The 103,943-nt window shown below is 47.3% G+C and overlaps 2 protein-coding genes across 7 annotated transcripts; one reads left to right on the top strand and one right to left on the bottom strand.

Moving 5' to 3' along the window:
• Window positions 1-10,997: 10,997 nt before the first annotated feature.
• EXD2 (exonuclease 3'-5' domain containing 2) lies at window positions 10,998-31,969 on the bottom strand. 5 transcript variants are annotated; one of them, XM_061998882.1, is made up of 10 exons: window positions 31,228-31,969; window positions 30,376-30,466; window positions 21,266-21,677; window positions 20,163-20,419; window positions 19,039-19,165; window positions 17,923-18,248; window positions 15,783-15,889; window positions 15,415-15,550; window positions 14,478-14,834; window positions 10,998-13,358 (listed from the first exon to the last, which is right to left on the bottom strand). In XM_061998882.1, the coding sequence occupies exons 3-10, from the start codon at window positions 21,605-21,607 to the stop codon at window positions 13,142-13,144; spliced, it is 1,869 nt and encodes a 622-aa protein (XP_061854866.1). In that variant the 5' UTR covers window positions 21,608-21,677; window positions 30,376-30,466; window positions 31,228-31,969; the 3' UTR covers window positions 10,998-13,141. The 5 variants fall into 5 exon arrangements, with proteins under 5 accessions (XP_061854866.1, XP_061854865.1, XP_061854867.1 ...); XM_061998881.1 differs by lacking the exons at window positions 30,376-30,466; window positions 31,228-31,969 and adding an exon at window positions 22,856-23,485; XM_061998883.1 differs by lacking the exons at window positions 30,376-30,466; window positions 31,228-31,969 and adding an exon at window positions 22,923-23,485.
• Window positions 31,700-85,139, top strand: DCAF5 (DDB1 and CUL4 associated factor 5). Of its 2 annotated transcripts, XM_061998879.1 has the most exons (9): window positions 31,701-31,955; window positions 38,941-39,084; window positions 42,984-43,020; window positions 45,078-45,217; window positions 46,035-46,164; window positions 58,947-59,160; window positions 69,701-69,767; window positions 76,960-77,087; window positions 83,292-85,139. In XM_061998879.1, exons 1-9 carry the CDS (start codon window positions 31,742-31,744, stop codon window positions 85,059-85,061), a joined length of 2,844 nt encoding a protein of 947 aa, XP_061854863.1. In that variant the 5' UTR covers window positions 31,701-31,741; the 3' UTR covers window positions 85,062-85,139. The 2 variants fall into 2 exon arrangements, with proteins under 2 accessions (XP_061854864.1, XP_061854863.1); XM_061998880.1 differs by lacking the exons at window positions 45,078-45,217; window positions 46,035-46,164 and having other exon boundaries at window positions 31,700-31,955.
• The last annotated feature ends 18,804 nt before the right edge of the window (window positions 85,140-103,943 follow it).

Here is a 103,943-nt window from a genome sequence, read left to right as displayed (position 1 = left end):
ACATCTGCTCTGTTTCAGTTTCCCCTGTAGCCGTTCCATGGTAGAGATGCTACAGGTTGTTTTGTGGCAAACTTTTGTACAGTGGAAAGGACCCTCTGACAAGCCAGGTGGCTGATTCTTTTACAGGAGTGTAGAGTAAGTCTCTGGTGAGTAACCTACCTAAAGAACGAGAAGGGAAGAATACAACCAGCTACGTCGAGGAAATGTATGTGTGGTTTGAGAACCCTACTTCATTTATAACCACCAAGGCCCTCATCAGCATCACCTTTAGTGGAAAGCCATCTCCTGGGAGCATGAATATGAAACAGTGCTCTCCAGAAGCTGTCTTTGGCTGGCAGCTTTGATAACAACATCTAAGAGAACAGATCCAGTGTCCCACATTGACCAGATAAAACTGGGAAGATTGCAGGGTGAAGCACAAGCACTGTCCAGGTTCGTCTTCAGAAACAAAATGCGGTATGGCTGCTTTATAGCTATGGTGAGACACAGGGCACGTTTCCATGGCTGTCTGACATAAAATGTAGCTGAGCTTTCAACTTCAAAACATCTGGAGAACGCCAGAAGGTTTTCCTTAGCAATAGTCTGATCTGAGAAACCAGGTCCTCGGTATCTGTGGCCTCCGGGCACTGAAGTGCCATCTGAAACACGAGCATAAGGTCTGTCTAGAGTCTGGAAACAGTCTGAATAAAGTCATCCAGAGTTTAGTTAAGAACATTCAAAGAAAATTAGCATTAGGGTTCAAGGACTGGAGCAGGTCGTGCTCCAGAGAGAAACAAGTGGCATGTTTTCCTGCTGGGGTGAGAGGACTTGGTTGGGGAGAGGCAGCTCTGCTTGCCTGCAGCCGGCCAGGAGCTGAGCTTCACCTTGCACACAAGCCCCGTGCACCCAGCTGGGCTCCCGCCTGCTCCCTGCAGCTGCTGCAGAGTGAAGAGCCACAAAGTCGTGTGTTTCGAAGCCAGAAGGGACAAGGACATGAACATGGCTTAGCTCCCTACAGCCCTGCAGATGCAGCGTCTCCTTCTTTCCACTCTCACTCCGTACCCACAGCTGGGACTGCCCTGATACTTGTAGCTAAGCCTGTGTCATGGCTCCCAGCTGAGCTGTGCAAGGGAAGAGCAGCCTCATCTCAGCGATTTCCACAAGAGACCACTCCTCAGAATGCTCCTTCTGCATGGGCAGAGCAGGGTGCCTGGGAGGAGGTCAGACATCTCAGGATGTCTCTGAATCTCTGAACTTGCTTCCTTCCTCCTTCGCTGCCTCACTCCTGTGCTGGACACTCGCCTTCCCTGGTGAAGCTCCTGGTCTCCCAAGCAGGGTCAATGGTGTGCTTCCAGGTGAGGAACAGGGGGGTGTGAGTAGGTGAGAGCTGTACATGTACTGGAGAGGACTCAGAGCTCACCCCGATTTCAGTTCAGGAAAACTCCAGGAAAAGGAGGGAGAAGGGCAGAAAGAACTGAAGTCCTTTTCCCATAATGGATGCAAGGCTCCTCTGATGGTCTGACCAAAGCATCCCACAGTACTCTTCATCCACATCCATTTCACACCCCTGTGGACTTCCCAGACGTGTTTACCCATGCTGCAATGCCAAAGCGTGTGCCATCATCCTCCACCTTGTGGTTCTTGGAAAGAAAAAGTTGTCTACATTACTCATCTACGTTTGCCCAGATCCTGAACTGCCTGAAACACTCTCCTTGTCTGAAGAAGCTTTCTCCTGTCGGTCAGAGGGCATGGGTACGTGTGTGGGTTTCTGAAAACCCCTGTTGCTGTGCCTCAGGTCACACATCACCCTCCACATCCTTGGCCTCAGTCACCACTGTGGAGCTACAAAGTGCACCAAAAGTCCAACAGCTTGTCTTGATCATGCCCTGCCTAGAGCTAGATACTGTTCAGGCAGCCTCCAGCCCTTCATCACCCACACCCTGGCCACAGGCAGTGCCAAGAGGCCAGACAGACAAATGACTTCCTCTGGAATGGCTCCATCCTTGATTGAACCTGATGCCCAGTCGGGATAGGTACAGTGGGTGGATGCCAATTAGTTCTGTATTTAACAGAAGATAAGCTGCCTCAGATATTCTGACCAGGACAGAAATGCCTCCTGGGTCTTTGTTTCTGGCCAGAGTTCGGTGGTGGAGGGGAGTGGCTCAGGCCAAGTTCAGGCAGCATATAGTTAACTGGGAACCAGGATTTCAGTTGCTTTAACTTGTACTAACACTGTCTTAAGTGCTATTTAAGCTAACCTTAATGTTATTTTCATGAGCAGGTTTCTTAATGAAAACGAGAGCACAGAGAAGAATTCCCAACAAGCTGTAACGCCAGTTCCACGTGGCGCTCGTGCTCTTTGAATGCAGAGAGGAAAACACCTGCTGAAAGGCTCACAGTGGCAATGCGAATCTCCTCTGACTCCAGCATGGAGGAGACAGGAGGATCCTCAGAGGCAGTTAGCTGGGATTATGGACACCTCATTTTCTTCCCTGGGGGATGGTGGCGTTAGCTGTCTCTCAGCCAGGCAACCCCCCCTCTGCAAGGTCAGAGGCAGCCCTCGAGAGGAGTTACAGCAGCACTGAAAAATGCTTCAAACTCATGCACCCATCCTGCAGGCTTGTAAGAGTGTGAAAACAGAATATATCTATAAGTAGCAATAATTACATGTTAATACAACTTATTAACTGTAAGATCCACTTATAATTAACCCGATTCACTGTATGAGCCTGGTGTAAATATTCATTCTCCCTCCTACCACTTTTCATATCTCCTTTTCTCACCCCAAAGAACTTGCTTCTCCTCCTTGCTCCATCTTTTCTGGGACGTGGATTTACTTCCCACCTGTATGGTAAAACACACAGCACTTTCTCTCATGCTCAGGATTAATTAATTAACAATAGAATCTCTTCATGACAATCCTACGACAATCTGCTCTCCTTTATGGGCAGCCCATCACAGCGCCGGCTGTGACCTCAGCTGCAGCTTAATCCTCATAGAAATTCAAAGCTTTTGCAGCTCAGTGTTGCTACCAGGTTAGTGCTTATAACAATCCTCTTGGCTGCAAAGCAGAGGCAGCTTGAAATGGTCATCTGGCAAAATGATAACACTCCCGTCTTCCACTGCAGAGGAATTCCATGCGAAAGCACAACAGTCTGGGAAGTCACTTGTGAAAAGTACTCTAGCCAGGTTCTCACACATCCCGTAAATGAGCTTGCACCCTGCACAGCAGACTGGGCCTGAGCTGGGTGCAATGAAAAATGCTCAGCTTCCCAGGATTCACAGCACTGTATTTATTTTTGGGGCTCTGTCACTCGAAATAGCCCAGACAATGAATGGAAAACTTTGCAAACCATTCCAGCCTGGCACCGAGCGTGAGAATCTGCAGGCTGAGGGGAGCCCAGAAACAGGAGCCATGGACCAGGCAGCTCCAGAGGCACCACAGTGCTCCCACAGCCGGCCTGCCCCTGTAACCTCTGACTGCTGAGACTGAGATCCATCTCCAGATGGCAGCTGGAGGTTAGAGAGAAAAGCCAGGGAAGGAGTTGGAGTGCAGAGGACATCAGGCACACCTTTAATGTCAGGAGCAAGGTTCAGGCCGATCAGCACTGTATTAATGACGTATCGGCTTCGAGCTTTTTCTTCGGTGTTACGCTGGAATAGCTTTACTTCAGAGAGGTGAGTTACCTTACAAAGGTTTTGTTTGCACAGTGCAGCTGTTGATGGGCAGCCATAGTTCCAGCAGAGGCAACAAAGACCAGAAAAGCAACCTGAATGCCTTGTCTCCTCCGTGCCAAAGCTGCAGACAGCGAGGCCAGCATGCATGTGTAGAGTGAGTTTCGGCTCCTCTGCCACACACTGGAATGGGGAAGTCAGGTTACATGCCTCTGACACTGCTCCCCAACGTGTTTTTATGTCACTATCACCACAACCCACTGAAAAATGTAGGAAGGAGGGTGGAGAAGCCCTTTTTGCCTTACGAAATCATCAGACCTAAAGCATTGCAGTCTTTGGAATTAAAACATGTGAACAGCTTGTGCATCTTACCACCAAGTCTGCCTGGACACCAGCATTTCATTCCACAGCCACTCTCACTGCGTTTACTGATACTACCTGCATCTCTCAGCCTTAAAGGAAACAAAGAGCCAGCCAGAGAACAGAGTACTTCGAAGATCAATCCGTGTGAAGACTCAAAGCTCTTCCTTGTAAAATGCTCTGTTAACTAACCAACAGCCCCTCTGCAGCAAACCGATGCAGTGTTGTAGCAACCAGAGGTCTTTTCCCTGCTCTTCAAACCTTAGATGCAGTTTGGGAGTTGGTGTTGGTAGAAACACGTGCAGACATTGTGGCCGGCATTTGTCAGCCAGCTGACCCGTTGAGGGTCCATTTGCTGCCGGGTATTTAGGCAGGGGAAGGTGAGATCCTGCTGAGCACACAGCTCATCCCCACCAAGTCAGGCACTGGCCATAAGGACTCTTCCTAGACAAATTCTGCCTGTCTCTCCTCAAACTATCACAAGAAATATCAGTTTTCACCCTGAAAATACAAAGTGTGAAAACCAAGCTACCTTGGGAGAACACCAAGCTCTGACTACAGATGACTCAGGTCAGAGAAATTGTCTGGAGCTAACGAGGCCTTGGCTTCAGTCCAGCACAGCAGCTCCTGCCTCTCCCTCCGTGCCCCCACAGATCGTTTAGGGCATTTTTGGTGGTGTGCCCAACATGCAGTACCCCAAAGGGGCTTTTGGAATCCCCTTTGCTTGTGTTTTCCAGGCTTCCTCCTCTGTCTTTGTTCAGGGTGTAAGTATAGTGCTGTATAGTCCTGCTGGTTTTACTGACACCTATTTCCCATCTTGATTCCAGCACAATTTGTTTCTTTGTACAGCAACTCAATTTTAACTTCCTAGGAAAAAATAAAACAGTGACAACAACAACAAAAACCCCCAAACACACACAAAAATGTCCCCCAACAAACTCAGAGGGATCTCGATCAAAGTCAGGCTGGTGAGGTTACCGACCCCACCGTCTCCTCTGGGTGCAGTTCTGTTAGGAAACCCAGTGCTTACTGAACGAGAGTTTGTTTAGCTTTGGAGGTGTGTTTTTGTGTTTCTCCTCAAGGGAGCAGGGATTTTTGGAAAGCTACTAAGTTGCATTTTAAAAACAAATAAATCCTGAGGTGTCCTTTTCTGAGGGCCTGGACTGGAAGAGCAAAGCGTGCTGCTGACAGAGCGAGGAGCCCACGCGCGCCAAGGTCACCTCCTCAGCGCTAGTAACGGCGAGCTTCACAGCAGCGACAGAAAACCTCCCCGTGATGCAACACACCACTCACTGCTGCTTCGTAAGAGCTATAAAGATCCAGAGCAGGCACACGTGAATGAAGCCGTTTGGAGAGCAGCGCCGCGTGTCATCGTGGCCGCGGGTGGCTGGAGGGCACGTAGCGCCTCTGGGAGAACGCCCATGGACACAGCTACCTCAGACATCTCCCTTTCTACCACCTCCAGGATTGTCAGTGGGCAGCACAGACGGTTTGCAGCTGGGGAGCCAGGCAGTGTGCTCGTAAGGAAGCAGTGTGACCTGTGTCACGAAGCAATGCGTACCCTAAGGAAGCTGTTCTCGTGACTAGCCCCCGTCTCCTCTGCTGACATTTAAGTCCATAGCCTCCTGTCCTAGCTAGACTACAAAAAGCAGACCATGGAAATCCTCCTCACTCCAATACTTTTCTTCTTTATATCCTTGTCCCTCAGTTCTTTACTACCCCTGAGCTAGACAAACTCAGCTCATCTGGGCTTTGCTCGTAAGTCACATTTCCACGCTGGTGTGCTCTGCGGAGCACAGATTCACCTTACCAGCACAGCAGGTCCTGAGCAAAAGAGGCAGTGAAGAGGACAAGAACCCATCCAGGCTTCCATCAGCTCCTTTCCCTCCGAGGCTGAGAGTTATCACCCCAGTGCAGACCTCTCATCTATGGCACTTTCTCTTCCTTGTGCCCCGCTGCAGCCCATCATGAGAAATAAGCTTTTGCTGTGAACCCACCTCCTAGACAGAGCTGGCAGGGAAACATATCTGACTAAAAGATGATGGCTAGCCAAGGATCTTTCTGGTTTTAACTGGTGATTATTCCAATGGAGGGAAATAAAGATAACCCACCTTTTTTTTAAGCACTTGGCTGTATATACCTGGATTTACCCCACCTCCTGGCCACTTTGCCTACAGTTGTAGCAGGCCTTCCACAGTGCAGGTAGCAAGAGCACCCTCCAACACTTCACTGCACGCTGGAAACCTTGACAGCAGGGGAGCACAACTGCAGGCATGGAGCTAAAGGGGCCAGTGCTCAGCAGCACTAATGCTCATTTACAAGGCAGAGCAAAAGGGGCAAGTGTCAGGAGGCTGGAGCCAGGCTGTTCTCAGTGATGTCCAGTGACAGGACAAGGGGCAACAGGGACAAGCCAGAACAGAAAAGATTCCAAAGAAACACAAGGCAAAATTCTTCCCTGTGGAGGTGAGGGGGCACTGGCAGGGGCTGCCCAGATGGGCTGTGGAGGCTCCTTCTCTGGAGACATTCCAACCCAGCTGGATGAGTCCCTGTGTGCCCTGCTCTAGGTGCTGCTGCTCTGGCAGGGGGGTTGCACTGGATGAGCTTTCAGGGGCCCTTCCAACCCTTAAGATTCTGTGATTCTATATTCTTGAGAGTCTAATGCTCAGCACTATGGCTGTTGTACACAGAACACACACTCAAAGGCAGTTGTCTCCCCCATAATCAATTTGTCAAGAGACAGACAGTGTAGTCTGAATTTTCCAGGGTTCTGCAAGGATTTCCTCACTCCAGTTGTACTGCTTGGACAGACTCTTCTTCTAGGGTGGGGAAAGTATCTGTAAAGCAGAGCTTTAAGACATCAGCACAGTGCTTTGAGACGTGCAGCTGAACAGCATCTATTATCAGTACTCATATATCATGGGAGAACCAGAGGGGGAGAGCAGAGGGTGTAACGCTTTTCAAACATATGGAACACATTATCCCAATAGCAAAAACCTGACAGAAAACGATACACACATGCTTATGGCTCAGATCTGGGCTTTCCACAGTCCCTGCTAGGCAAGTAGGGATAAGGATTTTTTATTCTCAGTGCCCTGAGAAGGGGTCCTGCTCTCCTTTCCACATGCCACCAGCAGCCGGTCTCTGCCGTCATCCACGGCTAAACGTCCCGGACAGAGTCAGGGCACAGAGGAGAAAGGGAAGAGCAACTGGCAGATCTCAACTGAAGCAAAGCACTGTTTGGCATTTTATGAAGGACAATCCACTGGAAAGGACTAGCCATTAATTAGTATGAAACAGACACGTGTCAGGTCCCCACAGAGCACACTGCACTGTGAAATGGCTTCTGAGAGCAGCAGTTGCGTGTGGAGCGAGTTTGGACAGGCAGTGTTTCTCTTAAGCCCGCATTTCTGACAGCTGCCTAGAACCTTTTTCCCAGACTTGTCACATTTGTGCTGAAATACATAAATGTCTTCTCTTTTTTGCTCCTTAACCACTGCACAACCTTTCATTTTTCCAAGCAAAGCCAGACAGAAGCCACACTCTGTCACCTGTAGCTGAAGCTGGAGGCTTCCCGTGCAAGGAAATGGTTTCCTGTTATCTGAAGATGACGTCTCTATTTTACAGTAAAAGCCTCCATCCTCTTTCCCCCCCCCCCTTTATTCCCCCCACCTCAGAAACTAAAGTTATCCAACAGCTTGCAAAGAAAAATAACAACAGAAAGAGGGTTGTGCTGTTTCCTGGCGACCAACACCACCGAGACCCCAGGCTGGCTAATTGAAGACAAAAACAAACACCGTGACAGTTAAGTGGGAAGAGAGGATGCAGCACTACCTGTGGCTCACAAAACCCTTGCCACAGCTGCCTGCTTCTCATGGTAGAGCTCCCAGTGACAGAGGAATCTGTTTTGAATACAGAAAATTATTTATGTCCCCTGCAGCTTTATTTGACTTTTTGGGATTTTCCCCCCTTACTAAGCTGAACCCCACTGTCTCTCTGGCATTACCCTACCTGTGAGAGCATCTCACAAAACTCCCTTTATGTGAGGCTAATACAACTGTGGCTCCCTTAACATCTCACAGAGAAAGCTGGGTACATTTTCTCTGCACTTATCTCAAACTACCTCTTCCTCTCTCCAGAACAACATACCCTTGAGGGTGGGGAAAAGCAGCCCTCGTGCCAATAACACATACAATACACCACACAGAAACGAGAGGAAGGGCTTTCAAATGGCCCTTATTCCCAAAGACATCAGGGGGATGAGTGTCATGCTGGGAGTGAAGGCAGTAGAGGTCTGGACTACTGCAGAGGCCTGAAGGAAGGAAGGAGAGCAAGGTAACCTCCTGCTTCAGACTGGATGTGCCTCTGCACCAGCACAGAGCACTGCCCACTGCCCACTGCCAAGGGCTCCTGGTGACTTCTTCTTAAGGCTCCCTCTGCACATCAGGAAGACTCAGTTCCTCAAAGGCAGTTAGGCACAGGGCCAGGGCAGTGAGGTACTTCTCAAGGCTAACCATGTTGCCTTTGCTGAGAAAAAAACCCCACCAAAACCACATTACAGATAGTGCACAGAGCTCAGATACTCCCTAGGGAGCCAGAGCAATAGAAATGCAACAGGAAGATAGCTTCCCAGCCCTGCTGGTAGTGAATACTGGAGAAAAATGCAAGAAGCCCAAGGGGATATGCTGTCCTCAGTCCTGTCAGTCATGCATGTGACAGCTGGGACCTTTAAAGACTGTCAAAGGAGGGAAACCAAGGCACTCCAAATGCCAAGTCTGTCAGCAGCATGATTAAAATGTCATGCACAGTGTGCTCAGAAATGCAGCACTTGCTGCATCTCCAGCTGCCAGGCTATCAAAATGCTGCTTGTCTGCTAATTCCTGCACCTTGCAAGAATGTCCAAGTTACTGCAAAGCCAAGGAAAAGGCAAATGGTAGTGTTTGGGAAGAGAGAAATCAGTTTGTAACCCATGGGGGAAGGCAAGCTGACCTACCACAGGGGCTGTTGGTACTCCTGCTCCAGAGAAGCACCTCTGGAAATACATACCCAGTTGTATTTAGAAAAGCACATCCATTCCACATGGGCAAAACACCTGAAACAAAACCGAGGGAGGCGAGTTCTGCAGGGAATTCACAAACCAAGACGAGTCTGGGGACCACAGCAGCTGGAGCATGCTCCCCACTAACCTGCAAGAATCAGTTTGAGGCAGGCAAGTGGCATCAAGTGCCAAGTAAAAGGGAAAACTTCCCTCCCTCATCTCTGGCAGCATACTACCAGCAAACATACAAACATGAAGTGGTGACAGAAAGAAAATCCCACGTTTGAGACAGTGTGCCCAGAGAGAGAGAGGCATGGCAATCCTCTCCCTCCACAGACAAAACAGATGTGCATGGTTTAGTGCAGGAGGGTCCCAGTATAGGTGAGATGCTTGGGGCGACCTAGATGAGTGCTCAGGTTGAGCAAAATTGAAGTTGTTTCCTTAAAAAGGTAGACTTGTAGCCCACGTGACTGACCAACACAACCAGGCCAAGGCCAGCATCTGTATCCACTGAGAGCCTCAGTGCAATTCAAGCACACCTGAGCAAACTCTCTCCGTGTTGCTGTCAGTACTGCTGACTGCACAGGCTCTTCCACGGCCGACCTCGGACAGGTCAGGGCAGGCACTGGGAAGGGAAACTCGGAGGGTGAGGTCCAGGTGTTATGGTAAAGAATGATGGACTCAAAAGGACAGGGTGAGACACAGGGAAGGAAGGAAGAGAAAAAGCAGGCAGGTGAAAAAGGCAAACAGAACTTCCATAGTGGTAAGTCAGGTAAAAGAGGAAACTTTTACTGAGTGTAACAGTTAGTGAAGATATACAAGAAAGTTTCATCAACAGGCTGGCAGAACGTTTAAAATCATATCCATATAAAAATAGTCTACTGTGCCATAACAAATACATCACTTCTCCTCCTCTTTCAGGCTGCTTTACAATGATGCAAGTTAAGGTTATCTCACAAACAACAAAGGTCCTTCATGAACCGAGTTTTCCTCGCAAATTTCTGTTTCTGAACAAGTGATTTGGAACAAAAAACCAGCCCACAACACTCTTCAGTGATGCCATTGACTCCTTAAACTTAAGAGGACTTGGAGTCCAACTCTTGTCTCAGCAAACAGACAGGACAGCAGCCCTGCAGTCAAGCCCATTGGTTCCATTAATCAAGGACAGCTTTGTCAGGAGCTCCTGCATCGCAACAAAGGGAGAAAAAACCAAAGCACAATGAAAGTGAGATGGGCACTTTGTACTCCTGATTGTTGAAATGGAGTTGCTGAGCCATGCACAGAGCTCTCTCCATCCTGATCAGATGGCACTAAAGACTGGAGATGGCACTGCCTGAACACAGGCTCAAAATGCTTTGGAGAGAAATAGTTGTATTGAAGCTGCTGCTGCTGCTGCTGCTGCAGTCCACGGGTTCTTGTTGAGATCATCAGCCGTGTGGATGAGCAGAGATAGAACCCATTTGGCTAAATGGGGATTTTTTTAAGGCCCCTCAGTGGTAAAGGAATAAAATTGCCCTTATAATGAAAATGGCCTCATTTGCAGCTCTGTGATAGGTAGCATTTATCATGAATGTTTGATTCCTTGTGCTTGGGCTGCTACTGCAACTCCTCTGGGATGGCATTCCTGTTTCTCCATGGCTCCTATTTATCTCCAGCAGTCTCAGCTACAAACAAGATTTTCACCCCTGGCCTGTGAAATTCCTTGAATTATCTGATAAGGGAGAGTTTCAGCCACAACACCGCAGCAGGGCCAGGATTCTGACCAAATGTTACAGTAAAACATGGGCCAACTGCACTACACACAGCAGAGTGAAGGACTGTAAGGCTTTCACTGAAAATCCCTTACGCAGAGACCTGTAAAAGTGCAGCATGGTTTCACCAGCCAGGAGAAGCACTCTCACCTCATGCAACCACGGGCATCAAGAGTGAGTTCAGGGAAAGGGCCGTGTAGTTTTTAAAAGTTATATTTAACTAAGGTCTAGCACCAGGCAAAAAACATGAGCATTTAAGAAAGTCAGAGAGCAGCACATTCGATAAACACCAGTAGCGCTCAGCACGTGCTAGCTTCAGATTTTCAAAGCATTTACAAAAACATTAATTAACCAAGCCTCACAACACCCTTGTGAGATAGCTAAGTATTATCAGTCCCATTTTAGGGACATGCAGAGAGTATGACCTGCTTACCACCACACATGTCAACTCCAGGGAAAGAACACCAGATTTTCCAGTGTCTGATCTCTTACAAGATGCTGGTCTTCAGATGAACTTTGCATCCTCTCATCTCTTGTGAGACACCTGACCTCATTTCAGGCAGATAGCAAAAGGTACTTACCACAAGCTATTCAAGAAAAAGTAATGGAATTAGGAAAGAAGGAGTTTTTAATACACTATGTGTTGCTGGAGGCTGTTTTAAGAGAAAACTCAAGAGGGTGCATCCCTACTGCCAGAGTGGCACTCCTCAGCAGGCACCTGCCACCAGGCAGCTCCCTGAGCCCTGCCTGTGATGCTGATACAGCTGACTCCACACAAATATAAAGTAAGCTTTCTTTACCACTTCCAAAAACAAGGAATCTCTCTCTGACAGGGAGACTTCTCTGAGAAGATGTGGTATGAGTACAACTGCACAGAAACCAAAGAAAGGCTTTTATCAGGAGAGTCAAGCTGCAGCCAAGGGCGCAGATACATCTGCCAGAAAACCTACAGATGTTCATATATTGTGCTCTGTGTTAGAGAAATGGTCTGGATGCATCACACATCCTGGGTGGCAGAAAACAACTCTCCATAGTCACTTTAAGAAGACGAGTTCCCTTAGTGTACCACACTGAACTAGTCAGTGATAAACTAGGAAAGGAGACAACAGAAAAAGTGCCCCCTCCATCGTCCTAACAGACACTTTTTAAATACTTGTATTAATGCGGTGTCTCCCCAGTCTCCTCCAGACTGAACAGCCCCAGGTCCCACAGCCTTTCCTCATCAGGAAGATGCTCCAGTCCCCTGATCATCTTGGTGTCCCTGCACTCGCCTCTCTCCAGCAGTTCCCTGTCCCTCTGGAGCTGGGGAGCCCAGCACTGGCCACAGGACTCCAGATGAGGCCTCACCAGGATAGAGTAGAGGGGGAGGTGAACCTCCCTTGACCTGCTGCCCACACTCTTCTGGATGCCCTCAGGATGCCATTGGCTTCTTGCCCACAAGGCCACACTGCTGTACCATGCTTAGTCTGCGGCCCACCAGCACTCCCAGGCCCCTCTCCTGGAGCTGCTCTCCAGCAGGTCACCCCCAGCCTGTCCTGGTGCAGGGGGTTGTTCCTCCCCAGCTGCAGGACTCTGCACTTATCCTTGTTGAACCTCAGAAGGTTCCTCTCTGCCTAACTCTCCAGCTGGTTGAGATCCTGCTGAGTGGCAGCACAGCCTCTGGGGAATCAGCCAGTGCTCCCAGTTTGGTGCCCGCAGGGAACTTGCTGAGGGTCCCTTTGTCCCCTCATCCAGGTTGTTGATGAAGATGTTGAATCAGACTGGCCCTACACAGACCCCACTGGCCACAGGACTCAGCTCCATTGATCCCCACCCTCTGGGCTCTGTCATTCAGCAGCTCTCCATCCACCTCACTGTCCACTCATCCAAGCCACACTGCCTGAGCTTTCTGATGAGGATGTTATGGGAGATAGTGTGAAAAGCCTTGCTGAAGTCAAGGCAGATGACATCCACTGCTCAACCTTCATCTAGCCAGCCAGTTACACCATCACAGAGGGCTATCAGGTTGGTCAGGCAGGATTTCCCCTTGGTCAATCTGTGTTGAAACCTCCCGATAACCATCTTTTCCTTCATGTGTTTACAAATGACACTGAGGATGAGCTGTTCCACCACCTTTCTAGGGGCAGAGGTGAGGCTAACTGGCCTGTAGTTTCCTGGGTCCTCCCTGTTGCCTTTTTGGTCAATGGATTTAACTCTACAAAACGCCAAATCTGGCAGATCTGCTGCTGGCTGTTAGGGAACACAGGCCCGGGTGTTAGTGGAGACATTGTATTAAAAGCAGTCCTTCCACCTTCAGTTTCACACGCCCCTTAGACGCTGTCCAGAGCACAGGCAGTGAGCTTCAGGACAGCTGGATCTGAAGATCCTCCCCATACTTTTGGATCAGCTTCACGTGGTTATGGTCCACTGCCCACTGCTCTGGGAGGTGCTTGGGCTGCATGCTGTCCAGGAAATGCTGCCGCCAGCGTCTCTCCAGCTGCATAAGGGAGCGCAGGCCTCCTTTAGCAAAACACTGCACCACCTTCAGTCCGTGAGGTGTGTAGCTCTCATTGTAGATCCTGCCAGGACACAAGCAGAGTTTATTTTCACACGAGCCCACTGTCAGTCTCGAGACCTGTCTCCAGTGAACAGCAAGACAGTGAAGACACTTTCAGCTGTGGAGTTTTAATTACAGACACGTGTTAAGCTAACCAGGAGAGTTTTAAGCTTTGCTTCAATGCCAGACTGCCTTCTGGAACACAGTTACACAGGGAAGCTGGCTTCTTTGAACTGAGAAAGATGTTGTTCTTTTAAAGCACTCGAGCTCCATTACAAGCTCCTCCAGAGACAGATTGCAAATTTCTCAAGGCAAGAACCATGTGACACTCCAGAGTCCTGATCCTGCCACTGACTTCCCTACCTGGAGAAGTTCCAAGTTATAACATGGGCACACTACAAACAACAGTGAGCACAACAAGGAGAAAATATCGACTTCATGCAGACAGAGACCACATACTAGTTAAGAAAAGGTATTTGGGGAGGCTTTGAGGAGGAGAGGAGACTTCTGAGATGATTGTCTTTCAGTCTCCCTCCCTGACCTGTCCTTCAAAAGAAGTATAAAATAGTGGAGGGGAAAAAGGAGAGCAAGAATGGAATGAGATTTCTGGAAGAGGGAAAGAAACAAGAGCTGCAGTTCACAGATCACCACTGGGTTGAGGAGAAAAGGGGGTAAACAAAATCACAGTAAGTAATGCAGAGTGTGCTTCTTTGCTTAGAGCCTTAAGATACAGCACAAACAACTATCTTCTTGCCATCTTTGCTTTCTAGTTAAATGTATCAAAGTGCTATAAATCCAGATCCTGCAGGCTTACACAAGTGACAGTTATGCTTTTAGAGGCTCATTTTACCTGTGCAGATCAACTCCCAGTAGCCTGAAATTCAGACGCTCCTTGACACCATTATTTCAGGGAAGATATGTCAATACTCCAGGGAGATCAGCAATGGGTTTTGTCTTATTTCTCATTAAAAAGCTTGGGAGAGCAGGGAGCCAGTATGTGTGACCCCCAGCTCTGCGAATCCTGCTGGCTTTTCTTTTGCTGCAGTACTATTCACCCAAGGCTCTGTGTGTGTAGACAACTTCTAGCTGAACTCATGTGCCAACACAAATGACTGAAATGTTACCTCCACTGATGCTATACCTGGTTTCCAGACCAGCTGCTTCCTGGAGCATCTCTGGGGTGATTGCCTCTGTGTTAAAGAAGTCCTTGATGCTTTGCAGAAGTTCTGCCCTCCGGAGCTCAGGCAGGCTGTCTGCATTGAGCAGGGCTCGGGCCCCCGAGCGCACCTGCCTGCGCAGAGGGTCCTCCAGCAGACGGACGCCCTCCTCGGAGCCGATGGGAGCCCCGAACTCCTCAGCCAACTGCTGCTTCAGGTGGTTGTCGTAGTGATTGGAGACAGCGTGGCAGGACGTGCAGAGCAGCAGCACGTCGTGGGAGTTGTGGTCCTTCATCTGGATGGGGAAGTGCTTTCGGTATTCGTGAGGAACAATGTTCTTCCTGGGGAAGACAAACCAGGCAGCTCATTGCATTTGTCTGGCACTGCTACTCCCCAGTTCCTCCTCTTCCTGGTCCACAAAGAGTCAACTAAGACTAAAAGTCCAGGAAAACAAAGATCACCGGGCTCAGAACCCTCTATGCATGAACAGGTTCTGCAGTTTTTTATTTGAACTTCTCTCCCCAGGTTTGCTGCATTTCTCTTTTTCCCTTCCTTCCAAAAATCCGTCACTTTCAATTGAAGTGATTCAAACCCTAAGAGATATAAACCCCAAAAGCAGTGCACAGTGCACTATGAGCAGCACACCTCTCAGCTAACAAGTAGCAGCTGAAAAGGCAAAAATCTCATTCTTTGTGACCTCAGGGGCTTCAGGTTCACCCAAACCTGTCAAAAATGTAAGGACTAAGTAGTGGAAGGACTGTTTTCAGAAGGGATGCCATCAGAAGAGCGGTGTTGGGGTGCTGCCGGCCCCTGGCAGTCAATCTGCAGCACATACAGGTTCCATACACTTTGTACTCTCCAAGGACTGATACCCCCTGCCCCTGTAATAAGAGGAAAGGCTTTTTCTCCTATCCCACTCACCGGATATAGGATTCTCTCTTGCCACACACAACACACAGGTTCTCTTTGACCATCAGATAATAATCAACTTGAGAGTCGGGACGTCCTGAAGGCTCAAACCGCAGCTTCACAACAAATGGGTCTGTGCTAACTAGCTCTGAAAAGGGAAAGGAAAATACAGAATATTCAAGGCCAATTAGAATTGAAAGCTAAAATAACAATGCTAAAACATAGGAGTCAGCCTGGTGAAACCCCAACCGTATTTCCAATGAGACAAACAGCAAAAGAATTCATGCACAACTACCTAAGAAACAAGGCAAACCCAAACAAACCCAACACACAAAGCAAGGGCTATATTTCAAATGCCTCAGGAGAGTTGGTATGCTCACCTCCAATGCCTTTGTCCAGATACCACTGAGCCTTCTTGCGATCACAGGTGCACAGGGGCTGTCCATCTGGTGCGTGCAGGAAGCAGTTGTCATACAGCGGAGATTTCCTGTAAAACAAGAGCGCCATTATAGCAACTAGAAGAGCATGCCATAACAACAGAGCTCTCTGCAGCCCTGTATTTGACACTGCAATGCATGCAGCCTCCTCTCACTCACAGGAGTGCCCCATGAGATACACTTCAGGCTGCTGAGCACTGCACAGGCTGCTGCTAAGGGAAGCAGAACATCTGAAGACTTTCCCAGGGCTCACCAACTGACTGTAAGATATCTTTGCTCTCCTGTTGCCAATAGAATTGTAACTCAGTTTGCAAGAGATGCTCTCAGTGATGACAATATATAAAAAAACCAGAAAACAGAGCTGAAGTCAAGAAGGACAATGCACTAGGAGTAAGCTAAAGAGACTGTCAACTCACAGGCAAGGCAGCTTCAGGGATCAGCTGCCCGAGCCCATATTTGAATGTTTTATGGAGATGACTTCTAAACCTTAGTATGAACAGCAATTATTTCATTTATCCAGGAGAAATGCTCTTTAAAGGCTCTTGCAGCACTGGGAACCCAAACACACGCGTCCATGGGAACAACAAAGCTGAGCTGAGGCCCTCTGAAACGCACACGCCTAACGTGAGTCCTGCCTGCGTGGTCTCTGTAAGTTTGTGGCAGTGTGTGGGAGGCCTCAGCTCTGCAACAAACGTTTCTTTACTCTGTCAACCTCCTTCAAAAACTAAAGTGAGGAGGGGAGCACTCTGGGCTCAAGGAGCGCCTGGGGAGAACTGGCCAGGACATAGACATGTCCACAACACACTCTGAAAAAGTTTCCTTCCTTCTCTCCAGGGATATCATATAAGTACTTTGCTGAGCGTTACTGGCTAATAAGGTTGAGTCACAGGCCAAATAGTCGGAAAAAAGGATTTCTTCAGAGCTCCAGGCATGGAGGGAGGGGGGCAAGACCCCAACAGAACAATAGTAATACAGGAGGTCTCTTTCTTCTGAGCATCATCAGTTTGCCTCTATCACCATGACAATTTGAGTACTTTCCAAACCTAAATACATAAACATTAAAACTAAACAGGCTTACAGAGAGCAAGAATGGAAAAACACTTCTGAAATCACATCCAGTCTCAGTACAGAGCAGAGCCACACCGCTGGGATACTGTAAAAAACAGCGAGTCTGTGCATCTCTCATGGAGTGAAGTGTGGTTAAAACCAATAAATAAACAAACGAGAGGAGATGTCAATTTAGTTTGGAATGCAATGCTGTTTAAATTGACATCCTCCCATGAGGTGCAATCCTTCTGGTTTCTATCACACAGGCTCCAACTGAAATAAAAGTATTAAAAATCTGGAGGGACTTGCTGTGTACAACACAACACTGTTAATGACTGCTAACGACATCAATATCATTGACTGCATCAGGACATCTCCATTGCCAAGCCAACAAACTTCAAAAGGACAAAATAAGTACTAAAGTGCCTGGTTTTCTTTCCAATGGTAATTACAGACAATTTTAGTTTCTGCACCCAGCAATACATTTTATTTGACTGCATCCAGACAAAACCCAATACACCAGCTTTCCACATCTTCCGTTGAGCTTAAAGATACTTCTCCAACTTGTTTTAACTTAAACTGCACTTTCTTTAACAAAAGGCCGTGAGAATGTAGGACTTGCTCCACAAAATCACCTAACGGTGCCAATAGCAGCCCAGGAGGCAGATCCTGGTGAAGGGACAAGCTCTATGCAGTTGCCACTCTCTTCCTGGAGGAGCCAGGCACAGTAAATGCCAACCAGACAGCCAGCTCTCTCCTTGTTGGGGCTCTGCTCTCCAGCTAATGCCTCCACAGAAGACGGAAGGGAAAATGCTGAAGACAACCCCTCAACCTGCACATGACCTTGTACAGATCCAAGTGCTGCCCCTGCTTTCAATACCACCTAGAGGGAAATGAGGATCTGCCTCCCATGACTGTTCAGTCCTGTGTTTCCTTTCCTAGCTCCTGCGACCACTTTGTTTAACGAACAGAGCATGAGGCACCGCTCCAAGTTTTTCACCTGCAGATGAAGAGCAAAACGAGCCCACGGCCTTACCGTGCAGAGTATCCCACACCCAGAGGCTTCCGCCTCTGCCTCCGCGGGTCTCTCACTTGGTGACTGTCAGAGGGGGGGCCGCTGGCCGAAGGCTTCCGATGCTTCGCTTTCTGAGGGGAGCGTCCCTCTCCGCTCTTGTCCTCTCCTGCACTGCCGCCCCTTCTTCCTCTAAACGGGATATCCACCAGGCCCCGGCATTTACCCAGTGCTTTTTCCCAAACAGCAGTGGAGTTTTCGCCTTCAGATGTAGGAGGGAGGCTGGAAAATCCCAGCAAATGGAGGAACAGTGCCACTGAGACCTGGGCATCCTTAGCAGCATAGAGAACCTGCGGAAAGCAGAGACATGGAGATAGTGGCAAACGGGAAATGCTCCCACATATTATCAGTCTTTAACACTTGGTACAGCAGAGCTAGAAGCTGGTCTTAGTTCCTTTAGAAGTTCACACAAAGTTCTGCCAGTTGAGTGACACTTTTATAACATCACCACATCCCACATTTTTAGGGTCAGTCAGTCTTAAAATACTCATGGCATCTCCCAGGAACTGCAAGGACTGGAAAAAATCAGGTCAGCCAGGCCTTAAACTCTCCTGTACCAAGCCCTCCCTAATTAAAAAGCAGCTCCCTTTTGTCACACTGTCTACCAATACTCAGTGTACCAATATTTATCCTGTCACTCCCTCTGCTGGTCACTGATTTTGCAGACATCTGCAGTACAACTAAAGAGAGCGAGCAACCAGGGAAACCATAACGGTCTAAAGATGGTCAACAAGGCTTCCAGGGTCTCTCTCTAATACTGCACTGACTATTATGGACTGGAGGAAAGAAAACAATAAAATGGGGAGGTTTTGGGTGCCTTCCTCAAGAGATCTCATCTCATAATCTTTCAGGTCTAAAGCCAAACAAGGGTCACAAATACAGGGAGAACAGTAGAATGTTACTATCACAGAAAGGAGGGAAATGCAGGCACAATGCCTGAAACTAACTTCAGATCACAGACACATGTAAAGGTGTGAGGCAAAACTTGAAGAACGCTCAGATCTCTCTGTTGTAATGCCTCTTCTCTACTAAGAAGGTTGCTCTTCCTCCCAAAACACTACATTGAAGTGGAAGACACACCTGATCTTGTGTCAGTTCTTCAGCCTCCCAGTTGCTGCAACGCACGTGAGGAGATTTGTCCAGTGGGCAGTTCAGGACTGTTTCAGATAAAGACTTAAGGCTAAGGCAGTTGTGAAGCAGGTCCTTCCTTCAGTTTAACAACGAAAATGAAACAAACATATTAAAAACGAGACTACACACCCATTCCAATTCAGATGGCCTCATACACCCTGAATCTGCTAAGAACACAGTGCACACGAGGCACGACTCCCACTCAAACAGCACAGAGCTGCGTGTCAGCTTTGCAGGCCCTCTCCCTCCCCCCCACTAAAATGTCCTTTCTAGATTGAGTAATTATCCATTGCCTGCAATATGCAAAACAGGCAAGGCAGGAAGTCGGTAACATTTCAGACTGAAGTGTTTGGCTCTGAACTACTCACTTTGAACTAGAGGTCTATCACAGAGTGGTGGGACTGCCTGCCCCAGGTATTCACGAGGAGCATGAGAGTCAGGAATGACTCAGAGGAATCCTGGCCACTAGAGACAAGTCCATCCTCAGTGCTAAAAAGGCACAACCAGGTCAGCAAACCCTTGCCCCAGAATACACCCAGGCACACATACATTGTGCACTAGCATTCCCAAGAGACTTTATTTTATGAATAATGGAGCGTGAGAAAACAACACCCTAATTGTCATCTTTCAGTAGAAGCATTGTTACTTCAGATCTGGTTTATTTAGTCATTTTTCAAGAACTCCTGTAATTCAACAGTTCCATTTCTGTACCCCTGGCACATTTACCCCGTATTTCTACACATTGTATTCGCACATCTGGTGACGTGGTGATCAGTCCCACTGTGCTACATCACTGTGCCTGGACTTCTCCAAAGCTGTAGCTCAGGATACTCAGAAAAGTCCACATGGGTATTGCACGAGAGGACCAACAGATACAATTAGATGATGAAATGTTCACAAGGGAGATTTTGTACCCCTTAAGACCATAGCATAGAAGCATGACATGTTGCAGTTGTCAATGCCTATCCTCTAAAGCCACCCTGGACCTACCTACCTGGTATCACGCAGCATATGCAAATTACTTTACAAATCCCTGCAACTCAAACAGAGCTGCCTCTGTCTTCCACACTCACCGCTGCCTCGAGGCTAAATATCGCAGATCCAGGCTCCCTTTGACTTGAAGACCATAATCATGAAGTAACTTGCAAGCATCTTCCCAGCAGCCTACGCCAACCTTCAGCACAGCTCTATCTGCCATGATGTCCAGCAGGGTCTTTGGGATAGTCTGTCCGCTGGCAACAAGCCTGGGCAACCGAACAAGAACACAGAGGCCGCTGGAAGAAGCCATCTGCAACAGGGATACAGGATTTGCTTTTCCCTCCACAGATACCTGAAACAAAGACAAACATCAGTCTGGATTACAGATGATTAACAATATTGGACTTGAAACAACTGGCAAAAGAGGCCACTGGAGCCAGGAAATACCTGTCAGTGTACACAGCCAAGTACTGGCTACGTCCCTAAAGTTTTGTGGCAAATTACGTGATCCCTTTCACAATATGACTGTCCCCAAGCTACTTCTTGCCACAGTCCTACAAGAGACATTTTCCCTCTTTCACCTTTCCCTCTCATAGCTGAGCTGGTGCAGGAAATCAGACACATTTAAATCTTTATGGTACATGGTTTAACTCTGGCTTGCACTAACGACAGTGTGATGAATAAGTTTCCAGCCAAAATAATGGCCAAGCCAGGCTTTGGAACTGACTCAAAGCCTGTTCTGAGAATTCACACAGGTAAAGAGGAAATTTGCTTTCTGATAGTCCAAGAGAGTTGTATCTACATGTCACTATTTCCTCCTTTTTGGATTTCTTAAGAAACTGTTAAAGCCGTACAAACTCAAGCTATTTCTAGTAAATCACCTTCAAAGAGATATTATGCAAAGCACATAATGCTACATTTAGCCATACAGTTATCATTGTGTTTGGTATTGTCTGTTTATCACAGGAGTTCAGTAAATGGATACAACTTGTGGATTAAAAGCTTACAGTCAGCACACTTCAAATGTTGAGAACAATCAAAACTAGCAGCTTCTTCAGTGGAGTCAGGGCAGGTAATCACAGAGGCAGTTTCAACAGTTGGTCTTGTTGTACCCATTTAAGCCAAGGAATTACTCCACTCTCAATGAGTTCCCATTGCAATTTGTAATCTAAAGGAGAGGTGCTTCTTCATCACTCACCCACTCACAATCAATTCCAAGTACTGGCCACTTCTCCAGCTCCTTCTTCAGCAAAGGTTCAACGTGATCCCACTCCTCCTGCTCTGAAACTATCACTATGTCTGCACCAAGGGTTCTGTCTACCCAGGAAGAGGTGGGAGATCTGAAGACGGAAAGCACCTCCTCCTTATCCTCTGCTGTACTCAGTTTCTTGTCTCCAGAGTTGTTAACTGCTTCCTCTCGCTGGCTACTGCAGTGTGCTTTTCCTTTACGACGCTGGGTTGCCTTCCATAAAAGCAGCCCCCCCACTGCAACACCCAGCAGAGTTGCCAAAGTAATCGTCACTGCCGTTTGCCTGGGCATTTTTTTTCATCTCCCTTTTCCCTCCTTCGCTTCACCCGCTCAAACCAGCATTGTAGGGTTTTACCATGGCCTACAGAAGAAAAACATAAAGAGAGGTGGAAATTAAAGGCAATTCAGTGAAATGTGATTAGAGGTATTAAATACACTCACTGGTATCGTAAGAAGGGTCCGGGGGACAGACTGCTGCAGCAGCAGGTTGGGCAGTAACGGAAGACTGAACGCTGCTGTCAATCACACCACCACAGACCTCCCAGGGAACTCACTGATTTATACTGGTACAACTGGAGGCTTCCTGAAACTATTTTATTTTTATTCCAAAAATAAACTAGTTGGAGCTATTATCAACATCTTTTAGCTCAGTTTTGGAACCAGACCAACCCAAACAAGGACAAGGCGAAATTACTGCAGAATAAGCATGTCCATTCATGCGTTAGTAAATAACAGGCATTGCCCATTATAGTCACATCCAAACTAAGGACAAACGTGTCTTTGGGCTCTAAAGAAGCAGCAGCTATTTGTAACACAGCTCCTCTCTATCATACAGAAGCTTGGCTCCTCTGAACCCTGCTCCTGAACCCCGTCTCGCTGTGTTACTGTGAGGGGTCTGCCCTCCGGCGCTCTGACCCCAGCAGAAGCCGTGCGGCCAGTGCTGGGACAGACCGCACAACCGCTAAGAGCACCCAGAGCACGAGCACCCGTGAAGGAACAAGTCATTCGCTCCTTAAACTGAGGGAGAAGACTGAAAACAATGAGGGGCAACCGCACCTACGGCCTCTCCCCCGCCCCGGTCCAACCGCCGCTGCGTCTCTGGGAGCTGGAGGTGCAGGCACACCCGCTGAGGCAGATCCCTCCCGTCCCGCCCGGGCAGGAGGTGCCCCGGTGAGACAAACGGTCCCCGGCTCAGCCGCGGGGCGGCCTGTGGGGCCGCGGAGGCCCGTCCCGCCCGGCAGCCCCGAGGCGGCCCGCGGCCGCGGCTTCCCGGGGGCAGCGGTGCGCTGAGGGCCGGGGGGCAGGCCGGGGAGCCGGGGCCCGCGCCCGGGCCGGGGGTAGGTCAGGGAGGGCTGCAGCTGCCCGCAGCACTTTGGTTTTAGGCTCAGTCCGGGCTTTACCGGGAAGAGGCCCGGGCGGTCCGCGCGGCCCCGGGGCTGGGCCGGGGAGCCCGCGGCACACCTGCCGGCGCGGCCTGTCCCCGCCACGCACACGGGAACCCCTCCCCGCCCGGCCCGCGCCGCGCCGCCCGCCCGCTACCTGCGCCTCCGCGGAACGCTTGTACCGGGCGGCAAGAGCCCCGCCGCGGGGTAACGGCCGCGCGCACCGGGAAGCTTTAGGGTGGCGGACGCTTCCTCTTTCCCGCCGGGGCGAGCGGCCGCCTGGCGCCGCCATGTTGTACGGCGGCTGGCTGAGGCGGCGGCCCCGCGGCCGGCTCCTGCTGCTGCCCCGTCACTCAGCGGCTCCCGCCTGTACCCGCGGAGCGCCTGTGGGGCTGAGCCGCCGCTCCCCCGAAGAGCAGCACCCGGCTGTGGTGAGCGCCTGAGGAAGCGGCAGCGCGCCTTCAGCCGGGCCGACACATCAGGAGTAACGCTGGGCGGCACAGATCAGGAAAAGCACGGAAAAGCGCGCTCCTCCGAGGAGAGTTGTGAAAAGAAACGAAACCCCCGCTGCCCTGCTGCTGGGGCAGGAGTGGGGCCCTGCGGGCTGCACTGCCCTCGACACTGGGGCAGCGGAGCGGGAGCTGAGGAAGAGACTGGAGAGAACGCGGGCAGAGCAGAAAACAAGCAAGCAGCAGTGATGCCGTGAAAGCGATTCAAAACTCCATAGCCAGTGGGACTGTCAGGCAGACATTCCTTATCGCGGTGCTAGCATCGCTCCACCTCGTGTGCGCACCGGTTAAAGCAGAACGTTCTACATTTATACAGACCAGATATGCATATTCATTACCTCCCTTAGAAAAGGCAGGGTTATACAAATCAGTTCTAGTAAGGCATTTACAACAGCTCCTGGCAGACAAAGCATGTGCGATAGCTTCAAGGGTCTTCTGAGATGAAGGCCCCACATCTTCCTCGCGCTGAACTTTTCACCTTCCCTCTCCTTAGGCTGTTTTTCACAGTTTCACAAATATCATCCAGCTTGAGCCAGTCCTCTTCCCATTAACTTCCTTAACCAGGATGTAGTACTGTCTCCTGCAGGCTTCTCTGCCGTGCAGACATCTGGTCTCCATGGTATTCAACGACCCTTAAAGCTTCAGATAAGCTTGCACAGATAGTTTCACTCACAAGCAGACACAGTTTGCAAGCTAGCAGACATGGTTTGGTTAATACTTTGTTTCAGTAGCAACCTCCAAAGTGGCAAATTGGAAGGAACAGGAAAGAAAATAATGTGGAAAGGATTAAGAGTTTAACAGAGGAATAATTATGGCAGAGCTCACGTGTGGGGAAAAAAGTATGTCCATTAGAACCCTGACAGCACAACGCAGGGACAGTGGTACTCAGCCAGCTGCCACCTTCAGGGCTATGGGCACCAAGTCTGGAGGTCAACATTGGTGAAAAGCAAACAAGTTTCCAGCCAGGATTCCATTGCAATTGAAAGGAATCTGTGCACTCCTTTTCTTCCAATTCCTTTGCAATTCTCTTTATTTCCCAGTTGTGCTGTTAGAACCCCAGCTAGCTGCATGTGTTTGAAGGATACCCTGAAGCCACAGGACATACTGCTTTGAATTGCTCTGACAATTTGACAGCAGCGAATTTGGTTGTGTTTTAACTTTGCCACGTGGAACACAACCATGAGGGCAGGAGGATCTCCCTAGCATTTAGCAGATTGTCCAAGGGGTGCAATGAAGCAGCTAAAGGTTGTCATCAGGGAAAAACCACTACAGAAGCAGTATATTTTTGTCTGTAGGTGAATGCTAACCCCTCTCCCACTTCTTTTTTAAACTCATGAATGAGGTGGAGACCAATAGATAGCAAACAAGGAACACAGCTGGTTTCTGGAAGAACACATCTATGAGCAAACGAGGTCTTCATCCTACTAGAAGATGCCAGGCCATTAAAGCTCGAGAGCAGCTGCTTGCTCAAAGGGCCAGGCCTAAGCCAGGTTGGTGCCATCCTGTCAGGTGTCACTGGTGGCGAGGTCACATCAGAAAAGTGTGTCTTCCCTTGACCCCTGTCTGTGTTTTGAACATACAAATGCTTTATACCCAAGAGTTACGTTTTCAGTGCGACGAGTCTTTCTGCAAAGACCCTCAGTGTTGCTCTGCAGTGAAGAATTTGTTATCCATTTTTACATGTATTCACCAGGTTTACACAGCATGCAACCTTACACACTGAAGAAACTCAGACACAGCAGCTCTGGTTCACTCTCTACAGGGAAGGTCTGCCTCTCCCTTACAGTCACAACCCAGCCACAGCTTCTCCGTCCATCCCCAGTGATCCCAGGCACCAGACACAGCTGACCAGTTGAAATAGAAGTCGCCATGCAGGAGACCTGGATAAGCCTTGGAAGGTTAGTCCCACGTTGCCTGTTTCCCCTGAGTGACTGCTCGCTTCAGGCTCGCACACCAGCATTTTGGTAATGACAGGGGCAGAGATTCAGGGAAATGATCCAGCTCTAAACTAGTTCAAGGCAAAAAAAAAGTTAACATCTGGGGACACGACAGACTTATCTGAAGGATCCAGCTGCCCTGTTACAGGGCAGGCAAGGCATTCTTAAAAGAACTCGACCAGAGCTCCAGGTGAGCTCAGAATAGCGACCAAATGTGAACTCATCTGCAAAGTTTGTTTGTAGCTGGACACATTTGTAATAAACTGGCATCCAGACATCTGAAATAGCCAGTCTTCCCTTTTACAAATTGTTTGTTTATAAGGCAAAAGGAGCTCAAGTGTGAAATTGCAAAAGGTAAACAACAAACTACCCCAGCATTTATTACACAGTGAAAATCCCACAAAGACACTACACAATGGAACCCCTAGTCTAGTTCTTCCTACAACAACAGGACTGTACCCATGGCTGCACTTAAAGCCTTTATTTTTTGTGGCATCACTGACAGAGTCCTCCTGCAAGCCACAGGGTTTTACTAGCTTGTCTTACTACCTACATAGCTATTTATTAAAATATAAAGGTTACGTTTAAAAGAAATGAAAGCAGCTGATGCATGACAGCACTCTGGCAACAACAACAAAAACCTGATGGGGACACTGGTGAAGATGCAAAGGTAACCAAAACAGTAAACACCAGCTGCTGCCTCAGTCCTACTGATGAGAAATGTGTTGCAGAAGTTAACTGGAAGCCTTTACATGACAAACAGCAAGATTTGCTTTTCTTTCTATCTCTGTAGCCTGTTCTGAGCTCTCTGCAGAGGTCTCTGTCAAAAGACTCATTTTTAGCCTGGTTTCCTAAGGAAAGAAGGCTTATGCAATTACACTGCCTGCTGGTCTTTCTGCTTGTGAGTCCCCTTTCTTTCCCCCTTTCCTTGGCAAAAAAGCATGTTTGAGCCATTGCCCAATTCCATCTAAATTTGTACAAAGGTAATTTCTGTGAAATGCAAAGCCAAATCGATGAAGCAGAGCCTAATAAAGCTGTCACTGATAAAATGGCAAACACATGCAGACACTGCTTCATGTACATATGAGGATCTACACAGCAGTAGCACATGAGGACAAGCCCATAGGAAACGAGGCTTCACTTGCTCTGCTGATCACAGGGTAAAAAAAGAGAGACTTTTATAATCACATTAGCTCATCCTTTAACAAGGAGACGAGGAGGGTAAATGACTCGGTGTTCAAAGGAAAATCAATGATGGTGGAATATCAAAGGAAAGAGGCTCCAGCCAAGACTTATATTGCTGTTAGCAGACAATGAGGCGAGAGCTGCGTGTAGTCCCCACTAGCTCATTAATAACACTCTATTGGAGGCCCCATCCCAAGATACAGAAAAAAGCCAAAGTCGCGTTGCAACTCCTAATGTGATTTATCTTCCTCATGTCGATGCTGGTAACCCCATGACTACACATTCCAACAAGTCACTTTGAGCAGGGTTTGTTTTAACAGGGCTGATAGCAAGGAGGCTGTAGGACCGCTTCTTTCATCAAAAAGTCAGAATGAGATCCGTTTCAATCAACTGTGAAAGCACATCCTAAAGGTGGAATTTCACACTGCACCAAGGTGGAGAGAAGGGTTAGCTCCTGTTGAAGAGGCAATTCTGCATCCCCTTTCTACCCCTACACATTCTTCTACTCCCTCATTCTGCCAACATCAGTGCCAGTTTGATTTAAGGAACTGAGTGAGCAGAAAGCTAGCACAGCAAAAAAACAGAGCTTTCTTCTGGTTTAACTCCTTGAACTAGCTCACCATAGAGCCAGATGTCAGTGTAAAGGCATCTTAGGCCAAAGGACGAATCAGCAGTAAGTCACTGCAGGGATCTATTACCAGAGTTTGCAAGTTTTGCAAAGCATCTGGAAAAAATGCCCTCAAGAGGCAGGAACTGCCAGATCGATCCCATGAGCATGGGTTGTACTAACAATGATCATCAACTTAGGCCCATTTCCCTCTCTAGCAACTGTTCTCTTCCTCTCCTCTCAGCTGACTGCACAGACATCTGACTATCAGCATCCAAACTTCTCCATTTCCACTCTGAATTAGCCAAAGCCATTAAAAGGTTCAATACAGCTCAAAATTAAACCTCGTCCTCTCTGACCTGACACAATCAACCTTGCTTCACTTAAAATCTTTCCTTTTACCTATTTAAACCTTCCTTCCAAGTGTTCTTTGACAGATTCTCAGAGCTGCATCCTTGGTCTTCTCCTTTCATCCTCCCACATTATCCCCAAGTTACCTCATCTGAAACACAAACACAACATCTCTCTGCAGATGATTTCTAGATCTCTTCCTTTCCCCGGAGCTATCTCCTTCTATCCAAACTCAAATCACAGCTTTTTTGTCTCTATATAGATGATTTGCAGGAAGTTAAAGCTCAGAACCACGTTCTAGCTCTGCTTTCTCCTCCCTGAAAGCCCTCCTATTATCTTTTCTGTGCCTATCTGTGGGTAACATCACCAGTCTAGATACCCCTCATGCTTGTATGTCAACTGTCAGCTCTAACTGAAACCTCTTGGGAGATCATAGCAACCAGGATACATGTAAATATTAGACCTCTTCCGTATGTCATCTCTAAATCAAAAGCCCTTTGATTCACACATGCAGCCTGTTTGGGTCTCTTGCTTCCATTCCTAGACTGCTCCAATACCTCTCCCTCTGGCATTAACCAATGTAGCTCGCAACAAACAGCCCTCAACTGCTGTAAATGCTGTGATCTGAACCAGGGTACAGCTGTCTATGGGCCTTCTATTAATGATCAGACACACCCCAGCCATCAGATAGAAACCACTAATGCAATTTAATTCATTCTACCAATTCAAATTTGTTCAGAAAAAAAGAAAAGTGGAAGGGATAATTTTGTACCAGCAGATGTTAAAAACAGATCAAGTATTGCCAGTCCTTCCAGTGGCAGCACAAAATTTCTGCAGCACAGGCAGCAGCTAATGCGAGAGCAGTGTGACACCATGGCCATATCTGATCCAGATCAATTTAGTACTGCTGGGAGACGGGGTTCCAAACAGCACTGGAATTAGCAACTCTGAAACCACAACCCAAGACTGTTTACATAGAACATCACTCTGACCACATTGCTCTTGTTTGAAGCACTCGTGCTAGTTCTCTCTTCAGTTTTGCAAACATTATTCACACATCTTCATTTCCAAGAGCATCTACAGAAAGTCATCACCCTGTTCATTATCTCCCCATGTCCTTTCTCCTCTGCTATTGCCCATTTGTTGAGATTCCAACCAAAACTTTTTTTGGTGCTCTATTCCATGCTGCTTTGGAGGCATGGAAATTATAAACGTTATACAGAATTAACCTGCTCAAGCAGTGCACACAAACAGACCCTGACTTTGCTCATTGAGCCTGGCCAGGCTCCATCCCCAGCTTGGGCTGTGACATTACAAGAGTCTCAGTACAACACCCCACATGCTAACGTGTCCAATTGAACCCAATCTGAGCCCAATCTGTTTGTCTAAGTACTGTCCATACCTCAGTCTTATTCCAAGCTGCAGAGGGTTCCTATTAAAGGAGAAAAAGATGCTTCACTGATGCTGCTTCAGCATGACTCAGGCTAATAGGGTGCATGCTTTTAAGAGATTACACACTCCGGCATTATTAACACCACAACATGTTATTGTCAAAAGAAAATGTTACCGGTGTAGGTCATGACCATTTCCTTTGGTGATACATTTACAATTAATTCAAACAAAGGAATCTGAGAGTGAAAAAAAAGTGCTTAACAACACTTTTTTAAAGCCTATATGGTCACATGAGAGAATTTTGCATTTAGCAGACGGATTGGCAGTCTTCTATTATTTGTCTCTCCAATTCTGACAACATGGTATCTTCTTTCTGACTGCTTACAAATGTGACTTTAAAAAACCCCTGTCAAATCTTCCCTGAAAATCCTAGCACTGGGGGTTAAGGAAATGATTTGATTTCTGTTTGTCCACTAAGTACATAGATTTCCTAGAGACTGGATCCAGAATGTGGGAAAAAAGCACCAGAGATTTTATTGTGTCGAGTTTCCAACAAAAAGCTCCTACACCTATTTATTTCACTACACAAATGAAAGATAAACAACTTGGTCAAGACTTCAAGAAAGAGGATAAAATGAACCACATGTGATAAAAGTGACAATAGCAGTGTTTGAGGCCAGTTTGGATGGTGCTTGGAGCAACCTGGTCTACTGGAAGGTGTCCCTGCCTATAGCGCAGGGTTGGAACTAGATGATCAGATGATCTTCCTTCCCAAACCATTCTACGGTTCTGTGATTTCATACTGTGTTTCTGGAGAGCTCACAGATCATACGGTGATGTGAACTGTATGCAAGTTAGATAGAGGAGAGAACGGACTACAAGCTGAAGTCAGTTTAGAGTCTGCAGACAGAAACATGTAATGCTACTTACTGATGCTGAGCAACAGTTTCTGATCTAATCATAATGGTGTAGCATTTCATGGCATGCAAGCAAAAGAGTTATAAAGTATGATTTATATCAGTGCAATTTATTTACACCCGCTCAAATGCAGATGAGGTTAACTGTTCTTCATTCTTACTTCAATATTAGCATCATCAATTATCATTCTAGCAGAAAACAGTTAATAGAGTGTGTCTGGATATTCCTCTGACATTATTATTACACCTGTAATTCAGTCCTGATATTTATATCTATTAATATCATCTTTAGAAAAAGGTTATGTTTAAAGTTTAAATGTAAGAAATGTTCTATTTTTTTAAGGCATTTTCTTTTTCACCCCAATTAGAAAGAAAAGCTTCTTGGTTTCCCTTATGTTAAAAGTAAGGTTATAGCGTTGTCAAGCTAAAAAGCACGTTTTATGGGATTTCATGTTCTTTCTATAATCTTAACCAAGAATAATCCCAATGCATTTAACTGATTTTCTATAGTGAAATAACTTCAGTTTCTACTGAAAGGCTGTAACTGGAACATGGCAGCTGTTTAACAGTACTCAGTAACGTTGTCATGCCACACTTTATGTCAGGTAGGGGTTTGGGTTTTTTAAAGTTTAGAAACTCCCAATTCCCACACAAAGAAGGCCAGGACTATCAGGTTAATTCCTTACCTTCTGAAAACCGTATCTTCCCTAGGTGCTGGTGTCACTGGGGAACTAGATACCTGTAAGTTTGAAGCTGCAGGCGTGAGACTCCTCACTCACCTTGTGCGCAGTATGTGGTCAGATGCTGCAAGGTGGGACTGGGGACTCCACGCTGGGCCTTACAGACGTTACTCTTTGAATGACGCTCGTCCTACATGGCAACAGATGTTACATGTGAAAGGCAAGATACTTTTAATAGAATCACAGAATGGTAGGGTTGGAAGGGACCTTTAGAGATCATCCAGTCCGAGCCCCCTGCTAAAGCAGGTCAACCTACATCAGATCGCACAGGAACATGTCCAGGCGCGTCTTGAAGACCTCTAAGGTAGGAGACTCCACACCCTCCCTGGGCAGCCTGTTCCACTGCTCCGTCACCCTCACAGTAAAATAGTTTTTCTTATATTTAAATGGAACTTTTTGTGTTCCAGGTTCATGCCATCACCCCTTGCCCTGTTGCTGACACAACAGAAAAAATGGACGCCCCAAACCCCTGACACCCACCATTTTCCCCCACAGACAAATAGGTTAGGGTGTTGTAAAACACTGAGGGACAATACAGATCACTTCCCCCTCTCCAGCCAGATGATTTGGGGGGTATTGTTGAAGGTTAAGAGAAAAGGAAAAAAAGAAAACCCCTCACTTGTATTTCCACCAGTGTCTGGGCCTGCCGAGGGATCTCCTCACCTGAGGAGGGGCAGCCCTCAGTTTTCAGCGCCACACGGGTACGAGCAGGCAAGAGCCAGCAATAAAACCTCAGAGAGATCTGTAAAGGCTATTTTTAAAAGAAACCCCAACAAACAAAACCAAAATACAACCAAAACCACACCAAAAACCCCCCAAGACCTAATTTTTGGAGGTGGCCCTGAAACCCCTCACCGTTTACAGACTAGCCCCGCTGCCAGCCGTACATACCTGGACTACTTTTTTTCCCCTCATCCTCCCTCTGGCGAGTTGTCGGCGGGACCCGGCGGGGCGGCTGTGGCTCCGGAGAGGTCCCTTTTCCCGTTCCCCTCCATCGGGGACGCAGCCCGCTCGCGGCAGCACCTGCCTGCCCGTCCGCCCGACGCGGGGCCGGGGCCGGGAGCGAGCTCCTGAGGCGCGGCGGCCGGAACCGTCCTCTGCGGCCCCTCGGAGCGCCGAGCTCATCCGTCCCTTCCCGCGCCGCTCCGGCAGCGAGTTCAAAAGCGGCGGCGCAGCGTTAGAGCCGGTCCGGGCGGCGCGGGCTGCAGCTGAGGATCAGCTGCTGAGGGGAGCGGGGAGGAGCCAGCGGGATCAGGAAGCGGCGGAGTGTCTAACACCTCTCTGCCATGGCTGGCTAAAGAAAAATCATCATAACCATAACAAGGGGGGAAGCGGGGGAGGGGAGGCGGCAGCGGGGGAAGGGGCGGCGGGGGAAGGAGCGGCGGGGAGCGGCGCAGGCGGCAGCATGAAGAGGAGAGGCGGCCGGGGGAGCAGCATGCGGTCCGTGGTGGGGTTCCTGTCCCAGCGGGGCTTAGAAGGGGACCCCCTGCTCACCCACGACTTCCAGCGGAGACGCCTGCGAGGCTGCAGGAACCTCTACAAGAAGGACCTCCTGGGCCACTTCGGCTGTGTCAATGCCATCGAATTCTCCAACAATGGAGGCCAGTGGCTGGTCTCAGGTAAAGCCGACGCTCCCCGTCCCTCACCCCCTCCCCAGAAAGCATCTTCCTCCTCCTCTCCGGCCGCCTCCCCCGCAGCTCGGGGGGAGGGGAGACGCGGCGGCGCTCAGAGTCATTTCTCAAACCCGCCGGTGCCCGGGAATACTGTTTCCCAAGTAGAGATCTAAAATGGTTGACAGGTTTTAAATTCTACTATTATTGGGGGGGGGGAGCCGTGGACAAAGTTTTTACGAGAGTGTTTCCAGGGCGCCTGGGGTTGGAAGCTGGGGTGCCTTTTTATTGGGTGCCTCCTGTGTTTTGCCCTTTACAAGGGAATTTTTAGTATTTCGGGGACGACGGCGACGGAGGGGGAATGATCCGGCGGCGTGCATTGTGGGCGCCGGGTGACATTTGTCAGCGCCGTGCCTCGGGCCGGCTCTCGGGGGGCCGGGCGGGGGTCAGCGGCCGCTGCCGGGGGCCGGGCGGGCAGCGGGCCGGAGTTTGCCCGCGGCCGGCTGCAGTCGGTGTCGGGCGGGGAAGCGGATCGGTTTAATGGAGGGACCGGTCACTTAGGGACCACCCCCCACATCATCTTTTTGGGGGAAGGGAGTGGGGTTTTGTTTTGTTCCTCCTCCTTCCTCCCCTTACAGGGCGCGTTTCGGAAGGGGGTGACACGATTAATGTCGTGGTGATGTTTTTTGGATCAAGTCCCTCCTGTTGCCCGCCCGGGGCTGAGGGAGCCTGGGGGTGGCGGGGGGATGCTGTCAGGTAGGAGGGACGTGAGGGCTTGACATCAGCTGCGCCGCCGAGAAGGGGGGAAGGCTCTGCACCCCCTTCCCCTCAGCTGGGGAGGGGCTGCCGGGACCGGCGGCCGGCTACCCGCCTCCCTCCGCCCCAGCACGCTCGGCGCAGGTGTCTCTTCCTCCTTCCCCGCCTCCGGGCTCGGAGGAGCGGCGGGGGGAAGGAGGCAACTTCAGGCCGGGGCCTGGCCGGGCGCTGCAGGCCGCGCTCTCCTCGGGCGGCTCTTAGCGACAGGCCGGGGAATCGAGGGCCTATCCCGCCCGCGGCGGGGCACGGCGCGGCGCCCCGGGGGCTGGGGCCCTGAGGGGCCGCGGCGCTCCTGTCCCGCCGAGCCGGGGGACCCCAGCCCCGCTGCAGCGGGCAGAGCCCTTGGTGGCGGCGGGGAGGGGGCGGTCGGGCCGGCGCGGGCCGCCCCTGCCGCGCTGCCCCGGGGAGGGCCAGGCCGCTGAGCGCCGTGCCCGGTGCAGGCCCGTCGTGTCCCCGCCGCCCCACGCCCAACGGGGAGGCGAGCTCGAGGGAACGGTCCCACTCGTCCGGCCTTCCTGCGGGATGGGGCTGTCGGCAGCTCCCTCCCCCGGGGCCGGGCTGCAGCAGGGAGGGCGCGTTCCCCGCCGTATGGGGCAACGGCCCTCGGGGGTCTTGCCGAGCTCCGTCGCGTAAGGCCGTAGCAGCTTTGTTGCGAGTGGTCCCTCCGTTTGCAGGAGGGTAATGGCCTGGTTGCCGGCCGGGGGTGGAGGAGGGGCGAGAGGGTCTCGATTCTGCCTGGCCACCTTCTGGTGGGCTCTAAGTACGGCGACACGGCTACTGAGGAAGGTGGTGGGGGCATGGCTGAGCCGGCTGCATATTGCCTTGCCCTGGCGTCTGGGCAGAGGCGGGCTGTGTCACACAAAGGTGTCAATGATAACTCCAGAAATGACTGGGGCGTTCAATAAAAAGTTAGTATGGCTGTTTGAGTACCTTTAAACAAGAGCAGAATAAAAGCATGTTATAAACATAGAGCGGATGCTGATACACTGAGACATTCCTAAATGTAACTTTCTTACCCGAAGAAACTTAAGAGTCTAGTTATTTCTGGAACCTGTCTATGAAGGATCTTAGGTGTTACTGTCAGGTATTCTTTTATCTGCAACTTTTGAGCTACACATCCATTTATCTCACATATATATGTATGTCTATTTAACACACATCTCTGTATTTATATATGTGTATGTGCATGTGTGTATATTGGAAGGCAATGCTGATTCCTGTGTTCTGAAGTTCCCAAACATACCAGTGTTGGCATGCTGGTTTGTACTGGTCCTTCTCCAGTAGGAAGAAGAATTATATATTTCTACTTACCAAGTACTACAAGAGCTCAGGTGCATTTGTTGCTGTGTTTTTATTTTCCACAAAAAGCGATGGAAACATCATCAGTGTTTTTTGTTCTTCTTGCTCAAGAAAGCCTCAGGACACACTTTTCCTATCACTGATGCACATCTTGGCATCCATTCTTTCAGTTGAAGCATAAAAGTTGAGGACTGAAAGGGTCTTTTAACAATTTTATTCAAACTCTCTGGGTCAAGGAAGGTGCAGCGAGAGAATGGAGGCAGAAGATTTCCGATCAGGTAGGCATCTGATGAAGTGTACGTAAAAGGCAGGCTTTCAAACTACGCCCAATTTTCAATTTCCTAGCTTCTCATAAAGCTACAGAATATTTCAAGGGGTTAAGCTTTTCCTCTGTATGTAGGAGATAAATGGTACAAGAATTCCACCCTCCTAAGTGTCATGAAATGACTGGGAAGCGAGTAAAACAAAAAAACCCCAGAGGTGAGAAGAGGGTGCTTAAGTTATGTGTGTTAGCGGTGCACAAGTTTGGGATAATTAAGAGCAGATTACCTGAAGTCTGACCTTGTGCTGATGCCCTGAGAAAACGAAGAGCTCTGATTGTGGTCATCGCTTTTAACAAAGTTTTATGTTTATCTGTGACCACAAGATCTGGAATACTGTATGTGACACAGCTTTGTTCTTTAGTCAGGAATAAGAAGGCAACAGATTTATGGATACTCTGTCAAATTTCATGCCACTATAAGCCCAGGCTTCATTCAAATCACACTCAAAACGCTCCTTTTTTTTTTTTTTAAAGGTCATGCTTGTTCTTGAAACTCTTAAGAAATAGCAAAAGCAGAAAAATAAAGGGTCAGAAGGAGAGTTTGGATGAAAGGTAATGAATGGTGTGAGCTGCCTCTGGTCTGAAGTTTTATAGAAGAGTTGCTTCAAAAGAGTTCCAAATGCAGATAAAGCCGTAGAATAGATGGCATGTGGGTCTCTCCTCTGTCAAGATAGAGCACTGGGGTAAGGATGACACATTAGATGCTTCCTTCTGCACTTAGAGCAGCTAAGAGTTAACAGGGATATTGGAGCGTGTGAGATGGAAGAGTGCAAACAGTCTTTTCACTTGTTCAGTCTTAAGTAATATGTATATTCTTAAGAATATTCTTAAACTAGAGAAGTCTGCTTCAGCTAATTGACTTGTTAACAGCTTAGACCTTGTTAGAGCTGTTTCAAGTACAGCTGAAACAGTGCATTCGTAGTGGCTGTGCTGATGCCATTTCAGCGCTAGCCTGCATCCCAATTAGTGCTGCTCTCATCAGTATTGGCTGGAATGCTTTTCTTGGGGATGTGTCCCACTTTATTTTTGATCCATCTCCCAGAAGCAAGTCTGTAAGCCTAACGATTACTGTTCCAGTAAACACTTCAAACTGCTTAAACAGGGTTTATATTACAGTTCCTGATAGTTTTCCTGTTAGGATTTTTGGAGAGACCTGCAGTGTAGACAAGTCTCAGCAGGCCTTTTGAAAGCAGGTTTGAAACTTTTTGCTATCCTAACTTCTTTAAATCATATATTGGAGATTGCACCTTTAAAAGGAATTAATTTTGTTCCTAGCCACATTTTCAAGTAAAAACAGTTGAGATCAACAGGTTGGGTTGTGGGCCAGTCTTACAGGCTTTTGCTGTACCTGTGTGCGACTCAACAGCATCACTTTAGAGAGGGGGAGAAAGAGATGCTAATGTTTTGGGGCAGGAGTGCTAGAAGAAGGGACAGACTTAAGGACAAGAATTAAAGGAAATTGAGAGAAATGAGGAGGTGAGTACTCAGGAGAAGATGCAATGTGACAAGCAGAAAAGACTTATCTGTAGAGTGACACAAGGGAAGAGGAAAGATTAACATACAAGAAGTGTGTAAGTGGTCTGAAAGTAGTTGAAACTACCTGCTGGATCGAGCTGAAAGATTCTGTTGGACAAAATGTGTCTTTGCAACACTTTATGTACTGACATATACACCACTACTTTATATACAAGGTGGTGGTATTTCTCTGTTAACAGTTTGAGAAACACATGATCATCAGTGCATGCAAATGAAATTCAACATGCAATGTATATGCAGCTGACTTCTTCCCTCAGATATGCCAAGCATCTCTTCTGCAATTTAACTTCTTACATATCCTCCTTCCTTAGCCTGTGTAATAGGCTTTCTGTCTCCCATCCTCAAGTTTAGTGGCTATGTTTTCTGGTTTGTTTATCTGACTGCCATTTTTCGTGCCTGCTATCTCTTGCAAACACGAGTATCTTTATCAGAGCCTCCCACTTTTTTCCCCTGCTTTAAACTGTACTTTCAAGATAACTTCTGGGAAGTACTGTAATCTGAGGCTTACTTAATCCACTTGTATGTTCTTTTGCTCTCAGCTTCTTTTTACGTCGAGAGTGCACAAATTAATAGCTTTTCTGCGATTGTAGTTTTGTAGTGATGCAAGAAAGTACTGGAAATACACCTGCCATTTGATTGCCTTGTAAATCCAAAGGACCACGAGCCTAAACCAGGGAAATGGGGTGAATTTAGCAAAGGTAGTGGAATATTACTTTTGAGGTAAAGATGTGTAAAGTGTGATTTAAAAAGTGACCATTTTAGGACTAGTAAGAACAGTCCTGGACTGTGGTAGACCACTGTTGCTGTGAGATAGACTCTTCCTCCAAATTTAACTGTATATCAGTTTAGTGATTACCTATTTAGAAGGTAACCAGACCAGGACACTTTTTAGGGGGGAAGAGCTGTTGCAGAAGCAGGGCAAAACTAGAATGATTTGGTTTAGGGACTGTGGAGGCAGTGAGCTGCTCGTGCTGGAATATATGCCATGCTGAGTCATCTGGGACCTGTTCAGTTGTGTAGAATATGCCTAATCTACCCATAGTGTTTGTCTGTGCTACTTTTAAGACAACAAAACCAAACCAAACAGAACAAAGCCAAAGCAAAAGAAAGAACTTGCTGTTTGAGTATGACACTGAGATGGCTGTGCTCACAGGCAGGAGGATGTGTAGACTTACTGCAGTGGTTCTGCAAAATGGTTTGCTGTGGTAAAAATTAACAGTATGAAATGGCTTTTGCAGAAGCCTTGAAAGACAATAAATATGGTCTGATAGAAGCAATGTTGATTTTCACAAACCTTAAATGTTGCTCGAACTGCCTGCCAAGTAGTGATAACTTTTAGACCGGTTTGTTGGCAGCTTTGGAAAGTAACCACTTAAAGTGTGACAATCATGTCTTGATTTTAGTGTGAATAACATGGTCATGTATTTGTAGATCTCTCTATTACTAGCTCATCTGCAATCACTAGAATGCAAATACAACTTTCTCTACTATTTCTAGACAGAGGAGTCTAAGGTCCCATCAGTTTAGTTGGCTGTAATCTACTGTGAGTTTTTCTGGACCCATCACACTTGACTCTTACTCCCAGCAGTTACCAAATGCATCACAAATCTTTTTATTGTGTATTCTTGTTTGCTCTGTAAAGTTCAAAATAAGGAGGAGGAATACACCACTAATTTGATGGAGTATGGTTAAGCACAACATGCAGCTGTACTGTCTATCAAAGTGATTGTCATAAAATCTATTAGGAGATGTGAAGGCCGAGAGACCGTTAACTTAAAGGATGTTTTACATAACTCATTTCCATGGGAAAACTTCTTAATAGCATCATATGATGTGAAAAGTTTTAAGAAACCTGATTAACAGCAGTCACGACCAATTAGTTCAAGTTTGCTTTTGTCTTTTGTTTCATGCTTCTTCCCTTCAGGATGTAGCAACTCAGAAGGTACTGAGTTTGTGTTTTCAGTTGTGCAAAGAAGCAGTAAAACTCTTAAACTCAAATCAGCATGTTTCTTGTGGCACTTTGATTTGTGAATCCACTCTCTTTCATTTGCTATTAAAGATAGATAACTAAAAATATTCTGAGTCTGACTTGAAGAAGCTCTACTCAGATTTTTGCAGGCATCCAAAATTGATGTTGAGGATGCTGTACAATACAACAGCATCTTGAATTTCTTTCTCTTCCTAGTTAACAATAGTTTAACGCAACTGAAGCATGAACAGAGTCTTAGTCCATCTTGTATCTGACTGTTTACCAGAGAGAGAATGAGGCACTTAAATATATTTCTTCATAGAGCTCTGGACTGAGAACTGCACCTAGGCAAGCAGTTAGAAGAAGGTGCAGCAAGCTGTAAAGCAAGAGCAAGTTGAACTTCTTTTACCTGTTATTCTCTTTGTCAGGAGTTCACCTGAGAAATGTCTGCCTTAACCTTTACAGATCTAGAAGCGTGGCATAACTGTGCATTCTACAGACTTCTGAGTGCTTCAGTAAAATCTTTTTATGGCCACATCAGGCCTGTAGCCAACCTGTGCTATGAAGGCTTTGCAAAGACTGCTGGAGGAGATGTAGCTGTTGGTGAAAGGGGAAAAAAAGTTCCTCTTTTGTGAATAACAGAAGGGATGCTGACGACAAGGAGTTGGTGTAGAAGCATTTTGCCAACATGCATATGTTAGTTTGGCATGTAATTCATCTGCAGCTTGCCACAGAATTTTACATACCAGTAAAACTCCGAGTCTCCAGGTTGCTATAGGTTGTCACTCTGTGTTGGCAGAATGGCAGCTGTTTAATCCAGCTTTTCCTGCTGATTCCTCTGTTTTGATCAGTATTAATTGAGTACCTGACTGCTTGGCTCTCAATGTAAATGCCTGTTGAGATAGCCAAGCCTTTGGGAAGTACACTTTTAAAAAGTTCTCATTAGGGTTTCAGCAAAGCCTTTTATGAATAGCTGCAGAGTTAAATAACTTCTCTGACATCAGTTTATGCATGGCTCAGTCAGTAACGCACATTTGCTTTTTTTCTGCTAGGAGGGGATGACCGCCGGGTCCTTCTGTGGCACATGGAAGAAGCCATCCACTCGAGAGTCAAACCAGTTCAGCTGAAAGGAGAGCATCACTCTAACATCTTCTGCCTAGCTTTCAACAGTGGCAATACAAAAGTGTTCTCTGGAGGTAAGAGCACCCTGATTTCACAGGAGTTTTTGCATTGTGAATGCCTTAGAGTAGAAGCTGTGAGCAAGATCCTGCCCCGTATGAAAAGTCTTTTTGACTGTGGATCTGGAAGGTGTCCTTCAGCAGTAGCTGGAGATTCTTCAGTAACAGGGAATTCTGTAGTTAGAACACTTTCAATTTTGTGATGCTTCTCCTTTTCCCAAGCCCTGGTGTAAACACAACGTGTCTTGAGCTATCATGAGGGTTCTAGGTCCAGGATGCTCCTACTTGTGGTACAGACTGTGGAACATGCTTTTTGTTATTCCCTCTTAGCTGTACTGAGAGCAGGCTCTGCATCCTCTCTGGCACTCAGGTCTGGTGCTTGCAAATCTCTGCTGCTGCTAGCTGATATTAAGGCACCCTTAGATGGCTAATGAAGGGCTATTGCCATCTGTTGGTGGATCACTTTCTCTCAGATCTCACTAGGTTAAGTTTAAAACTAATATAAGTGAGCATGTACTTGTTCTGGGTAATAAACCCTAGAATTTAGGTTTATTTAACCACTTGATTTTTGAAGCATTGATGTAGGGGGAGAAGATTGAATTGGGAAGACACAAGACTGTCAAAATGCAGACCGTAATTTTTTTGCTGTACTTCATTTCCTCCACCTGATGTGATAATAGAATGGACAGGATTTGTGTACCTTCCATCAGATGTCCATTAACATACAGCTAGACTGACTTTAGGCTATTATGAGACTACTTGGTCAGAGTCTTTCCTTACCTTTTTTGAATCAAGATTTGTAAACTGCAAATCAATGCTATAAATTGATTCTAAGTACACATGGATGGTGGGGGCTTCCCATCATTCAAATGCATTGAAACTACAATATATCTTAGGATGGGGAAAAAAAAAGGCATGGAACAGTTGAAGTTGTTGTGTAATTTTAAGGATGAAATGATGCAGAGACACCTTTCAGGTGGAGAAACCCCTAAAAATGCCAAATGGTGATACCAGTCTTCTGATTCTGGGGACTGTCGATTGTTTTATGAGAGACAGCAGGCCACACCATCTCCAAATAAATGTATCTGCATGAGTGATTCCAGTGAAATTTTGAGCTGCAGTCTGTTTTACTTCAGTTTGAATTCAGACAAATGGAACCTCACATGAATATTCAAGGAATGAACTGTGCCAAATCTTGCTGGACCAGCTGTAATGGTATTTTCTCATTTCCAACTCAACCCTCTGTCCGTTGGGCTCTGCTGACAGAGGCTACTGTTTTCACAGGCAGGGCAGCAGAGTGGTTTGACTGTACCTTGTCACTGCAGTTAACACCTGCAGTGAAAGGTTTCCATCATTGATTATGGTGGATTTTTTACTAAGATGCCGGGTTAGATGAGCTGTGACAGCTGATGCACAGACAAACTGGCCCTTCTCATCTCTTTTTCCTCCTCCAGTTTGCATAAACACACTGTGCCTCTGCCAGAAATTTATTTCCATTGGAGGAGTCAGGAACTCTTTCAGCTGCTCCACCAAGATTCACAGAACTCATCTGCAATGGCTGTGAGTCTGACTCTTGGATCCCTTGTAAGGAGTCATTTTGCTGCATGGCCTAGATGTACCATCTGTTTTATCTGTCAGTAAAATGGGGCTAACTATATTTATTCACTCAACAACGTTCTGGGAGATTCTAAAAAGATCTGGAGGAATGGTGGGCCCTAAGATCTATTGATCATCGCACACCTCCCCTCCCCAAGTACTGAAGTTGGAGTTTTATTCGAGTCATGGAAGTTTTACTTCCACAAAGCCCTAAAAAATAGAGTCTGGAAACTAGCACAAGGTGCACACAACTCAGTTCATTCTGCAAATAAAGCTACTAATGACTTAGGATCTGACAACCTTTCCCTAAAGCAGTTCTTGATAGGAGAGGAGAAAGGATTTTCCACTTCAGTACAAATTGAATCGCATCCAAGGAATTGCAAAGCTGTTTGCTTTGAAGGAGCTCATGTGTAGCATGCACCACATGGGGCCATTTCAAAAATGGAAGACAGAAACCGAGTGGACAGTGCTTTTCATGTAAACTCTGGAGAAAAAAAACTGTCTCAAGATACTAACAAAGTTCTCATCCCTGAAGAATACTGTTGTCCTTTCATGTCCATGCACACTGGGAATAGAGCAGTGTTTGAAATGAGAGCCCCTCGTAGGAAACCACGTGGGCTTCTTGCATGTCATGTTAGGTGTATGAAAAGCTGAAATAAACCTACAGGGAACTTAATTGGTTTCAGTAGAGGCCTGATGTGACAGATATGGGGTTTAGGCCACCTTAACTGTGCTGTTCTGTATATGCCTTTGAGTGTTTCATCCTCACAGTTGTAATTGAAGGGAAGGGTAGGTACTTCTTGTCTTCATGATCTTGGTAACTGAAGTATGGAAAGGAGAGATTATAAATAGGACAGTTGTGTATACCATTGCGACTTAAGTTATTCTCAACAAAGAATGAACTCTCCTGTGTTAAATGCTGTAAGTAAGAACCCTACTGGGTTGAAGAGCAGTGATGCTTTCTGCAGGGAACAGTCCTTACCAGAAGAAATCAAGCACCTTGTGGTTAGATTTTTGTCACCACCTTCTACTTCCACACACAAGACAGAGGCATTGGCTGTTCCACACACCCCCTCCTTTCGTTCTTTCCCATTTAGGAGCTTGTGATGGAAGGGAACGTTGATCCCATGACAACTGGAGGCCTGAAGCCAGGCATCTACAATGATTCTCGTGTTCATACTGTGTGGAGAGAGAGGAGCAGAAATGTCTACTTGAGGAAATATTGTTGCTGGGGAAATTAGGCCACACTTAGGACTGGTGAATTACACAGGCAGCACAGTAGTTTCACTAGTTTTACCAGATGTAAAGCTTTCGTGTAACTCTAATGGGCAGTTTCCACTACAATTAATGATCAAAGGACACTTAGGTGTAAGTGACTGGCTTATTGTACCATGGAAAAGATGAGCTGCTGCAGTAATTTAAAGCTGGCATGGTTCAACCAGGAAGCCTGTGCAAAGAGCCTCTAGTTTTGATGTGCATTAGGAAAGCATCACAAGTTGATACCACAAAAGCTCAGCATGAAAACCATGACTTTGTGGGCTTTCTGGTTGGTTTTCTTCTTCTTCTGGATTAAATATAAAAGTGTGTCTGCTTCAGTATTTCTAAAGAGAAGGTACCAGATTAGAGAAATGAGCATTCAATGCAGAGACTGAAGTACTCTGTTGCTGTAGCTTGAAAAACCCTGCATGAGCCAGTGGAGTTACTTTTCGCTTTGGCCCTCTTAGTCTGCATGCACGTGGTTAGTTTCCATTGTCTGTAGTAGATGTGTGTCATGACAAGAAAAGTGATTGTCTGGTTACTTGGTTTGTTTTTTAATACAAAAGGAATGACACTGGCTGTCAGGTGTGTGGCTTCTCAATGGCTGTAAAGCCCTGAACACTGGCTGTGAACCAGTGGCCTCTGAGCTGGTGCATTTTGCTTATGGTGTCACTTTTTGTCTTCCATCATCTTTCATGCAGCATCCTCCAAGCAAGAAAAGTGTATTTGCCTGACAGCTAAAGGTGTTCTCTTGCTCCACATATTATTCTTCTGTTTACTGCAAATGTCACAAAACTTGGGCTCAAACTGAACAAAGACTCATCAGTAACACAGTTATGCAGAATTATTTGCTAAGCAGTAGCAGATGGAATGGATTGGTGCGTTTCATTCCGACTGGAGGTGTCACGTGGAGCCTTTCACGTAACTGAGCTGAGAGCTGACCTCTTGGCAACTGCTTTGGTTTTGTTTTCAGAATAACTCAACGGGGCTTTTTGATTTGTTTTCACTATAATGCTTTTTAACCACTGGAACACGATGTTAAGTGTTTATATTTCTCTTTATAGGCAATGATGAGCAAGTGATACTCCACGACGTTGAAAGGTAAATACGCAGTTTCTGTTTCCACCGCTTCAAGAGCTCCCTTAATGTCAACTCACGGGAGGCACTTTTCACTTTAAATCACTGGTCTGGGAGAAAGGCACAATGTTTTAATCCTGAAACATGCTTTTTATTTATCTACATTCATATCTGGAATGAAGTATTCCCTGTCACCTCATTTCTTTTCAGCACTTGGGTTCTGCATCATTTTGACCTTGAGAAAGTGAATGGTTATTAAATACATCTGCTCTCCTGCAGGCAGCATAGTAGGTTCTGAGGAGGTTCAGAGCAAGATTATTCTGGAATATACACAAGTGTTGTAGCACATATGGACTCGGTGTTGTCTGTCAGAACACTCACCTGACCTGTACTTAAAGTAGCTAGTGCTTGGCCTACCTAGCTGCCTTTTAAAACTTCGGGTGCCACTGCCCAGCTGCCCACAGTAATGTGAAGCATATTTTATTTTGGTACTTACATCATACCAAAATTCCCAAGCAGTTGGCTGTTAGGCTCTGTTGTGCTCTATCAAGACCAGACTGTTAGTCAAAATGCAATTGAGTAGTGGCAGTGTATTAGATTGGAGTTCTTAGATGCTGTGTCTTAACTGAGCTTACTGCTTTTCAAGTGGAAGGACTGCAAAGTTAAAATGTTGGTCTGCACTAACAACTTCTATAGATTTAAGCAGTGACCATTTAAATAACATGAACTTGAGAAAATCAAGTATAAAGAAGCAGTAGGGGGATAACAGAGAAGTGTAAAACTTCAAATCTTCTTGAGTTGCCTGAATCCTGTTTAATGTAATTTGGACATTTCTTGCTAGATTTGTCTGAAGCTTGTTGCATTGAACTCATCAGTGTGCATCTGCCTTCCATCATACTTGATCTTCATTTTTCTGTGTGTCTTACTTGAGAGCTGGGCAAAAGTTACTTTGTTTGCTCTTCTAATCCTTTTTCTGAAATGTTATGTTTGGTGTTAGGGGAGTTGTTTTGATTTTGGGTTATTTGGGGTGAGTGTGTGTTTTTTGTTTGGTGTTTTTTTTGGTTTAGAGGGTGCTTGTTTTCTGGGGAGGATTTTTGATTTGGTGTTCTGTTTTTGTTGGTGGTTTTTTAATTACATGTGGAAGTGGCAAAATTTTAGACTTTAAATCTTCTACAAGGTCTTGTCCGTGACCATTTTCTCCAACACATTTTTTCCTGCTGTGTCTTGCTTAGGTGTTTTAACAAGTCTTTTTGGTATATATGTATTTTTAATGTGCTTTTGTTACCAGGCTTTTTTAGGTATGCTAAATCCACTTTTAATGCATACAGAATTAATTCCTCTAAGGCTATTTCTGTGATCTTCTGAAAGAAACCTTACTAGTCTGACACACTGAATTCTGAATGATTTCTATAGAGAGTTACTTCATCTTCTTGAATGATAATACTTGGTCTATAAACTGCTTTTTCATACTTTTAAATGGCTTTTCCTGTTACTGCTTTTTTGGGCTTTCTGTTATTGCTCCATGATTTGTCACTAAGAGCAGCAATTGCCTTGTCAGCAAAACACTGAAATTACATGGGAACTCTTTGGTCGAGATTCCATGAGGTACAGAGATTGCATACAAAATGTATTCTCTAAATAAATAATGGGAGCTTGCCAAAGAAGTTAAAAAACCCCAAAATCTTACCTCTTGGGGATTTAGCTTTTGGCCTCTCCATGCCATTATTTACTCCTTTTTAAATGATCTAAGAATTTGGGAAAAGGCTGAAGAATGGGCTTTGTCTTTCTCACAGCTGCAGAGATCTCTGTACTTTTGAAGGGCTTAGTCTTTTAATGATTTATTTTTTTACAGTATCTGAAGTTTTTAATAAGTGGGCTCTGGTCTGAGGGTTTTTCCCCTCAGTGTGACATCTTGGTCACTCTACGTGGGCTTCTTGTTTTTTACTCTAATGAAACACAAGGGTCTCCTTACAAAATTGAATGCTTGTCTCTAAGTATTACTAGGGAGTTAAAGCTGTAAATGCTTTGCTTTTTAAAATGACAGTAAAATGAGGAATGATAGCATTGTGTGTCTCTTGTAGCACTGAGACCTTGGATGTGTTTGCCCATGAAGACGCAGTGTATGGCCTTTCAGTGAGCCCAGTAAATGACAACATCTTCGCCAGTTCGTCAGATGATGGCCGGGTTCTCATCTGGGACATCCGAGAGTCCTCCCATGGAGGTGAGGTCTCTAGATGGAAAATGTCATTGATCTGGCAAGAATTTGGGCACGGCAGGGAAGGAAAAAGTTATTTATCTACCATAGCTGAGACAAAGAATGTTGGAAACGGGTGAAAGTGAGGCATAATTCTTGTGACTGGTGATAGGCAAGCCTTGGTCTTTGAGTTCAATGTTACTGTCTTACATGACTCATAAATTAGCAGCATTTAGTGCAGGCTAGTGTAGAACTTGGTATGGTTAGGCTTTGACTTGAGTGAAGAAGCAATGGAGGACATGTTTCTTCAATAAATGTGTCTTGCTAAACTTGAAATCAATTAGGAATGTTTTGGTTTATGAGTTTAATAATTTTCCTAGGCTATTTATATGCTTCTCTGTGATGCTGGGAGTTGTTCCTGTGTGTTATATTTCCTGATTGTATGGAACCTTAGAGCTCTTATTATATAAGAGTAAAGCTGAATTATTACTTCATTCTTGGTTTCTAAACCAGAACTGAATTCTGTTGATTTTTGTAACAGACCTGCAGCTTCTCAAAACACTGCAACATGTGTTTTTTAGGAGAACTGCCTGTTGCTGAAGTGGTGTCTTGAAACCTAGAACATGTCCTTTTCCATATTTAGACAAAGTTAATGTACACATGGGTGGATTTTAAAACCTGAGGTTTTTAATTGCTTTGGATATGTAAGCTTGAGAAATGGTTTGAACATGTCTCCATTATCTTCAGATCTTGTTAAGCTGCTTCCATATTAAGCTGCTAAACCTACTGCATCAGTTGTGTGCAGTGCTTGTTCTTATGTCTGAAATCTCGTCTTTTTCAACAGAACCCTTCTGCTTGGCACACTACCCATCAGCCTTTCACAGTGTGATGTTTAATCCAGTAGAACCCAGATTACTCGCTACTGCCAACTCTAAGGAAGGTGTGGGACTGTGGGACATCCGTAAGCCTCAGAGGTATGAATGAGCTGGCTGTCCTGGTCCTACGCTGTGCTGTTTCTTTCCCTTGAGAGGTGGTGATATGCTACTCTTGCTTAAGTCAGACCATACAATGGTAAGAGAAGATGCAGAACAAAGTTGACAGCAATGTTAATAAAGCTGAATTCAATTGTTTTGTGTAATTAACATTCTTCTTCACACATACAGTCTCATTTGACTTCAAATATGGCTAGATCTTCAGTGTTAAGTGATTTTTTTAGAGGCCTGCCTGGCCTCACCACTGCAGATTAACTCAGATAGTTGTGTGGAGGTCTCAGTATTATTTTTAGCCCTGGCTTGCTAATACTGGAAGAAGCTGCATCGTAGAACAGTTTATTTCTTCTACCCAGCTCAGTTTTCAGTGGCTGTGTGGTCAAGGCAGTATTTTACACAGCACTGAAGAGTTTGGTAAGACGTCCTGGATGGTGCAGACACCTGGGCAATCAGTTTGGCTGCACAGCGTGCTTACGGACGCGCACAGGGTTTTAAACAAGAAAACAAGAGAGTAAGTTTGCAGCATGAAGTGTGGTTAGACTGGGTTCTAAAGTGGATGTCTGATACCAGAGTTTGGCACGCACCAGTGATTAAGCTTCTGTTGAAGTCTTTTTAAGTCTTTCAGGTTTTGAAAGTAATTTCCCCTTTTTCCTGATAATTATGATTAAAGAAACCGAGCACCTCAAATGTCTCCCCTGCAACTTCTCTATTAAATGTTTCCAGTTAAAAGTGTGAGCATAGAAAGGATCATCTAAAAAACAAGTGAAGAGGGGAAGACAAGTAATACTTGGTTTACAGTGGTCTCAGCTATTTAGTTTCCTGTAGAATGCACTTGAGACTCCCCTTAATGGTGAATTTCTTGGCACATTTAGAAGTGCCTATCACTAAAAATCCTTGTTGGGTCTGTACTGTACAGACAGAAAAAGCAATCTCATATGAAGTTAATTATAACTGGCTTAAAAAAAGATGTCAATGTTTAGACATCTATTCCAACAGCAACCAAATGATAGTTTCAGGAGGGTTTCTTGTTCTTAAATGGTAACTATTAATGGTTTGAATCGATTCTGATTTTTAAGCTTGGATCAGGGTTTGCTGCTGCTGCTGCTGGCTCTGCAGCTCACCAACGTCTGAAAAGTTTGCCAGAGCCTTTGTTGGCAGCTCTTGTACAATCTGCTGTTAAACTGAGGTGTGGTAAAATTTAACTAGGAATTAGGAAGTTGTCTATCTTCCCTAGAAGACTGGAAACAGGAAGGTAGATGGTAAGAGACAGCTGCTCCTCTGCCATTGGCTCATGTTTAGAGCCTCATACTCAGGCTGAGCAAGCTGTAAATTAAAGGAATGCAGGTGATAAGTCTGCTTTCAACTGCCATTTTTCTGGGACAGCCATCAGCTTTCTTCCTTTGCTTGATGAAAGATGTGCCCAAAACTCAGTGAGAAGGAGTATGCTTGGCTGAGGGAAAGAAAATGGCCTAATGCACTCTCTTGTCATGGCAGTTTGTTCCCAGGAAACACTGAGGGAAGAGGACTCTTCAGTGAGCAGTGTCCTGCCAGCAGGCTGCCAGTCCCTCACATTTAAATAAATCAGACTGCATTTTTAGTCTCTATTAAAGTAACAGAGTGTTGCCAAAGCTCCCACTGGTCTCTGTAGCTCTAGTTTGCTAATCTAGAAGTACGGAGCTTGATATTTAGTGCATTTGGGGACAAGTCACTTTGTTTTTGAGGAAACAGCTTATTGATTTGCAGATCAGTTAAGGTACAATCCTCTCCCCGGTGAAGAAGTGGCAGCCAGAATTTAGGTTTTCTTCTGTGGGTTTTAGCTTGCTACAGTCTCTTCTGGGGAAAATACACTGCTGACTTAATTATCAGGAGAAAAAAAAACCAGGATGAAGTGGCCCCCATAATGCTGTAAGTACTTGGGATAGACTTTATCTAGAGCTGGAGTTGGGATGTGAGGGAGTTTGTGTGCATTTTTTGTATGAGGAATAGAGGACACGAGATGTAATTGCAGGTAAGAAGTGTGCCAAAAGTGTCTTGGCTGATGAATTTTACAGGCAGAATGGGTTAAACAGCCCTGAAGTTTTACATAATCCAAGGATAAACAGGAAGCTGCCTGTGTAACTTGCTTGCCAGGACACTAGCACACCAAAGAAGGGCTACTGCATCAGCTGCTTTCCTCTTTGTCAAAAGAGTCTGCTAACGGTACAAGTCCTTACTTCTCTGTAGGTTTGCAGCTCTGTTTTACACTGTCATCAGTATCCAAGAAAATGTAAGAGTGCCTGAGTTGTGAGAGGAATGAGGGAACAGAGGCTTTGAGGGAACACGACGTGGAAGTGTGAACTTGCTGGGGTTGTTGAATAGCACTAGTATACAATTGCTAGCTCTGTCTGTTCTTCCCTAGCCTACCTTTTTATTTCCATTACTGAACATGAAGGTCACTTGTGTGGGACTTTCCCTGGACAGCTTACAACATCAAATAATTCCTTCCTTTCCTTCAGTATTAATGTGCTTATAATATTGTGGCATTGTGGGAGTTTTTCAGTCCTCTCATTCTTTCTGTGGTGCTGGCAGAAGTGACTTTAGCTCTTCTGCCATAACTTGTGGTGGTGGGGTTTCGATTAGGGGTTAAATGTGTGGAAAGAAGGGGAAGAAGTGTAGATACTTTTACACATTTGCTGTGTATTGCCAGAATGGTGACTTCCAGTGGGTTAAGCAGGGCTGCAGTGCTCCTCCAATATGAGAAAGCTGAAAGGTTTATATGGAGTTAATAGTTTTCTGCTAGTATAACACTCTAAAACACAGTTCCGCCAGCTACTGTTACGTTTTCTGTCAGTTCTCAGATGGAGGTAAACTGACACAGCCACTACTTGTTTTGCTTCATAACCCCTCCTGGGGAGTCCTGCTCCTGCAAAATCCAGAAAGCAAATGAGAAGTTGGTCATCCCAAGGACCATCTGTTTGTGGGCAATAGCAGTACCTTCACATAACACCAACTGCACTGCTGAGCTAATACTCTGAGAGATACAGGTGAGGTTTGATAGGGCCGTAGGATTCAGCTGGCCTCCACTCATTTGAAGAGGATCAGGCTTAATGCTCAATTTCTGTCTTTAATCAGCAGAGGCTGCTAGGTGAGGTATAGTTTTTCTTTAACTTTGTTCAGCTTGGCAGAAAGGGGGTGATTTGCTGTTAACTTCTGAACTTGTGTGGCAGACAGTGGAATGTAGCCAGTTGGGCAGTTTTAAATTAGTACCTCTATATTTTCAAAGCCTTGAATCGTGACACCCTATTTTGTTAGAGAATTCACATACAGATTCCCCTGCTGGCCAGAAATAAATGAGCTCAATCTACTTACTTATCTGGAAAATCTGAGGATTTTTATATCACTGTATTTGTCTCCAAAATACATGGCTATTCTCCAGTTGGGTTGTAGGAGAATTCATCTTCTAGCTTGCTGTTACATGCCTCCAGCCAGGAAGGTCGGGTTGATCTGCTGCTTTAGTCAGGCAGCACTAAACACCTCCACAAATTAAAAGTAAATATTTTTAGGGTTTGAAAAAAAAAAAGTCCTCATCATGTGTAGATTTGATTCATATACAGTAAAACTGGGTAAGTGTCTGGTGGAAAGCTGGGGTTGCTTTCTGCTTGGCTACAACGGGGAGGGAGGTAGTTGAAAAGCCAGCATTTCTTGGTGTGCATGGGGAAATTCAGAGACACTTGCATGGCTTTGAGCTGTGGAAAGTTTAGCTCTCTTCAAAGAGTCAGAATTTGATTAGTCTTGCTGACTGATCAGGATACAGAGGCGGATTCATTTTGCTTTTTCTCAAAGTTCCTTCACAGCTTGATATCTCTGTCTCTTTAGTGCAGCAATTGAGATTCCCCACCTCTCCCCCAGTATACTAATGAGAACTGAACGTGGTGGGCTGGCTCCTCAAAAGTAACACGTTAAGCACTGTTCAAATAGAACTGCTGAAGTCCAGCATGATTACAAGTTGACTTGTGAGTCTGGAAATCTTAATTTGCTATTTTTAGAATGTATGAGTGCTGCCATCCTTTCAGGTGGACGTTGAACCAAAACTAGCTCTATTGTTTCTTGCTTTAAAACCAGCACAGTGACGGGTTGAATGTGGTCTGGATTAATGAGGCTGTTGTAAGGCACTGACACCGCTAGATGGAGTCTGGAAGTTGTGCCTTTTTAAAATCAAAACGAGCCGAGTCTGTGCATCTTAAACTATTTACAGTAAAATATGTATTGTTACAGAATTGCTGGAGGCAACTGAGCCAGTCAGTTTACAGATGCACTTCAATCAGCGACTGTGTGACTCCAGCTATTTTTAGGTACTCATGATGTCCCTTCTTTGACTTTTCCTTGCAGCCCCATGCCCTTCTCCTCCCTTTAACTGAAATCAAAAGGCTGGGTTTTTTTTTCCCCTAAGAAAATACAGTTATTATCCCCTTAAATGTTTCTTTACTCATGTTCGCACAACCCCAGATTGTATCAACTAATCTGGAAGTTTTTGAGACCAAAATGATGATTGGCCTGTGCTGTTAATGACCATCTTTTAGTCTTATTTTATACTACAAAAAGGCTGTTCACAGAGGTGTTTTCTGCTTGTGAGGGAAGTGTTGAGCCTGTGCTTTTTGTAGAGTGGGATCCACTTGGTTGCTTGGTTACTTAAAACATTAAAACTTAAAACATTAAGTCTTGGGTCAATATCACAAATACATATCTCAGGGCATTTTTATGAGCCTAGGAGTGCTCACAGGCCCTCATTCCTGCTATGTCCATTCACTGACCCTGTGATTAAACTCTTTCTTTGAGCCAGCTGCACTTGCTCAAAAGTTAGAAAGCTAACCTGGAAAAGCAAGTTGAACTAGGTTCAGGGAGGGCCCAGTGAAAAGCAGAGATGATGGAGAGAGAGGGAGGCCTGTAATGCCAAGAACAGGAGTTAAGAAGGAAGCAAGATCTTCCTCATTCAAGGAGCAGTGAGTTAATACATACGTTCAGCTGTTTATGGCATTACTCTTACTTCAGTTTCCTTTGCTATGCTGACATTCCCCTTTTTTGCCTCACCAGCTTGTTCCTTACAAGTAGAAGAGGTGAAACATTGCCAAAGTTTGATTGTGGTTTACCTTCTGAGGCTGCCTGTTTCATGAGAATAATCTATGAGCAGAGACTTGTTCTGCAGTGCAACATAGTGTTCCAGGACACTAATCTAGAGTGGTGAGTTCTAGGAACACTTTTGTCCTCAGAGCTCAAGTACCGGGTTCAGGCTCTGAGCGAGGCATGTGATAGGCTGAGATTCTTCTGCAAGTTCAAGAGGTCTGTGCTGTGTGTGTAGTTACAAGTCAATGTACTCAAAAAGCCCAACGATGAGATGAAAAAAATCCTTGACCACCAGGACAAACCCAGTATCCCTTGGTAACTATAAACTTTATGACAAGTTGAAAAGCTAACTTGCTCGTACAAGTCATCATAAGCTGAAGTTAAAGGAGTGTCAGCTTCAAGGCCTCACAGACAAAGCCAAACAGGAACATTAAGTCAGCTTTGATTGCTTTCTTTGTCATAGCTGAGGAGTAACTGCAGTTCACAGCCTTTTTAAGCAGACGTGTTTTGCCTTTTTTTGTTGATCAGACCCAGAGCAGAGTTCTGGAGTACTGAGGTTCAAACTGTATAATAAAGCTGTGTATTGGTAGAAGTCTGGCTTTTAATTCCTTATTATTCTCCAACAGGGCTGTGCTGACTCTTGTTCTGTTTTACTTCTCTTTCTTAAACCTTCATTACTTAAAATCACACTATCCATTGCAGACACTTAGCTCTCTGTTACATGTATGGGGATTTTCTCTTGTGAAAATGAAGCTTTTTCACACCTGTCAGCATCCCCACACTACCTTCAAAGCTGTTCTGATATAAATGGGTCTTGTAGCCTGCTTTCTGAAGGAAATAGATCAGGGATCAAACAAGCCTTGCCCTTATCACCTTCTGCCCCATTTCAGTGAGGTGAGAATTAAAATGAGGAACTGAAAGAGAAAATTTATTTAAAAAAGAAGAATAAAGTATTGGTGGCTGAATAGACAGGAGTGATCCTCTTGGTGCTTTTAGTGGGGGAACATCTGAAATGTTAGTTCAACCCTATTGGAAGCCAAGGGAATTAGTCTTTGAAACATCCATCCATGGGAAACTGTAGTGGAACCAGCTTGATGAGACCAAGGTTGTGTGTCCAATTGCATGTACTTAGCTCTACGTGGTAATTGCTGTTCCTCTCATACCTGTTAGAGGCAAAAGCTTTATTGATTCAAGACTGGATTGTGCTGCTGCAAGGAGCATTTTGATCTTGTCACTTTTCCCATCAAAAGAAAGGCTTATTGTCTCATTCCTGCTCTTTAATTTCAGCTTTTGTAGGTTTGGTAAGTTGCAATTCATGCAGCTTTGCTAGAGAACAGGGGAATGAGTATGAATATGTTACTGGATGAGAGGACAAACCTGTGGCTGATGTTACTCAGCTTTCCTAATGCAGTACAAGAATCACAGCACAGAAATGTGTGGGGGAAGGTGCTTCCTGGGACTGCAGTATTGCTGCACGACTGTGTTTGCATAGACACTGAGGTGTGAAAATGCACTTTCTCTTCAGGAGGAGTTACCAGCTTTTACTCTTGGATTATTTTTTCTAAGGTAACTTTCTCTGATATCTGTTCTTTGTGTTATTCAGACTTTTGGCATGTGCTTCATTTTGGAAGCAGGTCCTGTTCCTTCGTTTGGGCTAAAGGTCATCTTCCCATGCCATGTCTGGCTGTATTTGCATCTCCTCTGTCTGGTTATCTGATGGATCCGACTCCTTTGTGTTCTGCTGGGTTCAGCTGAGCAGTGTTCTCTCTCATAGTCCGTATTCCATCCTACAAAGTGCCATTTATGAATTGTCTGAGTAACAGACTCCAGCTGTAGAGTTTAGAGGTTATGAGGAAAGCGATTGGGCGATGTGGCTTGTTGTTGGACCGTTGCTCTTTGCTTTGTAGTCTCTACTTTTTTCTTTTTTAATCTGGCTAAATGTTCTTTATTTCTTTTCCTACAAAACTGTTTGTTTATCTACTGGATCTTAATTATTGCTCACATCACAGTAACACCTAGGTGATTCAAGCAGAGAATGAGAGTAGGACACTCTCGTGCCCGCTGACTGTCAGCTCTGTAGTGAGGGCAAGCCTTAGGACAGTGAGAATGTTTGGGAACAAAGAAAATAGAACCAAATCAAACCTTGGTTAGAGCCAGAGGAGGATGTGAAACATTCAAACAAATAAAAGGGGGTTTGTTTGTTGAGGTTCTCTACTGTTTAACTGTTGTAATGGCAGAGGTAAACCTTCAGCCCTAGGATAAAAGTAACACAGATGAGAGGGAGAGTTTATTATACTTTGCCTCTGCTAGTCATCTTCCTCAGAATACTGAAATTCTGTAGCTTCTTCCAGTGAATAATAATAGCAGAACAATAGGGAGAAAAGGACTTTCTGGAGAACTGCCCGAGATCACTGGTAGAGCAACATTAGCATTCAATGATTCAATTCTGTCATAAGGGCAAAGCACACAAGCCTCGGCTGTTTCAAGGTCTGGCTGCTCTGGGTATGTAAATCTGGCGATGTTTGATGCTCTTAAGGCTCCAGATCGTGAAGTGATCTTGTACTACATTTCTATTACTGGTTAATTTGACTCGTGTTTTCATCAGCCTAAATGAGAGCTGTGTGTGATTTTACAGACACAGAACAACTTTGTTCCAAATAAAACCCCAAACCTTCCTGCAGTTTTCCAGGCCAAGATTCTGTTTGCCAAGTTTTGTTCCAGTTCTTTTTGCACTGTTAGAAGTTCCTCAATTTTTGTGGTTACAGAAATGCTGACAGCGTGGTTGCATGCAGTGGTGTGTATTAGTTACGAGCATTCAGTTCATTTTTTCCTTTTAAGGTCATTCTTTCATTAAGTTAGTTTCACACACTGCTGTTTATGATATCAATACTTTCCCCTGTCCTTCCTTCTGCACCTTAAATGACACTCATTTCCCAAGGACGTTGTGTCTGTACTGCAGGTCATTGCCAGATTTGTAGCTTATCAAAAGGAACTATTCAATGTCTTTGTCTAATGGTTCTGTTTAATGCTGTCATATATGCTGCTTTTATTTCTAGCAAGACACTGATATTCTCTCAGCTTTAATGGCCACTGTCTGTTGCCAAGCTAACTTTTTGAATAGCCTCAGTTAAGCTTGTGTTACCACTCAGGCAGTCAGCTGTCAAAAAAGGATGAAACAACGTCTTTGTTTAGAAAAGGCAGAGGGTGGGAGAGGGAAAGGCTTGTTTCAGGTATAGAATGTTCCTGCAAACCCTGAGTGCAGTGAGACTGCTGCTTCCCTCACTCCACTATCTGCCAGTAGAAATGTATTTATTTACATTAGTGGTGCTACACCTGGATTGAAAGATTTCCATTGTTTGGCTGAGCTGGTATTTCTTTAACACTTGAGTGCTGCCTGTGTGCACCATGTCCAGCTACAGAAACCACCGTGCCCTCCTCAGCCTCCCTCCAGCTCCAGCATGTGTGTTTGGATTGTAATGTTCTATCTGTGAACTAAAGATTTCTCTTAATCATACAGGATGACTTTAAAAAAAAAACCCACCTCAGAAGTGGATGTCTGTGTCTCTTGCTTCCAGAGCTGGTAGGCACCATCAGCATTCCATGGTAGGCAACATCAGCATTCCATGGCTGGCTGGGTGAGCCAAATTTGGAAGCAGGCTAAATCCCAGAGTAGTCTGAGTTTGGATTCATAAAGATAATGCCTCTGGCAGAAAGGGCACCCATCTTGTTCAGAGGTGCCCTTTTAGGATTGTCTTTGGATTTCTCACAGGTTGTCGTGTCTTTGAGAGGAGAGCATTGCTTTTAGTCTCGTGCCTCAGTAAGTTTTAGCAACTGCAAGAAGGTGTTGCCTCTGAAATTCCTTTACTGGAGCGTGTGGAAAGGAGCAGGCAGAAGTGGCAGTTCTAACATGAGCAACAAATCCAAGCATGTCTACACTGCCCCATGTAATCCTGTTTGAAAACATCACAGAGTAGCACAGGCTAAAGGTACAGGGCAGCACCATGATGCAACTGGAAAAGCGGAGGTACTCCTTTGAACACTGAACATGCTTGAACACAGCTCTTCCTTCCCCACCCAAAACCAGCAAAAAGGTAAAAGCTCTGCTTGTGATTAGTTTGAAGATCTTTAGAGTTTCTGGATTCAGACATCCTCTTTAGTACTAGTGAGTATTAATTAGTATTGGTCTCTTACTGCAAAACGTAACTTCCCCCGGTTTCTTTCTTGGAGATGGCTGACAGCTTTATTCCTGTAGTCTGGATGGGAGACATCTTGAGCAATTATTATCTTTTTCCTAAAGCCAGCATAGTTGCTCTATAATCAACTAAATTCTGTGATGGAAGATGCTGAAGTCTTGAGGTTCCTCTAAATACTGCTGCCATGTGCAACGCCTGCAGTAGGAAAAAGATTTCTCAACTCCTTTGTGTCCTCTATTTTGTGAGCTACAGGCTCCTAGCTCTTCTACCAGGATGGAAGCACAAGCTGTACTACCTCCATACACCCCCTCATATTTCTGGCCATCTCTCAGATGTTTTCTCATAGGAGTAGAGAATGCAAATATTTCTCCATTGTTTGGCTCAGGAAATGGATGTTTGTGGGTGGTTTATGTTAGTTTCTCTCCTCGTCCCCACCTGACTACCTGCTGCCTCTTTTCTCATAGCTTGTTAAAGGAAAACACTATGCAGTTAGTTTAACAAACCCTTTCAAACTGGCAGAGAAGGAGCAAGCAGGACACAGCAGGGTGGGGAAAGCAGACCAGTGTCTTGTGATTGTCACAGCAAAATGCTGCACTTGGAGCTCTAGAGTCTGAGTTTTGGGAACAGGAATGAGACAGGGGGAGAAAGTCATCAGCACGTGGCTCGAATGATCTTTCGAGGTCCCTTCCAGCCCTTAAGATTCTGTGATCTGATTTCAGGACTTTGTTACACTACAGTTACTGAAACACGGTACAGAATTCATCTCCAAGACATGTTTTCTTTGATAGCTTTGACTGTTACAGGAGCTCAATGAAAACATCTGTAAGCAGAATGGGAGCTAGTTTAATATTACACTGCCATTACCGTAAAATATAATCTCAAAATATTTCAGGCAGGGCATAATAATAGTAACCATGGAAACTTTGCTTGAAGGCTTGCAAGGATGGGGCATCTGTTAGGCTCACTCACATGGAACAGGAGAGAATTCCAGGTCGTGGTTTAGGCTGAGGAGAAGTGGTAATGCAGAGGGGCTTAGTCTAGTTGCAGTGGTGGCTGCAGCTTGATGTTGTCTGGTTGGTGCATCTGTGTTATGGGGTTCATATCCATCGTGGAGAAGTCATGTATATTTTCATAGAAAAATTGACCTTTCTTAGCCCAAAGAAATCCAGGTTGTTTCTCCTGCGTGACTTTTGGGTTGAGGTTTTGGTTTGGTTGGCTTTGGGGGTTTTTGATTGGTTTTTGTGTGGTTTTGATTGTGGTTTACTTTGGTTGATTTTTTTTTTTTAAGGAAGTGGAAATGTCTACAGAAAAAAAAAAGTGGCTTACACAAACCTATCAGGAGAAGGGGAGAGGGGCAAAAAAGGTCACGTATGTTGGCAGGGATTTGTGGGTTTTGATGTCTGACTGTGTACTTTGAGCTGACTGAGTACTTCATTGATCTTGACGGATGGACACTAGGGCTGGTGAGGAGCATCTGAAGTCCTTGTCTCTAAGGTTACAGTTTCTAGTATTAATTTTCTCATGCTCTTATTAAAAATACCACTCTTAAGAGAAACCCAGTGGCTTTGCCTAGGAGGAGGAGAATGCACACACACGTGAGAGCAGCACCCTTCATGCCAATACGGGCGTTCAAAAGTGTTCTGGTCCCCAGCTTGGAGCTCTTACTAGTGGGCTTAGAAAATACAACCCCTGGTTCCTTTGTGACACCCAGGCTTTGACAAAGGGCCTGTGTGTGACTGCAGTGTATTTCTGGTACATGCAGTAGCTGAAACCTTCTGTTTTATTTTTGATGTGTTTCAGTCAGGCTTAGAAACAATAGATTGTAACTTTAGAGAATCTCACATGGTGCTGCGTGCCTCAGCTTGCGTGGAATGTGGCTTCCCATCCATGGGAGGTGACTCATTTATCACAGGTGCTGGGGCAGAGGGCTGCATCAGGAAGTGTAATGCATTAAAATCTATGAATAAACCTCCCTCTAGAATCTGCAAATTCTAGCGTGCCTTGTCTGGTCCAGAAGAGGCATAAAAGTCACAGCCCTTAAGAAGATTTGATGAGGATTGCTCAAAGCCTGTTAACAAAAGGTCAATCTCTGCTACTGCTTGTGGAGGTTTCGGTGATGGCTGAAAAAAAGGGATGACATGTCTTCCTTCTTTGTCTCCCTTTCCATACATAACAGTCATTCCAAGTGTGGGAATTGAATTAAGTCTTTGAAAAAAACCAACCAGAAAGTCTGTATCATGCAGGTTGAGTTTCAGGTATGCTTTGGTTATCTTCAGGTTCCTGGATGGAACAAATCCCACATTCTGCTACTGTTTTAAAGGACAAGCCTGGAAACTTGTGACTCCTTATTTTTGTCTTGCATGTGTCAATAATAACTGATACAAATACTCCTGCTCTGATCATACAGCCTTATATGGGACAAGGAAGCTAACTAATTCAACCACGAGAGAGTTTTAGGTAATGGTGTGATGGGGTAACATAATTATCTTGCCTGCTTGGCAATATTTTAAGATGAAGCAAGTTTGAGATTAGCTAAGTGACTTATTTTAGCATTTCTTGCAACAACTTGTTAGTAAGATGGCCTTTTAAGACAGCTTGAAACTGATTGTAGAGTTCAAACATCTTCTGATGCTCTGCAGAAAGGTAAACAGAAGTGAGATGTGATGGTCAGGGTATCTGCAGTCAAAGTGTCATCCGGTGCCAGAGCAAAGTTTGGTCTGTCTGAATTCAGGCACCAGCTGAACAAAGTGTTGAGTGCTGGTATGTCTCAAGTGCAGACATCCCAAAAGTACAGGAGGAGCCTCTTAAAGGCCAAGGCTGCTTTGTGAGACCCTGCAGCCGAGCACCACACAGCCACTCACTCGCTCCTCTCTCTACCAGTGGGATGGTGTGGGGAGAGCTGGGAAAAAAGTAAAGCTTGTGCATTGAGATAAGAACAGTTTAACAACAAAATGAGATAAAATAGGGCTGCAAAGATGATTAGGGGACTTGGAAAGGTTGAGAGACTTGGAGCTGTTCAGCTTGGAGAGAGGACCTCGTCAATGCTTGTGTCTTGTGCACCTGCTTGCTGTCAGAATCCTGGAAGCTGAAGTATCCCGAGCTTTGGATAAGCACTACTTGGGACCAACTCAAACATCAGTATGTTGTCATTACCCTCACACTAAATCCAAAACACAGCCCTGACCAGCTACTAGGAAGAAAATGAGCTCCATCCCAGACGAAACCAGGACGGTTCCTATGCAGAAGTGTATTTGTTATTACAAGACTTCATAGCCTTAACACTGTCATTGTTTGTCGCTCAGGTTGGAACCAAGTTTGTTCAGGAATCGATGCTGTGACACAGACACCAAGTCAGATTGTAGCTTACTCGGATGATTGTTTGAAACACATAGTAAGGTTAGAGAAGGAGTTCTGCCTGGGTCGTGCAGCTCATGTGCACGGCACATCTCACTGGTTTCCTCTGCCTTTCCCCAGTTCGCTGCTCCGCTACGGTGGGAACCTCTCCCTGCAGAGCGCCATGAGCGTCCGCTTCAACAGCAACGGAACGCAGCTGCTGGCGCTGCGCCGCCGCCTTCCCCCCGTCCTCTATGACATCCACTGCCGCCTGCCTGTCTTCCAGTTCGACAACCAAGGCTACTTCAACTCTTGCACTATGAAGAGCTGCTGCTTTGCAGGTGATCGTGACCAGGTAATAAGCAATGCTGTCCCGAGTCTCTGGAGGTCCCGTGAGTGTTTGAACACAGCTCTTACAGTGGCTTGGGGTTTGGTATTTTCTGACTGAGGAGATAAAACAGGAGGCAGAAGGTGTGTAGAGTTGTCTCAGAACTGTTTGTCAGGGTAGGCTCAGAAAGAAGAAATGCATATACCAAAATGTGATACAATTGACTACTTCTTTGATGTACTCCTTACTTGGAGGGTGATATTCACAAACATTTGCAGAGGCTTTTTAGGTCCAATTAATATGCTTTCAGAGCCATAAGTAGATGATATTATCCACTATCTTATCTTCCCCTCGTTTGGATATCGCTGCTGAGTGCAGTACAGGCAGTCCCCTGAAACACAGATATTGTGGATTTACAGAGTTACTTATTCTTATTTCAGATTACATTTCTCCTTTACTGTACTCCTGGATCAGATGACAGGTCTTTGTGGTTCAGTATGCTGAGAGTAGTGATGATTGGTGTTTAAGAAGGAGTAGTGTGTAATGTCACAGGGGCAGGACTCGATCCCTGCTATTGATCATCAGAAACACACGTGAAGTGACTAACAGCAGTTTGTATTATTCTAGAGCTGGATGTTGTCTCTGGACTGCTGTGTTGAACTACTAACAGTATTTAAAGGCAAAGAAAAGTGTATTTTGAAGGGATGGTAGTATGGAAGTGAGATCTGAGAACATCAGTTATATTCTTGCAGTCAGGATTTGGTTGTTAATTCTATCGCTGCTGCTGCAGGAGGCAGAGTTGAGCTTCTTTCAGGTTGCAAGTAGGAAATACATTTATATCGCTGTACTTGAGTGTTTCTGAGTCTTACATAGTTTTGGCAGAAGTGTGAAAAAGTAGTAATGAAACCATCCTAAAAGCAGAGTGGTTTGCTGTAAAGAATAAACACGTGTATTGTTTAAGAAGAAACCTATGGATGACTCATGGTTGGTTTTTAGCCAGCCTGAAGCTGACCCTGTTCTCTGGAAGTCAGAGTAGACCTGTGTGCCCTGTGACACAGTTTAGCTTCTCATCTGCTATTGAAGATCCAGAAGAATGCCTTAGTGCCTGTTGTTGTGGTTTCTAGGCCGTTTTCTTCTGTGTCTGGTGTTAATGGGAAGAATGTGACAGTTGTGTATCAGGTTGATGTGGTACTTCAGAAGCCTGTGTTTTAATAAAACTTGAGTACTAAGTTCAGTGAAGATTGTCAACACTGTGGATAGTCCCTTAGGGACTGCCTTTTGCAGAAAACCCAGCTGCAGGTGTATGCAGGGAGGAAGGTTGGAGGTGGGACCTACTGTGAGATACACAGGATGAATAAAACAGTTTGCAATGTTTATTAGTTTTGCTCTTCCATACAGCTAGTCTGCTTTTGCTTTTTGTGAGTTTGGTGAGGATGAAATAATGTATACAAGACTCCTCACAAATCAGAGTTCGCCAGAAGACCTAAATTTGATTTCAATGTAATCTATTTCCAGTGCCCTCTCCCATTTCATAGTGCTGTCCTTTGCCTCAATAAAGAATGCCTTTCTTTCACGATCCGTATGAAGCGAGTTCCATAGAGTTCCTTGCTTATATTTCCTTGTAGGATCAAAACTGTTCGTGGGCTAAGGTTTATTTGAAGGGATCTAAGGATAAGGAAGTGTTGTTCAGATTATGAGTGGCACTTGTGGTAGGAAGGCTTCTTCAGAAATGTTCTCTCATTGCACCTCTGATTTTCTCTGGCTGACTTGTCTTCTCATTCTCATTAAATTGATAACTCAATCCTTTTTTGTCTCCTTTTAGCTGTCTTAAATAGTTAGGTTTTAATACTTCATACAGAGCCTAGTGACTTTAGAAATGTGACTCTCCTGTGTAAAAAAACCCAAACAAACCCAACAAACTCAAACTATTATGTGTTGTCTGCACAGTTATTTCATCAGATAAAGTTGCTTCTTGGGTTCCATATTTGAACCCTAACAAGAAAGGGAAATCCTTAACTGCATTCTAAGCACTGATGAGTTTCGTTGGAAATAAAATGAACTGCTGAAAGCAGGAGGCCTTTCTTGTCCAACAGAGGTGATGCAAGACTTTTCCCTGATTGAACTTCCTAACTTGGCAGAAGCATTTTCATTCTTTTTCTGGGGTAATGACTTACATTGCCACTCACAGAGCTCTGGCAAGTGTTGTAGTGCAGTGTAAGGAAGGGATCAGAAGGTGACTGAGAGATGGAGGGATGGCCTTTCAGTGCTGTCAGACTCATCTCCTTACAGAACTCTGCAGCCTTTGCTTATCTTTCTGTGAAGTTTGTGCAGGGAAAAGTTTTTACTCCCAGGAAGCTTTCCTGTAAGTCTCCACTGCCAGGGTTTAAAAACCCACAACAGTTTCACCCAACTTAGATCTTGCCTTTGGACGTTTGGTGCAACACAGTGGTGAAAATCTCCAGAGAAGGGTCCATGTTGCATATGGAGCTGTTAGACTGTAGTATGGCAGAAGTGAGCAGATTCTGAGCTGCCTTAGGAGTTCTCTTAGAGATCACTCTTATTTTAAGCAGTTCAATACTGAAGTTTCCATAATGATCAGGTGGTTTATTCTTACTTTGACAAAGTGACAGGGACCTTGGAGGACAAACAGCTTTGTCTTTTTGTGTCTTTGGAAGCTGTTGTTTCCCTCCAAAAGCTTGATTGCCCTAGTCCTTGTGAGCCTGACCTGAAGATTGGCAAACAGTGTGTGTGAGTGTTTTTTCCTGGAAGCGCCCCACTCAGGCTTTTTTGTGTTTCTTGCAGCTGCCAAAGCTTGAGAGGCAATATTTAGCTGATGTTTTATTTGCTCCCGTTTGTAATTGCCTTCATTTGCTTCTCCTAGAACTGTCCTTTGTCCATGTCATGAGTATGATGACCTCACTGACACGACTGATTTTTCTTGTCTCTGAGGGAGAGCTCTGATGTTGGTAGATAAACATACTCAAAATTGTGTGCCGTTTGCTTTACCTGGGAGCTCACTTGAGTCATGCAGCTGGGGAAGGTAGCAAAGGTGGGATAGGATAGATGGATCAAGCATGATTCTCAGCTGCTTTCTTCCTTTGTTGGCTGCAGAGATTTATATGAGAGCACAATTTATGTACCATCCTCTAGTACAGGCACCCCAGCCCAGAATTTGCACGGCAGTTTGCTGATGCACCGAGCTCCTGCTGACTTCACCCTGGTGTGCACAGCTGCTTGTTTGCATACACATCATAGAATGTGTGAGAATCTCAAGTGGTGTCAGGCTATTGAGGGAGTTTCCATTCTTCTTGTCAGCATCAGAATTTGGGAAAGGTTTAAATACTAAGGATCAGTAGTTGCTAGATTGGTGTGGGAAGCATCTTCTTGCTTCTGAGCATATAGGAAGTATTGAAAGGCTGCAAGTACTTAACATACATCTTTAAGTGTGGGAGCCTCAGAGGCCATGGTGATGGGCAGCAGCAAAGAAAGCCCCCCAAAAAACCCTACAGAACACAACCCCTCCTCCAAACTAAAACAGACCAGAAGCTTTTATTGCTTAAAAATTGTTGCCTGTGTCACAGTGACAACTGCTATCAGCTCATCCTTTTTTTCATTGTGCAGACCAAGTGAGGCTCTATAGTGCTTGTAGCTGTAAAATCAGCTGCCTGTTGCCCTCTACGGAAAAGGTGGGGGTGGGGAGAAATAACTTGTACCCTGTGAATCAAACAAAAAGTGTCTTGACTCTGGCATGCCCTCAGACATTACATCACCACTCAGCCTTTTCTGTTGACATTACACTGGTATAGGAGAGTTTCAGGAATGCACCACTCACGGTACTGCAGGCTGTTCCAACTCCCTATAAAGTTACAGCCCTCATTATGTTGAAGTCTCTGTGCTAAACAGCCCTGGTTAGGGACAACATGGTTTTCAGCAGGACAGAATTGTTACACATGTGTAACCCAAGTAGCTGTGTAGGTGCCAGGGGTCTTACATGGTTATGCTTTGCCTTTGTAAAGAAGCGACACTTTTCTTCTGTGGTGTTCTTTCTGTCACCTAACTGAAAGGGCATTTTTCTCAGGAAGTAGCATTCAGCAACACCTAGCCTTAAAAACTAAAAAGAAGACAGGGCATTAGTCTTCTAAAGAATATGTTGTGAGTTTCCTGTGCTCATAAGACTGTCAATGAACAGTAGCCTGTTGCAGTCAGCGTTTCTTCATACATGCAGAAAGGCCTCGGTGTGCAAGTGTGCTGCTGTGCTTGGGTAAAATGAAAATCAGTGTCTTGTTCTGTCTTAAACTGGCTTCTTCCAAAAATTACTGACGAGGTTGTGTTTTACTGTATCTAATGGCAGTTTAAGTCCCAGCTATACACGCAATATTACACACATATATATATTCAGAGTCCTTACAGAAGAGACTGGGCCTTTTCCTAAACCCTTCTTACTCTGATCCCCCAGCCCCCAGAGCACCCTGCCAGCACTATTTCCTGTCTCACTTCTCTCCTGCATTCCTGTAAGCCCTTGGGGGGAGGTTTTTAGACCTCTGGACAATAGTGCACAAGCCCAAAGGGTTGAGTGTTGCATTGGCAGTGTTTCTTGTTGAGCTGCTACAACTAGGCTTTGTCTAGAGACTGAAGAAGCAATGATGAATTCTGGAGGATTTTGACTAACAGTGTACTTGAGTGTGTTTGAAAAAGTAAAGTAACAGTTGGCTGGAGACCAATGAGAGCAAATGGTGTCCATGAGTTTCATCCAGGTATGGAAGAGTCCCCTTCGTATGCTCAGATAAACTCATCGCTTTCTTTGCAATGTAACAGGAATATTTTCCCTGTGATGGAAATCCGCAGTAAGGGTTTCTAAGTTGCTTTTGTTCATGAATGAAGTTACTGTTATGGCCTTTCTGCGTGGCAAAAAGGCAGCTGTAAAAATGTTGATGGATTATTCCTGATGATGCTTCTGTAAACGTTTAAAACTGCCCCACACAGAGCTGGCTGCTGGCAAGATTAGAGATCAGAGTGGGAATACAAGCTTTTGGCTTTGAATTGTACGTACTAGAAGCAATTTGTATTTCTGCAGTCTGCTGTGTCACAGCTTTTCTCGTTCCACTTGGTGAGATAGGCATGCTTTTCACTGAGAAACAAAGTTTCTGTTGTAAAAAGCCTTTGGGACCTACCTGCTCCATTCTCAGGCTGAGATGGAAAACTTTTAAGCGCTCTCTTGTTCCAGTTTCAATCTCCCTGATAAACAGTCTCAAATACTAGGGCTTGCAAGCTGCTGGCCTGGCTCCTCTGAGAAAAGGTGGTTGTTTTTGAAGCAAGTACGTTCTTACACTTACAGTGTTGGAGATTACTCTGTTTTTGCACAAAGGATACGATTTGTGCCCTGAGGGCAGGTACATTATTTTCTTAACCATAAGTTTTCCAAAGCACATTTCAGAAATAGCTTTTCCAGTTATGTCTCTTCTCACTTTGAGAGACAACAGTGAGATTAATAGCCTGCCCAGGAGACTGTTCTTGAGTTGTGTTGTAGGCAATGTGTGGAGGGACTGCACATCCTGCCCCTTAAAGCACCTGTGCAAAGCACTGGCAGAACTGTGACACGTTTTAGACGCCTCTGCTTCTTCCCCAGCATGAGGGCTTGGCATTTCTTCAAGAAGCTAAGGGACAGCTTGTTAAAAGCCTGAGAAAAATTGTGTCTACTCTGATCTTTTCTGCCCCAAGTTCCATTGGCCCCTCTGAGGAAAGACATGCTCAAGTGAGTGGGAAACAAGGTTTAAGTTTAGTCTCTCAGAGCCAACTCTTTAGTAAAGCTGTAAGCAGCAGCGTGGCTTTTGAGTCTCTCCAACAGCATTTTCTTGTTAGTAACTTTGTAGCAATCACTTTTCAAACGGTTATCATCTCATTCATCTACATCTATTTATGGTCTCTTTCATCTATTTGTAATTATAGGCTGATGGTGCTTTTTGGTTTGTGCTTTTGGGAGAAGTTCTCCTGCTATGTTCTTGTTCTCCCCTACATCATTAGAGCCATTCAAAGGACATGCTGATCCTTTTGGAGGAATGGTCCCTGTCTGCTGGTCCCTTTTCTAGGGCCAAAAGCTTAACAAATGTCTCTGGAAAGGGGGAATTTGATGGAAGCAGGAAATGTGGATTTTGGAAACTGGAAAAGAAGGTTTGATGTTGATAGACTTTGATTGAAGTACTCCATATTGAGTAGCACCTGAGGAACATGGCTGGGGAGGTTTTCTTTTGAAAGCTTTCAGACTGGCAGTAGCAAGATTAAACCAAATTCCCCAGAGTGGTAGCAGTGCTCTGCAAAATGCAATGCTGATGCTGCTCTTTCGAGAGTGTAGCAGCAGCAGCCTAGATCTCCAATTATTCCTATCAGCTGTTGTGATTTCCTTGGGGAGGGAGAAAACGAGAAGAATTACAGTGGAATGAGTGGGGAGCACTAGTCCAAAGTCATCCTGCCAGATTCCCGATGGTGGTTCATTTTAAGCATTTTGTGTGTACTTGAAGCTCAGGCTGAATTTGGGTTTTTCTCCAGCAGCAGGCTCTAAACACGCCAGAGAGTTTTCTTCCTTCTAAGGCAAACTTTTGAATCAGCAGCTTGTAGTCATCTGGAAGCCTTTTCCTGTCATTGTTGGTAACAGCTAGACAGAATCTGATTCTTCCCTTCTAAAAAAACTCCACTATTAATTATTAGCAACTGCTTTTTCTGTCTAATCTCACGTTGGTGTGAATATTGTGAATGTTGGCTTCCGAGTCCTGGGCAGATACAGCAGCAAAAACACAGACGATGAAACAGGTGGTTTTAATATTGGTCTCTCCCTGCAGACATCTGAGCTTCTGGAGCAGTGTCTGGTCTGACTGGGAATTCAGTGCTGCACTGGTCCTTGAGGTTATGTTCTGCTTGGAGTTTGTCTTGGGGGGGAGGGCAGGATGGGGGACAGCACACTCAGACAGATTGTGAACACAAATGGTTTTGTGACTTGCCTTTGATTTGATTGTCTGGACTTTTGTTCTTAAAGTGAGTGAGTAGAAGGTACTCTGCTAGGAATTAATGTGTGGCCTGTCCCCTCAGGACCAAAAATCCTTAGCCATGATTAAAATGGAGTCTAAAAATATGCAGAGCATGACACTCTTTCATCTACCCCACCCCAAGCCCTTCTTTCTCTTCTTTCTTTCTGTTCCTTCCTTTTTAAAAGTCCACTTCATTCCCTCGGGACTTCAGCCTTATTAACTAGGGCTTGGTGTGCTTCTTAGCAATTATTTCTTTGAGTTTTCTAGCAGTATGGACTTTGGCACGTTCTCAATCCTTCTTCTCCTTTCAACTAGAGAGGAAAACTATTGGCTTATTGTTATATTAATAATGAATACATCAAAGGAAAACTTCCACAGATGATCATGTAAATGTCCTAGTAACATCAGTCCAGCTGTGCTGTCCAGAGGCTTTGGGTCCCCATTGTCTTGTGCAGAGAATGCTAACTAGAGTTGAGTTACTTTTTCAAATGTCATGGAAGAGGCATGTGTCTGGCTCTAGCAGCTTGGGTGTCTGCTCTTGAAGCTTCAGCTGCCACATCTTTCTTGCAATAGCTGCGGTCATGAAGTTGTGCTTCTGGCAGTCTCTCAGTCTCTGTCTGAAGAGCCCTGTTCTACTTCTCAGGCCCCTGTCACTTGGTCTTAAAGAAAAGGACTAAAGGAGTGCATTGGGAGATTCAATGCTATATTGTGAAAACAGCAGGAAAATATCTACCTCAGAGGCATCCTAAAAGGGAGAGTGGAAAACGTGCTGGCTGCTACAGTGGTGGTAGTGGAGTGGCAGAGGTACCAAGTAGCTGAATATTTTGTGGAATATGATCTGTTTCTGATAGATTATTGGCAGAGCTAATGATCAAAATGAAGTTCAACTTAATATGCAAAGCTTGCAACTCACAGCCCACTGCTCACAGTGTCCAACTTGTGCAGATGACTTCAGCAGTTAGTGCTTTTGGCACTTGGTGGCTGTCTCGATGGCAGGATTAAATCCTTGAAGTGCTGCTTCAGAACAGCTCAGATCCTGGGTCTAGGTGTAAATTGTGATGCAAATGCTTTATTAATTCCTGATTATTTTCTCTTAATTCACTCCAGAATACTTTGGTCAGCTGTACTGGATTGGTTCAAATGTCATTACACAATACTGCAGGTGTGGCCTCAGAAACACCAGGCAGGGGAAATAATCACTTGTCTTGACCTCCTGGTTTACACTCTTGGTAGAGCAATTGGATTGGCACTGCTCTGCATCAGTGCAAGGTCACTCTAAATGTTGGTGTCTCCAAAGCAAGGCAGGGCATACACAGATCAGTGGTCTCTGCAGGTAGTGTGTTCTTGTTTGGTGGGCAATGATATGCCAGATTTCTTAGACAGTTGGCCACTGAGTCTTACAGTGTGTTCCTCTGCAAGTCAGTTTGGAAGCTGATTGGAAGAGTCTCACAGTCAGTTTGCTGCACGTAGGTAACGTGCTTTTCCTGTGCTGTGTGCCTGGTGCAGGGTACCTGAAGTCTGTCACTTTGTGGCCTGCCATTAGTAGGTGTGTTTGATTTATGATGTGAGGTGCTGTTTGACTGTCATGTGTGAGAGCTGTTAGAACTTGTTAGTTTGGTTTTGAGTGTTTTTTAAAGGACATTATGCTTATAACTGGAAGATGCTGAGCTTTCTGGCTGTTTTGAAGTCTCCATTTCCCCCGTGTGTCCTGGGCAAACACTTGTTGCTTCAGCCACAGAATTTGATAATAAACAGTAACAATTGGCGACATCTTGATCAATTTAAACCAGGTTTTTTTCTCCATGTTGCATGTCTTATGTAGCAAAACATATTAGAGATGCTTCCTTTCTGATTGCTGGGAGGTTGCCTACGTGAGCCTGTTGTGGCTAACATTCATAAGCAGTCAAATGAAAGGGAAGCAAGTATTCCTGGCACTGTGGGCTCAGTTTGGCAGAGGTAAGCTGCCCGAGTGCTTGAACATGTTGGCTTGTAGAAATGACTTTCTGGCTTGGAAAGGATGGGGCTATGAGTGATGCAGAGCTAGTGCACACAAGTTCTGGAAGGAACTTTTGTTTGATCGGTGCATTTTGTCTGTCAGAGGATGAGCAGAGCTGCATTCATAAGTGCTTACTCACATCCTACCTCTTAAACAATAAGAGAATGGTTGGTCTGTGATAGCAGGAAACCCGAGAAGGGGTTTTGGTGGTTGGTTATTGCTTTTCTGTGGCTGGAAACATCCAAACACTGCACAAACGTAATTAACATAGCAAACACAATATATTCCACTTTATAGCAGTTTTCCCTGTGTTACTGTACAATCTTTTTGCTTCTCTGCTCCTCTGTAATTCCAGGACTTGTCCTTTCACTGCTTGATGTTACTTTGCTTGATAAGTTTATGTGTCCCTGGAGAATGAAGGACAGAAACCAGTTACGTTTGAGCCAAACAAACCAGACTCTGTCTCCTATCAAAGGTTAAAAAAAGGACAAACTTGCCAAATTTCATTCTTTTTTTTCCTTCCTAGTGAAATTAAAACCCCAATTCTTTGACAGTATTGCTTAAGCAGAAACCTGTAGTCAGTTGAGAGCTAGAGATTTGTGCTGTCTGCACCAGTATAACTGGAACTGGGATCTGCTCTTGGTTCCACTCTGTATCTTCTCATTTCTAATTTGGGAGAGAAGTAAATGACAGAGAGTACAATTTATTGGAGGAGAGATATTAGGAGACAGGGCACCATTTGTGCACTCTCATAACTGAGGGGTGTAAGCTTTTTGCCACACCAAATGTCACCTGTCATTCTGGCGTATACTTTGCGTAAATGCAAAGAATATTGAGCTGCGTTAGGCAATGTGCAATTATGCATTTAAGCAAACTTCTGTACAATGAAGAGATTGTTCATGCTCTGTTGATAAAGGGCAGCCCTAAAGGGCAGAGTAGCTGTAACCTGGAAAAAAATGAACAGTGCCATAAATGTGGGGGTCTTAAAACCACTTGAGCTTTGCTGACAGTGAGCGTTTAGCTCCAGTTTTGTTCAGTATTAAAGCTTATCCTCAGTGACTGCCTTTTAGTGGTTTTAGTAGTCTGATGAGCCAGACGCGTTGTGTTTGTTGCAATGAACGTGCTGGCTTTCTTCTTAGATACGTGTTTGATGGAGTTTTCCTTGGTAGTTCAGGAGATGAGAAAAAAAGATGAAAGGCTTTGACGTTAAAAGAAGGCCAGAGCTGTGGGCTGCGAGATAGGAGAGCTTGATCTAGACACGCTTGCATTGAAGCCAACCAAAATCCACAGCCTTCTTTAGTAAAGAAAACATACACTTTGGGCAGCTGGCATGGGTCAGGTGAAGCGTGCTTTTGAATTTTGGTCTGTGTCTATGCATGTAACATTTTTCCGCTGGTACCTCACACCCATTTAAGGGAAAGTTGATCAGCAAAGAATGATACAAATCACTTTTTCCCTCTCTTTTTTGATTTGGAGAAACTAGATCAACAGTAAAGGAAGGAAACCCAAGCGATACCTTGTGGTAAACTGCATTTATTTTTACTCCTAACAGTACATCCTTTCGGGCTCTGATGACTTCAATTTGTACATGTGGAGGATCCCTCCAGATCCCGAAGCAGGTAAGTGTTGTGTTGGTTTGGATCTGGGGAGGGGGCAGGTGCCTGACAAGCAGTAGCTTGGGTTTTTGTGCAAGATTGCTGTCCTCACTCTGCCTCTGAGTCTAGGTGAGATTCTGATGAAAGCCGAATGGGGAGGGTTTACAAGTGTCCAGTTGAGTCTCTGAACAGCAATGGCCACTGCCAGTTGAATGTTTTGTCGTACTGCTTTTCTTCCTGTTTCTCATGTAATAACCATTTAAATCTAGAGGAGCTGATGAAGAGAAAGACCTGTGGCTGTAGCAGGGTGTGCCTTTCCTCCCTCTTGTCTATCAATGCTGCTGCTTCTAAGCTGATCCAAGGTCACTGCAGAGTTTAGGATCTGTTACTAAGAAATTTCATCTCATAATGAAGCCTGCAGAGTAGAATGGTGCAGGGTTCACAGGCTGCTCCTGCCAGCTCCAGTGCTTTGGCCTCTCTTCCCCTCTTTCTTTCCTCTGTCACCAAAGCCCTCCCACTGAGCTCTAGTGCAGAGCAGTTAGGCTCTCTTACTTTCTGAGTGGAGGAGCACAATCAGCTGGTGGAAGTGCCCAGGTCTGATTCATTTCTGACCTTTCCCTGTGCCGGAGCAACCTTGCTGAGCAAATTACACAGGCTCAACTCGGTGTGAAAGTATGGGAGAGGGGTGTTAAAGGAAAGCAGCAACGTGAGGGGGATGTAACAGTGGTATTGTAGATGCCACAGCCGGGCAGCACCCGGTTTGATACCACCTTGCATTGTGTCAGGTTTGGCAATAGGGCACTCTGAGCCACAGAGCATCAGCATATCCCTTCTGTTGAAACAAATTGCTGGGCTTTTTTACACGGGTGTTGGGTCTTGACTGAAAGAGTCAAGACTTAAGGAAATGTGCTGCTGTTCCTAGTTTTAATGCCTCTGACAGATTAAACTGTTCATTTTAGTGCCATTAAGTGGTATCCTGTGGTCTCAGGTGCTTTAGCAATAGTGAGAGCAGGCTGCAGGCTGTGTTAGAGGTCAAATGAAAAGATTTTGTTTCATTTTCCAGTGGTGTTAATCATAGCTGTGTAATCCACAACTGAGAGGAAGACTGGCCTCCGAAATGTTTGGCCAACAGCAGGGTTTTGAGGAAAATGCCATTCTAACTTTGAATTGCTTATTTAGCCAATGTTTGGTGCTGCAGTCCAGAGCTAAATATACTAAATACACCGTTTTACTACTACTTAAGGAATTTCCTCTTAGTTAAAACAAAGGATGCCTACATTTAAACTAGCTATTTGTCCTTAGGTTGGTACGTTTGGGTTGTAGGATGATGTTACAGTGTTTTGCATGTTGCTGTACTTGTCCCAGCTCCCTCTGTAAATCCTGGATTTGAGATTTTGTGTTTAGCTGATGATGATACTCACAAACTCTTTTTTTCCCCAGCAGCTGCAAATGACAAACTTCTTATCTGGGACCCGTGCACAGAGTGATAGCTTGAATTACCACAAAACAGTGTCTTACCTGTTTGGGTCAGCTTTCTTGCTTCTGATTCTCGTAACTGGAGGAAGAGTGTCAGTAAACTTGCAACATTTCAGTTACAAAATTAATTACTTAATGTCAATTGCCTTCAGTGATTGCTTAATGGGATTGGAAGATCCCCTAGAAGAAACTGTGTCTTAGTCTCTCATAACTTGAGCAGTTCTTCTAGTGAAACATTATAGCGAAGCTCAGGAGCTAGAATGTTAGACCTAAAGGTTCGTTAGACCTTAGGGTATTAGACCTAAAGATTCGGCTTCTGTGGCAAATAGCTCATTAGGCAACCAAATCAGCTGTGATAGGCTTACTGAAACTCTTCTTTGTTCAGCTCTCCTTGAGGAGGGTTGTGTCTGTTTGAATGTGATGAAACATCCTTTCTTAAATCTCGTCCAATGGTGCAGATGAACTGCTCGGCTGGAGAGGCTGCTGTACTTCCTTCTTGGAGGAAGGGTCTTGCTGTAGGGACATGGAGACCTTGGAAAGCTGCTGTTTCAGTGGACAACTCCTCCTCATGTTTCAGCTTAAAATAGGAGTGTCTTTGGGCCTATGATCTGAGGGGGTGGAATGTGGTCTTTCATTTAAAACGTTGTACAAACTAGACAGGATGATGTAATGTCCTGTACTGTTGGTTGGTGCTTTAAGGAAAAATATCTCTTTGATGTCTGCTTTCCGGTTGAGTTTAGGCATTGTGTTGCTATAAATGTTTGTGGTACAGCTCCCTTCGATGACAAATGTTTTGCAAGTCTAACTCTCTATAAAGCTGCATCTTTTAAAAGCTCTGAAATAAATGATTGTGCTTATGTACAGGTGCAGCAAGTACTGTCTAAGGATTGGATTAGCAATGTTTCTGCACGAAAGGTGCAGTGGGAGGAACACACCAGTCAGACAGTGGCAAGTGTGTTTCATGGTGGAGGAATGTGGTTACTTGTGTTGGTGTTTGGCCAGCAGAAGGGAACAGTTTCTACAGGTTCTTTCCAAATGATCACAATTTAGAGGTGTCCTCCCAGGAGCTTGTGTTGAGTCTGGAAACTCTGCCAGTGGTTTTGTTCACTGCAGTTACTAGACAAGATTTACTTTGGGGTGGGGAGGTCTGGGAAAAAGGGGGTTTGTTGCTAAATTGCTTAGGAAGCCATTCTTTTGAAGAGCTTTGTTGTCTGTCTTCCTCCACAATCTTCCAGTATTGTCAACATGATTTCTATGCCAGAAGGTTGGCTGCTCTTTGCCACCTTTTGTCTTATCTTGCAGATGGAATAGTTTGCTCATTTTCCCACTTTCTTCTCCATCCAAGTTCTACCCACTTTCCACTGTGCTTCAGAAGTAACTGCTGGCTGTTTGGTGAATAATTTCTTAGCTGATTTCCTCTTTCGAGTGTAGATCCCAGTTCTCTTCAGTGGCAGAATTTCTAGCAAAAGTAGTGCACGAGTCCAGCAGCAGAAAAGCAGTGCAGGGTTACCATAGCTTGTACTTGACTCCAAGGCAAGCTAGAAGTGAGGAGAGACATCAGCCCTGCGTGACCTGCTAAGCAAGACTGTTAACATAGGAGCACTTGGGGCAGTTTTTAAAGCTAACTCCCATAAACGTGGTCTCTTTGCTGGTAAAGAATCCCCGCTCCAGACAGACCCAGACATGTCTTGTGGGATAATGGAGGGCTTAGTAGACCAAATGTTTTGCAAAATGGCATTTGCATTCCTCACCCGCTACTCTGAATCATCTTTGCAGCTCAGAGCTTGTCTCTCGCTGCTGAAACACTGCCCAAAGATGCTGCGGGAGGGATATGATGTCTGTTTGTGATTTGGAAGATAGCTGGGGATCCTTCAGTTTACATGAGCAGGCTGTCACCAGACTTCTGGAGAACTTCACTAAATCAGAACAGCAAACTGCATTTCAAAACCTCTTCTGAGTTCTGTCTTTGTAACTGCAAGCGAGGAAGGGCCTGTCATTGTGGCCCAGTTACTACACTAATTGCACCAATTTTCAACAGAACTGATGCAATTTTTCTTCCCTTTTTCTTTCCTCCCTGGTCAGTGTAAATGCAGACACCCCTTTGGGCTTGAAAAATTCAACAACCGATCCTTTCACAACATTTGAACAGGGTTATCTCATTGGAGACAGCTTTGGTTGAAGTTCTCAAAGTACCAGGCTGAGAAGTGAAGATGAATAACAGATGATTAAGTGTTTCTTAGTGTCTGTAGCTATTTTTGAGGTTTTTATATGGGGGCACACATGCATGTCTACGCATCCCACTAGAAGGGACCCTGCAGGGCCCTGTGCTATCAGGGTAGGAGTGCTTGTGTTTGGATCTACCTTCTCTGGCAATGCGTCCCTGAGGAGCCAAGCCATCTGCTGGCATGCATTGTATGAAACAAATACAGGTGTGTGAGTGAGCAGAGAGAGTCTTTTTCAGGAGTCTTGGGTGTCACTGCTCTGAAGGCAGAGACCTTCTGTGCTATGCATCTTTGCTTGCATGGTGCTGTGCGTTTGCTTTCCAAACTATGGTATCTTTCTTCTGTTTGTGCATCATGACCTCATAGAACTCAACTGCAGGACAGTGGCCTGCAGTCTAAATGTGTCCTGCATCATTATTAATGAGTAATAAATTAATTTCAAATGAGGTTTCCACTGCAATGCCAAGTACTACAGTGGAATGGTATGCTGTGGCACACTGGCAGCAGCTGCAAATGTCTGGTTCTTCTCAGGAGTTTTCAGCACTTGGAATAATTCACAAGGCTTGTATGAAGTTATGCTTTAGCCTGTGGAACATCTTTCTCCCTTATATGAACAACCAAGTGGGACTTCTCTTTCCATGTCCTAGATAGAAAGGACTTCTTCTTAATGAGGTCATTTAATTCCTCTGTTGCACAGGCAGTGGAGGATTGTTCCTTATCCCTGCAAGTTCTCTGGTGCTTTGACTTTTGCAAAAGCACTTGGAACAACACAGGTTCCATTAGTGTAGAGGCAGTTACAGGATTTCTACACTAGGGCACTTCCCTTTTTTTCCTTATCCTTCAAATAATTTGTGTTTTCTGGGTTTTGGCTGGTTTTTAATACAGCAGCTTGTGGAACTCGTGCAGGTGAAGGCAGATTCCCGTCCAAATGTCTTCCTTCTTACGATTCCCGAGTGGTTTTTAAGCTGTGTTGGTGTGTGCCATCCAGCATGTTCCCAATGTGTGAAATGTCAGCTCATTTGCATAAATATTTGTGAAACTGCATAATTAATGAGGCTCTCAGAAGCATAATGTTTCAAACATAAAATAACAAGGCAAACCAAGAAGTAATCACTTTGGCAAGGTAGCAGTGACACCTGCATCAAAGCACCGTGGTATTCCTTCCTGCTGTCTGGACCAGAACCTGTAGGTAGGCCTCTGTGTTGCCAAGGGTGTGGAGGGGAAATGTGGTTTAAAATGCACACTTCAGGTGAGAAGTTCTTTCTCCCAGCTGATCAAGTGCCATAGGAGGATGTTAGTTATTTTTTGGAGGCTTTCTGTTGCTCCTCATGAGCACTCATTTGCAGGGTGTTGATGGAAGGAGGTTTTCTTGGTGTTTGATCTTGTGACTCAAAAGCAGACTGAAAACAGAACACTGACCAGCAGAGCTGGAACACTAAACCACTGCTCAGAATTGTCTAGGAGTGTTGTGCAAAGCCAGCAATCTGCATCCCTTCCAGCAGTTAAGGGATTAGAAAGTTAAACCTTCTAAAATTGACATAACCAGCCTCTGAAGGCTTTGAGACGTTATTTTACATATATATTATTAGCAACATGTACATGAGCTAATGGCTTCTGTGTAAACACTGTGGTAACTATCTAAGAATATAAGAGCAGCCATGCTAAAGTAGTTGCAGCACCTGTGCACGCTACAAGATTCAAAAGCAAATGAACACCGCTCCCATCCCCTACAAAACAACCCCAAAAGTGGGGCGTTGCTCGAACAGCAGAGTTCACTTCAGCTGAAACAATACAAATAAAAATGCCAGTTCAAGTGAAGGCAGCAGCAAAGGAAGATGGCCTCAGGAATTTGAGCAATTTATGGCCAGCCTCCACTTAATGTACAGTTGCAGTGGTTTGGTTTCTTTTGCCAACAGACAATGAGCAAACTGAACTCACACTGTGAGGTGGCCAGAAGCTGTATGGCTGCAGCTAAGCCTCTGCTGAGAGACCAGGGGGATTCCAGACAGGTCTGGACACGCGCCTATGTCTGCCACACAGATAACCATGTAATACAGTACCAACTTTGCTGGGCTGCTGTAAAATGAAGGGACTGCTGTTGGGTAGAAGGCTTTGCACTGAGAACACACTTAGAGACGTTGCCCAAGCACATGGGAACTGGAAAGCTAAAGACTGGAGTTGCATCAGGCAGGGGGTTGCCCAAAAATGAGGTTCTGGGCCAGCCTGTTACATTTGACAGAAAGATTGTCAGAGTATTGCTGGAGTCAGTACTTTTTTGGTTTAAATGATTGAAACCTCTCACGCTACTGCAAGAAGCTGTCTGCCAAGATCAGTGATTGCAGTCATCTGCTCCTGGGGAACTTCTCCTGTATGTGGGTAGTTTTAAGGGGCTTTGTGGAGAAGTTCACCTTCACTCTAAAAGGAGTGAAGTGTGTTCTAGTACTGTACTTCCTCTGATTGTACTGTTAACAGCTTAAGAGGAATTTAGGGAACTTGAGTATTGAAACAGAAAGCTGTGGAGGTTCCATCATAGAATCAGAGAATGGTTTGAGTTGAAAGGGGCCTTTAAAGATCATAGGGCATAGCTGTCGTTTTTTACCGAGTTCAGGCAGTTTGGGTTAGACATTGCTTGTCATGGGTCATTAAAACTTGTTTGAGACATTACAGACTTGGAAACATTTCCCAAGCAAGTTGTGTCTCCGTTTTCAAGGCCTTCTTTCCTGGAACATGTGTCTGCTAGGTCAAGATAAATGCGTTGGGACCTGGGCTTGATGTGTAACCGTATACTGTTGCCTCCATAGATGCAGTTGGATTGACAAGTGTGATTTGGCTGGAAGCATTGCTATGGGAGTAGGGCGACTTGCCTTCAGCCCTAAATGTGGCCATGAATGTCTAGCAGGGTGAGCAGAGTAACAGGGTGTGAGGAATCTCATGAAATGGAAAAGAAAACCAAAGGAGCACAGTTTGGCATTCAATGAACTCACTGTCCAATCCGTTGCTTCTCAGTCAGCTTTGCTGGGGAGATTGCCTCCTTGTGATTGCTACCCATCAGGCTAGAGTCAGCTGTGGCACTAATAACCTGCCAATTTGAAAAGTAAATTACAAGGTGGCATAGCCATTACAAGTCAACCTCTGTGTCTGTCTCTGCTTCAGACTTGCAGACTGTGAGTAGTGTCATGCTTTAGGCACTATGGTTTCACTGGTGATTTCAGTAAGTATCTATGTTGTTCTTATTCACATACTTGTCATATTAGGTCAAAAACCTTCATTGTTTGTTTGGATAGCTGAATCAAAGCTAGCTTCCAAGTCCTAATTTGCAGGAAGGATGCTTTCCATCAAACTTGTGCTTTTCATAGGCATGTTGCTCATAAAAATGGAATCCTGCAGCCAACGCAGCGCTTCAGATATTGCACAATAAAGCTGAAGCTCGTTGTCAAATAGAATATGGCTTTAAGTGATGATGAATGAAAGCAATATGAAGATTTAATTACTCATTTCAGTGCTTGTTTTTCCCCCAGGTGGCATTGGCAGGGTCGTCAATGGCGCTTTTATGGTATTGAAAGGTCATCGGTCAATTGTAAACCAAGTCCGGTTTAATCCTCACACTTACATGATCTGTTCCTCTGGCGTTGAAAAGATCATAAAGGTAAGATGAGTCACCAGAAAAAAGTGCTTGTTTGGTGTTTCAGGAGTAAATGCTTTGTTTTTTCTCAGCGTTGTTCTTTTCCACATCCATCCTGCCTTCTCCTCGTACTCTTCTTTCAAGTGGCATGTCTCACTTGCTGGTGGGACTGATCCCAAGTTTTAATTGGGCATTCAACTTTAAGCTCCGTTTCAGTTGTAAAGGTTTTGGAGATAAGGCACAAGATGAGAGTTTCCTTGTTTTGATGTGTTGTGTTCCCCAGTTTCATTCTGTACACAGCTGCAGTACTGAGCATACAGCCCTTCTCGGGGGCATTTGGTCACAGCTGTAACATGGTACCTCCTGACTTGTGGTACTTTGGATTAGAATTTCATAAAAATCTCTCCACAAAGAGTATGGTTGAGCCTTAAGCCAGCCTGAACTAGCTGAATTTGACCCAAATACTGCCTCGGGAATCCTTCTGTAATTGTTGTGCACGCTTCTGCAACAAATCAATTCAAAGTACCTTTCTGTGTTTTCCAGAGGAAACAGGACTCTTCATACCTTCCACAGTGCGTCCTTTCTGAGTCCTCTAACAATGTGCAGTATTTTTAGCAAGTTTGTGCCTTTTTGTGTGGAATGTAAAGAGATGACAAAGTGTATTAGGTCCTGAAACGTTCTCTCCTTAAGGAAAGACAGCCAATGTCATTGGAGCAAGGCAGGAACGTTTTTGTCCTTTCCAATAGCAGAGGTTGAGGGTGGGGAGGCAGAGGGTTATGCTGCAGTAATGTACTTTGCATTCTGCTGCAATAGAAATGTTGCTGTCATTTAGGTCTGTTCCAAATGCCCTGGTATAAACAAGATGAAAGAAACTGGAATTACTTCATTTTTAAGTAGGATAGTGAAAACTGATGCTACTTCTAGCTATTTGTTGAATGATTTCATTAGCATCTTAACCTGCATGCAGCTATAAATTAGGTAGTTTGATTACCAGTAAATGCCTTAGTCAGCTACAAGTTGTTCTGTATCCCTCTGGCAGGTTTGATCACAAACCTATCAAACACAGGCCTTGAACAAAAGTGCATCGACCAGTCTTGGCAGCTGACAGATTCCTTTTCAAGTTCCAAGCAGTCAGGCTGCTGCTGTTTAACGACAGTCTGGCCAGAGGCTTTTGTAAACAATTTTGCTTGGAGAACTTGATTCAGGCAGCCTGAATTCTCCTTTTTAGATTGGAGATCTGCTGACCCTTCACCCTATGAATCCTTCCTGCATGAGTGTGCTTAGACTGTTGGATTAGCATTGGTATAAACATCCCCTGTGTTGCTTTTGTGTACTTGTGCTAGGGTTTTGGTGGGGGTTGTTTTTTGCCTAGTGATTAAGGCTCCAGTCACAGGTTGTGTAACTCTTTCAAAGACACCTCTGCTTGAATGCTTCCTTAGAAGAGAAGCCTGTTGTGATGTTGTGTGTGTGATGGCACTCGTGTAGCTGCTTTGAAGGAACTGAATTCCCCAAACATTCCAAGCTGGAAACAAGCTAAGGGAAAGGTATTCAATGTAGTTAAGTCTATTGGAACCAGAACTTCTTACCCTTTAGTTTTATGTCCCTGGGCCTCAGCTTGCAAGGTGTCCTGTTTGGGGATCGGGTTGTTTTTAAGGCTCATGTCTTGCCTGATCTGTGTGACTTCACTCTTTAAAGGTGCGAGTGGACTAAGGTACTATGGTCTGTGTGTGACCATACAGCGGTGTTCCACCCACTTCTGCAGTCAGGCTGGAGGCTAACTGCTGCTGGCAGAAGGGCAAGCCAGGAAAAACACCACCAGCAGTTCTGAGGGGCTGTGTAGGACAGGAGCCCTTCCCGTGCATGGCCATCTCCTTCCCCCATGTAAATGTTTGTTGTGCTTGCTCGGAGAAGTCGAGGTGACGAGGAGCAGACCTAAAAAAACAAATGGAGTTTGTCCATCTTCCTGTTTTGTTGGGGTCTGTTTGTTTTGATCAGCTTCCTAAGAAGCGTCCTTCCTTTTACTGTCCTTCAAGTGTCTCCTGAAAGTCTTTCTGGAATTAAGTCACAGAAGGTAACTTCACTGTGGCTGGCTGATATTCCCCTCCCTCGACTGCAGGAGCTGTGTGATGGGTTTAAAATGTGCAAGCAAGTAGCAGTTTCTCTAAGCCCTTAATTTTTAGACCCGCTGGCCTAAATTTAGAGAAGTGAGGAACTGCTAGCACCAGCATCAAGGCGTGATACAGACGAGCCATTCAACAATTCCACGTGCTTCTGCCAACACACTTGCTATTTTAATGCTGATTGCAAATGAGATACAATTTCATCTCAGGCCTAGCCCTGCTGAAACGAATAGCACTCACAAGAGTGGTTTTGACCTTTGTGGTTATGGGCTTTTTGCTGCAGTTTTATTTCGCTGTAAAGCACCTGCAGGAATATAGTTCAGTAGCGTGATGGTTTAGGGTTTGGTTTCTGCTGGGACTGAGTGGATAAGATGGTGGGTATGTGTGAATATTCGAGTGAGGAGGTTTCAGAAACCTAAAATAAGACTCAATAAGCTCGTTGCTAAAGAACACTAGAAGCCATGGCTCCAGACAGTGTGTTGTGGACACACCAGCACAGATGAATTGTTCGTTGCCCTCCATTTCAGAAACCTAAACCTCAGTAAAACTGTATGGAAAAGCACAGCTGTGAACTAGAACTGTTGTTTGCAGCAAGCATTCACCATGAGGACTGCAGTGATGTGAACCAGAAAATTGCCACTTTCCCCCGAGTCCAGTGAGTGAGACATTGGGATGTGCTGGCGAGAGAGCAAATCGCACTGCAGGAGAGGTAAAGGAGGCATTCCCTCTGGTGTGTGGGGCCTACAGGAGGGCCCTGGAGAATCCTGCAGTTAGACAGTTCCAGAAAAGAGAAAACATATAAAGCACATAAGGATTTTCAGAAGGAAGTGCTGGTTTGTGTTGGAAACTGGAATCCTGTGTAACTGAGCACAAGGGCTGTAGGTTTGTTTCAAAGTCATCAGGATGTTAAAGATAGCAAAGTGTATTTGCCCATGTTGCTGTGGTGACAGATGAGTGTCATTGTGGCTAGCTGCCTCTGCCTAATCACATCATCTAATGCAACTGGTTTTAATTATGCTCACGCTATGGGCATAACGACTTTTTTGTTCCAGAGTTTGGGGGGTTGCCACCATGAGCACCAGCAGTTCAGAGATGCTCTCTGAGGCACCTCTGCTCAAGGAGAGAACCAGTCTCGTACTTCCCTGTTCTGTTATTGTTCCTATTTTTATATCTGTACTTGGGCCATCGGTGAGTAATACCCAGCTCCTCAATCCTCTGCAAAGACAGAGCTTCTTGATAGGTTATTGCTTCATGTGGATGATTTGCCAACTTGCTTTCTCCAATTTGCTCACATTCTTCCTGGACATGGCATCGGTCAGAGGACCAGAAAAAGGCAAAGGCATTCCTTTTACAGAGAAGCCCGTTTCAGATGTCACAGACAGCACTGGACCACTTGCTGCCAGCTTAAAGGTCCTGCCAAGGACAGAGTCTTGGTCTGATTTCTTTCTGGGACTCTGGCAGGCCCCCGCACTCCCTCATGGCAAAGTGTCTAAGAAGTAGGAATATCCATCTCCAGAGACGTCTGATCCTGTAAAAACAGACATTCATCCAGAACTCCTGTGTCCCCTCTGTTATTATTTACTCCTCCTCTGTGAGCAAATCAGTCCTGGAAGGGAGAAGCCTCACTATGGACTCTTGGTAGCTCTCTGTTCAATACTTAACATAGCAGTGTTTTCTCTGATGTTTGCAAAGTGAGCAGAAAGGTCTGGTAGCACTAACAAGCATGTGGAATCTCTATCTGCACACTTTATGTAGATGTCTCTTCATTATGAATCAGACCTTTCCCAGAGGGGCTTCAGGCAGACAACCTCTCCCCCATTTATACTGGTTCAAAGGGAATCTAAGATCTTTCTGCTTCTCCTGCTTAGAAGAGTTTTGTACAACCTAGTGATGAATGTCACACTGCTAAGGCAGCTCGAGGAAGGGGCATGGCAGCCTGCTTGTCCAGCCATACAGCATGAAGCTTTCAGAGGAAGGCATATGCTTCTGAAACACGAGACTTGCTGAAGTGCTCAGCAGTGGAACAAAGAGGTGAATGTGTCTCAGGAACTGTGAGAGCAAGATGTAGGAAAGCAACCTAAAGAATCAGTGGAAGACAGAACAGCAGCTGTAATGGAAGTGATGGGCCATGGTCCCGGGGTTTTGGGGCAGCTCTGGTACCTAAGTTTGGAATAACTCTGGACTAAAGGTCACCTGTACACCTTCAGTTTGGATGTGCTGAGCAAGGAGCTGCCGGATCGTTTTGCTTCCGATGCGAAAGGTGCAGCGTCTTCCGTAGGAAGCTGGAAATCTCTGTGAATACGGAGTTGCTGGCATTCCTGTGGGCTTTTTATAGTGCTTGCCATGGTAGTATCAGGTTGTGTTATATGTGTTAGCTATGCATCTGTGAGACAAGTGCTGATTATCCCATTTGCACAGGCAAAACACACTTTCTGTCAGCGGTTTTGTCTACTTGGAACAGAAATTGGCTAATTCCTGTTGGGGAAAAGTTAGAGGTTTTTGCCAAAGTCTGACTCAAAAGGCTGACCTGAATGTCGTGGTGTAACCCCACCTGGCAACTGAGCACCATCCAGCTCACTGCACTGGGATGGGGGAGAGAGAAAAGTGAGAAAACTCGTGGGTAGAGTTGAAGACAGTTTCATAAGTAAAGCAAAAAGCTGCTCACACAAGCAAAGCAAAACAAGGAATTCATTCACCACTTCCCCTGGGCAGGCAGATGTTCAGCCATCCCCAGGGAAGCAGGGCTCTGTCATGGGTAACAGGTACTTGGAAAGACAAATGCCATCGCTCCAAACGTGTCCCCCTCCCTCCTTCTTCCCCCAGCTTTTATTGCTGACCACGATGCTCTAGAGTGTGGGGTATCCCTTTGGGGGTCAGCTGAAGAGTCCTTGAGTTAGTATTAACAGCACTTACAGGCAGCTAAAAGCATCAGTGTGTTATCAACATGGTTCTCGTACTAAATCCAAAACACAACACCATATGAGCTACTGGGAGGAAAATGACCCCTGCCCCAGCCAAAACCAGGTTCAAGGATTCTGTGGTTGGTATAGACAGCTGGCATAGAGCTGTTTTCCTGAGCTTGTCAGCATGGTAAAGCCAAAGCATGTGAATCTTTTATGAGCAGAACAATAAGGCAGTGTGGTGGGTAAGCTACAGGCTGTTTCTGCTCACAGTCGCTGTTGAGCATCACGTTATCCATTTACCTAGAATAAAGTGACAGTGCTCGTTCGATGAATCAAGCCTTAATCATGCTGCTCTTCAGTCTGTGAGCAGAGCTGGGAGAGGTGAGGAGATCCAGCTACCCAGTGTGCTACGTGTTACCAGTTTCTTGGAGACATTGGTGGATGTTCTTGGGAGCTTCTCCTTTTCCCCTCCACCCCAGGAAGCCGAAGGATGGCTAGATGGGCAGCACAGTCAAGGCTGTTGCTGTGGCTGAAATCATTACACTTTGCAACGTTATTACCTCACTCCACTTGAAAAGTGGCTTTCAGTAAACCTCTTCTCCTTCACCTTTCCCCACTAACTAAAACTGCTGCTGTGTCGTGAGAGGATGTTGGATGCTTTCTCTCCTTCACGACTGTTCCCTCGAGGGAGTAGTGCGGCTCTGCTTTTCTCCTCCACACACTCAGCTCCTTGCCTGCTGACCAGGTGTGACTGACGCTGCAGCTGGCTGAAATGTTGCTCTGTCACACAAGCAACTCTAGTTTCCTGGGAAACAAGTGCCTTCATTAGTGCCAAGACTGTCTTGTAGGCAACTATTCTTGCTGTTAGTGAGTAAGCAGCCCCTATTACATAAAAATAGAGCCCTGCCATTTGGGAGAAATCACTGCACAATGAAATGTCGAAGGTATGGATGAGCTGCAGTGTGAGAGCTTTGAAGCTGTGGATGGGTGAAGCAGATGCAGGAAAAACACGTTTGTAAAGGAGGAGGGGAGGAAAAATACTCCTCTCTGGAGCAGTTGTAAGGGTGAGTGTGAGGGGTGGAAATTAATCACACCAGTGAGCACCTTGGGGCAGTTCTGGGTGTTTGCACTTGGTTCTGTTTCAGGCGCTCACCGTAGCGTACCAGTTGAAGGGCTCATGGCTGAGTGTTGGTTTTGTGTTGCAGATCTGGAGCCCTTACAAGCAGCCCGACTGCACGGGGGATCTGGACGGTAGGATCGAGGACGACTCGCGCTGCCTCTACACGCACGAGGAGTACATCAGCCTGGTGCTCAACAGCGGCAGCGGGCTGTCCCACGACTACGCCAACCAGTCGGTGCAGGAGGACCCGCGGATGATGGCCTTCTTCGACTCGCTGGTGCGCAGGGAGATCGAGGGCTGGAGCTCGGACTCGGACAGCGACCTCAGCGAGAGCACCATCCTGCAGCTGCACGCCGGGGTGAGCGAGCGCTCCGCCTACAGCGAGTCCGAGTCCTCCACCTCCTTGCGCCACTCCCCGCCGCACGTGGCCGAGGAGAATGACGAAGCTGCCTATAACTTACGGGCCTTGAGAGCGACCGAGTCCCCCTCGGCCAGGGAGGACGCGGCTTCCCGTCAGCAGAGGCTCTCCGCGCTGAGAAAGTATCAGGATAAACGTCTCCTGGCCCTTTCCAACGAGTCCGACTCCGAGGACAACGCCTGTGAGGCGGAGCTGGAGACAGACCTTTTCCCACGGCCGCGCTCCCCGAGCCCCGAGGAGAACGAGTCCAGCAGCTCCAGCAGCAGCAGCAGCAGCACGGAGGACGAGGAGGAGCTGAACGAACGCCGCACGTCCACGAGGCAGCGCAACGCGCTGAGGCGCCGGCAGAAGGCGCAGAAGGAGGAGAGGACTAGCACTAACACGCAGAGTGCCACCCCCTACGTAGGTGAGGACGTCTACGATTACCCCCAGATCAAACTAGACGACGCTTCTTCCTCTCCAGCTTCTTCGCCGGAAAGGAGTTCAGCCAACAAAGAAGTTGTCAAAGAAAGGCCGTCTCCCTGTTCAGACAGTGAATCAGTGGAGAGGAAGATTTACAAAGCTTACAAATGGCTGCATTATTCCTACATCTATTCCGCTGGTAAGGACGGTGAGTCCTCCAGAGGAGAGGGAGAGAATGACGAAGGGAAGCCAGGAACCAGTGGAAGGCACGGTACAGCGCACTCGCTAAGCAAGGAGGATGCTGGGAGCGTGGGGTCAGTGGTTCCTCAAGGCTCCCCAGCTCTTCCCGCTGAAAGCCACAGTAGAGAAAATGTGAAAGAATGTGTCTCGATAGAAAGTCCTAGCAACGGTCGGGGTCACGAACGAGACAATCAGCGGCGGACGGAGGGCCAGGACAGCACCTCTGAAGACACAAGCGGTGGAGGCCTGGAGCATTCTTTTGATACTAAAAAGCTCAATGGGAAAGCTAACTGCAAAGGGCTAAATAATTGTACTGAAGAGCCTTGCGTTCAGACTGCAGCACTTGCGGAGCAGAGAAACAGTCAGAACTGTCAGCCAGCACCAAGCCATTCCTCGCCGGTCCCCCCGTTCCCCACCGCTGCCATCCGCAGTTCCTGCTCCAGGAACTCGAGCGAGGCCGGCGAGGACAGGAGCCCCGACGCCTCCTGCCTCGCCCACAACAACGGCCACTTGCACCTTCGCCCCTCGTGCTTCAACAACGGACAGAGTCAGGCAGAGCAGGAGAGCGTGCCGCAGGGCCTGCCGGCGCAGGCGGGCCCGGGCTGGCGCAGGGACTGCTGCCTGTCGGACACGGACTCCAGCGGCCGCGGGCCGGGCGCCAGAGAGGAGGCTGCTGCCCCGCGGCCCGCGGGCAGCGACAGCGCTCGGGCTCTCGGGGCACTGAAAAGACACAGAGCGGAGCTGGAAGACGCAGATTCAGAGGGGTCGTCCTTAGAGAAGAAGTTAAAGACATGATACGTGCGGACGCGTGCGGTAGCGTGCACTCGGTAAACGGAAAGCAGCGCGGAAGCATTAAAGGCACGTAGAACTTGGTGTGAGCCGTTGTTTGAGTGTCCGTTCCGCTCGCCGGGGGCCGCTTCGGCTCGCCCGTGGGTCGTGCCGTGTGCAGCCCCACGCGCTCCCTGTGGGGCCCGGTCTCCTGTACACACACACGGTTCTGTTCCAAGTAAATCCCCACTAGACGGGTGACCGCGTTACTCTCGTGTGAGCACGTGTCGTTTGTTCAGCCAGCCGCCCAGGGCCGCTGCTCAGGGTTGTGGTGCTGCTCTAGGAAGGACACTGTCCATACTGATACTTGTTGTGTGTCACAGGCTGAGGGAGCACTGGCAGGGGCTGCCCAGATGGGCTGTGGAGGCTCCTTCCCTGGAGACATTCCAGCCCAGCTGGACGAGTCCCTGTGTGCCCTGCTCTAGGTGGTGCTGCTCTGGCAGGGGGTTGCACTGGGTGAGCTTTGCAGCTCCCTTCCAGCCCTTCAGATTCTGTGAATGATTGAATTGGATCACACTACTGGTAGCTTAGGGTGTGATTCTTATTGAAGAAAAGAGAGAAGAAACCTTTCTGAGCCCTTTGTTGTGCTTCAGAAGCTGAGGAAATGCAACCATTAGGGTTCAGAACTGACCCTTTAGAGACGTGATACTCCATCAAGCACTTGCTTCTGATGCAGTTCAGTGACGTTATTTTCATGCCAAGAGAAAAGCCATAGGAAAGGAGCCTCTCTCCAAAATCGACTTTAGACTGTTCCCATGGTGACGTTCAGCTTTGTGGTGGTTTTTCTAAGGCAAAGAACCGAACAACGCAGCGTCGTGGCTGCCCTGAGATGTGCTCGTGTGGCAAGGGGAAGGTATTGTGCTGTGAGCCTAAAAGGCAGGCAGTGAGACATGCTCTTCTGTGAGCTGAACACGAAGGGGTGATGATGATTGTGGCTCCAAGTGCTGCGATGTATCTGGACCGTGCCCTCTGCTTCTCCCCTGTGCTTGTTTTTGGGAGGCCAAGGAGAAAATGGACAGGTGGATGGTGTAAGTGGTGCATGTGAGCAGCAACACTTGGTAAAGCCTGAAAGCTGCCTTGTTTGTTGCTGTTTTTAGCAGTTTCCTTAGCCCAAAGCTCAAAGCAGGCTGCATTGGAGATCAGAGTCGGTTCCCCATCGCTGAGCTGCGGATCTTTAAAGGTGCGGGTGGGTTCAGCAGAGATGCGTGTGTAAGGGAGAGCTGCCCAGACGTGGGGCTGCCACAGGCAGTGGGCACTGGAGCAAGAGCGTGGCCCTGCCTGCCATCAGCTGGCATCCTGCTGAGGTGGATAAATTCCTTTCTTGCCTGGGCCCTGTTTCTAATGGAGTGTTGGCTGAGTCCTCTCAGTTCTGGCCTGCTGGAACTGGAGGAACTGCACTTGCTTCCGTAGCAACAAGGTACAGGGAGTAAGTGTGTGAAGGGAAAGCACCTGTAAAGGACAGCAGGCCACCTGTTTGTGCCTTGCAGTGCTGACAACAGAGAAAGAGGCTTCTTTTGACCCCAGCAGTTGTCCCAGGCTCTCAAGCCTAGCGCCGAGGAAGGGACGGATTGTTTCAAGGAAGAGCAGAGCTTTGCTTTCAATACGACCGGCAGTAGGAGGAAGATGCCCTGGTAAAACACGATGGAAGTCAGGGATGGCTTCAGAAGGGATGCTGGGAGGGGAGGGAATGGGAGGTGGAGCGAAGAACACAAGCTGAAACGTCTCCTTATGGCTGCCGTGTGCCATAGGCTGTTACCCTGCATGTGGTCAGCTCAGCGGTGCCCGGGGATGAGCGTACGATGTAGTGTTTGAGAGGTGTGGAAGGGAGAGGGGTGTTTCCAAACAGGAGCGAAAGTGGCAGTAAGAACAAGCTGCTGCATTGTTACCTCATGGAATAAATTGTTCTGTGCTGGTTATGTTTTAGATCTCTGCAATCAGGATCACTGTAGGAGTGTTCTCCTTGGTTATATAAACACCTCGTTGTGAACGCTGCGCTTCAGCCAAAATCTTGAGGCGGCTGAGTCAAATCCTCCTTATTGTTGTTGAACTTTTCTGTGAGTTCTTTGCACTGGGGAGTTTTCTCAGCTGTCACTCCTCCTGTCAGGCACTCTGAGGAGTCCTCTGCGCTCTGAGGGGTGCCCAGAGACGGCTGGTGAACGAGCATCTCTGCTCTCCGCTGACGTGGTCATCTTAGTGTCTTCTCACGTGCCTTGTGGTCCCACGTTCCGATTCTTCTGTTTGTTTTCAAAAGCAGAGTGAGAGCTGCGGTGTTAGGTGTGAGCAGTGCTCTGCAGGCTCTGGGCACAAGCTTTGCTGAGCTTTCCCCACAGCCAGCCTCCCGTGCCGTCTGCCTGCTCCGGATTTGTAGTTTCGGCCGGGCGGGAGGAGGACGTAGGCTGCAACCTCAACCTCTTGCTCTCAGGAGGTCCCAGTGCACACGAGAAGCATAGCTTCACATCAGTGTGCTCACCTTCTCACCTAAAGAGATGCTGTCAGCTCCAGGCAGCTGCAGCACGTGGGACAGACCAAAGCGAAGTCGCAGGTTGCGTTGCCTCGGCTCCTCCGGCTGCGCGGGGCTGCGGCCGTGCCACGAGATCCGAGGGGTGCTGTCTGCTTGGGGTTCTCACTCTTTGTTTTGGGGGGAAGAGTAGGCTGTTCAGTGGAACATCTTACTGATTTGTCTGAGGAGATTTCCCCCTTTCTGATCATCTGTGCCCCGTGCTCAGGAACAAAAAGGTTGCGTAAGTATTGAGCTACCGTCTTAGCCGCTGTTTGCTTGCCGTGCATCTTGCCACAGCAGGACATTTGCCAGGCCAGGTTGTGCAGTTCATCACCAGAAAACCTTACCAGTGGGAAACAAACACCCCCTTACATCTCTTCCTGGCACTTTGGAAGAGAAGGAATGATCTTTAAAGAACTCCTCTTTGTTATTCCTTCAAGCCCAGAAGCTGTGGATTTGCTTATTTCAGCCTTCTCTGTTCAAAGGATTCATTTCAAACCAAGCTGTCTGGGAGGGACTCAAAGCTGAGGCTCCCCCAGAAGCAGGCAAGCATGGGCTGGAGCATTAAACACTCTCACCGATGCAGGAGGACATGAGATCCGTCAACCAGGGTTCTCCTGGGGTTTTTCCAGCTCTAGAGTGATCCTCTTACCAAAGCTGGTGAACCTTCTCCAAGGCGAGCACCTGCAGAAAGACAGAGCTGCCTGAGAAGGGCAGAGCACAGGGGCTGGACCACGGGCACCCCACTTGGCTGCAGTGCATTCAGGAGTCCAGCCTGTCTGGCTGCAGTAATTGGGAAGGACAACTTATTCCAGAACCTTTTCTTCTCCAAAAATTGCTGTGGGGTTTTTTTTTCACCCTTAAATTTCATAATGGAACAAGTGATTGAAACCTGGCCTCGGGTTTTCAGCCGTGTCCCTTGGTAGCTGGCAAATTGCTCTCCCTCGAATGTTCACAGAGGATAAGTGCAGTGAGGTCCAGCTCTGAGGTCTGTACTTGCCTGCATTGCCACATCCTAGGGAACAGACAGAGGTCTCCTCCTCACTGTGGCCGTCAGAAGCTGATGGGGCTTGATGTGACTGAGGTCTTGGGATGCTTTTCTTTGCTGTTTGTGGACAAGAGAAGGCAGGGCTTTTGTTATTACTTCGTTGAGCTGAAAGGCCCCAAAGGCCCCACGTTGCTGAGTTTTCCTCTCTTTTCCAGGCAGTACAATTGAGAGGGCTGCCCTTTACACCTCGGGCTTTCCCTCACCTTCACCTGCTGGGATTCTCCCGCTGTCTGTGCCAGGCCTGGGAAGCTCAGTGCTCTGCCACAGGGCCTGCAGAGTACTGAAGAGTAATGCAAATAGCTGCAGCCTCTGAATTACTATGTGCATATGCACGCAGTTCCTCGGGAACTCTTTAATAAGCTAACTCTAGCACATGCATAATTGATACAAGACATCATCTCACCCCTGCAGCTGAGTCGGGTGCACTAATTAGCTCAGCTAATGCTGTGCCAGTGTGAACAGGAGCTCTGTTTCAAACACCCGCTGAGAAAATGGCAATTCTTCAGGAAGGGGGGCAAAACCCCAGCAGAAAAGCCCTCTGGTGATGGCAGGTTCTGGGTTTGCCAGAGATTTCTTCAGCAGGTCAAGCAGTGATACACCACAAGGGATACTGGTGTGCTGTGCTGTCCCAGGAGATAAGCAGCCTTGGCTTCCTGTTGCCTGGGACGTGCCAAAGAAAGATCCCTACAGGAGAGCACTTTGGCTTTGGTTCACGTTTGCCGTTGGAGCTTGGGGGCAAGTTCTGGGGCTACGTTTCAGGGTCATCTTTATGCAGCCTTTTAAAATGAGGAAAGAAAATGAAAGCATCCTTGCAGGAAGAAGTCCAAGGCAGGAGCCTCTTCTAACTCACTCTTGCCAAGGTTTCTACTTTTCCTCAAGAAGCTTTGTGCTTATTTGTTCTCTGTAGGATCTGGAGAGACTTGCAGCGTTGGGTGGCTAGAAAGCAAAACTGAAAGCGTGCCCAGCTCAGGGTGCTGCAGTGCTCTGTGCTTCAGTGGCATTCCCAGTGCGTCACAGCCAGATCTGGCGTCTCCTGGCTCGGATCTTGCCCTCAAGTACCATTTTCTCCAAAGCACGAGGAAAGTCTGCTGCCCACCTTTGGAGGGAGAGAAAGGAAAGGTGATGTGGGCTCGAACAGCTTTGGAATGAAGGGAAGTACGTGGCTCTGAGCTGTTCGTAAGCCCTCTGGGAACTCTGAGCAGTGCCAGGGTTTGCCCTTCAGCCTGGCCCCGCGGTGCAGAGGCTGCGTGGGGCCGGCAGCAGCAGCCCTCCTGCCTTGCCTTTCAGCCAGGGGGAGAGCTCAGAGGTGACTCTGTGGCATCCAGTGGGGCAGATCTCTAGTCTTTCCATAAAGAAGCTTTTTTTAGCTCGTGCATGTTTCTGGTGACGTGGCAGGCTTATTTTTAAGCTGGGAAAGTCTGTAGCAATGTTTTGAATTCCTGAAGGGCTGACTGACAAGGATAATCTGTCTGAGGAACAGGGGCAGCAATTTACAGCCTTAGATGGAGATTTCTATTTACTTGCACATACTTTTAACAGTCAGAACTTCTGCACTTTGCCACTCACCACAAGGGCTCTTCACCTTTCTTCCCACGTGTCTTGGTCCAGGAAGGACACGTTTCCTCATTCCCTCTGCTAATGGTGTAGATGCAAAAGACAGAGATCTTCTGTGGGCCAGCTTCCCAGCAGCTAATGACCGTGTTGGGACGGTAGTTCACCTTGCTAGAGACACCCAAATTGCAGCAGACAAGCAGGAGTGATGGCTCATTCATCACTTTGCTGTGCTCCTAAGCAAAAACGTGCACCAGCCCCCGAAGGTCTGAGCCCGAGCGACGCACCTCGAGGTCCTCTGCTGCCCGGCCTCTAAGACCTCTCATGTTTCTACAGTTTTGTGCTGCAGTTTCCAAAGTCAGAGTTTGTTTGTTTGTTTCCAGCCCAAGGGCAAGTCTGCTTTAGTCTCACTGTGCCAGATGAAAATTGATACAGAAATTAGAAGTCAGTGCATTGCTTAGCTGATTACCTCTGTCAAGTTTACATCAGATGAAATCCTCAGCTGGTCACACCGGTTGACGTTAGTGCTGCCCAGCAGGAAGGACCTCATCTGGGTAGAGCTGCAAAAGCCAAACATTTTAAGCCACAGACTTCTAAGAATGGTTTCCTGAGCAGCTGAGGTGTGCTGGCATGGCACTGCTGCAGAGGGAGAGCCTCCTCTCTGGGATGGGGGCAGTTCCGTGCTGCTGGGCTTCCTCGGGAACTGCTTCAGCTTCCAAAGCTGGAAGCAAGCTGACAGGTGTCTCCCAAGGAAAACCCCAGGGGGAGCAGGAGGCAGGCTGGAAGCAGAGTGCTCTGGCAGCAGTGGGGAGGCTGTTCCATGAGGGAGTGATGCCCTGGGCAGTGGGGAGTCACTGGCACTCGGTTTCCCCCCTCCCTGGTACGGCTTGGTATGGCAGCCTGGCTTTTGGGTTCAGGGGTGAAAAGCCCGTATCCTGCAGCTGCCAGGGTGGCTGTGGCTTCATTCCCTCCAGCCCTCACTTCAAGTGGTTGCAGGACGTTTTCCTAGAAAGTCCAAAAGCCACCCCAGGAGAGCTGGGTGTTGGTGGTTTGCAAGTGTTCAGGGTCACTGAATGCAGGGACAGACACGTTTGTAATCACAAAACAGCGCAAGGGGGACGTTCACTGCGTTGGAGGTGAACTGGAAACGAGGGATGTGGGAAGTGATGGGGGGAGCAAAGGTCCTAAGGGAAAAAGAAAGGTGGAATAAAGGGTGAGGAGGAGTGTGCAGTTAAACCCAGGTAAGGAGGAAGCTGTTGGTTGCCCAGGATTAGGGGAAGGTGCGGTTTGCCTGCAGTGAGGGGCTGTGCAGGGTCTTGCTGGGGGGCTTGAAGCCACCAGGAGCAGGTAATTTGCACTTGGGAGTTCCCAGCTAACGACAGGGAGCTGAACTGCTAATAGAGTAGGGGGCTTATTAGTTAGCCTGAAACTCTGGGGGACTGGGAAGCAGCTGTGGAAACGGGGTGACCTAATTCCAGTTCTGTTGTCTAGCTTTCAGCACCCGTAGAACAACGGAGGCTGGGTGATAGGAGCTACAAAAGAAGCGAGAAACCATCATCATGGCTGATTCATAGTGCAAGCTGATAGGGAACGGCACAGAAAGTGGGCTCTGATGAGCTGAGCCTGCTTCATGGGATTTCCAGTTGGGGTGATACGTGCAGAAGTTGCAGTAACACTTGGGGGCTTGGAGAGGGGGGTTTGGTGTGGAAAGGTCCAGGTGTCGTCTGTTAAACCAGAGCAGTGTGTGTTCAGCATTAACAGGCTTTAACCCCAAGCAGGGAGTGGTTAGGGACGGACAGCAGAGCCTGGTGGGTACTGACCTGCCTGTTGATATCTTGATTCATAGCTGGGCAACACACACAGGAGTGTAGCTACGTCCTTTGCAGCCTGGATGACAAGCAGGTAAGGCTCTGCAGCCTGTCCTGCTGAGCAGCCCACCCTGCATCAGGCTCTGATCTACCATGCTGCCTCCAAGGAGCACCACACTGAGACCATTGCCATTCCTCGTTACTCCAGTCTCTAACCGGCGTCTCCAGCTCAGTCAGCTCTCAGGAGAATAACCCACGGGGTGTCTGGTTCTACGTGGCAGCAGGCTGAGGAGGGCTCTACAGGTACAGGACTGCAGGATCTGCTCTGTTACACGTACACAGCAGCATTCAAACGCTGGGAAACAGGAGAGTAACTCCCCAGCAGTCCCAGTGATCCTCCCTGAGCCTGTCACACGCTTTGGCATCGGCTCATCTCTGGAAAACAGCAGCTTGGGGGGTTTTCTCCAAAAACTTGCACTTTGTTTAAGGTGGTACTTGGCTACCTTCAGCAACCTGAACTGGTTTGAGTCCTCTTCTCACAAACAGTATGACAGGGGAGCTGATTTAATCAGTCAGAGGATCCATCGCTGCATAAACAGAGGAAGAGGTTGAATTAGCATTAGTGAGAGATGTATGAATGTTCCTGGAGAAATGTTATTACTTTCACTCAAAGAGCTGACTCTGGGGCTTGGCTTTTTCTCCTTTGTTCTGTAATGTTTCCCAGTACAGTGCTCTGTGATGATGAATGTCTCAGTTGCTCTTATTTTCTTACATAAACCTAATTATTTGTTTTTCCATGCAGGAAATGGAATCAAATTATAGGTATCACTCATCCATCCCTTTGTAACTCATCCAGTATTAACGAGACAGTGTCCTGCTGGTGAAGAAGGCAGTGTGCTTGGCCCTGGGCAGTCAGAGGAAGATGGAAGCACCTGATAAAATTACTCAGCTTCCCAAAGTAATCGTTTTTAGATGCTGATGATAGTCACCCTCTCCCTGCCTTACCCTGTCCAGGTTGTTCCTAGCCATGGAAAAACCCCAGTGGTGGAGGAGGGATGCTGGAGGGAGGGGAATGGCTGGTGCCAGGCCTGAGGTTGCTGTCTCAGCCTCTGCTGACAAATGTGAGAAGCATCTTGCCTTCAGTGCAAAGGGAAAGAATGGAAAGTCTGGCACTAGTAACCTTGATAAGAAGGTTGAGCACAAGCTTCAGTGTTTGAGAGTCAGGAAACCTCACAAAAGGCTGAGACTGACTTAAGGTACGTGACAGGCTCACATCTGCCTGACCACAGGGTTCTGCACCTCCCTCTGATCCCACCTCTGCCTCAGGGCTGCTGAGGTCTAGACCTCAGGCTTCAATCAGTGTGGCAATTCCCTTGTCCCTTCTGCTACTTGTCTCCCACAACCCTCCTACCTCCCTGGCTGTCAGCCTTATCAAAGAGGGGAGGGTGGATGGGCCACAGGGGCTGAGCACCCGTTCCCCGGCGCTGGTCCTCGCTGGGCTGGTCTGACCGAGGCCTGAGCTTGGGCTGTTTCCTGGCTGAAGGGAATGTGCCTTTGTCCACAGCCAGCTCTGACATTGCTTGTCCCAGCACTTCCAGGTTCCCCAGATAACACCAGCCCCTGCCCGCGCTGCAGCCGTGTTTCACACGGTGGGGCACAGGGCGTGCTGGGGGGATGGAGCTGCAGCTGCAGGGGGGCACAGGGCCCTTCCCTGCACTGCCCAGGCCCATGGTGAGCTGCCTGCCACCTCCTCAGCCTCCTCCATGGCAAGGCAGAAACCGGGGAGACCACAGAGGCTTCCTGTGACCTGCCCCTGGAAGCTTTTCACCTATCTGACGTTGCCTCCTAATAGGATTTGGCTGGTTGATACCGGCATGAGGTGAAAGCACTTTTAAATGGGTGTTGAAAACTCTTTTGTGGAGAGTTTCCAGCCTGCTTATTGCTCCAGGTGGGAGAAGCCTGGCAGAAAGCCACATGCATGCAGCAGTCTAGACATGTTGTTTGATTTCTTTTTGGAATTAAAGAACAGAAGTCCCATAACGCCCTTCTGCTTTTTCCCGTTCAGCATTTCGCACAAGTAGCCAATATAAACAATTCTCTCACTGCCCTGAAATTCGGAGTTGCTCACAGGATGAAGCAGTGACCTACTGAACCTCTGGGAAGAGTAATGTTAGCCTGTGTCTGGTCTGCTGCCTCTTGGCTCGTGTCCGGCGGCCGCAGCCCGGCCGCCCCCAGGGCCGCTGCGGTGAGGCGAGTCCCCGGCGCGCTCCGGGGCTGCTGCTCCCCTGAATGGACAGGACAGGCACAGTGGCGTGGCTGAAGCCCGCGACCAGCCCCTCCTGCTGCGCTTAGGCCCCTACCAAACCGGCTGCTGCATTCAGGCACCCGGCAAAGCGTCAGCCTCTGAGCCCCGGCGGGTTCCCCAGCCGCGCTCCCCTCCCCGCCCGGAGCACGGAGCTGCCGGGGCTGGGCTGGTGCCGTGAGAGCGCTGACCACGGGAGCCTTCTGCGTCACGGCCGGGAGCCGCTGCTCAAGGTGGGCTTCCGAGTGCCTACAGACACGAGCAGGCTCCAGGCCGACCCACAGGCAGGCGGCTGCTGCTTTCGCCAAGGTCGCCGCCGCGGTGACCTGCGCCCTCGCTGCAGGGCTGGGTCTCACGCACAGCTGCTGGGGCTTCTTGTCACAAAATGGAACGTTGGGACAAGCAGCAAGGAGGCCAGATAAGCAAATGCACTTGCTCTCCAGTGAGGACAGGGGCTGCTGGTTCCTCTGACGCTGCTGGTGCTGCTCCTTCAGGCTTCCCTGCGCCTCCTTGCTGCCATCCTGTTGCCTGGGGCACTGCTGCTGTCACTTCTGCAGCTCGTTTTGCTCAACTGGACTGTTTCTCTCCTAGGTTTTCTATGCCTTCAGACATGGTTCTGCCTGCACACTCAGCCATGGTTGGAGTTGCACTGAGGAGGCACCCGACGAAGAACAACACAGAGCAGCTGCCCCTGCGTCCTGCTTGGAGTCAAACGCAGTGGAGCAGATGGCAGCTGCCCAGGATGGACTCCTGAGCATGCAAATGGCTCAAAAACGGCCAAAACCATAATGCCTGAGGAGGCAGCCTCCCTGACAACACAGGGAGGAAGGCCAGCTGCCGTTGGCTTCGTGTAAGCTGCATAAGCCAGCCTATGCAAGCAGATTTATTTGTGATGAGCAATTGCAACAGCCAAGAATGGAGTGTCCTTGTCTTCCCTGTGGTGGTGGGATGAGTGTGAGACCTAAGAGAGTGAGACACACCCCTAAACGGGGTGGAGAGGTTGTTGCCTTTCAGCTAAGCTCTTGCCCTTGCCTCCAAGGGCTTCAAGATAAAAAACAGGCATTTGCATCTACTCAGGAAGCAGCCAGGCTGATAACATGTTTCAAGGCTTTGGAACCATTTTGGTCGAATCCCTGTGTGGTTAATTTTACCTCCCAAAGGCCTTTTGCAGGCTCTGTTCCTCCCGGTGTCCCACCTCAGGCGGTGGTGGTGCTGGTGGGTAGCTGCAGAGCTGCTGCACAGCGCCACAGGCCCCTGGGCTGATGGACCCTCCTGTTCCCCGTGGGCCCAGGAAGGCAGCTGAGGGGCTCCTGGCCTGAAGGTACAACCCCAAAATGAGTGGTTACCACTGTTATCAAGGCTGAAAATCCCTGGGGTGTCTCTCACTGAACTTAATTTCCTGCCTTGCTCTGGCAAAGCTCCCGTTTCCATGGCGATGGTTTATTCCTTTAAATAGTTCCCATTCAAGAACAATGTCTCGGGTCCTTCTCTGTTGTTGATCTCATTAGGAGTAACCTCCTCTTCTCCTGGCGTCCTCTCGGCTGCAGCAGTTGAGTTGGACACCAGCCTCCAACCTTTCCCCTCCACCCTGGCTCCCACCCAGGGGTGACCCTCCAGCCTTGGCCCTTCCTGACCTGCCCTCCTGAGGCACCTCACACAGGCACATCTGGGGGGAAGAGGAGGAGAGGGAGAGGAGAGGAGAGGAGAGGAGAGGAGAGGAGAGGAGAGGAGAGGAGAGGAGAGGAGAGGAGAGGAGAGGAGAGGAGAGGAGAGGAGAGGAAGAGGGAGAGGGAGAGGAGAGGAGAGGAGAGGAAGAGGGAGAGGAGAGGAGAGAGAGAGGGAGAGGAGAGGGAGAGGAGAGGAGGGTTTGTTGGTTCCCCGTCCCGCAGCGCGGGAGGATCCTGACGCCCTCCAGGGCTCTGCCCTTGAGCTTCCCTGGCCCTGAGCAGGGCCTCTGAGCAACAGGAAGCCTGGTGAGAACAGCCTAGAGAGCATCGCTCATCGCTGCAGCCCAGACGCTCCAAGCTGCTGAAGAGGGAGCCTTCCCTCTCCTCCCTGGCCCTGCCGTTGCGGAGCACGGGGTTTGTTCTATGAGTGCAGCAAGGATTCCTAACCTGAGGACTGGGAACAAAACCAAAAGAAGGAAGTTTTGGGGTTTCTTGAATGTATTTTCAGTTGCCCATTTTATTGCATGAAGGCTGAGCAGGCAGCCTGGGCTCGCAGCAGGGACCCTTCCGTGCCTCGAGGGACACGACACTTCTTGCTTGGCATAAAAAGAGAGACACAGTCTGGTTTCTCTGCTTCATTTTAAATGCCAATGCTTGTTTTGCCAATACATTCACATTCCAGCTCTCTTCACATGCAGTGAGAAAGGAAGGCTTTGGCTCCCTGTAGACAGAAGCATGTTGTTGAAGTGCTGCTTCAACCAGCAGCAGCAGGTGTGTGCCCAGAGCCTGGAGCTCCACCATCACTGCAGAAATGGTCTGACCTGCTGCATTAACTGCTCCCAGCACTGGCTTAGGCTGAGAGGGACAGAAGCCTCCCTACACAGGACGTGTGAGATGAGCCTGCCCCGGCGCTGAGCGCAGGCGCGCGAGGCAGCGTCCCGGCAGCCGCAGGTTGTGCGTGACCGCAGGGGCAGGGGCCAGGACGGCTCCTCCTGCACCGCCCAGGCTGTGCCAGCTGCTGCAGCCCCTGCAGCACCTTCGGAGTGAGCAGCGAAACTCGTCCTTATAAGGTGGGAAAGCTGCCTGTCGTGCTGTTAGGAGGCTGGAATGTGCGTGGTGAGGGTTGCTTCTCGTGAGCCCCTTATCTGAGAGGTTGGTGATAAGGCTGGAGGGTTGCCCCGGCTCTGATGTGCGAGTCAGATGAGTTATGGGGGAGAAATGGCATGAAGGGGCCAGGCAGCCTGCAGAGCTGCCTGCTTGCCTGAGGGTGTCCTGGGCTGTGCTTCAGAGGCCTGTGGTGACAGCGGTTGCCTGACTGGAGGCTTGATTCTGCCGACTGTAGGGCAAAGCAACACCGTGCAGAGGCCCTGTGCCCCTCTGTGCCAGCCCTGTTGCTGACCTCCCTGGCACGGAGCTGGGAGAAGGTGAGGGAGGACCTTTCAATCTGCCAGTGATTTGTCACTTCCCTGAGGCAATTTGAAAGCAGCAGCCTCTGTGTCTCTTGAAGTGCAGTTGGGGAAGAGGCTGTGCTATAAAATGCTTCCTTTGCCTCGCACAGACTCCCACAGCGTCTGCCCAGAAGAGGCTTTGCACTCATTTAAACCTTTGTTTTAAGATGGCTCATTTTCTTTACAGCAAAGGGGAAAATGCTGCTCCTTGGTATGGGATAGTGGCTGGCCCAGTGTTAAACTCCAGCTCTTTCCTCCCTGCCCTTCTCAAAGCCCTGCTAGGAAAGTCTGGCACAGCTGCAAGAAGACTGTGTGGTCCTCAGCTTCCCTCGACACCTCACTTCAGACAGTGCCTCTCTGCCTGCTCCCTGCTTAATCTTCCCATCACAGCCCTTCTGCTTCCATCCCTCGTGCCACTGCTTGCTCTTTGCCATTTTGCCTCTTCTCCACTGTGCAGGGCAGTGGGAAGCCCCCTCCTGCCACCAGCCCCTTCCCCTGCCCAGTCCACCAGCAGCACACACAGCCACCAGTCTTGTGCCAGTGGGAGATGCTGCCCACCCTTTGGGCATTAGGGAGAGAGTCCCAGGTCTTTCTGATGGCATTGAGGGGGAGAAACTCCCTTTTGAAGGGAGCAGATGTTTTCCACAGAGTCAAAAGTTTCCATGGAGGAGGCAGGACTTGATTCCTAACACCAGACAGGCTAAACCACCACCAAGTTTCCCACTGAGAGCACATGACCTGGTGGCCCCAAGGCTTTCCTCCTTCCTTCTCTCTGCTTCTTTACAGCCACTCCTCCTCCACATTGTTTCCTTTTGCCTGGTCCCAGTACTTGCCCAAAACGCTGCTTACCCCACCCAGCACTGCCTGATGGAGAGACAGACGTGGCATCTTCCCTTGCCTGGTCCCTGGGCTCCAGCAGCAGCAGCTGCAAGGCACAGGACTCCTGGCAAAGGCAGAGGTTTGTGAGGGAAGGAGCAGATAGCACAGACACAGCACACTCTCTGTTTGGCCAGAGATGTCCAAGGCCAAAGCTGGGTACCACAAGAAGAGGTCACCAGCGGTATTCCAGCTGTGGTGCTGTAAGGCTGTGCTGCTGTGCTGTGGCAGATACTGACTTGGAGATGTGGTTTTTATCCTTCAGAGGAGCTCAGAGCATGCTGGCTACAGAACAGCCCTGGGTTGTTTTTATCAAAGGCAATGTGGCCACTAGAAGTAGCTTAATGAGGCTCAGTGACTTGCTGCTTTCCAGAGCAATGGCCATTGTTCTGGGGGAGCTGGGGACAGTTTGGGCTCCTACCAGTTGCCATTTTTATATAAAACAGGGGAAAAACTGAAGTGGAACCTGACTCCTCAGCTGGGCAGAGCTGCCGTGGGCTCTGCTTTGCCAGTGAGGTGACTCTGGGGCTGGGGAGCCCATAAGAGAGACCTATGCTGGGTGCAGGCCGGTCTGAGTGTCATCTGTGCCTGATAGAGTGGTGCAAATCTGAGAGGCTGAGAGCACAGGCAGCTCAGGGCTGTGTTCAGGGGACACCACAGTCCTTGCTTTGAGGCATCCCCGTCAGCAGTGGCTGTGGAGGGCTGGGCGTCTCTGGGCTGCTTGTGCGGGCTGAGGCCAGAGGGAAACAGACCCACTGTTGGGAGGGATGAGGTGGCTGCAGGGAAGTTGGTACTTTGCTGAACCAGACTGGAGAGCAGTGGCAGGAGTTTCTCAGCCGTTTGCACCCATCTCGTTCCTCCCACCAGCCCTGTGGCAGAGCTGCAGCCCAGTGGATGCTCTCGGAGCCAGTTTCTTCTCTCGGGGTGTTCTGGTTGTGTGCAGCACGCTGGGACTGTGCTCCCAGAAACCTGTTGGATGGGCTGAGTTTTGTGAATACAAATGCTAAGTCACAGATAAATGAGCCAAGCAGATGAGCAAGGAGCAGAGGCAGCTGTGAACCCCAGGGGTGCCTGTCCCGTCGCTTTGTTGCCAGCGCTGCTCCCGTTCAAGGTAACGCTGGTTTTGCTGCTGAGTGCACACCGCTTGGACAGGGCCCAGACCTTCTCTCTCTAATTGCTCTTTCCATAATTACCACCATTGTTGTGTGTAGGGTTTTTTTCCCTTGTGAAAGTTCCCAGTACTGGAGTGCAAAAGCTGTGATGCAAATGGGAGTCTCTCCCAGAGAGCGCCCAAGGGCTGGGGTGCAGCTGCCCTCACATGGGCCCTCCTGCCAAATAAGGAGGGACAGGGGCCTCCCTCTAGACCAGCTGGCATCCTCAGAGAGGTGGTGGCATCAGCCGTGGCCGTGCCCCAGCAGGACCTGCATGGTTGGGCTGGGACTCGCTCCTGACAGGGGCCGCACAGGAGGAGTTGGGCTTTCTCTCCCCAGAGCTGTTTGCAAGGTCTGGGCAAAGAAGGAAACTGTTTCAGGAGAGGAAATCTCAGCAATTGCACAGTGCTGACAAATGTCCAGAGACAACAGACCACAAAGGATGGAGGGAATGGGGAGCCTTGTGCTTTGCATTTCACCTGTCGGGATCTGAGGGGCTGGGCACACAGGGACCAGACACCCCCTGATATCCGTGTCTTGTTTTTAGCTAAAGCAACGGAACATGTGGCTCATTTGCTGGTTCATGACAACAGGATCAGAGAGGAATGAGGTTCTCTGTATGATTCAGCAAGACCCCCCCAGCGTGTTCCAGCAGCCCTGCAGCCTGAGCCCCAGGCACGGCGATGCCACGGCGCTGGGAGCTGCGCTCACCTCCAGCGTGAGCAGGCACCGCTCCAGCGTGCCATGAGGTACGATGCCAGTAACATTCAGCTCTTACCTTCTCCACTTTCACTCAAGCCAAGCAAGGGTGCTAAACCGAATTCAACACAGGGGAGAGCTGGATACGCTTTGAAGTCCACAATGGAGCCTTGCTGGAGTGGCACAGAAGTGTTTGTGTCTGTTCTCTGCCACGTCAGCTGTGCACTTTTTGTGTCGTGTGCCATTCAAAGAATGGAGACTGAGGAATACAGGGGCATGGAGGGAGACATTTGGTTAACGTTTTGTCTCAGCAGAAAACCATCTTTGAGTAAAGAGCCTGGAAACATGGTTAATCCCAAAGCTGCAGGATGCTTTGGAAACGGTGAGGCTGCGGAACAGATCCCGTGCACAGACCCACGAGGGAAATGATTCCCCAGATTTGCCTGCTAAGAATCACAGGGCATGCCAACCGGTTGCTGTCTGGACAGAACTTAACCAGAACTTCCCAGCAAGAGTCCTCCATCAGCCAGGTTGGTGTTTGCTAGTGCTTGGGCTGAATTTGGCAGCGGTTTGCTGAGTGGGCGATGTGCGTGTCAGTTCCCGTAGGCTCTCAGGCAAATAGTCACACCTTTTTGGTTTGGATTTCCATTATTCTTCAGAGCACCAGGTGCTGGAGGTATTTGAGGTACACGTAGTGAGACTGGGATCTGAAGGAAACCGAGAGAGGGGTTAAATGGTAGTTCATGGTGGGGTAGGAGTTCATGGCAGAGGTCTCTCAGCAGAGCATTGTCTCTCTGAGAGCGTATTTCCAGCCCTGCCCCTGAGGTGGCCACAAGCATGAGGACAGACAGAGCTGTGCATGTCAGTAGTTGGAATGATTTGCAGTAGAGAAGAATGTATCTCACAAACAAAGATTGTCAATTCATTTTTACACACTTGGCAGCTCTCTTAATTTTTCTTCTCGTTTTCCCCTTCAGAGGCTGCTTCCCATTCAAAGAGCACTGAGCTGCCTCTGCAGACAGGCAGGCAGACTGTGCCTCAGGGGGGTTTCTTTCATGTGGCTATTGCTACAGGGAAAGACAGATTATCATCTAGGGCTGTTGCCCAGGGGGTATCTTGAGTGCCATTGAAGTTTGCCTGTGACAGCAGAGGGCCTGGAACAGGACCTCCTAACAGATACTCAGGGTATTGCAGCATCTTGGCATTTCCATCTCCTCTGTGCCCGGCTGTGGTGCTGTGCACAGGGTGTCCCCATAGGCTGTGGTGCTGTGCACAGGGTGTCCCCACACAGGTCCCCACTGACCTTCACTGAGTGGAAAAATGCTGTGGCCAGGCATCAGGATGTGCAACAGCCACAGGGTCACCTCTGCCAGGGGAGGCTGGCTCTCTTCTCCCAAACAACAGGCAGCTGCCACCTCTCTGTCTTTGTAAGGTTCATTCACCTGGAAGATGTGAGTCCCATGAGGCAGCACATCGCTGCTTGGGGATGGGGAGACAACATTTCAGCCTTTACTTTTAGCTTCTCTGCATGGAAATGGATTCCAGCTCTTCTCTGCAGACTGAGGAAGAGCAGGTGTTTTTCCCTCAGTCTGTATTGAGACAGGGCTTGTGTAGAACAAATGAGGTGGGGCCAGTGATTCAGTGGCAGAGGAGGTGTGCTGGGCAAGTGCCAAAGGCTGCAACAACCTCTTCCCAAGGCCCTCCCTTGCCTGGGCTGAGGGATGAGTGGGTCCCACTGTGTCAGAATCTTTCTGCTCGTGAAGGGGCTCCCATTGCACTCCCCAACTTGCCAAGCCCTCCTACAGCACTGCTCCCACTAAATATATAGGCTCAGAGACCAGCTGCATAGCAGTAGAAACCCAAGGTGCAGCAGTTTTTGTGCCTAAAAGACTCCATTTCAAAGCTACAGCAGGATGAATGACTATGGGTCATCCCGCTGGAGTGCCTGCGTGCTCCCAGGTGGAAGCCCGAGCGCTGAAAGCCTGTCCCCTCTGTCCCCTTCTGCCCTGTGACACAGTCAGGGTAGAGATGGGCCAGGTATTTTTGGCCAGGAACAGTGACAGCGAGTTTGCTGTTGGTCATAACACAAGAGAAAGCCACGTCTGCCTTGACATGAGCAAGTGGCTGTGCGTTTGCAGCAGGGACAGGCTCCGGGGAGCTGGAAGGGCACAAAGCAGCACGCCTTTACCTGCAATCCCTCAACAGCACAGGTGTCTGGAGCGCTCAGCCCACCCCCAAACTCCCACTCAGTGTTTCTTCCTCTTGCCCCCGGTGTGGGTTGGGCAGGAGGAGGGCGAGGGGAGCTGCCCCGGGAGGTGCAGGCCTGGCCCCGCCGGCCAGCGGCACGGCGATGCTCCAGCTGCCACGCGCCTTACAGGCTGGAAGGTTTCCACCTCTCCCTCTGCAGGGTGTGAGCTGGCCTGTGGCAGCCAGCCCTACCGTAGATGGCTGGGAAAGCCTTCAGGCTCCTGGCCAGCTGCCCTGAGGCCAGGCACAGCCCAGCGTGGGGGAAAGCTGGGCTAGGGGGGTGGCGTGGACCCCAGGATGACAAGGGGCACTCCACTCTTGTCCCCATACCAAATGCTGGCCACCTCTGGAGGCAGGGAGAGACAGAGTGGGGAAAGAGTCCAGGCCACAAGTGCTGCAGGGTTAGGGTTAGGGGCTGGAGAGGCCATGAGAAGTGCTTTTGAAAGGCAGAGCCAGGAGGGAAGCATCTCCTCTCAGCATTTGGAGTACTGATGGTGAATTTTGCTGGTAGCTGTGAGACAAAGGAGAACTGCCTCTCCCTTTATGGGACAGCTGCAAGTGAATTTAAGGCAGGTTTTGTCCTGGTAAGTGCACATAAATGTGGCTTTATTTGTCCCCCACAGCCCCTTTCACCTCGGTCACCTCTCTCAGCTGAGTCAAGTTCCTGCTGTGGTCATGCTGCGATGTGCTGTACACATGGGCACCTGCTGGGACTGTCTGGGTCAGGTTCCATATGTCTGGTTTGACATTTTTACATCCCTGCAGCTGTGAATGCTTTTCTGCCATCTCTTTGCAACGTGTTACGTTGCCTCGTGGTACTGTCTTACCCTTAGAGAGATGACACAGGATTCATCCTCCGTGCTCGTGGCAGGATCAGTCATCCTTGAAGCCCAACCTTCCTTATAGCTGTCCTACTTGCTCTTTAAGGTCCCCAGCAGTGGAGATTGATTGGCTTCCTTTGGTGGTCTACTCCAGTGCTTTGCTGTCATGACCATTCCCGGATTCTGCTTTGCAGTAAACTTGTACATACTTGAGGTCTGCTACTGTGTCTCATTTCAGTTCTTTCTCCCCTAGACTAAACAAGCCTGCTGCTTCCAGTCTCCCCTCAAAGGTCAGGTTTTGTAGCCCTCTGAGCTTTCTTGTTACTTCTCCTTTGGACTCTCTCCAGCTGATGTATATCTTTCTTACCAACTGACACCCAGAGCCAGGCACAGTGTTCCATCCACGGCCTCGCGGATGCTGAGGGGAACAGAAGGTTGTGTTCTCGTGTCTTACCAACGACACTGCTGCCTTGTGTGCGCTTCTGGGCATGGATTTCCTGAGAGACACAGGCAGCACAAACTCTGAGCAAGTGAACTTGCTGAGGCAGCGGCTTGCAGGTTAGTGGCAGAGCCATGTGGGAAGGAAGCTGGTGCTGCTGGAGTTCGACGAGGAAGCTGCCTCAGGTGAAAGAAAGGTTTGCTGGCTCTTCCTCTGCAAAGTTATTCCAAGCCATGGCCAGAAAGGGGTTCTGCTTGAAAGCAGCCCGAGGACACTGTACAGGGGATGTACT

Source organism: Colius striatus, chromosome 6 (genome assembly GCF_028858725.1).
Source record: "Colius striatus isolate bColStr4 chromosome 6, bColStr4.1.hap1, whole genome shotgun sequence".
Lineage (NCBI taxonomy): Eukaryota > Metazoa > Chordata > Aves > Coliiformes > Coliidae > Colius > Colius striatus.
The sequence above is the reverse complement of the archived record's forward strand: the minus strand, read 5'-3'. Positions and strand labels throughout refer to the sequence as shown.

Excerpts from the sequence above, each read along its gene's own strand:
- EXD2 (XM_061998882.1), bottom strand. The coding sequence starts at position 21,607 with ATGCCCAGGCAAACGGCAGTGACGATTACTTTGGCAACTCTGCTGGGT. Across the intron at positions 15,551-15,782 it reads TCTGGACAAAGGCATTGGAG|AGCTAGTTAGCACAGACCCA; the intron begins GTGAGCATACCA and ends TTCCCTTTTCAG. Across the intron at positions 14,835-15,414 it reads AAGAGAGAATCCTATATCCG|GAAGAACATTGTTCCTCACG; the intron begins GTGAGTGGGATA and ends TGTCTTCCCCAG.
- DCAF5 (XM_061998879.1), top strand. The coding sequence starts at position 31,742 with ATGAAGAGGAGAGGCGGCCGGGGGAGCAGCATGCGGTCCGTGGTGGGG. Across the intron at positions 31,956-38,940 it reads AGGCCAGTGGCTGGTCTCAG|GAGGGGATGACCGCCGGGTC; the intron begins GTAAAGCCGACG and ends TTTTTCTGCTAG. Across the intron at positions 43,021-45,077 it reads ATACTCCACGACGTTGAAAG|CACTGAGACCTTGGATGTGT; the intron begins GTAAATACGCAG and ends TGTCTCTTGTAG.